This window comes from Paroedura picta, chromosome 3 (assembly GCF_049243985.1).
Source record: "Paroedura picta isolate Pp20150507F chromosome 3, Ppicta_v3.0, whole genome shotgun sequence".
Taxonomy (NCBI): Eukaryota; Metazoa; Chordata; class Lepidosauria; order Squamata; family Gekkonidae; genus Paroedura; species Paroedura picta.
In genome coordinates this window covers 9851260-9989978 of record NC_135371.1, presented here as the reverse complement: position 1 = coordinate 9989978, position 138719 = coordinate 9851260, and the positions used below count along the sequence as shown (strand labels likewise).

At 47.3% G+C, this 138719-nt stretch overlaps 11 protein-coding genes and 1 long non-coding RNA gene across 24 annotated transcripts in view; 6 read left to right on the top strand and 6 right to left on the bottom strand.

The window, feature by feature from the left end:
* The window catches only part of LOC143834486 (uncharacterized), a 27126-nt gene extending 4269 nt beyond the window's left edge, over positions 1 to 22857 (top strand). Inside the window, exons 4-11 of the mRNA XM_077331314.1 lie at positions 163 to 422; positions 8271 to 9503; positions 14404 to 14523; positions 16768 to 17191; positions 18612 to 18842; positions 19993 to 20015; positions 20494 to 20597; positions 21720 to 22857. Of these exons, the coding sequence (XP_077187429.1) occupies positions 8287 to 9503; positions 14404 to 14523; positions 16768 to 17191; positions 18612 to 18842; positions 19993 to 20015; positions 20494 to 20597; positions 21720 to 22309 (2709 nt within the window). The 5' untranslated portion in view covers positions 163 to 422; positions 8271 to 8286 and the 3' untranslated portion in view covers positions 22310 to 22857. The remainder of the gene's footprint in view (positions 1 to 162; positions 423 to 8270; positions 9504 to 14403; positions 14524 to 16767; positions 17192 to 18611; positions 18843 to 19992; positions 20016 to 20493; positions 20598 to 21719) is intronic.
* Positions 22858 to 23881: 1024 nt separating this feature from the next.
* On the bottom strand, positions 23882 to 30447 carry LOC143834420 (16 kDa beta-galactoside-binding lectin-like). 2 transcript variants are annotated; one of them, XM_077331253.1, is made up of 4 exons: positions 30392 to 30447; positions 28654 to 28727; positions 26501 to 26672; positions 23882 to 24379 (listed from the first exon to the last, which is right to left on the bottom strand). In XM_077331253.1, exons 1-4 carry the CDS (start codon positions 30434 to 30436, stop codon positions 24233 to 24235), a joined length of 438 nt encoding a protein of 145 aa, XP_077187368.1. In that variant the 5' UTR covers positions 30437 to 30447; the 3' UTR covers positions 23882 to 24232. The 2 variants fall into 2 exon arrangements, with proteins under 2 accessions (XP_077187368.1, XP_077187369.1); XM_077331254.1 differs by having other exon boundaries at positions 30219 to 30445.
* Positions 30448 to 36100: 5653 nt separating this feature from the next.
* LOC143834423 (16 kDa beta-galactoside-binding lectin-like) lies at positions 36101 to 39137 on the bottom strand. Its single transcript, XM_077331259.1, has 4 exons — positions 39012 to 39137; positions 38141 to 38220; positions 37802 to 37973; positions 36101 to 36303 (listed from the first exon to the last, which is right to left on the bottom strand). The coding sequence occupies exons 1-4, from the start codon at positions 39018 to 39020 to the stop codon at positions 36157 to 36159; spliced, it is 408 nt and encodes a 135-aa protein (XP_077187374.1). The 5' UTR covers positions 39021 to 39137; the 3' UTR covers positions 36101 to 36156.
* A 5260-nt stretch (positions 39138 to 44397) lies between these two features.
* On the bottom strand, positions 44398 to 51239 carry LOC143834396 (E3 ubiquitin-protein ligase TRIM7-like). The gene is made up of 4 exons (XM_077331216.1): positions 51051 to 51239; positions 49489 to 49578; positions 48892 to 48975; positions 44398 to 46813 (listed from the first exon to the last, which is right to left on the bottom strand). Exons 1-4 carry the CDS (start codon positions 51130 to 51132, stop codon positions 46290 to 46292), a joined length of 780 nt encoding a protein of 259 aa, XP_077187331.1. The 5' UTR covers positions 51133 to 51239; the 3' UTR covers positions 44398 to 46289.
* A 1291-nt stretch (positions 51240 to 52530) lies between these two features.
* On the top strand, positions 52531 to 61362 carry LOC143834290 (uncharacterized). Its single transcript, XM_077330990.1, has 5 exons — positions 52531 to 52789; positions 54846 to 54972; positions 55945 to 56055; positions 57344 to 58522; positions 59903 to 61362. Exons 1-5 carry the CDS (start codon positions 52784 to 52786, stop codon positions 60091 to 60093), a joined length of 1614 nt encoding a protein of 537 aa, XP_077187105.1. The 5' UTR covers positions 52531 to 52783; the 3' UTR covers positions 60094 to 61362.
* A 5214-nt stretch (positions 61363 to 66576) lies between these two features.
* On the top strand, positions 66577 to 69771 carry LOC143834444 (uncharacterized). The gene is made up of 3 exons (XR_013229776.1): positions 66577 to 67363; positions 68981 to 69058; positions 69636 to 69771. It is a non-coding gene; the product is annotated as an uncharacterized LOC143834444 (long non-coding RNA).
* Positions 69772 to 70884: 1113 nt separating this feature from the next.
* LOC143834385 (uncharacterized) lies at positions 70885 to 78651 on the top strand. Of its 4 annotated transcripts, none has more exons than XM_077331198.1 (8): positions 70885 to 71014; positions 71951 to 72020; positions 73239 to 73355; positions 74737 to 74832; positions 76248 to 76330; positions 77234 to 77360; positions 77460 to 77549; positions 78121 to 78651. In XM_077331198.1, the coding sequence occupies exons 2-8, from the start codon at positions 71990 to 71992 to the stop codon at positions 78390 to 78392; spliced, it is 816 nt and encodes a 271-aa protein (XP_077187313.1). In that variant the 5' UTR covers positions 70885 to 71014; positions 71951 to 71989; the 3' UTR covers positions 78393 to 78651. The 4 variants fall into 4 exon arrangements, with proteins under 4 accessions (XP_077187313.1, XP_077187314.1, XP_077187312.1 ...); XM_077331197.1 differs by having other exon boundaries at positions 70886 to 71014; positions 74689 to 74832; positions 78124 to 78651; XM_077331196.1 differs by having other exon boundaries at positions 70886 to 71014; positions 74689 to 74832.
* A 3503-nt stretch (positions 78652 to 82154) lies between these two features.
* LOC143834485 (uncharacterized) lies at positions 82155 to 91431 on the bottom strand. The gene is made up of 7 exons (XM_077331313.1): positions 91399 to 91431; positions 89130 to 89663; positions 87613 to 87759; positions 86857 to 86983; positions 86359 to 86469; positions 84394 to 85689; positions 82155 to 84097 (listed from the first exon to the last, which is right to left on the bottom strand). Exons 1-7 carry the CDS (start codon positions 91429 to 91431, stop codon positions 84018 to 84020), a joined length of 2328 nt encoding a protein of 775 aa, XP_077187428.1. The 3' UTR covers positions 82155 to 84017.
* Positions 91432 to 92213: 782 nt separating this feature from the next.
* On the bottom strand, positions 92214 to 99338 carry LOC143834351 (uncharacterized). 5 transcript variants are annotated; one of them, XM_077331114.1, is made up of 5 exons: positions 98884 to 99338; positions 94542 to 94614; positions 94142 to 94268; positions 93644 to 93754; positions 92214 to 93125 (listed from the first exon to the last, which is right to left on the bottom strand). In XM_077331114.1, exons 1-5 carry the CDS (start codon positions 98943 to 98945, stop codon positions 92221 to 92223), a joined length of 1278 nt encoding a protein of 425 aa, XP_077187229.1. In that variant the 5' UTR covers positions 98946 to 99338; the 3' UTR covers positions 92214 to 92220. The 5 variants fall into 5 exon arrangements, with proteins under 5 accessions (XP_077187229.1, XP_077187230.1, XP_077187231.1 ...); XM_077331115.1 differs by having other exon boundaries at positions 92214 to 93122; XM_077331116.1 differs by lacking the exon at positions 98884 to 99338 and adding an exon at positions 96376 to 96706.
* Positions 99339 to 100467: 1129 nt separating this feature from the next.
* Positions 100468 to 124048, bottom strand: LOC143834432 (uncharacterized). The gene is given in 9 exon segments (XM_077331267.1): positions 100468 to 101110; positions 101330 to 101425; positions 102082 to 103684; positions 116829 to 117874; positions 117877 to 119136; positions 120690 to 120803; positions 122070 to 122196; positions 123232 to 123318; positions 123871 to 124048. Coding segments are annotated over 7 exon segments (4218 nt in total). The 5' UTR covers positions 123259 to 123318; positions 123871 to 124048; the 3' UTR covers positions 100468 to 101110; positions 101330 to 101384.
* Positions 124049 to 126585: 2537 nt separating this feature from the next.
* LOC143834381 (zinc finger protein RFP-like) lies at positions 126586 to 135478 on the top strand. Its single transcript, XM_077331189.1, has 7 exons — positions 126586 to 126764; positions 128693 to 129107; positions 130181 to 130276; positions 131418 to 131648; positions 132638 to 132660; positions 134042 to 134160; positions 135171 to 135478. Exons 2-7 carry the CDS (start codon positions 128715 to 128717, stop codon positions 135233 to 135235), a joined length of 927 nt encoding a protein of 308 aa, XP_077187304.1. The 5' UTR covers positions 126586 to 126764; positions 128693 to 128714; the 3' UTR covers positions 135236 to 135478.
* A 2428-nt stretch (positions 135479 to 137906) lies between these two features.
* Positions 137907 to 138719, top strand: part of LOC143834378 (zinc finger protein RFP-like) — a 14134-nt gene continuing 13321 nt past the window's right edge. For all 5 annotated transcript variants that reach the window (XR_013229764.1, XM_077331187.1, XM_077331186.1 and 2 more), the window contains exon 1: positions 137907 to 138058. The gene's annotated coding sequence lies outside the window, so the exon portion shown is untranslated. The remainder of the gene's footprint in view (positions 138059 to 138719) is intronic.

Sequence of the window (138719 nt, the reverse complement as noted above, 5' to 3'; positions counted from 1 at the left end):
GAAGTTTTGGGACTCCTTTGGGCAGTAAAAAGTGATGTACAAAAAAAAAGAGAGCTCTTTGTCTTCTTTCCTTCATTCCCATTCCATGAGTATTGCAATCTCCACACCACGTTCCAAACTGACCTGTTTCCTTTGCACTGTTTCCTTTTCTCCCTGCCCCAGAATTGGTGATATATGGTTGCACCTCTGAAGACAATCGCCATCTTTGCAACACTGTTCGTACTGGTACACTCCCAATTCTCAACTTATACCTCCAGATAAACATGACTTGCTGCCACTCAGACCTCTGTAACGTCGTCGGAGGTATGACTGTGCCGTAGCCGAGAGTTCGCCATCGATGGAGCACAACTTGAAGCCGTGTGAAATTTTAGGTTCGGCACGATGACGACTTGTTGCCAACTCCATCCGTTGTAATGGCACAGGTGAATACTGAGTCCCCCTCTTGGATGTATCTTCTGAAGGTGAACATATTATAGGGCCTGGGTTTAATTCTGTCCCGATCAGTTGCATCTCTTACCTTCCAGAGAAAATCCAGTCTGTTGCTTTTTACATTCCCAAATCCTCTTGGCTTTATTCCAAGTTGCAGCTCTGGTTTATTATTTGCTTTTCCTAGATGAAAATAAGGTTGGGATTCCCATGTGATTTTGTCCATTTCTGCTCTACTTCCTTCAGTATCAATAATTTCCTGCTTGGCCCCCCTCTTTGGCTCTGGCCCTGGCTCTCCCTGGAACCACTCCTCAAAATTGACCTTTTCTGTGAAGTGTTTTCTTTAAGCCTTTAATAATCACCTCTGTGAAGAAATGCATTTTTTTTTCTTTCGGAGGTTTGAAATGAGCAAAACTTTCACTGTGAATTAAAAAAAAAGACTTTCTCTCTCCCTGGGCAGAGAACAGGCAGGAAGAGGGGTAGTCAGTTCAGTTGCTTTCCAGACTTACCTCAGCCCACCATCATACCATGGGATGGTCAAGCTCTGCCTCCCCTTCGAGCAGGGAACAGAGACTCAGAGGTGTTAAATACTAGAGACAGTTCAGGAGGGGATTCCTGAAGAATTTTCAGGAAAAGCTTCTCTGATCCCACCTATGGTCTGGATGCTCTAGACTAGAGTGTGGGCCCCAATGAGGTCCTGGTCCTCCCCAGGCTCCACCCCCAAATCTCCAGGAATTCCTCTGCACAGAGCTGGCAACCCTACCCTTGCTGGCGGCTGGGGGGCGGGTGGAAAGAGAAAGGTGCAGCAGCCCACACACAATGATGTATTAAACTGGATATTAAATTGTGAACATTTATTGTGAACATGATAGCCCTCTTTAAGTATTTGAAAGGTTGTCACTTGGAGGAGGGCAGGATGCTGTTCCCATTGGTTGCAGAGGAAAGGACGTGCAGTAATGGGTTTAAACTTCAAGTGCAACGATATAGGCTAGATATCAGGAAAAATTTTCACAGTCAGAGTAGTTCAGCAGTGGAATAGGCTGCCTAAGGAGGTGGTGAGCTCCCCCTCACTGGCAGTCTTCAAGCAAAGGTTGGATACACACTTTTCTTGGATGCTTTAGGATGCTTAGGGCTAATCCTGCATTGAGCAGGGGGTTGGACTAGATGGCCTGTATGGCCCCTTCCAACTCTATGATTCTATGATTCTATGATTCTATGATTCATTTGAATTTTTAATAAGGTGAGGAAAAGAGAGGTGATAAAATTCCTGACAGCCAGGAGGAAGGTTTTTCTTTGGTTCTAAGTCCATCAGAGAAGACAGAACTCTTTATTGAAGTCTGGAACAGGCAGTCAGTAACCATGTGTTGGCCAGAAGAGATCAAGGAAGCTGCAAGGTAATGGAAACTCTGCAGAGATTTATAGCATCCTAAGCTGAGGAGTCTGTTCTATATTTTAACATCTGATAAGGGATCTACAGAGAGAGGGGAGGGGAGTGAAAGAGAGAGAGAGAGAGAGAAACTGTGTTTAACCCATTTCTTTTTAATCCCTTGCTCGATCTGGTGCTGTGCTAAAACTGTGCCTGTGAACATTTTCTCTTTAATAAAGACTCTATAATTTTGGATGCTGGTAGTGGTTCTCTGTACCACATAGACCTCCACTGTTTTGTACATGCTATTTTAAAAGCAATGTCAAGGGGAAGGCAGGCAGTTGACAAGTGGCTATTCCTCCAGTGACAAGGCAGTAAACTGTCCCTGTGATGACCAGTTGTTGGACAGTAGACGACACAGAGGCAAGGCCTCGGGTCTCGTAAGGGAAGCTGGAAGTCTTGACCCTCCAAATAGGCAATTCCTTACAAAAGAGACAAGGCCCGTAGAATAACAGGGGTAGTGGGCTCCAGAGTGACATCTAGTGATGTCAGTGGCCCTTCAAACTTCTGGGAAAGGCTGCATCGGCCCTACGGAGTTTTCTCATAACCCCAGGGTTCCCAGCAAACCCTGGTTGGAAATCTCTGAGTTAAGGTGATAAATCAAATCCCCAAGTTCAAAAGCCAGAAGTGTGCAGTAAGCCAATAACAAGTTCTGGTTAGTGTCTAATGAAGACTGACAATGTTGCCCATTATGATGACATTTCTATGCCTAGATTTTGCCATTTTTGGATGGGAGGGGGTGGGATGAAGAAATCAGGGCTATGTCAGCACAAATGTGCTAATTTACAAAGCTCAGCAAGCTCACCTTCTGAGACACTGTGCTGTATTCCACTGCATGTTTAGCCCTCTGGAACCATGTACTTGTTGGCCCCATAACCAGACTTGGTTTTATTAGAATGGTATTATCAGAACATGTTTCTTCGCCACCAAGCGTGAGTGGATGACGGCTTCCCTTCCGCCTCCTTGACCTTCCCTCCCTCTCCCTTTGGAACAGCTTCTAAAGATGTTCCGCACACCTACTTACACAAAAGCCTAAGATACTAGGCCACGCTTCTCTAAGGATGGTGAAATTCACTGCCTCACAGTGTGTTAGATGGCCACCACCTTATATGGCTTAAAAGGGGATAAGAACAAAGGGAAGGGGGAAAGACCTCTGAAAGAAACCAAAAAGGGCACCGAGTACACAAGGCCACACAAAAGGAAAGGCAATGTACTAACTTGCATGCAAACCAGTTATTAATATAAAGTATAGTGTAATGAGTGAAAACGGTCCCTTTATAGCAGGGGCGGCCAAACTGTGGCTCTCCAGATGTCAATGGACTACAATTCCCATGAGGCACTGCCAGCGCTGGCAGGGGCTCATGGGGATTGTAGTCCATGGACATCTGGAGAGCCACAGTTTGGCTGCCCCTGCTATATACAATGCCCAATACATTGAAACATGACCATTCAAATAAAAAAAAAAGTCAATCCAGCTCGTTGTGGCAATTGGAAAGGTATTTGCAGTTGCCAGTCTGCCAGCTACTCGAGATGCTGTTTCGCTATCTTCTTCAGAAATGTTTCCACTGCAGAATGGCCTTGGACTGTCTGGCCATTTGTGAATTGTCTACAAAACACATGAGTCGAAACAGATTCATGTAGGATAACACCGCCTAAGGGCACTTGTTAGCTGTAGTGTAAATTATACTTACTATGAATCAGCCAGTCATGAAGGATTAAAGAAGTGCATTTAAATCATGTCTCTGTAACACATAAAGAATAAACACATAAAGAATAAACCAGTTAGTAGAAGCAACAGGGGGGGGGGGGAAGAAGGATGCAAGGAAAAGAAGCGGAAGAGCCTGCACAAAGAAATCCCCAAAAACTTGCGATCCAGTTTCTTATGTACAGTTCTGAGAATGTTGCACGCATGTCGTGATAATTTGGATCTTTTCAAAGCCGAAGTGAAGGAAAAAGTCAAATCCAGTCCTTGCTGGGTCCATTAGGAAATAAGGTGTCTAATGTAAGAATCCTAAAGAGCTCTGTTATAAAATTGGGTGAGGGTTAGATTGAATCTTCTCGTTAATAAATTTTTTAAAAAAGCAACGAGTTGATCATTTTTTCCCCCAACAAAACATGTCGCTAAAGGAGTTTCAAATTTGATATTCCAAATGTTGCTATGTTTGGACAGCCTGTTTTCGAGAGGGCATTTTGGGGCTCCCACTTACACAGAGATTATGTGCGCATGTTCATAGAATCATAGAATCATAGAGTTGGAAGGGGCCATATAGGCCATCTAGTCCAACCCCCTGTTCAACGCACGATTAGCCCTAAGCTAATCTGAAAGCAGCTGAGAGTAAGAACAAACTGATAAACAATTGGAGAAACGTTTTATGGTGAAAACTTTTGTGTGGAGTGGATGGGTGAAGCTTTGAATCTGAGCTGCTTGAGCACATCCATGGCCCTTGTAGAGACGTTTCAAAATAGGCAAGGCCTCCGCCATCTTAAAATCAGCAAATTTGGATTGTGACTTCTTAAAACCAATAATAAGTTGGAATATGGTACAGGGGTAGTCAACCTGTGGTCCTCCAGATGTCCATGGATTACAATTCCCATGAGCCCCTGCCAGCAAACGCTGGCAGGGGCTCATGGTAATTGTAGTCCATGGACATCTGGAGGACCACAGGTTGACTACCCCTGGTTTAGAGGATGCCAATGCCTGAGAATTCCTCTCGTCATCTGTAAAGACAGTGGGGGAAATTCTGGGCAGGCGGGGAGAGGGGGGGGGCCGGGAGAATAATATTTGATATTATAGAGCCAGCTTGGTGGGAAGAAATGTGCCTTCACAGGAAAGCTCAAACAAATAAACCTTTGTTGGCTTGAAACGTGCCCCTGGACTCAAATTCGGTTCTCTAACTGTACTCAGATGCCTTGGGAGTGGGGCGGGATGGGAGCAAGTGGTGGGCGTGTCTGGGACCAATAGAACTCCGCTCGCTTCTTCCCGATTGGTCAGGGTAGCTCTACCTCGCTCGCTTCGCCCATTCATCCTGCCCATTTCCAATTCCCTGCGCCACTCCCGCGGTCCATCCTATTGTTCCCTCCGGAGGGGGGGATCGCTGCGCGCGATAAGAAGGTAAGCGGCTCCCTCGGGCTCCGGCGTTTGGTTTCCTTTGATGCTCAGCGTTGAATTCCCGGGGAGGGAACCGAGAGAGGCAAAGCTAGCCTCTCACCACAACCCGCACAAGTTCCGCAAGCTGCTTGGGGAAGGGGATCGGGTTCCAGAACGCCGTCCTCGCCTCTGATTGGTCCGGGCGCCCGTTCGCCCCACGCAAGGAAAGACAGTTCGAACTTCGAGTTCTCCCGACAGTTCATTCATTTTCTTGGCTTTCTGAGTTGTCCCGAGAACGGGCAACTCCTTCCTTCCCCTCCTTCTACTCTCTTAAAGGTGCCGCTGGACTCAAATTTTGTCCTTCGTTCCTAGAGACAGGTGTGTATGCGCGCGCGAGTAAATCCTATGTAAGTTGTTAATTATTAGGTGCTAAATCACATCTACCATCATCTTAGGAAGCCCCCAGTCTTAGCTTGACTCCGAAGAGCGTAGAGGAAACATTTAAACGTGTTGCATTCGCGGATTTAGGCACACTGTCGCCACTTCATATTTGAAACCCATTTTAATGGATTTTTATCAATTGTACCTGTTTGTACACCGCCCGGAGCCGGCTCAGCTGGGAGGGCGGTATAAAAACCAAACGGCAATAAATATTATGTATTAGATTTGTGTACCCATTTCTGCTGTGAAATGTTTTTTTGAGATCTGTTTTTTTCTGGCCGCAGTGCTGTATTGAATTTGATCTGTGTGTCCGTCCCAAAATCGGCTCCGTGCATTCATGGGGTCACAAGTCCCCCCCCCCCCCAGCTCTAGTGTTCCATGAAGGGGGCGAAGGAGTCGCAGGCTTAGAAATGCCGCTAGATTGCTCTTCACCACTGTGGGCTGGAACACGGCTGGAGGGAGGGATGCCAGCCTCCAGGCGAGACCTGGGGATCCCCTGGAATGACAGTTTATCTCCAGGCTACAGAGATCAGTTCCCCTGGAGAAAAGGGCTGCTTTGGAGGGTGGACGGTATCCAAGCTCTACCCCAAAACCTTCAGGAGTTTCCCAACTGGGATGTGACAACCTTCTCCCCACCCCACCAGTGGCCAGGGAGCACATAGCAACCCGATGCAGGAGAGTCCAAATGTGCAACTAGGCGATTGCAGCTGGGGGGCAATAGCTGAGGCATGTGCACATCCATAGTGGCACAGCAGATGTGAATCTGTGTAAGGGTGTGTGTATGGGGGGGGTACTGTTATTTTAAAGCTGTAGCACTTCTCTGGGCCATGTCAACAAAGAGTGACTTGATCTCCCCCTCCCTTTGAAAACTGCCTTTCTCCTTGGGATTGGGGGGGGGGGCTACAAAACTGCCCCAGTTTCAAAGGGTCTGCAAAACAGAGCTCTTCCGCAGGCTTTGGTTGAGGCCAATACATTAGGAGGCCATCAACAGGGCCCTCCCCCATAACTCTCTTTCTCCTTGGACAGAGAGGGGAGCTGGACAAATCTGGCAGCTACAGTGTGCTGGTTCATTACATTGGTTTTTAACTGTGATTGTTTTATGACTGTCTACTGTTCATGTTGCAAACCGCCCAGAGATGGCTGTGCAGAGGTGGTGCGGTACAGAAATGGAATTAATAAATAATAAATTAAAAAGCTGCAACGGAGACTGATAAAATGCATACACTAAACAACGCAACCGCACAAAGCTTGTTTCCAGTGGCACCTTGAAGACCAACAAAATTTTATTTTGGCGATACACTTTCGTGTGCATGCATGGGAAATCTTATCCAAGAAAAGGCCCTCCAGGGTCATCTAGTCTACCCCTGCAGAATGCAAGGAATTCTCAACTGCCTGCCCACTCACAGTGACCCCAGGTCCATGCCCCAGATGATGCCCCCCCAAAAAATAAAATTGTGGTCTTCAAGGTGCCACTGGACTCAAACTTTGTTCTGCTGCTTCACACCAACATGGTCACGCACCCATCAAAACAATGCCATGCAATTGGATAGTCCCCTGGGGAGTTTTCACCTTCAGAGTCTGAAAACAGGTCTCGGGCACCTCTGTGGGGCACAGGTGACACCCAAGAATCCCAGCATTTTGGGAGGCTCCAAGGTAAATGTCCATTTTTGATGGAGTGATGCTTTCCCAAGGGCATCTTCTTAAGGTTTTCTGCAGAAGTTTCTTTCCAGTGTGCCAGAAAATAGCTGGGGGAATAGATGTTTTGGTTTGGGGAACAGATGTTTGGGGGAGAAGGAAGTGAGCACCAGGAAAAACATCAGGAGGTGCCACGGCATTCATGGACATTTTGTTGGAGGGGGGGAAGTAGACAGTACAGGAGATTCAGGAGGGTGAAAACGAACATTTCCCCTGTCTGCCACAGAAGCTTGCTAAGTAACCTGTGGCCAGTCACACACTGTCAGCCATGCCTACCTTACAGGGTTGTTGTGATGATCAGCAATGTGAGATGCTTTGGAGAGAAAGGCAGGGTATGACACTTGTTAAAATCTGATTTTAGCTACAGTTCATCAAAAATGATTATTGCTCCAGGTTTGGCTTCATTGGGTAATGTGGTTGCTCTTTTGACAGGACTTAAGCTCCACATCTACAGCTGTTCACTTCATATTCAAGCTACCATTAAATACTGTAAATCTTGCAAGTCAGCTTGGTGTAGTGCTTAAGAACAGCGAACTCTAATCTGGCAAGCCAGGTTTGGTTAGAATAATAGAATCATAGAATCATAGAGTTGGAAGGGGCCATACAGGCCATCTAGTCCAACCCCCTGCTCAACGCAGGATCAGCCCTAAGCATCCTAAAGCATCCAAGAAAAGTGTGTATCCAACCTTTGCTTGAAGACTGCCAGTGAGGGGGAGCTCACCACCTCCTTAGGCAGCCTATTCCACTCCTCGCCGCTGTCTGGATGACCTTGGGTTAGTCATAGTCTTGTTAGAGCTGTTTTTGCACAGCAGTTCTCTTAGAGCTCTCTCAGCCCTACTGACGCAATAGGGTGTCTATTGTGGGTAGAGGAAGGGAAAAAAACATTCCCAAATGCAGCAAGTTACCAGACTGGCAAAAGGGCATGTAAATACACAATTTGCTTTAGATCCCTGTTAGGGAGAAAGGCAGTATGCAAATGAAATACATAAATAAACCTCCTTTGTCACAGGAATTTTATTCTTAGCGAGTGGCAGTTCCCCCTCATTCATTTTGTGATGTCGTAGAGTTCTGCTCAGTGAAGATCATTCCTCTTCCTCCCTAAAATATCAAGTGCTTGTGAGGCAAATTCAGGAAAGCAGATCTCCAAGCAGTGCTTGAAATGTTTAACAATCATGGCTGTTTTTGTCATTTCAGGAAGTGAGAACAGGCCATGGCAGCCAGGAGTCTCGTCAAGGAGTTCTGTGAGGAAGTGACCTGTTCCGTCTGCCTGGAATTCTTCAAGGAGCCGGTGATTCTAGACTGTGGGCACAATTTCTGCCAAGCCTGCCTCACCCAGTTCTGGGCACAGTCTGACACGGATGCCTCCTGCCCTCAGTGCCGAGATGTTTTCCCACAGAAAAACCTCAGGCCAAACCGGCAGCTGGCGAACCTTGTGGAGCTCGTAAGGAAACTTCAACAGTCAGAAAACCCCCCAGAAAGAGCTGTTGCCTCAAAATCTTTCCAGAAACTGTTTAACCAATTTGAACAGAAATTCGAGAAACTGGAATCAAACTTCAAAAGTTCTCCTAAAAGGAGCAAAAGTGCAACAGAGCTACTTAAGTTTTGGAACCACAAGCATGAAATGGGCCCAAAGCAGAGAAGGACAAAACCAGACAGTGATGACAAACAGGATATCTCTGAGATTTTACATGGGCTAAGTGCGCTTACTGAAGAAATACTCAGGGCCAAAGATGATCTGACTAAAGAAATAGCAACTCTAAGGAAAGAAGAGGCAGAGTTGATGAATAATATAGCAGACTTGGAGAAAAGGGTGGCAGACAACACCCGAGGGATTGAAAAAGTTCATATTGAGGCTACAAAAGCTGCAAAAGAAATGAAAGAAACCAAAGAGAGACTGGAAGGAAGACTGGAAGTGTTAGAAGTGCAAGGAAGGAGCAGAAATATCCGTCTGCGCGGCATCTCTGAAAATTTTGGTCAAAAGGACCTTGAACAAGAGTTTAAAGAATCAATACGGAAATATTTGCAGATTGAGGAGGTTCGGATAGAGAACATCTTCAGAGTCAACTCGAGAGAGGCTACACGAAGGAAACAACCAAGAGACATCTTGGTCTGCTTTGATAGCATGAAAATCAGAGATGCAGTCCTTCATAAGAATCGGGACGAACCGTACACAGTCCAAGAACAGGAAGTTAAGGTTTTTCAGGATCTCCCTGCAGATTTGCTGCGTAAAAGAGCTGACTTCCATTTCTTGAGGCAGAAATTGATCCAGCGGGAAATAAGATATTTTTGGAGGGTCCCTTTTGCCTTGGAAGTTCTACTTCCTGCAGGAAGACGCGTTATAAAGACCGTGGAAGAAGCACAGAAATTAGCAGATCAGTTGTCAAAAGACCAGCCCATGGAGAAGGATGAAGAACCACCACGGCCTTCGGGAAAATAAAATTGAGATTGATGAATAGAAATGGACTAAGTTCCCCAGCTAAATGATGAAAAACATTCACACAACTTAAGAAAACACATGCGGATATTATTTGCTTAGTGGAGACACACGTAAAGAAATGGCTATGAACATTTACTTCAAGAGAAGAAATTGGGAAAGGTGTTTGTAGCCTTGGCCAAAACTAAACAAAAGGGTGGGGGAAGTTTATATATTGCCTCCCAGCGTACCAAGATCCACAATTAAGATTTTTATTTTTAAAGGTGAGTTTGACAAAAATTGGACTTTAATCAATTTGTATGCCCCAAATAATGTGACATTTTTTTGAAGATTTTTTTCCAGATTTTTAAAGATGTGCTTGACGGAGAAGCTGTTATTATTGGGGACTTCAATGCTGTTCCAGATCCTTCAGTGGACAAGTGAAAAAAGAAAATGTGGGGGTACAAAGAAGTGTGTCTGCACATTAAAGGTGTCACTGGACTAAAGTTTTATACTATTGCTTCAGACCAACACTACCTTGGGTCTATTGACAACCATGTGTTAGAAAACCCTTCCTTGAGATAAGCTATTTGTCCATAACGGGCCACTGTTTAAGAATAAATCAGGGACAGAAGGAGCTTAACAACTGCAGGAATTTCACAAAGCATTCCCTCAGGCCATTGTCTTAAAAGAATTTAGGAGCTGGCTGGAGGCCAAGAGTCAAACTGGTTTTTGTTGTTCCGCTTTTTGTACATTTCTCTGTGGGAGACTGCTCACTGAGGATCCACACCGGTTCTGTTAGCAACGGAAAAATCCAGTCTGTATCTCACATTCCCTTACCAGGGAGTCTGTGGATTCAGGTGGGTCACCAGGTAGGTCTGAAGCAGCAAAACAAAGTTTGAATCTAGTGGCACCTTGGAAACCCACAAGGTTTTATTCAGGTTTATGTGCAAGCACACTTCTTCAGATATAGAGATAAGCGTGAAATCTTATATCTTGAGTCAAACTTGGTTGGTTTTAAAGGTGCCACTGGACTCCAACTTTGTTCAGGGAATTTGTGGTCAGGCCCAGCACCAAATAGCAGAAAACACTTCTCGCTAAAGGGAAAGAGAGGTGAGGGACTTAACATTTCATTTTTTGCTGCAGCCTGGAAACAAGCAGTTTTCAGATTTTTATTTTTGTGGCCCTTCTGTGAACCAGACAGCTTGTTATCTGGCACACCTCACTCCAATGCCAGACGCAACAGAGAGAGAAATTTTATTGCAATAAAGGTAGTCTCAAAAGTGGTATCCCCTTGAAGTTTATTAAATGTTATTTAAATGTTTTTCCAGCCAATGGTTGCAAACACATTTAAATAACCTAGGACTGCATTTAATAAGCTTTGATAGGATATCACTTTTTGCCTATTCGTTTTGTTTGCTTTTGAGTATATTTCCACGAGAAATCAATGGTGTTTCTTTGTATGGACTGCATAAAAATAGTCTCACCTAAACAGCCAGAGGCTCAACGACATTAACTTTTATAGTACAGTGTAAATAGCTTCACAGACATGCATACATTGCCTTTGGTCGTGCAATTTCAACATGTATTTCAGTTTCAAAACCCATCACACTGTAGCAACAACAAAAATCATTTGTCACTACAAGTTAGCCTGCCAGCTACTGCACAATGCTCTGTCCTTATTATGGTACGCCTTATCTTGCACATTTGCTAAATGTCATCTACAAGCTGGGCATTGTTGTTTGTGATGGGGATAGTCTCCTCTGTAATCTAGCAGAAGTTGTAGCCTTGAACATGTAGCGTCTAACACAGAACAATAGCATTTAGTTCTTCAGCCTATCAACTGAAACATTCTGCTTTGCAGATATGCTTGCTTAGGGCCTGTCTGCAACCGTCTAAAATGGCTTTGAACTAAAATGAATCTAAAATGGCTCCACTTTGGCCTATCACTTCCTCCTCTAGAATCTGGATTCTTTTTTACTTACTCTCCCCTTATTCCTTCCCACTTCAGCATATTGTCTCTGCTTAACCATAACCGCTGGTGCAGCAAATCAGCGCCAAGGACTGCCTGGGGCACTAAAACCAAAAACAATATTATTATTTTTGGGAAAAAATCACTTCTTTAGATAATTTCTGCTCCACTTTGCATGTCAAAGAAGCTTGGAGCACATCACAAACTCCAAACAGGTTGTGAAGGCAGCCTTTAGACTGGTATCGCACATGAATCTCCTGAAAAAGTACACCTGTTAGGCAGTGCTGGTACTTACCTGTCTCACAAGGCTGCATTAGGCTCCATCAGAGCAGAATCACACCACAACTATAAGCAGCATAGCATAAAATGATAGATGAGGAAGAGGAGAGCATTAAACAACAGGCAAAGCTCTTACACACATCTATCAAGATATTAAGGGTTAAATCATAAGGGGAATGGCTCAGGGGTTATTTTTAAAGAAAAGCTGAGGAAAACAACTTTCCAAAGACTTTGGAAGATGTCTTCAGATATCTGGTCCCAGTGGCTGGAAATATTCCCACAGCAAAGTCAAAAGTTGACATATGCCCAAGATTAGAAGAGTGGAAAAACAGACTTGCCCAGTAGCACTGATGCAAAATTAGCATCTTATTGGAGAAACAGTTACAAAATCTGAGGGAAGAAGGTATATAGTTTGTATAAATGCAGGAGACCGATGTAGAATGAGTAGTTTAAAAATCTGTATGTGTACTGCAATAAAGTAGAACAAGTAGTTCTAAATGGTAATGGTCAGATATAAATGTATCCCAACAAAAGTTCTTTTCATTGTAGACTTTTAAAAATTATTCTATGTAATGAAGAGGATGCTGGGGAGAAAATATTTTCTGTGTCATATTTATGTTACAAAATCACTTTTTGCATTTTCTTTTGTATCATCTGCCTGTCATTAAAAAATTTAAAAACTAAGAAAAGCTGAAACCAAAATGGAAGAGTTTACAATATGTATTAAAAATGGTATTGGTTGACTGTTATATCTGGGTTTCTTCAATGGGCCAGTGCAGTCACCTATACAGCATAGGCTCCTGCTTAAAGTGTTGGATTAAGAAAGATGGGCCTCAGATTCTCCTTTTTCTATGAAATATAACCCTGGACCAGTCATTTTCTCTTCACTCAACCTAGGGTTGCCCAAGTCCAGAGGATGGATAGCTGCCTGACGGAGAGGCTGATTCTGTGAAGGTTCAGGTGGTGGCAGGTTACAGTGGATGAGCGAGAGGGTTGTGAGAGTCCTGCCTAGTGCAGGGGGTTGGACTAGATGACCCAGGAGATCCCTTCCAACTATAGACCAAGCCCTATGAAGATAGGTTGAGGGACTTGGGAATGTTCAGCCTGGAGAAAAGGAGGTTGAGAGGGGACATGATAGCCCTCTTTAAGTATTTGAAAGGTTGTCACATGGAGGAAGGCAGGATGCTGTTCCCATTGGCTGCAGAGGAGAGGACACGCAGTAATGGGTTTAAACTACAAGTACAACGATATAGGCTAGATATCAGGAAAAAGTTTTTCACAGTCAGAGTAGTTCAGCAGTGGAATAGGCTGCCTAAGGAGGTGGTGAGCTCCCCCTCACTGGCAGTCTTCAAGCAAAGGTTGGATGCACACTTTTCTTGGATGCTTTAGGATGCTTAGGGCTGATCTTGCGTTGAGCAGGGGGTTGCACTAGATGGCCTGTATGGCCCCTTCCAACTCTATGATTCTGTGATTCTGTGATTCTATGATTCTATTATTCAGGTGGGATGTGAAAATCCAGAACTATTTCTCTGGAGAAAAGAGCCTCAGGCTCTTTGGCTGCCTTGGAGGGGGGGGGGGGGGCTCTATCCAGCTAAGGCTCCTCCTGCCTTCCCCAGACCTCACTCCCGAATCTCCAGGAATTTCCCAGCCTGGAATTCACACCCCTAATAAGGGCTAAAGGTAAAGGTGTCCCCTGTGCAAGCACTGGGTCATGTCTGACCCTTGGGGTGACGCCCTCCAGCGTTTTCATGGCAGACTCAATACAGGGTGGTTTGCCAGTGCCTTCCCCAGTCATTAGCTGGGTACTCATTTTATCGACCTCGGAAGGATGGAAGGCTGAGTCAACCTTGAGCCGGCTGCTAGGATCGAACTCCCAGCCACATGGGCAGAGCTTTCAGATTGCATGTCTGCTGCCTTACCACTCTGTGCCACAAGAGGCTCTATAATAAGGGCTACTGTACAAGAATAAACTATTGGAGAACCAAGCGTTAAGGCAGGACCAAATCGCACAAACTAAGCCAGGTTTTTTCTACCAAGATTTCGTGAAACCCCAGGGTTTGACAGCCCTGGGTGGGTTTCCCAAATGGGTGGGAGTTTATTAATGTTTCATGTATATTTCAAATGTGTTAACCATTTATCATGATATGACCATATATAGACATGTCGACCCCCTCCCCCACAGCGGCCAGTGATGGGCCTGGAGGGGGTGGAAATGGGGGGACCCCAAGTGGACCTATACCCAGCTTTGCTTCCTATTCCCATTCTGCACAGTCGCCCCACTTTGGGGGTCTCTCAAAGCCTGAAGAACGTTTCAGGGGGGTTTCTCAATGGTTAAAAAAAAAAGAAAGTTGAGAAAGGCTGAACTGGGCAAATAACTCCCCCCACCCCCCAAGCTACATATGAGTAACCGAGTAAGGCTAACATTGCTGCACATTCTCCAGAGTCCATGCGGGCGCGGCGGCCACGTGCTTGCGCCGTTCCAATTCCACACGCCGCGGGATAATCCTCTTTCGCAGCTGTTTGCAAGCGGATTCTGCAAAGCCACACTGACAGCACATTCGTGCGTGTGAAAAACCAGCCTGTCCGGCTTCGCTTCCCTTCCTTGCAAACCCCGGTGGAGGAGGGGGGGGAGCCCTTAATGCTCCGCCCGCTTCTCGCGTTAGCTGCACGGGGGAATCACTCCCTTCCCCGCTTCCCGACCGACCCAGCAGCGGCTTCAGCGCGCAGGCGCCGTTTCCCTGCTTTCTTTTTCCAGCCTGGGCACCTGCCGGACGCCAGCGCAGGCAAGAATTCCGGGGGGCTTTAGGACCCTGTTTCCGAGCAGCGCTCCGTCAGGTACGCCTTTCCCGGAGGGGAGAGCGGGGCTGCGGTGCGCATCTAAGGTCCCTTTGCAGAAGGGGAAAAGCGGCTGCTGGAAGCGGACGGAGCGTGCGCAATGGGCGCGGCTGAAGCGGGTGGGAGAGGGCAGGGTGGGCGGGGGTTCGCGCGTGCGCTGTGAGACCCGCGGGACTGGAAGAGGGAAAGCGCGGCGGTGTGGCTCTCCTTGGAAGGGCTGCCCGGGGACGCTTCAGCTTGGGGTAGTCAAACTGCGGCCCTCCAGATGTCCATGGACTACAATTCCCAGGAGCCCCCTGCCAGCGAATGCTGGCAGGGGCTCCTGGGAATTGGAGTCCATGGACATCTGGAGGGCCGCAGTTTGACTACCCCAAAGAGCGACCGCGGGGCTCTTGTCTTTCACTTGGCAAGGAAAAGGGGAGCAGCTGAAGTGGAGCCTTCGTGCATCGGTGTCATTTTTTTGCATTGTGGCAAAAGGAAGCTGCCATCCCGTTGTGGATCGCGCCCTCGTTTGTAGGCGAACCTGACCCTAATAGGGAAGCCAGTGGCCAGCTGGGTCCGGGGAATCCCCTGGAGTGACGGCGCATGGAGGAAATGGCTGCTCGGGAGGAGGGGCTCGAGGTCCCTCCCCTCTCCAAATCCCGCCCTCACCTGGCTCCAGCCCCGAAGTCGCCAGGTGTTTCCCAACCCAGGGCTGGCAAATAAAAAAAAAAAAACATCCTTTTGTATTTTTGAAACTGCCACAAAAAAAAAAGCAGCCTCAGACTGAAACTGAGTCTAGCAATTCCCCAACCCAGCCCATGCCTAACCGAACTCTAATGCTTAACCGACAATTGACAATGACACAAATCCCAGTTTTTGTACATATTTTACATGCAAAATCATGTCAAAACTAGTTCTACGTCCCATAGCCCTTCAGAGCCATGTCATTAAGTCTTCCGCAGTCCTAACACTCACCAAACCTACAAACTCCCCAACGGGACTGAAACTTTCAGTTTTGAAGAGTTTTCTTGTGGAAGGGAAGCCGGTTTGGAATTTCCCTGGCAGAACAGAAAGCAACCGGTCCTGTTCATTCACGGTCACCACCCTGGAGGAAAGGGAGGCTGGGGGAGAGAGAAAAATCCTTCAAGGAGAGAATAAGGTAAAGGTATCCCCTGTGCAAGCACCGGGTCATGTCTGACTCTTGGGGTGACACCCTCTAGCATTTTCATGGCAGACTCAATACGGGGTGGTTTGCCAGTGCCTTCCCCAGTCATTACTGTTTTACCCCCCAGCAAATTGGGCACTCATTTTACCGACCTCGGAAGGATGGAAGGCTGAGTCAACCTTGAGCCAGCTGCTGGGATCGAACTCCCAGCCTCATGGTCAGAGCTTCAGACAGCATGTTGGCTGCTTTACCACCCTCTGCCACAAGAGGCTCTAAGGAGAGAATGTTTGGTAAAATATCAGGGATTTTCCTGATTGTTAAATCCAAGTTTTTTTCTGGGGGGAGTAGTATTTTCACAGCCTTGTACATGGCATCCATGGGAGATTATGTAGTAGGGTTGCCAGCTTCCAGGTGAGTCCTGGAGATCTCCCACTTTTACAGTGGATTTCCTGATGCGAGAGAGCAATTTCTCCCTCTTTGGAGGGGGAAACTACGCTGAGGTCCCTCCTCTCCCCAAAACCTCCCTTCTCCAGCTTCCATCCAAAGAGGAGAAGGGTGTCAGCCACTTGGGGTCCCATTTGGGGAGAAAACTAGGATATAAACTAAGTAAACAATATCAGGCGCTGCTAAACCTCCCTTTTCACTGGATTTTTCATTTTAATGAGTGACAGTTCCTCATTCATTTTGGTATGTGGTACAGTCCTGCTCAACTAAGACAATTCCTCCTCCCCAAGAAAAAAAAATGCTCTACTCACGAGGTGATACAATACGATAACATGTATATAGCCAAAGCACAATTAAAACAATATGGTACAAATACGAATAAAACAATATTTCTCCAATATTGCATACATAAAATTGTAAACATGGACTGCTGAGTTACAATAAGAGGGATAAAATGGCGTATCAAGGTGGAGGCTCCTGTAGAAATGCTTTGGCTCGGATCTTCCTGGCAGCCAGAGTGAAAAGTGAGGCAAATTCAGCCAGGCAGATCCCCAGGCCGTGTTCGAAATGTTCACAATCGTGGCTGCTTTTCACATTTCAGTGAGAGAGAATTCGTAATGGCAAGCGGGAGCCTTCTCGAAGAGTTCTGTGAGGAAACAACTTGTTCCATCTGCCTGGAGTACTTCCAAGAGCCAGTGACCACTGAGTGTGGGCACAGTTTCTGCCAGGCCTGCCTCACCCAGTGGGGGTCTGACGCGGGCCCTTCCTGCCCTCAGTGCCGCAAGGTTTTCCAGCAGAACAAAATCAAGCCAAACCGGCAGCTGGTGAACCTCGTGGAGCTCGTGAAGAAACTCCGGGTGGAGAAAGGAGTCGAGGGGGCGCGAGGAGAGTGTCCGAAGCACCTGGAGCCCCTGAAGCTCTTCTGCTTCACTGACCAAGCCCCCATCTGCGTGGTGTGCGACCGATCCATGGGACATCAGGGCCACCGAGTGCTTCCTATGGAGGAGGCGTTCCTCGACTGCCAGGTAAGGAAACATGACACCAGCTTGGGGTATCTGGATCCATGAAGACGATGCAGAAGGTTCTTGGCAGGCTTTCTCAACCAGGGTTTCATGAAATCCTGGGGTCTCTCTCTCTCTTTTTTTTTTTAATCAAGATTTTTATTTTATTTTCCAAGATTAAAGATGATACAGTACAAGTAATCTACATTGTTAATACAGAAAAAGAAAGGTTATGCTCTTCATTTAATACACTTGATTCCCCGTTTCAATCCCCTTTTGAATTACTTTCTTAAATAGTTCAGATAAGGACCCCATTGCTCTTGAAAGGCCTCTTCAGTTCTTCCGTTGACTATCAGTGTCAGTTTAGCCATCTTGGCAAAGTCAGCTAATTTATTCAGCCAGTCTTCTATCGAGGGTAATTCTTGCGTTTTCCATTTCTTGGCCAATTCTAGTCTTGCTGCCGTCGTAGCGTCGAAGAATAAACTTTGCGTGTGGGTTGGGAGGCACTGCGGAGGTACACTTAATAACATAGCTTCAGCTTTCATCCTGGGGTCTCTTGATGACCTTGGAAGGGTTTCCTGAATGGAAATTAATTTTTAATGTATTCAACCCGCCCCTCCCAAAATGGGCATGAAGGGGATGGACAGGTGAGGGGTCCTGGTTAAGCATGTACACTGCTATGCTTCCCAACCGTATTCTGTACGATTACACAATTTCTGGGGTTTCTCAAAGCCCGAAGAACGATTTGGGAGTTTCTCAGTGGTAAAAAATTTGAGAAGGGCTGCTTTGGACCAGTTAGGTTTGGGAAGGGAAGAATGGAATTATGATTTATTTATGTCATTTATTATTTGCTTTCCTTACTGGGACTGAAGGTGGTTATGCTCTCCTGTTTTAATATCACTTGGCTTTTATGTTGACGGATAAGGCTTTTACGATGACCCCAGGTCATCTCAATCCAGTGTGCCCTGCAAAACAAGCTCGTGACAGGGCTACAGTGGTGAAGGAGTAAAAATGCATAATGTGCTCTCAGAAGCATGCATGCGGAAACTCCATGCTTCAGACACAAAGGAGCCACATCCTTCTGAAAGTCTTCAGCTCACCCTCCTATGGAGGAGCCCTCTTATTTTGTGCTCCAAAAATACATCGTTTTCTTGTGCCATTTTCATTTATGGCAGTCTCCTCAGGAGTTGCGGCTGACCTGGGCCCATTCCGCACACACAGGATAATGCACTTTCAATGTGCTTTGGCAGCTGGGTTTCCCTGTGCAGAACAGGAAAGTCTACTTCTAAAGTGCATTGAAAGTGCATTATTTATCGTGTGCAGAATAGGCCCTGGATGCTGAACTCAATAGCTCTGCGGTCCCTTTTCCCAGTTGTTACAACCACCTTGGCGTCTCTCGCTAATCCTCAGCGGATCTTTCCTCCTCCATTTTGTTCCCCTCCAGGCACAGGTCAAAGCAGAGAGGCAGAAGTGCACGGCTGCTTTTGAGCAGATCCAGAAACTTCTTGAGGACAAAAAGGGGTTTTGGCTGACCCGGCTGGATGACCTGGAAGGAAAAATTCAGAAGGGGCAAGAAGAAAACATCACTTGTATCTCTGAGGAGATTTCCTGTCTCAGCCATCTGATCTCAGAGATGGAAGTGAAGTGCCAAGAGTTAGCTTGCGAATTCCTGCAGGTGAGACGTCACAATCCTTCCAAATCTCCTGGCATAAAAGGAAAGACCCCCTGATTCCTCAAACTGGGAAGGAAAGGGCTTGATGAGGAAGTGTGCCTCCCCAATCTTGACAGGGTGCACCTCACCCCTGCACAGACTGTCAGGAACTTGGGATTCTTGATTCTTCCCTAACAATGGAATCCCAGGTCATGAGAGCACCTTGGCTGTCATTTTTTCCATCTTCGCCAAGCTAAACTACTAGCTACCTCTCTGGCCCTGGAACAACTGGCCATGGTGATCTATAGAATAGAATCATAGAATCATAGAGTTGGAAGGGGCCATACAGGTCATCTAGTCCAACCCCTCGCTCAACGCAGGATCTATGTGACAGTCATCTCCAGACTGGACTTCTGTAACTCGTTCTGTGGGGCTTCCCTTATCCCTGATCCAGAAACTGCAATTGGTGCAAAATGTGGCAGGCCAGGTCCTGAATAGTACCCTTTGAAGGGCTTGTACCCAACATGTCTTCCGGCAGCTGCACTTGTATTCTGGGTCAGGTTTAAGGTGGCTATGCACAGCCCAGGCCCTATGTACCTATGGGACCGCCTCTCCAAATATGTCCTCAGGAGAGCCTTGACTCAGCCAGTGCAAACTGTCTAGTGGTCCCCGGCCCCAGGAAAACTGAGCTGGCCTCAACCAGAGCCAGGGCCTTCTTGATCTGGTGGAATGAGCTCCCAGAAAACTTCAGGGCCCTGTTGGAGCTCTCTGAGTTCTACAGGACCTGTAAAACTGCGCTTCCAGCAGGCCTACGGCTGAGGCCAGTAAAACATCAACATCTAATTGGCCTCCTTCCTGTTTCGCACTCCCACCTTGGTTTCTGGTTCTACGCCCATGGGTGGAATTCTTAGAACTTTGTTTAGGATTGTTTAGCTGTGATTTTAATTGTATCATTGAACATTTCGTGTTCACCCCCTGGTTCCACACCAGTGGAGAGGACTGTCTACAAATGTCAAGAAATAAAAAAATAAATAATAAAGACTTGTTCATGGGAACGACAGTAGATTCTGCTAAAGGGGGAGAGGGAGAAAAAGTGAACGCTCTTGAAGAAGGGAGAAGCCCGGCGAGTTTTCTGTTTGTGTAACTGACATGTCTCCTTTCTTTTCCCTTTCAGGACCTGAAAAATCCTCTGAACAGGTATGCAGATCGTCTGTGGACCCAGCTATATGTTAATGCTGTTTCTGGATCCTGTCAACCCAGACGTGGAGACTCAGTTTGGACCTGATGTCGGAGGAGAGTGGGCGTAAGCCCTCCCCCCAGCCTAGCCTCATTATCCTGACCTGAAACAGCACTAAGGAAGCTAGCATTGACTTTGCTGGGGAAAATTGTGTGTAAACTATCGCTACACACTGATAGTGAGAATGGGTTTGAAAGAGTCGCCCGATGTTTGATTTAGGGGCGTTTCTTTCCCCTAGAGTCCATTTCACTCTTCCCATCGAAAGGTCCTCTCATTTCTCCCCAAAGTGGGTCAAAGATCTCGCTAGCATTAAGGATTAACTGGAGCCTCTTTTTTGAGGCTGGCCTTGCTTTTGAATAAGTGCCTTTTCAGGCTACAGGCTTGCAGAGAAACAGAGTTCTTTATCCGTTGCTTAAATGTAATCCTTTTCCTTTCCAGGTGTGAGATACGGCAGGCTGGACTTTCTGTGGGTCCGGAAGAGCTGCTTAGTACATGCTCTCAGAAAAATTCTGGTGTAGAAGAAGCTGGGAAGATCTTTGCAGGTATTGGAGATGGCTCACGGAGGAGATTAATAATTTGGCTTGGGAGGGGGCATTTGTTTTTAGGGTTGCACTGTGAAATAATAGTGAAATCCTGATCTCCGTGTGGATAATTAAAGCAGTGCCACAGGGACAGGTAAAAAGGTTCCCAAAGAGAGTTTCTAGTTGAGCAGAAAAATATGAACACAGCCAGTGTTACTGTGCTTTTATTTACTTCCTGATGCTGGTCAATGACGGTAAATATGAACCCACAACCCCTATATTGGGAGTGGATAAGGACAAAAATGGCCAAAATGCTAGATACACCTCATGTTTACCATCAAAAGCCTCTTGTGGCGCAGAGTGGTAAGGCAGCAGAAATGAAGTCTGAAGCTCTGCCCATGAGGCTGGGAGTTTGATCCCAGCAGCCGGCTCAAGGTTGACTCAGCCTTCCATCCTACCGAGGTCTGTAAAATGAGTACCCAGCTTGCTGGGGGGGTAAATGGTAATGACTGGGGAAGGCACTGGCAAACCACCCCGTATTGAGTCTGCCATGAAAACGCTAGAGGGCGTCACCCCAAGGGTCAGACATGACCTGGTGCTTGCACAGGGGATACCTTTACCTTACCATCAAAACTTAATGGGGTTAGCTAAGTATGATTAAGTCAACCTTTCTCAACTTTTTTACCATTGAGAAACCCCCGAAACATTCTTCAGGCTTTGAGAAGCCCCAGAAGTGATTCAATTGTGCAAAATATGGTTGGGAAGCAGAGCTGTGTCCACGCCACCCGGGGCCCCTCCCCTTCCCGCCCCCTCCAGGCCCCTCATTGGCCATTGTGGGGGCTTCCCAGCCATATTCTGCACAATTGCGCCATTTCCGAGGTTTGTTGAAACTTGAAAATTTCAGGGGGCTCTACACAATAAAGAAGTGAAGAAAGGCTACATATTTCTATTACTTTGTTTTTTCCCACCCTCACACAAGACGTAAGCAGTAACTGGGCTCATGGGGGTAGAGGGGATGGGTAGAAACACCTGTCCATATATGGGGGGGGGGCACTGCTGGTGGGTGAATGAAATGCCTTACCAAATGTGCAAGGCATTTTATGGTGCTCTGCATCAGTTTTCCATCTTCCCTCTGCATAACAGGGTCTCTGACATCAGCGCTGCCCCAAGGAAAACTTAATCAACATGGAGACCCTGATGAGGAGGAGGTTGGCCTTCCTGTGCCCCCCAAGTGGGAACATACTTTCCAAGGGGGCATGACGTCAAAAGAAGATTATAGGGCTGCACTTCGAGGGGAAATGGAACCAGTGCCCCCCCAGCGAACAGACTTGCGTAAATTGTACGAGGTCCATCAAGAGGAGCACGAGGACCCCTCCCAGTTCTTGGGGAGGCTTATGAATGCCTTCAGAGCCCACACTGACATAGACCCAGAGAAAGAGGCCAATGCGGGAGTGGTGAAAGCAATGTTCATCGTGCAGTCCTACGCGGACATCCGCCAAAAGTTGCAGAAGTGGGACGGGGCAGCGGAAAGGCCCTTCCTTGACTTGTTGGCGAAGGCGTTCAAGGTGTACGTGAAAAGAGAGAGAAAGAAAAAGAGGGAAGAGCATAAAATGGAGGAAGCACAACTGAAGAGTCAGGCTGACTTGCTTGCGGTAGCTTTGTTGCTGCCCAGTCATAAGGGGGGCCACAGGAAATGTTGCTCTCGTAGGGAAAGAGGAAAGGTCCCACATTAGAAGAGAAAAGGGCGGCTGGAGGTGGCTTGGGGAAGTGGCGGGTGGTGGGAGAGGAAGTAGGGAGTGCCAGCGGTCAATGCACTGGCAAGGTGCAAATGGAAGTGCCCCCCAAGAACCAATTGGTCAAATTGCCATGGAAAGGATGGAGCAGAGTTGTCCTCTCTTGCCCCAGAGGCACGGACCAGAACCAGTGGGATGAAATTAATGCAAAATGCAAAAGAAATTCCGTCTAAACATCCGGAAGAAGTTCCTGACAGTGGAACAGGCTTCCTCAGGAGGTGGTGGGTTCTCCAACTTTGAAGATTTTTAAACAGATGTTATCTACGCACCCTTCTCCCACTCCTGTACTAGATTTCTGGGAAGGTGAGTGGGTTGTTCTTTTTTTTTTTAAGTGTCTAGGAGTCTGTTATTTTAAAAGGATAGATGTCTGGAATTGTTTTAATGGGGGTTTTAATACAGACAATTGTACCCCACCATGAGCCTGTTTGGGAGTGGCGGGCAATAAGTCTGAGTAATAAATAAATAAAGATCTTAGATATATCAACAAAGTTCATCAACTGCACGTTTGGGCTGCCCCTCCACTGTGTGTCCACCTTGTAATTCATGTCTGGTTCTTCTCCCCTCCTCATCAAGCAAAGATGGCGGATTGCTCCAATCATTCTCACTGAAATACCTATTTCAGTGAAATACCTACCTGAAATACCTGTGAGGTGACACGGGAGCCCTTCTTTTCACTCCATGAAGAGGTGGCTCCTACAGTGGACAGAAAGCCCAGCTGCCCCCTTTCTTCAAGCCGCTCTAGAGATAAGGTTAAGGGACACTCTTCTTCCACTCTACAACTTGGGACAGCCGCTGCACTTAACAAACCTGCTTCAACAAATTCGTTGAATCTATCTTGGGTCTGGGAAATCTCCTCTAACATCAAAGAACTGTTTTTGTCTGAAGGTGTGAAGAGGGGGCCCGACCTGGAGGGCAGGCCCCACACCTCACAATCCCACTGCTTCAGAGGCTGACCCATGTCTTTCAAGGCCCTTTTACCCCCTTTGATCATCCGAGCAGGGCCCTGCATCTGTGGGGCTGACCTCAGAATGTACCGTAAATTGTGTGTCTGTTCAGAGGCAATTTACATAAACCTCTTTATGCCACACCCCCGGAAGTGACATGTCACCGGAAGTGACATCACCACCTGCATAAACAGGCCGGCTCAAGTAGTACTGACAGGGGAGAGACAGGAGACAGTCTCAGGGGCAGAAATCATGAGAAAACTCAGTCATGCTCAAGAAGGGAGGGGAGCAACGGAACTGGCCAGTCCCCTAGCTGGTGACCAAGTCCATTAAAGCAGAAGCAGAAAGGCCACAGACCCCTTCTGGGCCCCCAGGGGTCTGTGGACCCCTGGTTGAGAATCCCTGCTATGAAGTCACTAAAGGGTTTTAAAAATGCATGTAGGATCAGAACGCCCTGCTAAGGAGCAGCTTGTTAGTGCCGAAATGGAGATTTGAATGACAGTAGCAAGCCCAAGCACTCTAGAAACAAGATCACACTGAAGTTCAAGGAGCAAATGTTAGATCCATGCTGTATCATGTGGGCCCGTGACTCACAGACACTGGAATCATTACAGCTCTTTATTGGGGCCACAATATGCAAGTAATACCAGGATTGCACTGAGAAACCCACCACAAAACACCAACTTATGTACACAAAGCAGACAATACATCTCCCCGCCCATGCGTGCGATTGGCTAGATTAGTACTGATTGATTTAAACTTGTTTAGGCAGACCGGGTCCTCGCTGCGCATTGGTCAGTTCTGTGTCTTTTTGGATCCTGCCTCAGACTGCAGCAGACTCACATACACAACGGCAGGTGTGGATGTATTTGCAGAATTTGTTCTACCCAGACGGAAGGAGAGGCTAGCACAAAGGAAGTCAGTCGATCTTGACATGTTGGACCTTGAAGTCTCCATCCACTGAGAGGTATTCCACACGCTCCAGGCCGAGACGGTTGGGGAACTTGATCTCGTGCTCTTCAGACACTTTCACTGTCACATTTTTGGCATCAAAGGAGAACCGGATCTGAGAAAGAGAGATGGAGGAGTCAACCCACAGAAGTTCTCAGGGGAGAAGGTGGTGATGCTGTGACACCATCCTAGAGAAGAAGGTGTGGGATACACTCGGGGTGTCATTTAAAGAGAGTATGGTGATAGGGGGCTGACAGATTTGGGGATGGGGCCTGAAGAAGGACAAGGGCTTCAATGGGGTGCGATGCCCCAGAGCCAATCCTCCAAATCAGCCTTAAAAAAAACAACAACCTTCTGACAGGATGGTTCCTCAGTGGAACAGGCTTCCTCGGGAGGCGGTGGGTTCTCTATCTTTGGAGATTTTAAAACAGAGGCTGATTCTGTGAAGGCTCAAGGAGGTGGCAGGTTACAGGGGATGAGCGAGAGGGTTGTGAGTGTCCTGTATTGTGCAAGGAGTTGGACTAGATGAACCAGGAGGTGCCTTCTAACTCTATGATTCAATAGAGGAACCCTGAAAGTATTTTCTTCATATCTAATGAGAGTTCTTCATGAAACCCTTGAAAAATCATTAAGGTGAAGTTCCTTTTCCAAGTATTTTCTGAATAACAAGTGTTCTATTTGAAGAAAATACTTGAGAACATATATCCAGTTACTTGGTAAAGAAGCTTGTTGCTATTACTTGAAGAAATAAATTATTATTTTTGCCTTACACAGGATTGTTTGTTAATTATCACCTGGAGGCTGGCAACCCTTGCCCCCCAACAAACTTCCATGACAGAGTGGGGATTCGAACCTGGGTTTCTAAGAGCTTGCTCCAACACCTTAACCTCCCCTTCTCTAGTATGACCTGTGATGCATGCTTTGAAAGTCCTTCCGCATTCAACTCAGCCATTCATTTCCCTGCCCAATTTAAGATCAATCAATGCAAGTGAGCATGCAAAGAGGAGAAGTCAGCAGGCCTGTGGAGGTCACATTTTGGGAGAAAGTGTCACAGGCTGTTTGGGATCAGGGCTTATGCTAGACAATAGACAAAGGGCATTGGCTGCCCAGATCTGGCTCCCAGACCTTCCCGTATTGTATTGCTGTGTATATTGTTGATTTACCATGTACAACAACTACATACACTTGTGTAGACATAATAGTGGCAACAGTTGGTGCTTTTGCATGTGCACACCTGTATTATGTATGGCAAAAACTACAGCCTCCTTTGCTTAAAGGTAAAGGTCTCCCCTGTGCAAGCACCAAGTCATGTCTGACCCTTGGGGTGACGCCCTCCAGCGTTTTCATGGCAGACTCAATACGGGGTGGTTTGCCAGTGCCTTCCCCAGTCATTACCGTTTACCCCCCAGCAAGCTGGGTACTTATTTTACTGACCTCGGAAGGATGGAAGGCTGAGTCAACCTTGAGCCGGCTGCTGGGATTGAACTCCCAGCCTCATGGGCAAAGCTTTCAGACGGCTGCCTTACCACTCTGCGCCACAAGAGGCTCTTTCCTTTGCTTACGGATGATATTAAAATTAAATTACAGCAGCCTGTGCAAGCACATACATTCTCTCTCTATAGAATACATATAGAGCCAGTGCGGCATAATGGTTAAGAACGATGGAATTCAATCTGGAGAACTCCACATACAGCCAGCTGGGTGACCTTGAGCCAATCATATTTCTCTCAGAGCTCTTTCAACCTCACCTCCCTCACAGGGTGTCTGTTGTGGGGAGAGAAAGGGAAAGGCGTTTGCAAGCCGTTTAGGTGAAAAGCGGAGTATAAAAACCAGCTCTTCTCTCTCTTTCATCCTGAACTGACTCAGGGATAGGCTTGACCTTGGTTGTTTACGGATTTCTCTCCCTGCTGCTGTCTTGAAGTCCAAAAATGGTCCTAAAATGGAAGGACTAGAACCTTCTCGGAACTCCCATGCTGAGAATGAACTTCTTGTTGTTTTCTGGGAGGGGAGTCCACTTTACACCTGCCCCTCAAGTTCCTTTTCCGAAAGAATAGGATCATTTATTTTCCAGGGGCCCAGACCCCCATCGCCGGGGCCAAGATGTCCATCTCTGTCATCCATTTTGGACTGCCTCAGAAAGCAACGAGAGAAGGCCTACTGTGTGTGCCTCATCCAAAGACATCTCCCTCAGCTTGGGAGCCATCGTGCTTCTCCCTCCTTTCCATCTTCCACTCACCACGGCTTCTTCTCCCTTCTGGAAGGGGAACCGATTGTCCCGCTGCACCTCACCCCACTCTCCACCCTGCATGGAGTTGCACACAATGGTTTGGAAGTCCCCTTCGCTGTCGAAGCGAGGATTCAGGTGAAACAGTAAATTCGAGCCATCTCGGCCCAGGTTGAAAGCAAAGCTGAGGGGAAAGGACATGTTACAGAACGCAACGGGTGTGCTCCCATTTAATAGCAGCTGGTAGATCGAAAGTCCAGGTGTTCAAGGAAACACTCCAATAGTTTTATGTTTATTTCAAGTTTATGCCCCCTTCACTGTTTATCTCCTGCCTTGTCTCCCAGGACCGAATTCAGCTAAAACGAACTAATTGCAAGGGCAAAAATGACGAGATAAAAACTGCACAAAGGTTACGGTCTGCCTGAACAGTTTACCTTTCGCCAAGTGCCCTCTGAAACAAATCTATAAATCTTCCTGAATGGGGCAAAATAGCCCTCCACACCCATTCCGGAAGACTGGACCCAACACAGAAAAAGGCCATAAAACTGACTGTTGTCATATGTCATAACAGAATGATTGCCAACTCAGACATGGGAAATTCCTGGAGATTTGGGATATATTCCTGGGGAGGGTGGAGTTAGAGAAACAAGGGTAACCTAGCAGGGTGTGATAGCATTCTAGGACATCTGTTTCTCCTGTACTCTATGATAAACCATAAAACTCCATCCTCTGGAGCTGCTGCATCGCCCAGGCAAACTGATCTCTGTACTCTGGAGGTCAGTGGTAATTCCAGGAGGTCAGCAGGCCTTACCTGTAGGTTGGCAACTCTAATAATAGAGGGCACCATGAGGTGTCCAAAGAATAACCAGCACTTCAAACTGGTCCTGGAAGCAAATATCTAATGAACAGCTGATCCTTGACAGGAGACTATGGGCTCCATTCTGTACAAATTGAAGCTTCTGAGATGTCTTCAAAGGCAGCCTGTACTCCCAGCAGCACAACATCTATGACAGGCAATAATGTCTGTGCCCAGCCTTGGTAGTAAGGTGGGTTGGGTAGCATTGTAGATGAGAACAAGCCAGTCAGGTGGGCTCCCCTGTCATGATCAGGCAAGGTTTTCCAAGGAGAACCCTTCAAGTAATAATTCCTAATGAAGCACCCATGATGCTGGTGTTCCCAGATGTGTTTCCTAGATGGGCCTATTCACTTCTTCTCCCAAGCAAAACGTTAGCCTAAGCTTTCCTCCTCCTTATTGCAGCAGAGAGGCTTCAGAAGATCTCAGGAGCATTGGGCTTGCAGTGAGGGTCCATCTGGAAGGAGCTACCCCCATCATAAGACACTTGGCTTGGAAACTTCCCAGCATTTGCTGTCTTCTTGTCTGCAACAGCAGCCTTGCAACTATACCGACCATGCAGTAGCAAAGTCCCCAAAATGCCCAATGACTCAGCAGCCTGTAGGTCAACTTGCAGTTCAAACTTGCAGTTCAAGCAGTTCAATCCAACAAGCCTGAGGATGGTAAGTCTGCCCGTTTACTGGGACAGAAGAATCATTATTCATCCTTCTGGCCAGTGGAGGTCATTGGTGACACTTTGTTCCAGAATCAAAGGGCATGTTAGCAGGCCTGGCTTAAGGATTTGTGGGGCCTTAGCAAAGCACAACTGGTACGGGTATTTGTGCTGCACAAGGAACCGTGAGGGCCCCTCCCAGAGATATCTGGAATTTGGAAGCAACTGACGGCTTCACTTTGTTGAAAACATTTCTCAAAGCTTGGTGGGACATGCAAGCGCAAAGCCCCAATATCTAAGGGGACTTTTGTGGCTTTGTGGTCCACACGCATGCCCAATGAGTGATGTGCATGCTCAGTTACTAACAAAGCATGCATATCACCCTTCTTTCATTCTTGTGGTCCACAAGCCACATAAGTATGAAGACCCCTAACTGTACACCACTGCAGGGCTCCTGGAACCGCAGGGTCCGTAGCATGTGCTACTAGGATAAACCACTTTTGTGTTTGGGTTTAAGCATGTTTAAGATGTTTTGTGTATTTAATACATGGGATATAGCCAGGATCTTTCCTAGGTTGCAATTCCCATATTTGCTGAATATTTCAGAGGGATGAATGTATATTCATAACCAGATCACAGTTTATGCCCACCAATACAAACCTCTTAGCCTCTGAGTGGACTCTGCCCTTCACTTCAATGCCTCTTCTAGAATTCACGTTGATGACAATCAGTTGCTGAAGGAAAGGGAAAGCAGCATTAATAAAAGACAGACATTCTGTATCATGGGGACAAATTATTTTATATATTTATATATTTATTATTTATAATTATATTTATATATTGCCCCTCCTGTTACATACCTGCTCATGGCAGTCTGCATCACTAAAATCATCAGTAATATATAAATTATAGGGTTACCAGCTCTGGAAATTTTGGGGGTGGGGCCTAATGAGAGCATGATTTCAGGAGGGGAAAGATTTCCATAGAGTACATTATAAAGAGTCCATCTTCCAAATTGATCATTTTTCTCCAGGTGAACTGATCTCTATCACCTGGAATCTTTGGAGGTCTCCAGCCACTATATAGTGCTTGGCAACCCTAAGACAAAAAGGTAAGACATGTACGCTCTTTCTGGAGAGAAACAAGAAAAATCCTTAACGCTTCCAGAAATACTAAAGAAAACTTAACCAAAATAACAATAATTTCAGAGGGTAGCCATGTTGGCCTGCAGATGAACAAAGTCTAGTAGCACCTTATAGAACAACAAGAGTTTCAGGATACAAACTTTTGAGAGTTCAAACCCCATTCATAAAACATGAGTAGGATAGATGAAGAACGGTCAGGTTAAAGTCTAGTAGCATCTTACAGAACAACAAGAAGAATTGGTTTGTATGCCTTGCTTTTCACTACCCAAAGCAGCTTACAACCGCCTTCTCTTCCTCTCCTGACACAGCCCTGTGTGGTAGGTGGTGCTGAAACAACCCTGACAGGACTGCTCTGTGAAAACAGCTCTAACAGGACTGTGACAAGCCCAATGCCCCCAGCCAGCTGTGTGTGGAGGAGTTGGGAATCAAACCCACCTCACCAGAATGAGAAGTTGCTGCTCTTAACCTCTAGACAAAGCTGGCTGTCTAATAGTTTCAGGATATAAACTTTTGGGAGTCAAAGTCCCATCCGTCAGACATGAGTAGGAGAGTGATGATGAAGGAATTAGAAGGGTATAGCTCTGTTATCCACCCTTGATTCAGAAGTACCCAGTTACTTCTCATAGAGTAAAAAAAGGTAAAGGTATCCCCTGTGCAAGCACCGAGTCATGTCTGACCCTTGGGGTGACGCCCTCTAGCATTTTCATGGCAGACTCAATACGGGGTGGTTTGCCAGTGCCTTCCCCAGTCATGACCGTTTACCCCCCAGCAGCAAGCTGGGTACTCATTTTACCGACCTCGGAAGGATGGAAGGATGAGTCAACCTTGAGCCGGCTGCTGGGATCGAACTCCCAACTTCATGGGCAAAGCTTTCAGGCGGCTGCCTTATCACTCTGCGCCACAAGAGGCTCTTTCTCATAGAGTAGCTTTATATATTAGGCTACAGCAGTTTTGGCTTTAACCACCCATCCCACCTAACCACTAACCAGAACAAAGATCGCAATGTACTTCTAGACATTCACCGCTCCAAGACGTTAAACCGATCTGTCAGACACGGTTATCCATCTTCGGGCTACTTACGGATTCCATCACGATGGCTTGACAGATCAGCTCCTCGTAGAATCTCTGGGCTGACTGACTTTTAAATTACAGCCGGGTGTGAGCCCTTCAACTTCCCAACCAATCAGAGGCAAGTCTGTGGCAGCCCAAGCCATTTCAGTGGAAAGGATTGAGCAATGGAAGCTGGCCCTCACCTGGCAGGTGGCACACGTCCAGTCACATTTGATTAAATCCAGCATCCACTCAAATGTCAGTCTGTCAAAAAGAGGAGGAGATCCTAAAGTTACAGTTATGTCCATAAATAAATGTTTGGTGTGTGTAACATTTTTTTTAGCAGCCCTAATAGCCTAGCATAGGCTATGCTCATCAAAGGGTAGTCAAACTGCGGCCCTACAGATGTCCATGGACTACAATTCCCAGGAGGGGCTCCTGGGAATTGTAGTCCATGGACATCTGGAGGGCCGCAGTTTGACTACCCCTGGCTTAGAGCATCCTTTCTCGATCTTTTCACCATTGAGAAACCCCTGAAACATTCTTCAGGCTTTGAGAAACCCCAGAAGTGGCACAATCACCCAAAATATGGTTGGGAAGCATAGCTGTGTACACGCTCACCTGGGGCCCCTCCCCACCCCCTCCAGGCCCATCAATGGCCATGGGGGGGTGGGGTAGGTCAACATGACCATATATGGTCATATCATTTGATATATTTTTAACAAATTAAAAAAATATATAAAAACTAACTCCCACCCATTCAGAAAACCGTTCCAGGGCCATCGAGAAATCCCAGGGTTTCCTGTAACCCTGGTTGAGAATGGCTGGCTCAGAAGGTAAGCAGGACCTCCTATGGAAGACCACCAAAGAAGACTGGTATTTCTATGTAGAGGAAAGCAGTGGCAAAGCAGATCTGCTCATCACTTCCCTTAAAAGCTCCATGGGGCTGTCTTACTTTCAGAGTAGTCTTCCATTCGGGTAAATACATTATCACTTTCATTGATTCCTTTTTCATGTCTTGCTCAACAGGACAAAACTCTTCTAGAGGGTCCTGTGTCATACGGATGGAGGAACACGCGTGTTTTGTAGCCAGACGAATGAGGGCCATTGAATCATGTAGACTAGGGCCCATTCTGCACACGTTGGATAATGCACTTTCAATGCACTTTAGAAGTAGATTATCCTGCTCTGCACTGGAAAATCCAGATGCAAAAGTACATTGAAAGTGCATTATCCAATGTGTGCAGAATGGGCCTAGGATAAATTTTGCAGCAGTTCCGTGGACATTCATTTCGAAAAAAGCTACCTAGTAAGGTTGGAGTTGCCTAATGTGAGTTTCTGTTTACAAGGAATTCCATTTACCAGTTAATGCTGTAAATGCCTCCATATTTTATTTATTTATTTGGATTTTTATACTTTCCATTCTATACGGCTCTGGGCGGTTTACATGAAACACTGCATAAATTTACATGGAACATTATAACAATCTATAACATTATACAAATTTCAACATCACAACACAATCTATCAAGTAACAACACTGGGGAGATCAAATTGTTCAGTCATGGGAGGGCGTCTGAGGAGGGGGCCCAGCAGATGTTCTGAGTCGGTCGGCCTCAAGCGAGTGCCTGGTGGAAGAGCTCCTTTTTGCAAGCCCTGCGGAATTGTGGAAGTTTGGGCAGCTTCCCTCTTGAAGCTGAAGATATCCCTCTTGAAATCTGAAATCTGGACATAAGATCTGTCCTAGTGGTCAGATTCAGGGCATTCATTTTTTTTTTCAGGGCATTTTTTTTTTTTTAGGTTAAGAACTTTTAAAGATACGGTTGAATGTTTTTATATTTACTTTGTATATCAGTTTTATTGACGTTTGAGTCATGAGCCTGTCTCAGGGAGGGGTGGCTAATAAATATAATAAATAATATAAATAAAATATTGCAGACAGGCACAAAAGAATCCATTAATCGTGGTTCCAAAGGACAAGGATGAAGGTTTTTTGGCCTGTTCCACAAATCCTTTTCCTAGGAGGAAACACCACTTCTCTATTTTGGCAAAAAAAAAAAAAAAAAGACACCCAGGCTTTGAGAGATGCATACTTCAGCACATGACATACGGAGAGAGGCTCTTTGCCAGAACATAAATTCAGATCACTTGGAACTGGCTCTTTCTATCTACCTTATGAGGAAAGGTTTGGGGAACTTGGTCTGTTTAGCCTGGAGAGGAGATGACTGAGAGGGAAGCATCTTAAAATATTTAAAAGGCTGCCACGTAGAGGATGGAGCAGAGTTCTTCTCTCTTGCCTTGGAGGGACGGACCAGAACCAATGGGATAAAATTAATGCAAAAGAAATTCCGTCTAAACATCCGGAAGAAGTTCCTGACAGTTAGAACAGTTCCTCAGTGGAACAGGCTTCCTTGGAAGGTGGTGGGTTCTCCATCTGGGAAGCTCAAAAGCTTGAAAGTTGCTGTGTGCAGTTGGATAAAGGTGTTTCATATTTTTAGAAGCCTCATTATGCCCAGTGGGACTTACTTCTGCACCAAGGTGCCAATAATCAGACTTGTCATGCCCTTCAATTTGGCTTTTGTAAGTCAAACCCCATGAGGAAGAGTTTAACCAACCATTGCCTGTCCCTGATGGGCTTTCCCAAGTGATTAATCATTCTAAGCGGTAAAGCTGGTTCCCTGTCCTTTACTGCAGTAAAAGCAATATAATTATCTCACAACGGGAGCATTAATTTGATCCCTGGGAAGTCGCCTTAAGGGGGTGGCAGGTTACAGCGAATGAGCAATAGGGTTGTGAATGTTCTGCATAGTGCAGAGGGTTGGACTAGATGACCAAGGAGATCCTTTCCAACTCTATGATTCTCTGATTCTCAGTGTATGCTCTCCTCAACTGAGAGGTGCCGTTTATGTAAGGTCGAAACACTCTCAGTTTTGGACTGAATATTGTGTCCCCAGACTCTAGACTGATTCACTATGAAAACTTCTGATCTGATGCTTTAGTGGATCTCAGGATGATAGTAGGCAGGGGATAGTGCCTGGGTGACAGGTTGATAGGGACAGAGAGGTTGTCGATTGCCTCTTGTTGAAGTGCCTCCTGTTGGCAGTGATCTTCAACTCATGGATTGGAACCTTTAGGTAGGTCATAGACCAAAACCTGTTTGGGATCTAGCCCCTTTGCTATGTTCCTCTCCTGGCATCCCACCAGGAGAAATTAGAATTGACAGTGTGCTCAGTGTGGCTGCCCGGAGATAAAGGAAAGTCCTGAGCAGTATCTATCCAATTGGTGGGATTATCTGCCATTTGTATGCACCTAGTATGTGTTGGAATTACTTTTTATCCTAAGGCCGTTTCTACACCACAGATTTCAGCGGGTTTAACCACTCTTCCTTCTCTATAGAGTGTCCCCAGTATTTCTGTATAAGGGGGATAGTGGTTTCTAGCACAGTTCAAAGTACGCTCACCGAGAACGTAATAGATTGCAAGACATAGGTGATAGTCATGAGGAGAGGCACAACATGGTGCCCTTTCAAAATGTGATTTGACAAGGGCGGGTTCCATTCGAGATCAAACCAATCATGGATCAAACCCCAAAACTGCGAAGTAAAAGCCCTACTGTGGGAGGAGTTCTGCAAGGTTGAGGCATCTTTTGGGAATTCGGATCGCCAGTAAAAAGAGGTAAGACCATACTGCAGAAATGGTTATGCTTTCATGCAGATACAACTTCAGAAGACAGGCCCCTGGTGAGGCACATGGGTGATTTCAGCAGGGACCTCTGCCCACCTGTGTCCACACAACTTCAAATTAAGGCACACGCACGCCGCAAGGGAAGCCCTTGAGAATATAATTGGGTTAAAGTTGTTTTGACCGTTGTTCATTCCGTCACTTCCCAAAACTCCCTGTACATTGCCCGCAGAAAAACTTTCCCATATAATTATAATCATTAGCTGCCCTATTATCTTCTTAACTTTCCACTTTTAATTGGCCCCTGGAGGCAGAAAGAACACACCATAATGAAACAAGAGGAAAGGGATGACATTAAAGGACAAAACAACACAGTCTCATCCACTGTGTTGTGTGATGTTGTGTCTCTTCTCATGGCAGTGTCCTTGGGGTGCTCATATCTCGGTGGAATAAAGATAAATACCCAGGACTCGGGAAGGAACAGCTGTTGTCTTTTTTAAAAGGACCCCAAGTGAAGGTGCCTTGTACTGAATCACAACGTTGGTCCATCAAGGTCAGCATTACCTGCTCAGAATAGCAGCAGTTCTCCAAGGTCTCAGACTGAGGTCTCTGACATAAACTACTGCCTGGTCTTTTTAAGTGGAGATACTTGGAGACTGAACCTATTACTATATGAAGAAATGTCCCTGTGTGCAGAATTAAACAGAATTAAAGAGGAAAAAAGACACTCTGAAGTGGGGGTTATCATTCTACAAATGGGTTTCGAGTTTTCAGAAGTATGTGACCTCCAAAGTACAAAAATCAGATTTCTATGAACAGAATGGCTGCTCTGGAGGGAACTGCATCCCACTGTGATCTGTTCCCTTCCCAAATCCGCCCTTCCCAGCCTCTACTCCTTCCATCTCCAGGAATGTTCTAGCTTTCTGCTGTCAACCTTAAATCCCAACGGAGAAAATTGACCGACAGGAGCCTCATCCTTCCCTTGACCTTTGCAGGCAGCAGTTTCTTGTAATCTACCACGGGATAAGGTATACCACAGGATAAAGGGTAATTCTAGAGCAAACACTCTTGGCTTTCCCTTTCTCCTAGATGCTCAGGGGTGGCCAAGATTGTGGCTCTCCAGAGGTCCATGGACTACAATCCCCATGAGCCCCTGCCAGCACTGGAAGGGGCTCATGGGAATTGTAGTCCACGAACATCCAGAGAGCCACAGTCTAGCCACCCCTGCTCCACTATTTCATTCAGGCCCCCCAATAAAGCTGCGATTTCCTCCACAGGAACTGATTTTGCTAGTCTACCTACACCTACATAGCAGGGCCTGCCTTAGTTTAGCTCATCTTTACAAAGAATTTCCAAGATGAGCCCTGCTGAATCAAACCACCAGTTTGGGTTATCATCCTGGTTCACCCTAGTGGCCCCATGGAGGGTCAACAAAACTAGGCATAGTGGCCAAGGCCATCCTGTGACATCCTAGCACTAGGATTCAGAGACCCAGTGCCTCTGTCTATGAGGGCTTCTTTGACTTACCATGCCTCATGACCACTGCTGAACCTCTAGTCCCCTTTGACAGCCAGCGATAAAACTCTTTTAAGAAGGGAAACCAAAATCTGCAAGAAGTAAACAACACGAGGAAGAGCCCTTCCCCACCCCCAGTGCTTCAGCATAGGTAAATTTCAGGTAAAAAGAGATACTTTTAAGGGCCTATATCGTACTACTTGCAAAGAAAGTTAAGGCCAAGGCATTTAACTGCTTTGGGGCCAGGGGAGAGACTATGACAGTAGAAAAAAACAGTGGAATGGCATGTGCAAGAGCAACGTTTAATTCTTTTAGTTTAATTCTTCAAAGCAGGTTCATAGTCCTTATATTAAAGAGACCATAAATGCAGGCGTAACAGCTAAAAATCTCAGGCGTGGGCTCTGGTTTCTAGCCAAGGCATGTTGAAGAATAATGCTTTACCTCTAGCTAATTTATGTTATCCAAAAGCATTCAGGTGTACTTAAGCAATTACTCAGATAATTTAATGTCTCCTCTTACTAATTTGTCTTTTCAGTACTGTCACTGAAGGCATAACCGGTGCTGAATTAGTCTATTAATTCACCCGTCATTAGAGATTAATGCTTCAGACAATGGGCATGTTTCCTCATGTTTTCCTCTGTACCTGTTCATCAGTAAGTATATTTATATGCTCAGTCAGCAGTTGTGCCAGAAAGCAGGAAACAAGACACGGCCAACAAGCTTTTGAGGGGGTTTATTCGCAGATATTCTAGTAGAAAAGGACACAACTGAACTCAGTCAAATTCAATAGATCTGATCCTAAAGTCTCCATTCACCGAAAGGAAGCCGGCTGATTCTTGCCCTCGCCTGTTGGGAAAGCTGAGCGTCTGGTCTCCGGGAAGTTTCATCTTCAACTCGTTCTTATCAAAAAAGATGCATATCTAAGGAGAGAGATAAAGGACTCAAATTCTGTTGTTTCCTGAGGAGAAAATTGCATTTCTACTTCACAATTGGCCCAAAATATACCTTCCCCTCTACCAAGGAACTAGATCAAGGGTTACCAAGAGAACAATGGTTTAAAAGAACCTTAATGTGAAGAAACAGGCAGTTGAAGGGTTTTCTCTTTTGGTGGTTTGGTGGTAAATACCCCATTAAGCCTCTTTTAACCTTGTAGGTTTGGCCTATTGGAGTTTGGGGGGAAGCCTATTTTGTTCCTGAGGGAGAGCTGGAGAGTACTGAGGCAAAGGACAACCCTGAGGGGGGAAACACTTCTGAGGAAAACAGGAGATATAAATTCTGGGTCCAAGTACAGGAGAGGAAGAAAGGTCACTCTCAGCTCTTGGAATCAGTTGGTTTCTCCTTGGAATTCCTTTTTTCCCCTCAGGGCTTTTCTAGGGTCCCTTCTTCAGGAACAAAATATTTCCCCTCCAAAACCCTAACAGAGGGCTAAACCCCACAGAATTACACCTCCATTAAGGGGACTTTAGGATGGTTAGGGCTGATCCTGTGTTGAGCAGGGGGTTGGACTAGATGGCCTGTATGGCCCCTTCCAACTCTATGATTCTATGACTTTTCTTCTTCAGGCATTTGGCAACCCTAACTGGGTCTCAGCACACTGTTCTGGGCCAACTTGGTTTCAGACACCTATTACCAGCTGTAAAATGGATTACTCGGTTCTCCATTTTATTGAAACCACCATGTGAGGTAGGCCAGTCAGAGTGTATGACTTGAACTTGAACCTGGGCCTCCCAGATCTTAGTCCAGGCTTCCTCAACCAAGGTTTCATGAAAGCCTAGGGTTCCTTGATGGCGCTAGAAGGGTTTCCTGAATGGGTGGGAATTAATTATTTGTACCTTGTTAAGTCCCATTCCCATACACTCAAGATGATACCCCTTTATCCCAAAGCTTGTCAAAAGGGGTTGTTGTTTTTACATTATCCCAAAGGGCTTTTTTCTGCTAGCACCTAGTAACTAGTGACCTACCTATGTACAAAAATAGTCAAAATGGGGTCTCATTCTGTATTCTCATATACTCTGTATGTAGTAGGGATCAAAATGAAGCTAGACGTATGAACGAACCTCTTATTTCTGTCCCATCAAAGATGCTCATTTGGTGGAGAGACTACAGTGGGCATTTTCAGTGGCAGCCCCATGATTATAGGGCAACTTCTCCATGGAGGTGCACCTGGCCCTGTCACTTTCAGGTTTTATGAGGTCATTGAAGAGACTGCATTGAATTAAAGCAGTTCTAAATTATGTTTTAAATTGAGGGGGGGAATATTTATTTTTAATGTATTTGATTAAGACTGTAAGCTATCTTGGGCTCTGTAAAGAACTGTGCTAATAAATATTTTAAATAAACAATACATTCTCCCCCTACCCTGTACTTATGGTCAAGATTCCCAATCCCTGGTTCCCTGCACTGTACTTTTCCACTCACCGTGGTTTCTTCTCCCTGCTGGAAGGGGAAGAGAGATTCCCGCATCTCCTCACCCCACTCACCACACGCCATGGAGTTCATTACAATGGTCTTAGTTTCTCCATGGGAATGAAAACGCGGGTTGAAGTGGAGGATCAGATCAGAGGCGTTCTGGCCAAGGTTGACAGCAAAGCTGGTTACACACATTAAAAAGTTATGAGAGACAGGTTCTGTATCAGAAGGACAAAACCTTAATTGGCCTTCCTCACCCCCCTATGTGTAGCCAATCATGATCCCTACTAACCACACACCCTGCCCCACCCTCTTCCAGGAAGACTTATCCACTCTGTCCATACAAACCTCTTTGCCCCGGGCATCACGGTCCCATTTACTTTGATGTATTCTCCAGCCTTGATCTTCACCTGGGAGACCACCAATTTCTTAAGGAAGAACAGAAAGAAGCATTATCAAGGAAGAGAGGACCTCCCAACAGCACAGAAGGATGAGGAGATATCTCCACCTAGCTTAGAGCAAGGGTCCCAGATAAAACCACCAAAGGGCACTGCATAGAAGTTTTCATGAGTTGGACAGCCAACTGATTCCTAGGAAGATGTTGTTGGGTTCAAGTCCAGTAGCACCTTAGAGAGCAGAATGCCAGCCTCCAAGGGGGACCTGGGAATCCCCTAGGATTACACCTCATCTCCAGACTACAGAGAGAAGTTCACCTGGAGGGAATGGATGCCTTGGAAGGTGGACTCCATAACATTGTTCCCCATTGAGGTCCCTGTTATCTCAAGGCTCCATTCCCACATCTCCAGGAGTTTCCCAACCTGGTTCTGGCAACCCTACTCCCCCATACCCCTCCAGTGGCCAGGGAAGTTTTGGCAACCCCAACTTCTGGCAAGCTTAATGGCCATGGACCCTATTTTCTCCAAATCTTTGGTATTAACTTATTAGAAGCAACAGTAGAATACATGAGAACTAGCCTCATCTTAAGGACAGACCATAACAAATAAAATATGGGTTGGTATGAGGACATTCTTCCGTTCTGTGCCTACAAGTCTTCTCCAAGTCAACAGGTGTTACTTAATGCCTTGAGCCTCACTGGAAAACTCACATGTCAATGATCAAAAACTTCTCCAAGTCAACAGGTGTTACTTAATGCCTTGAGCCTCACTGGAAAACTCACATGTCAATGATCAAAAACTATACTCAGCACGCCACAACTCACCACATCCATTACTAAGGCTTGAGAAGTCCCTTTCCAGCAGGCCCAGGACAAGAACGTTTACTCACTTCACCTGGGCTTTAAATAGTGGACAGTCTTCCAGCCAATCAGAGGCAAGCCTGTAAAGACCTCTGATCAAAGAAGGAGGTGTGGCCAGAGAAACCTGAGAGATGGCTAGGTGGGAGGCAGGTGGTATGTCTCCTGGGATCCTTGCACTTCAGCTCAGCAAGAAGATCCTTTCTTGTCAAATCCAGTACATTTGTGTCTCAACCAATGAGAGAGAAGATAGGTAGGTGGTGGGGTCCAATTTTTGAAAAGGCTGCAAATGTGTCTAAGTAAGTGAGATAATGAGTGAGTCAAATAGCTTCTGACTTATGTGACCCTATGAATCAATGACCACCAAAAACATCATATCTTGGAAGGGCTGTGGATTGCAGGGGTGGCCAAAATGTGGCTCTCCAAATGTCCATGGACTACAATTACCATGAGCCCCTGCCAGCATGGACATCTGGAGAGTCACAGTTTGGCCACCCCTGCATGGCAGAGACCCTCTTGTCTCACTGTGAGTGTTTGCCAAATGGCCTAAAAAAAGAAATCTTGTCCCTTTAATATGACTTTCAATGCACTTCCATGAAGAGATGCACCTGCCCATTTCTACCCTTTAGGCCTCTGTTAAAGGAACAGGATGTTTGCTCACTAGGCTCCTTGACCACCCAAAAAAGGGCAAGCCTAGCTGGAGATGAATTCACTTCCTTTTTTGGGTGCCTGTTCCTGATAAGAAGGAAGAACAGCTTGCACTTCTGTCATGGGAAAGTATAGGTTGCCAGGTGAGTGGCTGGAAATCTGGTAAGGTGGTTTTTAGATACAGCAATCTGTTTTGTTTCCCTGGGAGTGGCAGCAGAAGGACAAGGACAACCGTGAAAGATTAGATATAACTCATGTCTCCTCTTTCAAATTAAGGTGACAGTAGCAGAGGTTAGAGTCTTGTCATTCCGGAAAATTCCTGAAGTCCCTGGTTTTTTAATGTTGCCCTGTTTCCGGATCAAGTTCAAGGTATTGGCTTTAACCTTTAAGACCTAGACGGCCATGTGTGCCTATGGGACCGCATCTTGCAGTAGGTTCCCTGGGGAACATGATCCGCAAGTACAATCTTGCTAGTGATCCCTGACCCGAGAGAAATCTGACTGACCTCAACTCTGGCTCCTGCCTGGAAGAATGAGCCACCAACTGAGATCCAGGCCCTGACAGAGCTAGTGGAGTTCCGCATGGCCTGTTGTTGTTGTTAGGTGCGAAGTCGTGTCCTACCCATCGCGACCCCATGGACAATGATCCTCCAGGCCGTCCTGTCCTCCACCATTCCCCGGAGTCCATTTAAGTTTACACCGACTGCTTCAGGGACTCCATCCAGCCACCTCATTCTCTGTCGTCCCCTTCTTCTTTTGTCCTCGATCGCTCCCAGCATTAGGCTCTTCTCCAGGGAGTCCTTCCTTCTCATGAGGTGGCCAAAGTATTGGAGTTTCATCTTCAGGATCTGGCCTTCTAAGGAGCACCCAGGGCTGATTTCCTCTAGGATCTCCTCTAGCAGGGCCTGTAAAACAGTCTTTTCCCACCAAGCCTACAGTTGAGGCCAGGAAATATGGAAAGTATTACGACTATGGGCCTCCCTCTGCCCCTCCCTCCTCCCAACTTGACATCTCCAAGGCCCCAGTTATCCCACATACAGTGGCAGGCAATGGGAAAACACCCCTGTCCACCTGATGCCTCGAAAACCTCACAGTGTCACCCTACGTCATCTGAGACTTGGTGGCAATGACTTCTACCTAGGGTTGCCAGGCACAACTTTACACTCCCAGAAGAGTGTCCGGCATGCTGACATCACTCAGAAGTGACATTGGCACGTCAGAGACGTCAGGGGCGATGCTCTGGAGTTGGAGAAACTATGGTAAAAAAAAAAAATCAACCTCAAACCATACTATGGCTCCCTAGATGTCCATGAACCACAATTCTCATAAGCCTCTATTTGACAACAAATCTCCTTGCCGATAGGATTGCGTTCCTTGACACTCCCCCACAACCCCCAATCAGGCACCCGGAAATGCTGGTCCATGTAAATAAAAACTTGCTTTTCATAATTCTGCTTCATTCCGCATGTGCTGGCAAGGGCTCATGGGAATTGTAGTCCATGGACACCTGGAGAGCCACAGTTTGGCCATAGAGTTTTGCTCCAGACCCAGAGTGTCATCCCCTGACAACTCTGGCATGCTGACATCACTTCCGGGATACACATCAGGACATTCTTCTTGGTCCCGGTGTGTATGGAGGGAAAGCAGGGAGGAGAACCTCAGAAGTGGCTGTTTTTTTTTGGGGGGGGGGGATTTCCACCTGCTTTCTGAAACTTCCAAAGTGGGGGAGCAATACCAAAGCAGGGGGTTGTGATATTCATGCTTCCACCACCAAGAGGCGATAGGTTACTTATTTGGCAACAGTTCACGCTCAAACATGCTCAAAAATAGCAACAGAGAGCAATGCCTATCAAATACAATCGATAAAAAAGCAAGATATAAACTAAAACAGTGGTCTGCAACCTTTTTATCACTGGGGACCACTCAATGCTTGACAATTTTACTGAGGCCCGGTGGGGGGGGTAGTTTACTCCTCTACTCTCAACCACTGCCCTAACGCTCTCTGATCGCTATGGTAATGTTTAAACATCCCTTCAAAATAAAATACAGACACGCCACAACAATGAACATCAGGAACATTTTATTTTCATGGAAATTTTAACTCATGACAATGACAAATCAATGGGAACCCCGAGCTTGTTTCTATGCAACGAGATAGTCCCATCTGGGAGTGATGGGAGACAATGACACCCGAAGTGTATTGTAAAGGGCCGGGGGGGGGGGGGGGAGGCGTCCTTCGCGGCCCACGTCCAGTTAGTCGACCGACCACATGTGGTCCGCAGCCCACAGGTTGTGGATCGCTAAACTAAAAGATATCAGTTAGTTAAAATATACGTCCAGAGAGAAATGCCTTAAAGATGGACATTTTTAAGTCCTGGAAGAAAGGCAAAATGATTCCTCCGTTCCCCAGCAAAGTTATTCTGCCATTTCGGGGTCATATCTCTGAAGGCCCTGCTGTTTCCTGGGCCATGATTCCTGGGGAACCCTCTGGCATTACAGCTCCTCTCCAGGCAACAGAGATGAGAAAATAGCTGGCACGTGTGTTGTTGACCACTGGTCTGGTTTAAGCAGCGAAAGTGGCAGAAGACAGACAGAAGGCTGTGAATGATCACATCTGCTCTGGTATATTTGGGAGGCAGGATGATCCCTTTCATCCGTTCACACACAGGCAATTTGGAGGATGACTTGATTTTCCAGCATAGGCTCTCTCACTTTAAAAACTCCACTTTCTGGAATTCTTTCCTGATCAAAAGGACAGGCAAGAGCCGTGAATGGCCCGTGGTGCACCTCACTTCCCGCACAGTGCAGAAACTCCAGACAAGTCACTTATGGATCTCGTTCTTAGTCTCTGATTGTGCACGGTCTACGAAGGACTCAGAGAGGGCTCTATTTTGACACCTGCTGGAAATGCCTCACATGTTATTGTATTGAGCGAGTTTGCTGCCCCCTAAAGGAAAGATGGGGTACTGTAGCACAAGAGAACACCAGGCCGGCCGCCTCAACCCTTCCGCACTTGCTGGGTAATGCACATGCAATGCATTTTAGAAGCGGATTTCCCTTTTTGCGCAGGGAAATTCAGCAGCAAAATCCCATTCAAAGTGCACCATACAATATGATCAGAATCTCTTCGTTTACCATATAAAATTGGGGGTGAGGGAAATTGTGTAGATAATTAAAAAAAGAAAAATAAAAAATAAAAAAATACTCCCTGTTGTCCCCATTCTTATTCCAGTAAATCAGGCTTTCTCAAACATGGTTTTGTGAAAGCCTGGGGTTTCTTGACAGCCCTGTAAGGGTTTCCTGAATGAATTTTGTATACATTAAAAAATTAGAAGAGTATGCCACTTTTTTCTACCCAAAGGAGTCTCAAAGTGGTTTACATTTGCCTTTCCTTTCCTCTCCCCACAACAGACACCCTGTGAGGTGGGTGAGGCTGAGAGAGCCCTGATATCACTGCTCGGTCGGAACAGCTTTCTCAGTGCCGTGGCGAGCCCAAGGCTAGCCGGCTACATGTGGGAGAGGAGTGGGAAATCAAACTGGGCATGCCATATTAGAAGTCTGTGCTCCTAATCACTAACCCAAGCTGGCTCTTAAACATTTATTGTGTGATATGACCATACATGGCCATGTTGACCATATATGGTCATGTTGACCTTTTCCCAAAATGGCCAATGATGGGCCTGGAGGGGAAGGGAAGGGGATGGGCCCTGGTAGGCATGTACACAGATATGCTTCCCAACCATATTATATACCAGTGGTCCCCAACCTTTTTATTACTGGGGACTAGTCAACGGTTGACAATTTTACTGAGGCCTGGGGGGGGGGGATATCTTTTGCTGAGGGACTTCGTTGCCGCCTCCTGAGCCCCTGCTCCACTTGCTTTCCCACCGGCGCCCCTGACTTCCCGCTGCCCGCAGCAGCTGCACAGTGCCACGCCGAGGGGGAGCCCCAGCCATGGCGGCTGCTGGAGAGCACCAAAGGTGAGCCGGCGGCAGAGTGGCAGGGCAGCCCCCGAGGCAGCAACTGGGGAGGACGAGGAGGAGCCGCAGCCCGGTACCAACTGATCCACGGACCGGTACCAGTCTCTGGACCAGGGGTTGGGGACCACTGTTCTACACGATTACTCAACTTCTGGGGTTTCTCGAAGCCTGAAGAATGTTTCAGGGGTTTCTCAACTGTACAAAAAAAATGTTGAGAAAGGCTGCAGTAGATGAAGGAGAAGTTCTCATGCCCCGAATGTGGGAAGCCTTTCACTAAGAAATGCAACAAGAGGAACCACCAGAAGCCACGAGGCTGAGAAACTTGCAGATGCCAGGACGCTGAGAGGATGTTTAAAAACAAAGGGGAACTTGAGTTGCATAAAAACAAACAACATGGAGGAGAAGCCCCACAAGTGATTTGCGTGTGGGAGGAAATCTGATCCCAAGATAATCTTCTATAACAGCCACTGTTAACCTTTTTTGTCCAGAGGCCTTTCACTCTCCAGGTATTTCCTAACTGAGAGCTGACAACCCTGTTCCCTGCCATTCTGAATCGACAGGCACCTTTGGGACTCTGATAGAGAACAGTTGGTGCAGCCAACTGACAAAATGACTTGAGAGAAAAAGAGAGAAAAAAAACTTTTAAAAACCCAGTTGAATTGAGAACCCCAAGCCGCGCAGCCTAATATTACGAATGCAACGTGTATAGTTAAAAATGTCCAAATATATCAAAATACGGGTATTTATTACAAAGAAAGTTAAAAACACTGTAAGGCCTCAAGAATAACATCACATACAAAAAACATTACATAAAATATCAAATAAGGACCAAAGGGGCTCAACCAAACGTGTTTCAGCACATTAGCACATTAGTAAACGGTCAGGCCTACGTAGATTGTAGAGTACAACGGCTCCAGACATACGATAAGTATTATCAGAATAGAAAAGACCAAGTAGAGGTTGCAGTCCTATACACTGTGACTCAGGGCTATGTTGATATTGCAGAAGGCTCTTTATTATTGTTGGCCCTGGCTGAATACAGTTGCGGTGGTGGCTTCTCTGTGCACCTTCCTGGCGGGGTCCAGATCAATCTGATATTGTGTGGTCAAATTGTCTACTATTTAGACTTCCTCCTCCTCTGAGTCTACTTCCTATCTGCTTTCCCTGCAGAAGAAGGTTGGGTCTAGAGCCAGCCTGCTGTAGTACTTAAGAGCAGTGCCTCTAATTTCCTACTCATCCACATGCAGCCAGCTGGGTGACCTTGGGCTCATCACAGCCAGGATAGTGCCTTTAGAATCATAGAGTTGGAAGGGGGCCACACAGGCCATCTAGTCCAACCCCCTGCTCAACGCAGAATCAGCCCTAAGCATCCTAAAGCATCCAAGAAAAGTGTGTATCCAGCCTTTGCCTGAAGACTGCCAGTGAGGGGGAGCTCGCCACCTCCTTAGGCAGCCTACTCCACTGCTGAACTACTCGGACTGCAAATTTTTTTTCCTGATATCTCTAGCCTATATCGTTGTACTTGTAGCTTAAACCCAATACCTTCTCACAGAGGAGTCCTGTCAGAGCTCTCTCAGCTTCCCAGGGTGTCTTTTGTGGGGAGAGGAAGTAAAGGTGATTATAAGCTGCTTTGAAACTCCTTTGAGCAGTGAAAAGTGGGGTATAAAAACCAGCTTCCTAGTCAGACAGACTGTTAAGACTACCCCTCTCCTCCCTAACCCACTAAGTTTGCTTCTCTCCTCAGTAAAACTGTTTTATTCTTTGAAGCAGCTGGTGCTCAGCTCTCTTGCAGATTTAATCTCTGCCAATAATTACTCTCTCGCTCATGGGTCATGGTTCCACGGCTGTGCATCTGCTTGGCACGCAGAAGGCCCCAGGTTCAATCCCCAGCATCTCAAATTAAAAAGACCACACAGTAGGCAATGGGAAGGACCTCTGGCTGAAACCCTGGAGAGCTACTGCCAGTCAGAGCAGGCAATACTGACATTGATGGACCAATCGACAGCAGCTTCATGTGTTCAAGGGAAGCAGTGGACCGGCAAGACAAGACCCTGCAAAGAAGGGAAAGACCTAGCTCTGTTATGGAATCTTTTCTTTGACCATCCTGGGATGGATAAAAACCAGCATGATATTATGAACGTGAGAATCGTGTATTCACCTCTTTCCACCTTGGCCTACCTCACAGATGGTTGGGAGGAGGCGATGTGGAAAGGAAGAGCTACGTATACCATTCTGAGATCTTTAGAAGAAGGGTGGGACACTGATGTTTGGGGTGTGTGCATGTGCGTGGAATGAAGTAATGGTGGTCAAAGTTTTTTGACAACATTAATTCTATACTATCCCAAATGTTTGGGGGCAGGGCCACAGTCTTTTCTTCAAAGCTCACCATCTAAGCTGCATAATGCCCCTACTCCCTTCTGTGGCTTTGTCACCACAAGAGGCCCGGGCCGTCATACAACAGTCAGCTTGCCTTCCTTTCTCTGGGTTGATACCTTGTGGCTGATACGGAGTAGAAGTCATTACACAATCTCTTCAAGAAGAGACAATCCCTGTGTCCTTCAACATCATAAAACTTAGGAAGTTTTAGAAGGGCTTCTTCGGTATCCGTGATTGGTGCCTCAGGGATGCAGGGTGAGTTGTGTATTCTCCCACACGCGGAACCAGGGGTATATCTTCTCCCCACCAAAAGGGGGTGAGGAGAAAGTATAGATCGAATTCTTGGTTTCAGCGTTGAAGAACTCGACCTGGTTAGCGGCGTAATCCAGAGAGACGCGTATTCTGCGGGGCTTCTTGTCGAAGGATAGGCGGGTATGCTGAGGCGAAGTGAAAGCCAAGTAGTTGCCAAGCCCCCAGTACTCCCCTATGCCCCAGATCCCGGCAGTGGTGCTAAAATCTGGCAATCCTTTTCTCTTCAGGGACTCCTTGGCGACCCCTACGGCCCATTCCCCATTCCCTTTCACTTCAACTTCCCAGCAGTGCTTCCCGGAAAGGAATCCGTCCCGGCCCAGCACCCAAACCCGCTGATCAAATCGCTCCGTGTTGTTGGGAAGGCTCTTTTCTTCCTGTCCCCAGCTTGCGGTTTTCAGGTCCGCGGAGAGGTCGATTCGGGGGTGGGCAGTCTCTGGATTCAGAGTCACGTAGGCTAAGAAGAAAGAGAAAAACAGAGCATTTGGCATTAATTGTAGTTCACTCCCTGATCTGGGGATGAGATAGTTGGCAGAGCAATAATTCCCTTGCAGGAATGTTTCTCCCTTGTATGGAGACAGAGGGGGCCAGCAGCAAATGGTGGGGTGGGAGCCGTTGATCACTGACATAGACAGTTTTATTCCTCTTATGTTTTTGTGAACTACAACTGAATTCGAGGGGGCTGATTGGCTGTTTTGGCAAAGAATTATCATATGGCCGTATTTGGATGTGTGGGAACTCAGAGGTTGAGCTGTGCAATACAATATTGTAAAAGCAGTAATTATTTATTGTGGTGCACAATTTAAAAACAGAATTAAAAACTACATAAAAACTATACAGAACTAACTTCACATGAGACCAAAAAGGATACTGTTAATTGTTATTATATTATCATTATGGTTTTGTAATCTTTTGATGTTTTTTTGAAAGTTGTTTTGATGTTATAGTCTGCATAATGTTTCATGTAAGTTATAATGTTCTGTGTAAACCGCCCAGAGCTGCAAAGAAATGGGCAGTATAGAAATAAATAAATAAATAAATAAATAAATAAATTTTATATATATTGGTTGGAGCCATAATTTACAGATCCCATGACCACTGAAGAAGACCCAGTAAGGTCTAAATGTGTTTGGTCTTATGTGCACCACAATAAATAATTACTTTTTATAATATTTTATTGTACAGCTCAACTTCTGAGTCCCCACTTGTAAAGGTTGGGTTGTGTTCCTTTTTTGGTTTCGGTTCTACATTGTATTTGGATGTGTGACACAGCTTACTAATTTAACAGAATTAATTTTTGTTATATATTCCCACTGTCATGATGGTCATTCATACTCTGAGGAAGAGTGCTTGCACTCCAAAGCTCACGCCCTGAATAAATCTTTGTTGGTCTTAAAGGTGCTACTGGACTCTCATTTTATTGTGCTACTTCAGACCAACACGGCTTCCCATTTGAATCTGTAGTTCAGGGTGAATTGCCTCTGGGGTTATGTCCAAGATGGAGAAGAGGTATGTGTGAGGGCCTATTGACTGAATATGCTTTCCTGGGTCAGACTGACACAAGCGGTCTGGGAGGGGGTTTTGCCTGGAACTTTATTGATAGATCAGGGTGGGTAGCTGCATTAGCCTATCTTGTGGCGCAGAGTGGTAAGTGGCAGAAATGCTGTCTGAAGCTGTCTGCCCATGAGGTTGGGAGTTCGATCCCAGCAGTCGGCTCAAGGTTGAATCAGCCTTCCATCCTTCCGAGGTCGGTAAAATGAGTACCCAGCTTGCTGTGGGGTAAACAGTAATGACTGGGGAAGGCACTGGCAAACCACCCCGTATTGAGTCTGGCATGAAAACGCTAGAGGGCCTCACCCCAAGGGTCAGACATGACTCGGTGCTTGCACAGGGGATACCTTTACCTTTAGCAGTTGAAAAGACTGACAGTCCAGATGGTTCTTAAAGCTGAACCACAGAGCCTGCATATCAACACTTTTCTGGTTGAGACCTAGGTCCTTCCGCACACATAGGATACTGTACTTTCAATGTGCTTTTGCAGTTGGATTTTCCTGTGGAGAACAGGAAAATCTGCTTCTAAAGTGCATTGAAAGCACATTATCTGAAGTATGCGGAATGGGCCCCTAACAAGTTAACTAACTAATACAATCAATAAAAATGACCCCCCCCCCTAATTCACCTCCAGGCTATTCCCAACACTAAACCAAATACTAAGACAGAGTGATATATAGATAAGAAGCAGAACTATCAAGTTTTATTATGGTTTCAACTATGATTTTATCAGAACAAGAAGCAAGGTGTAAGCTTTCGTGTGCAAGTACATTTTCTTCAGATATTTGCATCGGAAGAAGTGTGCTTGCGCATGAAAGTTTATTCCTTCAATAAACCTTGGCCTTAAGAGATGCCAGAGGACTCAACCTTTGTTCTAGTCACATCATGGATTGTTTAATGCCGCGTTTAAACTCTGTGATTCGCCACTTCAAATGCCACGAGAAACCAGAGAATAAATGTATGAGCAAGTAGAGTTGTAGTTACCTTTTGTACTGCCTGAGGCCCAGTCACAGGAATTGGGAGGGTTCACTTGACAGGAACAGTTTTGGGCATCTCTTACCTGAAACACTTTTTGGAGAGGAAAAAAAAAACAACAACTCTGGGTTAAGGAAGGAAAATTACACAGCCGTTCTGAGAAGTAAGGGCATCCCCAACCTCCCTGCTGTGGGCCAAGGGAAAACCTGAATTGCCCCACTGAGGAAGAAGACAATGAGCAACGGGCAAAGAGGAAGCAACCCACATCGTCTCTCTCTCTTTCATCATAAAACAGACGCGATCTGTAGATTGCAAGCAACTTGCAAAAGAGTCCCTGCCAAACACGCACGCAACTTCCAAAACAGACACACAACTTCACACAACAATGGAAGAACATTTCAGGCTACCCGAAGATAATTTGCTTGATAAGGTTGCCATCTGCCAGGTGAACAGCCATGCTCTGTCCCTTTAATAGAGGCACAATGAACTGTCATTTACTGTTATTATATTGTTGTATATGTTATATTATATGTTTCCTCTGCCATCCTTACCCATGGTTCCTCTATATATGTGAATGTAGTACTCCAAAGCCCAATAGACACCTACCTATAAGAAGAGCGATCAAGGTTCCGTTCAGAGCAATACTCAACGTCAGAGAAATCCCTAGTGTGATTTTCCAGCACTGGCATTTGGGTTCTGTGGAATTAAATTTCATCGTGAAAAATCATCAACTCCGTTTTGCAATGACAGAAGCCACCAGCGGGAATGAATGCGGCCATTTTGTGTGGTGGCGTTGCCAAGGGATCCGATATTATCTGGCAGCCAGGCAAGGGAAATTCAGGGGCGATTTGCCCTTGGCTGCATCTGCATCATGATCCCTAGAGCAGTGGTCCCCAACCTTTTTATCACCGGGGACCACTCAACGCTTGACAATTTTTCTGAGGCCAGGTGGGGGGTAGTTTACTCCTCTACTCTCAACCACTGCCCTAATGCTCTCTGGTCACTATGGTGATGTTTAAACATCCTTCAAAATAAGATACAGACACGCCACAACAATGAACATCAGGAACATTTTATTTTCATGGAAATTTTAACTCATGACAATGACAAATCAGTGGGAACCCTGAGCTTGTTTCTCTCCAACGAGATAGTCCCATCTGGGAGTGATGGGAGACAATGACACCCGAAGTGTGTTGTAAAGGGCCGGGGGGGGGGATGAAGTAAAGGGCCAGGGAGGGGGGGAGAAGGCGTCCTTCGGGGCCCACCTCCAATTTGTCAACGGACCACATGTGGCCCACAGGTTGGGGATCCGTGGCCCACAGGTTGGGGATCACTACCCTAGAGTTCCTGGGAAGAACCTTCCAAATCCTTGGAGGTCTCCCATTGAAATACTAACCACAACTAGTCCTGCTTAGGTTCTGAGATCTGATGGGAACAGACTAGCCTGGACTGTTCAAGTCAGAACTCAACAACAACAAAGTATTCCTTCAGCTTTAATATGAGAGAAGTGGATAAAAAAATAGATAAATTAAAACAAATTGCTCTTACCTGGATGACTTTGGCTAGCAGAGCCTTTCTCAGCGGGGAACCCCTGAAACATTCTTCAGGCTTCAAGAAAACCCAGAAATGGCACAATTGTGCAGAATACTGTAGGGGAACTTAGCTGTGTACATGTCTACCCGAGGCCCCTCCCCATCCCACCCCTTCCAGGCCCATCATTGGCCGTTTTGGGTGGGGGGGCGGCTAGTCAATATGACCATACATGGTCATATCACCTGATAAAGCTCAACAAACTTTACAAATATTTAACAAATTGATTAGCTGTCATCCATTTGGGAAACCCTTCCAGGGACGTCAAGACACCCCAGGTTTCATGAAACCTGGTTGAGAAAGCCTGGACTAGCCATATCTTGCCAGTCAAAGCAGAGGTTGGCTCTGCTTAGTACTTGTATGAAAGGCCACCAAAGAAGACGGGGGCTGAGGCAGGCAGGTGTGAACCACCTCCTTTTGTCTCCTGCCATGAATCACTTATGGGGTTGCCATCAGTCAGCTGTGACTTCATGGCACCTTCTAGCCCCAAAATAACAACCACAACTACAACCGTCCTGCTCTGGCACTGCTCTTGCTAGCCAGCTGAAGCCGTAGCAGAAACTCTTGTAGAACAATACCTTGGATCTTTTCTGGGGTGGGCTGGGTGTACAAGTCCCTTTGTCCTAGGTTGATGGCCATATATCCGTTGTCGTCCTCCATCTCCTTTCTGAGGTGTTGTTTTGCGCAGAAATCGGAGAGCAACCAGCCGAGCGACGGACCATTCCAGAAAGGCAGGCTGTCTGGCTTTGGAAGAGGAACTTCAGCTCCTCTCGCTAGTCAAGCTACAAATGACGCCAACTGTGAGGCAAGGACTCCTACCTCTGCTTGGTGACTCATGCCAGAGATATGGCCAAGCTCTCCAAACTAGTTATGTAGCTGGCGGGAAGAATGAATGATGAAATGTGTATCTTCCCTCTCTTAGGCGTGCAACATGAGGTAACTTATGATACAGTTCTGCTCAATGAAACTATACTTCCTTTCCTGCAGTGGGTTGCCTAAATCAGGGGTAGTCAAACTGCGGCCCTCCAGATGTCCATGGACTACAATTCCCAGGAGCCCCTGCCAGCGAATGCTGGCAGGGGCTCCTGGGAATTGTAGTCCATGGACATCTGGAGGGCCGCAGTTTGACTACCCCTGGCCTAAATAGTTGTTGTGCTCAAGAGTAAAGCAGCCTCCACCCTTTCCTTATGATCATGAAAGTAGCCAACACACAGGGACACACAGATACTCTTGCGATTTTTAGGAACTTGGCTCCCCTGGAATGAAAAAAAATGATTGAAATTAAATTGAAAAAACCATAAACATTAAAAAATAGGCTGATATTTATTTATTATATTTATATTTATATACTGCCCTTCCCGAGGGCTCAGGGCGGTTCACATAAAACAGAACAGGAATCATGCAGATAACTTAGATTAACAATAATGAATGGAATGAAACAACAAGCAACACGGAACAGTAGAAAATTGTTGGAAACGTTAAATTAACTCCTACTGGTAGCCCAGTGTGTTAGGAGGAATTATGGTGGGTGCCCTAGGAGGGGGCTCAGGAGGGCCCGTGGGAAGTGGTGGTTCAGGGCGACGTCAACCAAATGCCTAGGTGAATATGCTCCCTTTTTCTGCATACGTTGAATGCACTTTAGTTGTCAAAGGAGCTGCGGCCAATCTTGGGCAGTCCTGTTAGACCTGCTCTTGCAGAGCAGTTCTGTCAGAGCACTCTCAGCCCCACCGCCCTCACAAGCTGTAGGGAAGGCGATGGTAAGCCAGCTTGAGAGTCCTTCGGGTAATGAAAAGCAAGGTATAAAAACAAAGTTTTCCTTGTTCACAACAAGGTTTTATTCAGAGTAGAAGCTTTCGTCTACATGCCCACTTTGTCATATATTTGGGGTACTTTGAGGGTCTTAACGGTGCCCCGGACCTAAATATGTCCATGGACTACAATTCCCAGGAGCCCCTGCCAGCATTCGCTGGCAGGGGCTCCTGGGAATTGTAGTCCATGGACATCTGGAGGGCCGCAGGGGCTCCTGGGAATTGTAGTCCATGGACATCTGGAGGGCCGCAGTTTGACTACCCCTGCTTCAGAACAACAGGGCGACAAAGGAGTCTGAAAAGGACAAGAGGAACTACAACCCCCAGCATCTCTCAACATTCCCAGTCTGAGAGACCGCGGCCTTTTATTGGCCGAAATCGAGGCTAGTGATTGGCTGTTGGGGAGGCGCGCGCGCACCTTGCGCCCGGGAGCGCGGGACGAAGGAGTCGCCGGGTTCTGCAAGCGGGCGCCCGGGGGAGCGGCTGCATTCTATTGTTTGCAAATGCGGGTAAGCCGCGCTTTGGCAGGAGGGCGGAGATCTCTGCGTTTCCCAGGCACTGGACGCGTTGCGCGGCTTTCCCCTGGGTCCGCTTTTGGGGGCTGTCCGAGGACAGGAAGGGGGCAGCGCTTGGATCCTCTTTATAGTGGGGAGGGGAAAGGAAACCCCTTTGGGAGGTGGGAAAACGGATCGTGGGGGGGAAATCCTAAAAGCGCAGTTCTCGGAGTAAGCCCCGCGACTTAGTTCTGGAAGGATTTGATTAAGAGTTGCTCTTTATGATGTCCCTTAAAATGGTGGATGTAGATCTATCTATCTATCCATCTATCCATCTATCCATCTATCCATCTATCCATCTATCCATCTATCCATCTATCTATCTATCTATCTATCTATCTATCTATCTATCTATCTATCTATCTATCTATCTATCTATCTATCTATCTATCTAATCTTTGACTTTTGTAGGTCCAGATGGTTGTCTGTTTTACGTCCACAACAATACATCAGAACAGCCCGTCCAGTAGTGGTGCATGCATCTCCGTTCTTGTGCACGTGTTTTAAGTCATGGATGTGGCATTTCAAACCCATGGTTAAATGTGCTGTTTAGCCCCAAGCCTGCCTTTTGGAACAGGGCTGGTTTCTATGCTTGCTCCTTCGGGGTGTGATGTTTTGTTAAAAAATCACAGTGCCTTGCTGCAGTGCTATAAAAATGTCCTGTATTATGTTTACAGGATTGCAGGAATTTCTTTGAACCGCAGCTTTTTATTTTTAAAAGAAAGGTGGTTGCACCTTATTGACTGTATCATAAGGGTTTTTGGAGCTGGAGCGTGCTTTGGTGTTCTTTCCGGAACCACTCGGAACAAAGCTGTCTCTTCCCAAGCCGACCTGGTCATAAAAATCTCTGCAGCATCATAAAAATTTCTGCCGCAGCAGGGTGACAAATGCAAGCAACAAAGGAGATGGCTCTTTGCTTAGGATTTTCATAAGCAAATCACGCCCACACCTTTCTGCATTGTAAAACCCGTTTGTTTATTAGTGTTTGTCACTTCTTCCCTCTTTCCTGTTTTTATTTCCCCTCGTTTTAAATGTTTTGAGTTTTGGAATAGGAATTTTTTCCTTTTTTTTCCGTATACAATTGATGTTCAAATCCAGTAGGCATCTGATGAAGGGAGCGATGAAATACCCTCAATCTTTTTGGTCTCCAGGGTGCTATTGGAGTGTAAGCCAACACGGCTCCCCTGCAAAACCGTCCATCTGTAAATACATCTCTTCATAAGGCTCCATGAACGGAGGCATTATATTTGTACATCAGAAAGAAATCCAGGGCTTTGACACGGCAGTGCTCAAAACTATCAACCACATAGCTACAGTCCACTAAAAACCACCATCGCTGGATTGGTGAATCCACACAGCAAAATTTAGTGGAACAATAAACTGTGCTGTTTCAGGCGAGCTATTAGAAAACTCCTCGAAAGGAATAGTTTTTTTTTTTAAGCCATCAAGGGTATAGGTTTCTTTTCCCCTTTAAAGCATTATTTTGCTTCCTAGGCTGGCTTTGAGTTTGCAGAGAGGACTTAAAAAAAATGACAGGGCCAACCTGCAATCGGAAGTGGTCCATTTAGTTTTATGTATGGTTCTCTGTTATAATGTAAACCGCCGTGAGCCTCTGGGGAGGGCGGTATAGAAGTATGATAAATAAATAAATAAATAAATAAATAAATAAATAAATAAATAAATAGTTAGAACTGTTAGAACTGATATCCAGTCTGTAAAGAGATTGGTTCACAAAGAGGAAATGGCAGCTTCTGAGGACAGACTCTATGGCCATGGAACTCCCTTCCTGAAATTCTGTCCTCCTCAGGATTGTGGACTCTATGGTATACCATAGAGACCATGGTAGGAAAAACTCAGAATGAAAAACTCCGAATGAAATCCTGTCCTTCCCCAGGCACTACCCCCAAATCTCCAGGAACCTTCCTAGCTGCAGTTGGTAGCCCTAAATGTGTCAAAGTCATTTAGAGGTTTGGGTCACTGGAATTTAAACGAGGGCTCTGTGTTCTTGCAGGGGCTGGTTACCTTCGAAGATGTGGCTGTGTATTTCACCAAGGAGCAGTGGGCGCTGTTGGACCCTGACCAGAGAACTTTGTACAGGGAAGTCATGCTGGAAAATTATGAGAATGTGGCGATGCTGGGTAAGGAACGTGTTTGTTTAGAAGAGGGAAGGTTTGAAAACATCCATTCTTCATGGTGACTCTTTCTAGCCATTTCAAGGTACCGTGAAGAAAGCTGCATGTCCTTTTTTTGAACGTTTCTTTTCTGCCTTTTCCAAAAGGTACAGTTGAGTTACAAGAGATCCCGTTCTGGTTTGAGCCTCACAAAAAGCAACTTCAGTAAGTTGGGCTGAGTGTTTGGGTTTGTCACAAAGCAGCCCCCGCCTGTCTCAAATTTCCCCCCGCTGATTAAGAGCAGCGGACTCCGTTCTGGCGAGCCGGGTTTGATTCCCCACTCCGCCACATGCAGCCAGCTGGGTGACTTTGGGCCAGTCACAATTCTCTTAGGGTTGTTCTTGCAGAGCAGTTCTATTAGAGCTCTCTTGGCCCCACCTACCTCATAGGGTGTAGGTTGCAGGGAAAGGAAGGCAAGGTGTTCGTAAGTCACTTTGACCATTTATGCACTGGGAACTTTACTGCCCCAGCTCCCGTGCAGGAGCAGAAATACGGGCCAGATGAGGTGCACCAGGCCAAATGCTCCCCCATGTGGGTGCAGGAAGAGGTGGGGCAATCTGCCATGACTAAGACTCCAGCCTGCAGCCCGGCATGAAACTTCCCGTGCATAAACGGTCTTTGGGACTCCGGGTAGTAAAAAGCGGGGTCTAAAAAAAACAGCTCTTCTCTCTTCTTGCTAGTAGCAATAAACCATTAATCAAACTATAAATGCAAATTTAGAAGAGGTACAAATTGATTTTTGCTTGGCCTTAATTGTTGCGTTGTGGGGTTTTAATTTTTATCACGGCTTACTTGTTTTAAGCTTGCATCAATTGGAGCTTTGTTTCCCCTTCTCATTACCTGACAGACCTTTGGAACGCTGAGCAGGAGACATTTAAACAAGGAACTCTTTAAGCAGAAATCCCAACGGTGAATCCTCTTCTCTCTTTTTCCGAGCAGGAGTTCAGGCTGTCAAACCTGATCTCGTCTCCCGTCTGGAACAAGGGCAGGAGCCGTGGGTGTCGGATTCCCCGGCCAAGAATGGACGGAAAATCTCTGATGCCACCTCAGGTGAGGCTTGGAGTGAAAATCCCAGCAGGGCCTGTCTGGAATTTAACAAGCTTCCTCGGAAATACTTTTCTGCACTTTTATCAGGAGAACAGGAGGAGTCAGGTGGCAGGGCCTAGGGGTGGCCGAATGCGGCCCTCCAGAGGTCCATGAACTACAATTCCCACGAGCCCCTGCCAGGTCTAAAAATGGCAGGGGCTTTGCTTCCCCTTCACACCTCGCGAGGCCCCAGGTGGCAGGGGCTCATGGGAATTGTAGTCCGTGGACATCTGGAGAGCCGCAGTTCAGACACCCCAATCTCTCTGCCTGGAGGTGAATGGATTTTTACCCCATAATGTTCATCAGTGTGTGCATCCAGCTTTTTCTGACCTGGATAGCCCAGGCACGCCCAATCTCATCAGATCCAAGCCGGGTTGGGCTTAGTTTGTATTTGGATGGGAGACCTCCAAGGAACGCTAGGGTCATGACGTGGAGGCAGGCGATGGTAAGTCACCTGCGATAAATAAATAACCTTAAAATACAATACAGAGTCCCTGCAGCCGTCGTTGTGGCTTTACACTGTTGCAGGGGGGAGACACGCCGCCGTCCTTCCTGCAGGTACTTCAGCGTTGCCTGCAAATTCATAAAAATCTTGTGGTACAAGCCTTATTCATTCATTCATTCATTCATTCATTCATTCATTCATTCATTCATTCATTCATTCATTCATTCATTCATTCATTCTATATACTGCCCTCCCCTGAGGCTCAGGGCAGTTCACATAGAACATAGAAACAATACAAGGAACTTAGATTTTCCACAATATATACATAATCACAACAATAATAATTAACATTAATAACTGTAACAGAGGTAACTATAACATTGCAAACAGGTCCAGGGGCAGAACGCATTAATGGGTTTCTGGGAGGGAGCAGGGGCCCTTTAGATGTTGCTGGTTCCACTCGGCCTTAACCAAATGCCTGGTGGAAGAGCTCCCTTTTGAAATCCAGAGGGGTGGTGGGATGGCCGTGTGATTGTTCCTCCGGGGAAAAAGCTTCTGGCATTTGGCAATCAAACAAGCCAGATTCACCTCTTCTGGTTTCTTTGGAGTTGTGTGGTTTCATTTCATAGAATCATAGAATCATAAAATCATGGAGTTGGAAGGGGCCATACAGGCCATCTAGTCCAACCCCCTGCTCCACTCAGGATCAGCCCTAAGCATCCTAAAGCATCCAAGAAAAATTTCCTGCATCTTTTCATCAGTGTTTTCGCTGACATTCCTTCTCTGGTTCCTCTTTTTTCCCTCCAGGCTTCCGGAAGAAGCACTTGTGCACCATGTGCGGGAAAGGCTTCACTCAGAAACCGAACCTGAACAGACACCTGAGAATCCACACAGGAGAAAAGCCTTACAAATGCTCGGAATGTGACAAGAGTTTTGGTTGTCAGTCCCACCTGCTGAGCCACCAGATTGTCCACACGGGCGAGAGGCCCTACAGATGCCTGGTGTGCGATAAATACTTTGCTCGCAAGGCACACCTCGTCAGACACCAGGGCATCTATGCGGGAGAGACGCCGTATAAGTGCTCGGTGTGTGGGAAATGCTTTTCCTGCCAGTCTCAGCTGGTGATCCACCAGAGATACCACACCGGGGAGAAGCCTTATAAATGCGTCGACTGCGGGAAATGCTTTGCTGACCCATCGGCACTGGTGAGCCATAGGAGGATCCACGTCGCAGACCGATCTCATAAGTGCACGGAGTGTGGGAAGAACTTTGTTCAGCAGTCCCACCTCGTGAAACACCAGCGAGTCCACACGGGAGAGAAACCCTATAAATGCACCGACTGTGGGAAATGTTTCGCGGACCGGTCGGTCTTTGCGAAACACCAGCGAGTCCACACCGGCGAGAGGCCTTACAAATGCTCGGAGTGCGGGAAATCTTTTGCCCGTCAAGAGCACCTTGGAAGCCACCGGAGAGTCCACACAGGGGAGAAACCCTACAAATGCTTAGTGTGCGGGAAATGCTTTGCCCGCCAGTCGCACGTCGTGAGCCACCAGAGGGTCCACACGGGAGAGAAACCTTGCCAGTGCTTGGAGTGCGGCAAGTCTTTTTCGGAGCGCTCGACCTTTGTGAGGCACCAGAGGATCCACACGGGGGAGAAACCCTATCGGTGCCTGGACTGTGAGAAATGCTTTGCTTCCCCTTCACACCTCGCGAGGCACCATAGGCGGCACACGGGGGAGAAACCCCACCGCTGCCTGGAGTGTGGGAAGGGGTTCGCTGACCGCTCTGCCTTCGTGAAGCACCAGAGAGTCCACACGGGAGAGAAACCCTATAAGTGCACAGAGTGCGGGAGGTGCTTTGCAAACCGGACACACTTGGTCACCCACCAGCGAGTCCACACAGGAGAGAAACCTTACGTCTGCCTGGAGTGCGGGAAAAAGTTCAGCGCAAACAGAAGCTTAATTCAGCATCAAAGACAGCATATAAGTGAGATGCATTCTTTTCTGTTTCATAGATAGTATTGATTTATTAATTCTTTGATTTATATACCGCTGCTCTCAAAGACTCGCGGAGGTTCACAATAAAATGGTAAAACACAAAACCCTTAAAATCCCCAGCAGATTAAGACACATTAAAAGGGTTGGAGTTAACTCCCAATCTCCTCCTCCCACTCCTGTCCAGCTAGCAGTCTGGAGCTCTTTCCCTAGAAGCAGGAGACCTGATCTCACCAGCTCTTCTCCAGCTAGTACTAGATTCCCAGAAGTACAAAGAGGAGCAACACCAGTGAATACCTGCTTTGGTACATTGTAGTAGAGGAGAAGGAGTTGTTTTTCTACCCTGTTTTTCACTGCCCGAAAGAGTCTCAAAGCGACTTACAATCACCTTCCCTTCACCTCCCCACAACGGACACTGTGATGGAGATGAGTCTGAGAGAGCTCTGAGAGAGACTTCTCTGTGAGAACAGCCCTATCAGATTTCAGGATGGCTGGGACTGGGCCAAGGTCACCCGGCTGCATGTGGAGGAGCAGGGAATCAAACCCGGCTCACCAGATTAGAAGCTGCTGCTTTCTTAACCACTACACCGCACTAAGGATAAGTTGAGGGCTCTGACAAAAAAATATCCCAAAGGATGGTGTACAAGTACTGCATGGGCAAGATAAATGGTCTGTTTTTGTTATAGGGAGGAGGCCCCATAGGTATTGTTATTAATACTATATTTATTGACTGCCCCTCTCTGAAAGCGGGCTCAGAGCAGTTTAAAGGGAAAGGGAAAGGTATCCCCTGTGCAAGCACCGAGTCATGTCTGACCGTTGGGGTGACGTCCTCCAGCGTTTTCTTGGCAGACTCAATGCGGGGTGGTTTGCCAGTGCCTTCCCCAGTCATTACCGTTGACCCCCCAGCAAGCTGGGTACTCATTTTAACGACCTCGGAAGGATGGAAGGCTGAGTCAACCTTGAGCCGGCTGCTGGGATTGAACTCCCAGCCTCATGGGCAAAGCTTTCAGACGGCTGCCTTACCACTCTGCACCACAAGAGGCTCCAGGGCAGTTTACAAAACAGTTAAAACATTCATAATCAAAATGTAAAACATCTTTAAAGCTCCCAACCCCAAATCCCCTCCCATCATACCTTCCATCCGGCCTATAGATTGGCTATTGGTCAGGAGCAAATTTCCAGCCAAGATGTAAAAGGGAGGAGGGAGGAACCTGGAGAAGAATGGCAGTAGGTCCACATAATGTTAAGCTGCCCCAGTCTCAGCCTTAGGCCTGGCGGAAGAGTACTGTCTTACAGGCCCTGCGGAACTGCGATAGCTCCGTCAGGGCCCTAATCTTGTGCACCAACTTATTCTTTCCCTCTCTCTCCCCAGCCTATCCTCTAGCCCAGTGTATGCAAAACATGTTGCTCAGAAATCAGGCCCTGCGCGAAGCCGGAGAGGCCGGTCACGAAAACAAGCTGTACGACTGGCTCGCATCAGGAAAATGGCTCAAACTCCAAGGGAGGAGCCTCGTCTGCAATGAGGATACCCACAAGGGAGGGAAGCCCTTAACGATGCCATGATCGCCTCCAAGCATCACCTCTGTTCGTCAAAAGCCGTGACTTGCATTCTTCTTCCAAGGGGTGGTGCTGGTGCAGCAGACTGGACCGCAGGTCATGGGAGTAAACAGCACTGATGTCAAAAGGAACTTCCAGCAGATTTTAAAATTGTTTGGGGTTCCCAGCATTCTTAATTTAGAACCCGGCCAAAAAGCGAGGCATCTTGAGTGCTTCTGGTCAGCTCAACATTTCCGTACACTGTCAAAAAAAAAAAATGAAATACTACATACCATTGCATGTCAGCTACTGTAGATACAAAATAGTAGTGTGTGGTGGTTATCAAATGCTCTATGCCATGCCATTTCAGTTACCCAATGTGTCAGATATTAACACTGTTGCATGCCAGTGATTAAACACAAATCTCTTTGCATGCCAGCTAAATACTCTCTCTCGAGCCTTAATACTGTCGCATGTTGGCTAACATAAACAGTCAAATATTAAAATATTACAGACTCTGGTTTATCTTCAGATTGCATAAATCTTTTGCCCTTTAAAGGTAAAGGTATCCCCTGTGCAAGCACTGGGTCATGTCTGACCTTTGGGGTGACGCCCTCTAGCGTTTTCATAGCAGACTCAATACGGGGTGGTTTGCTAGTGCCTTCCCCAGTCATGACCTTTTACCCCCCAGCAAGCTGGGTATTCATTTTACTGAACTCGGAAGGATGGAAATCTGAGTCAACCTTGAGCCGGCTGCTGGGATCAAACTCCCAGCCTCATGGGCAGAGCTTTCAGACAACGTTTCTGCTGCCTTACCACTCTGCACCAAAAGAGGCTCTTCTTTTGCCCTTTACTAAACTATTAGTGCGTATTGGCTATCCAATACAAAGTACTGCAGTTTAGCAATCTCAAAAGTAACAAATATCACTAGGGTGAAAACCAGTGTGCTTTAGCAGGTAGCAGGCCTGGGTTTGAGTCCCAACTCTGCCACGAAGTTCACTGGCTGGTGTTGGGCTCCCCACAGACTCTCGAGGCGAATCTGATTCACTGGGAGGTTGTGAGTGTAGAACAGGAGAACCGCATGAGTTTCTCTTAGCATCTTGGGCAGTGAAGATGTAACAATCTAATTCAGCTGTTCTCAAAGAGGGTACAGACTGAAACAAGAGGGAAGGGGAGCCCAAAGGGTTTATATCGGGTCTCTGGTAACTGAACTGATGAAATATCCTTTTTGTCATATAAGGATGTCATTCATTGTAAGACAGTTCGACCATTGTCAAGAGAAACAGAATTGTAATCCATTCCTTTGTGTGTGCTTGAATTGATGTATCTGAGGGGGGAAATGAACACACGTGCTTCTCTTGATGGAATGTTCTAGAAATCTGTCTTGTGTATAGATACAGTTATTTTGCTGTTAGCATGCTGGCAGGGGCTCATGGGAATTGTAGTCCATGGACACCTTGGAGAGCTACAGTTTGGCCACCCTTGCTCTAACACAAGCAGCTCTGTTAAACAGCCTTGGAAGATTGCATGGTGACAAAATCTTCCCAGAAAGAAGAAGAGTAGGTTTTTATACCCGGGTTTTCTCTGCATCAAGGAGTCTCAAAATGGCTTACGATCACCTTTCCTTCCTCTCCCCACAACAGATAGCTTGTGAGGTAAGTGAGGCTGTGAGCTCTGAGAGAACTGTGAGGTAAGTGAGGCTGAGAGAGCTCTGAGAGAACTGTGACTGGCCCATCATACTACGTGAGGAGGAGGAATCATACCTGGTTCTCCAGATTAGGGACCACTTATGTTAACTGCTACTCCACACTTATGGCAAGGGAACAAACAGGAGAAGAAGAAATCCCAGAGGGATAAAATTCAGAGGCACAGGAAGGCTGGGTTCTCCCTGGCCATCAGTGGGGGATTGAGAAGGATTGCCAGAACCAGGTTGAGAAACATCTGGAGATTTCAGGATGGTGCCTCGGCAGGACACCATACAAAGTGAGGGTGCAATGCCGTCATGCCCACCCTCCAAAGCCTTTTTTCGCCAGGGGAACTGATCTCTGTCGCCTAGAGATGAGCTGAATTTCTGGGGGGGATCCTCAGGGCTCACCTGTCCTGGCATCCCTAGGGTCAATAGCGAAACTAAATGTCCCAAGATTGCTTTTTTCCTCTGAGCTGGCACCACCACTCCCCCAAAAGCCCTGGGTGACAATAAAAAGTGTGGCACGTGTGTGTGTTGTGCTTGTTGCCAACTGCATGCATGGCTTTCAATTTAGAGTATTCAGTCTCCTAGATCAGTGGTCCCCAGCCTTTTTATCACCGGGGACCACTCAACGCTTGACAATTTTACTGAGGCCCGGTGGAGGGGGGTAGTTTACTCCTCTACTCTCAACCACTGCCCTAACGCTCTCTGGTCGCTATGGTAATGTTTAAACATCCCTTCAAAATAAGATACAGACACGCCACAACAATGAACACAAGGAACCTTTTATTTTCATGGAAATTTTAACTCATGACAATGACAAATCAATGGGAATCCTGAGCTTGTTTCTCTGCAACGAGATAGTCCCATCTGGGAGTGAGGGGAGACAATGACACCCAAAGTGTGTTGTAAAGGGCTGGGGGGGGGGGAGAAGGCGTCCTTCAGGGCCCACCTCCAATTAGTTGACGGACCACATGTGGTCCGAGGCCCACAGGTTGGACATCGCTATCCTAGATCATGAATGTTTGATTTGGAAACTGCCTGTTCGTCTTGAGCATAGGTCCTCCCCATTTGCCTCCAGAATATTGTTACCCACCCTGAGCCCAAGAGGAAGGACGGGCAATAGGAACAATGACAACAAGAAGAACAAAAGCCATGATGCCAGTCCACAGGTGGGACCTGGAGAACCCCCGGGATTATCTCCAGACTGAGGAGATCAGTTCCCCAGGAGGAAATGGATGCCTGGGACAGCGCGGGGAGGACGGGCGATTTATTCAACTGAGTTGACAACACGACGACCAGGTTATAAAAACAAGAAGGAAGAAGGGGCATCATTGACTGATGGGTGTCCCCATGGAGAGACGGAGGCGGAGACCCTTGACCAGGGGTGCTCAAACTGCGGCCCCCATGGGCTACAATTCCCATGAGCCCCTGCCAGCATTTGCTGGCAGGGGCTCATGGGAATTGTAGTCCACGGACTTCTGGAGGGCCACAGTTTAACTAACCCTGCCCTTCACGATAGCGCGGCTTTACGCTTTTTTGGGTCTGCAGGGGAGGGGAGGTGGAGCCAGTCCTTTTGCTCCGCCTCGCCTTTCCCCGTCTCCATTTGCAGCGAGAGCGCTGCAGAAATTCGACGGGGTTTCCCCCCCCCAACTTTTCTTCTTGTGCGCTCCTTTCCCTTTCCCCGCGCCTGCTGCGATTCGCACCTTGGTGGCTGCAAAACAACAGCAAGGATTTAAGCCGGGAAGAGGGAGGGGGGGGTGAAAGGAGAATTTTTTTTTTTTTGGCGCCTTTTTCTCCTGGCCGCCTCATCACCCGACGAGCGGCGGTGTCGGAGCGCTGCGTGGACGGAGCTCGAGGGCGCCTCGTGCCGCCGCAGGAGCCGTCGGGGCCAAGCGCGCTGCGTCCCGCTGCGCCCTCGCTGCCCCCTCGGCTTCCCGCCACAGGCACGGAAGCGAAGCCCTCGGAAAGGCACCCGCCGGTCAGGAAATGGCGGGCGCAGTCCCTAGCAGGCGTCGAAGTCGCCAGAGGCAGCGCGCCTTTGGGCAAGGGCTGCAGGAGAGCCGCTGCAAGCGACCAGGGAAGTGGCTCCAGCGTTCAGCAGCAGCAGAACTCTCCTTCAGCCAGCCAGAGCTACACTAACGCCGGTCAGGGGACTGAGGAGGAGGAAATGGCCACTGAGCCAGAAGATTCAGAGAGTTCACTGTCGGAGGAGGAAGAAGAGGCCACTCAAGAAGCTCACGCCAGATATCTCTTCCAGAAGACATCTCTGTCTCCGCTCATTGTTAGGGCGATGAGAGTCTTGAGACTTTCGGACCCCTCGGAGAAAGACCCTCAGACCGGAATGCGGAAGTGGGCCACCGAGGTCGAGGCGCAAAAGGCCTCGCCTGCAGTTTGCCTTCCCGGATTTCTTTGAGAAGCAGCTTAAGGAAGAGTGGGCTGTCCCACTAGACCACAGGCCGAATTCCGCCCGCACGAAGAAGCTGTATCCGTTTGCCGGCGGTGCCTTTGGCTTCCTCAGAGTTCCGCTCGTCGACGCTCCAGTTATAGAAATGGTTTTAAGACAAATGGTTGCGATGGATGGAGTGGGCTCCTTGAAGGGGATAACGGACCGCAGCTGTGAGGTGGCTCTCTGCAGAACCCATGAGGCTCTTGGCCTGTCTGTTAGAGCCTCCGTAGCCACGTCATTACTTGCCAGAGCGACCGTATTGTGGGCACGCCGACTGCTGGCTGAGTCATCAGCTATGAGCAAGAAACACAAGGACTGTCTCCACATGATAGAACAAGCCTCAACTTTTGTGGCTGACGGTACCTTAGACGTTGTGAGGTTCTCAGCAAGGGCGATGGCTTTAGCGGTGGTTGTGCGGCGTCACCTGTGGCTCAAAAGCTGCGCGGTTGATTCACTATCAAAAATAAATCTGGCCACATTGTCCTTCGTAGGGGGCAAAGTCTTTGGGGATGCTCTGGAAGACTTCCTGAAAGAAATGAAAGCAGGTAGATATGAAAGTGAGGAGGAGGAAATGGCCATTGAGTCAGGAGGCACTGAGTTTTCAACAGATGAAGAAGACGAGGATCTGTTTGATGAGAAGAAAGAACCCGTGCAGGAGTTGCATGCTAATTGTCTCTTTAGTCAGAAAGATTTATCCCCGTTGATTTCAAAGGCAATGAAAGTATTGGAGCTTTCGGACACCTTGGAGGAAGAACGTCAGGCAAGATTACCAAAAAGGAACTGGGGGGATGAGGAGTTGTTCCCAAGATGGAAAAAATCTTATCCACAATTTGCTTTCCCACAGTTCTTTGAGGAAGAAATTAAGGAAGCATGGGCCATTCCTTTGACCTGCAAAGTGAACATAAATCACGCACAAAAATTATATCCTTTTCCTAGTTACATGCTCGACTTAATCAAAGTTCCAATAGTAGATGCCCCAGTCGCGGCACTAAGTTCACCAGCAGCTTTTCCAAAGGATGGGGAGGGGTCCCTAAAGTCCAAAGTGGACTCCGACAGTGAACTGGCTCTCTGCAGAGCACATGAAGCTCTGGCCCTTTCTATCAGAGCCTCTGTGGCCACATCACTAGCAGCCAGAGCATCGTATGCATGGGCAGGTCAACTGATAGCTGAGGTATCGGATGGAAGTCAGAAATTCAAGAGATATTTTGAAATTATAGAAAAAGCATCAGCTTTTATGGCCGATGGCAGCTTAGACTCCATGAGGTTCTCAGCCAGAGCGATGGCCTCAGCCGTGTTTGCACGCCGTCACCTGTGGCTCAAAAGTTGGAAGGTCGACTCCTTCTCAAAAACTAGACTGGCTACATATGCCTTCTTAGGAGGTAAACTTTTTGGGGATACCCTGGAAGACATCCTGATAGAAACTAAAGGCAAGGTGAAGGTCTTGCCGCGTTCTGCTAGGAGAAAGGACCGTCCATCTCGATTTCAGGGGGCCCAAAGTGAATTTAGGAAATCCAGATGGTCTAGGTCCAAACCCTATGCCAGGACGCAGTACCAGAACTGGTCCTCTAGGCCATACTCTGGAGATAACTTCAGGAGGAGATTTCACAACCAGCGTTACTGAATTCCAGGGAGGAGTTGAGGGGACCAACTGCAACAGTTCCAGCAAAACCATCTGGAAACATCTTCCAGTTATTCAAGATTATGCAACGGAATTGCATTAAAAAATTTTTCTCATTTATTCCTCACCCCTCATCTTTCTATCTGGACCAGATATAACTTGCAACAGACTCCTTCAAAGACTTGGTCAATATTCAGGCTGCCCAGTTTCCATCACTGTAAAAATTCACCAGATTAAGATTTCATTTTCATCACAGTCTCAAGGAAAACAGAGAAAAAATAGTCGTGCTAGACCTCATGCATATCAGCCAATCCTTACTGAAGTCCATCCATCATTTCCTCTCCCGAATATGCCATTTTGTTCTTCGGACTTGGACAGAGATGCTCCACGAACTGCTCTGAAGTTGCCTTAAAAGATGTTGACCCTGAAGGTCTCCTCATTTTTTGAGACAACTTCAGTGACAATGGTGTCCTGGATGGGGGAGCCCTATTAATCTGGTGTGGACAATATATGTTGCATGTGAATAAACACATCCTTAAAAGGGATCCATCATTCATACAACAAATGGATACCGTCTTCCATATCGTATAGGTTGGAGACCAACTTATTTTTCTTCTGCTCCAGAATAGCAGGGCTGAGAAACACTGGCATTCTATGGGCCTCCATAGCAGGGGTAGTCAACCTGTGGTCCTCCATATGTTCATGGACTACAATTCCCATGAGTCCCTGCCAGTGTTTGCTGGCAGGGGCTCATGGGAATTGTAGTCCATGAACATCTGGAGGACCACAGGTGGACTACCCCTGCTCCATAGGACTCTGCGCAATTACATTAACTGAAGATTTGACTTTGGAAAGTTGTTTTTATTGTTTATAGGCTGCCTCCCCTCAAGTGTAAGGAGGTCTCCATACCTTATCCCAGCGAGTGGCTATGAGACCGAAATGCCACAGAAGGTAATTAGGCACCAGATAATGAGGCCATATATTCTACATAAGAAATGCAGTATTTAATGCCAGCATGTAGGTGGAAGATTTTGTAAAATGCCACAGAATAGATGTTACTGACCTGGCATTTGGAGTCAAGAATTTTACAGGTTTTGTGAAGATTCTTACAGCCTTCAAGATGCCCAATTGGAGTGTTGAACCTACCACAAGAGTTGCTTTACTTGGAGCTCTCTGATCCATCCTGCCTTTCAAATGGGTACTTTTTGACCGCCAAAGACTTAAGTAGAATGACTTTGCCATTAAATTGTTTGTCCTGTTCTTTATACTTGTTATATTTACTTCTCTTCACTGATTTACTCATAGCTGGCACTCTGTTTCTTCTTTTTCTTGGTTTATGTTACGGTTCAGTTTAATTGTATTGTTTTGTCACTTGTAAGGTGACTTAGTGACCCTCTCTGAAATTGTTTATGGAAGACTCTGAGCTGGAGAAAGGCGCCTTCCGGTGATGGGAGCAGGAAGCGACAAGATTTGTCCCTGCCTCTGAATCAGGATAGGAGCTGCAACCCATCTTGACCAAACATGCACCTGTATCTCTTTGGTGGTAAGTACAATATTCCTTTTTGTGCTAGCTAGTGAGACAGTTCTGTGAGCTGCTGAACGGGCAGTAGACCCATGTGAACGGACCAGGGATTTTTCTTCTACCCAATCTGACATTACTCCAGGGTTTCCCAACCAGTGTGCTGGATACAGCAATAAATCTTGATTGCCCTTCAGATGTATTGCAACATGGGGGATTCCAAGATGGTGGCCACATAGAGCCAGCAGCCACTGTTGCAGCAGCACTGCTGCTTTCTGTGTGGCTGAGATAAGCTGGTGTTGGTACTCCATTGGACGTTGGGGCTGTCTTGACTGGTCATCAAATCATAGAGTTGGAAGGGACCTCCTGGGTCATCTAGTCCAACCCCTTGCACCATGCAGGGCACTCACAGCCCTATCGCTCATCTACTGTCACCTGCCACCCTTCTGAGCCTTCACAGCATCAGCCTCTCCGTCAGATGGCTCTCCAGCTTCTATTTAAAATTTCCAAAGATGGAGAACCCACCACCTCCCGAGGAAGCCTGCTCCACTGAGAAACCGCTCTGACTGTCAGGAACTTCTTCCGGATGTTTAGACGGAATTTCCTTTGAATTAATTCCATCCCATTGGTTCTGGTCCGTCCCTCTGGGGCAAGAGAGAACAAATCTGCTCCATCCTCTATATGACACCCTTTTAAATACTTGAAGACTATATGGCACCCTTTTAAATACTTGAAGATACTTGGTGGGGGGCATATATATTTTTATTTGCATATGGGGCATTGCAAGCAAAGTTGTGAGGTAAGCAGATGGGGGCTGCTTTTTATGCTTATTTGCATATTTTTAAATATAGGGCATGTCAGGGTGTGATCATTTGTGCCCCATCATGACTCTGCCCATGAGGCTGGGAGTTCAATCCCAGCAGCCGGCTCAAGGTTGACTCAGCCTTCCATCCTTCCGAGGTCGGTAAAATGAGTACCCAGCTTGCTGGGGGGTCAACGGTAATGACTGGGGAAGGTACTGGCAAACCACCCCATATTGAGTCTGCCAGGAAAACGCTAGAGGGCGTCACCCCAAGGGTCAGACATGACTCAGTGCTTGCACAGGGGATACCTTTACCTTTATGAATGTAATATAGTGCTTGTAAAATATATGGTAACAGCTGTTAGGATCTTTTGTGCATCAAGATGGCAAAAGGAATAATCAACAGATATTACAGGTTAGTTAAATATGGGACGATGGCAAGACTTACATATTTGATACCCAACAAATCAACATCAGAATTCAGAACAAAATGGAATCCAATATTATATATTGAACAGTAGGATCTAAGATTAAAAAAAGAAAAAAGTGATCTTCAGACTGTATATGCTAACTGGGGATAATGCAGTATGTGGTCTGTAACTTCAAGGTGAAAGAACAGGATATGTATTTTTAAATGCATGCTCTGAATATTCCTGAGTTTCGTAGTACACAATAATATGAGGTATTTCCTTCTCCTTTCCTTGAATCTTTCTACATTAAAAAAGATAAAAACAAACAAATGTAATACAACAATAACTCCGGTGTCCTTTCTACCATGATGCCTTCCACACGGCCAATAATTCTTCCCTCTTTTTGCTTTACCTTTCTCTTCCACACAGAACGAAGAGCTGAAGGTTGTGTCTCTGTCCAGACTGTTTTGAAAGAGAAGGCAAAAATCTACAGTGCATTCAGCTCAGGTAAGAGGATCTTTAGGGAATTTCTGGCGGGTGTCTGCTGGGTGGTCATCACCGCTTTGTCTCTTCCTCTCATTTTCTGGGTGACAACAACTGAATCAAGGTTGGTGGTTCCCTCAAGGAACTGCACCCTCTTCCCTTCTTTGCCCCAGCCCCCCCCCCACACTAATCAGCTGAATGTATGACATGCTGCAATCATCCCAGAGAGCCAGTGCGATGTAATGGTTCAAGGGCGGTGGAATTTCCTGAGATTCTGTGTCTCCTGCTATTAAGAGTCCTGGGTTTTTTTTTCAATACTTTAAGAAAAAGTATTTGTTTCCTGTTTGTGACAGCAATTTTATTCTGAAATCACCCTTGGAGACATAGTGATGAGTTCATACATTGCTCAGAGTGTGAGAAATAGTTTTTTCCAGCTACTATATATTATAAATTATAAATATAAATATATTATAACTATAACAAATAAATAAACGAACACTCAGATTGTACAGAATACAAGATTGCTTACAGGAGAGAGACCCTATATATCCCTGGAAAGTGCGGAATATTTTGTTATCTGTCATTTGTCTTTTGTCTCAAGGAGTCTTCTGAGAAAGAAGCCGACCTAGCCACTGTGTCAAAGTCAACGGGAAGTCAAGCCTACAGAAAAAAAAGGAAGGCTTTGAATGGGTTGTATGCAGGGAAAATGTTCTCTCTTGTACAAAAAGTTAGCTTTGTGCCATCGGATCTGTTCACATCATGTAGTCGAAAAAAATTAAAGTTTTGTTTGCACAAAGAACAATCTTTCTATGCTTGGCTGTTAGGGGTAAGCTGCAAATTCCCTTGGAAGAATAAAAAGTGTATACACATGGGTTCAATTTTGACACCTTACGTCATCTTTGGTTCTTACTCTCCCATTGTAATACATGTGCTTGTCATGTCCCTGAAGGCAGAGTCTCCTGGAGAGACCTCAATGACATGATGCTTCACATGCTATTTTCCCAGTCTGTTTAGGACTGCAATTCAGGTTACTAATTTGTAGCTGAATTCTGAATAGGTTCTTTTAATTAATAAATAAATTTATTAGATTTTTATCTCCCAGCCCAGCCAGCTCCTGGCAGCTCACAAGCATAAAACCAGCACAATTCCAGTAAAAACAACGCAAATAAAACATAGTACTGGAATTCTGATACAAATGGGTCATAAAATCATGGTTGGAAGCATCTTTATTCCCTCTTCCCCCTTATTTTGGTAATAGCCAGCCTGATTTTTATTGTCAGCTACCCTGAACTGACAAGGGAAGGGCGGGCTACAAATAAAATGCATGTTTTTCATAATGTGTATTTTCCAATATACAATATATTTGTGTACATTAGATTCGAGTCCAAAGGCAACTGTAAGACCAACAAAGATTTATTGAAGGTGCGAGCTTTCATGTGCGTGCACACCACCTCAGACGAAAGTTCAGGTGGAAACGTTTTAAGAATTCAACTGAATTTAAAGTACTGTTATTAAGTGATTAAAAAGAATGGGAGTAAACAGAGAGCATAAAACACACTGCTATAGTGCAAGTTTTATTATACACTGTATTTTTATTTCTTTCAAATCAAATAAAAAGTGTATACCAAATTTGTTTTCCTTGGGATGATGAAGAAGAAGAAGAAGAAATAAAGGAGAAAAGTAAAGAAGGAAAGTTTCCCCCCTGTTCCCTTGTTCCTAACGAGAGGTCGAACCTGTGCTTGTTCCGGATTTTGCTTTTTGCACCGACGCGGCTGGGACACCTCCACCACTCGCCAGCAGGTGTCATCGGAGCGTCGGAAACAGGACTACAACTCCCAGAATCCCATCTGGGCCAAAAAGGAAGGAAGAAAAAAAAAAGGCCCCCAAACCCAACTCCCTACCCCCTCCCCATTCACTCCGAGCTGCTGTACTGCTCGGTGTTGCTCGCAAACCAAAACGGGGGGCAGTGCAGCGTTCCCGGTAAATGCAATGGGGGGGGGGGTCTTGGTGGGTCCCTGCCCCTGGGAAAAAGACCCTCTGGGGTTGCACGCGTGGAGCGGGACCGAGCCGAGGGCGCTCCGCTGGAGCAGCTGCCGTGGCGCCTTCTGCGCCTTGCATTGATGCACCGCCGAAGGGAAGGGAAGGGCGGTGGTCGCCACCCCTCGACGGGCTTCTGCAAGCGGAGGAAAGGAACCCGGCGACACCTTTGCAAAGCAAGCAGGCTTTGTTAGGCGTTCCTCGGCCGTGCGAGCCATTGCAGCTGCAGCAGCAGCAGCCCTGCGTTTCTTCCCAGGATCCGGACGGGCTTTGCGGGCAGCCCCCTTCGCCCGGGCTCCCAGGCTGGGTGGCTTTTCCGCGGGCGCACGCCCGGCCTTGGGTCTCCCTGCGAGCCAGCCTCCCGGGGAACTGGCCGAGCCCGCCCTGGACAGCGCCTCGCGCGCCTGCCGGTGAAAATAGGTTCTTTCCAAAGTGTGGCCAGAGATAGGAGTGCATCTAACGCCTGTTTCCCTTTGTTTCTTCAGATGTGCAGGCTGTGATATCGTGGACGGAGGAGGGCTGGGGGTGGGAAGGGTGTGTGTGCTCCCGGGCATGGAGGGTTAATGGAGGGGTGACATTTGTTTCTCCAGAATAAAACCGACCCTTCTTTCATGCTGATCCTAAACCCGTTTACTTGTAGGCCTAATGCAGAAGCAAGTTCTGGGGCTTACGGACGGGTTCTCCAGACTCGTCTTGTTGTCCAGTTGGTGGCTCTTCCCAGAAAGAGATCTGCATTTTTTAATTGCCAGATCTATTGAAAAAGAAGCTGCCTCGACCAAACTCCGGGGAAGCTAAGGTTGCTGTCCCTGGATGTCCCTGGTTCCTTGACGTGGCTTCTGAAGTGGTGGGGATGGAGTGACATGCTGTTTGTCCTTGCAGAAGCCTTTGAGGAAGACTCTTGTGAACAGTGATGTCAGGATGGAGAACCCCCCTAACACCGTCTTGTCAGGTAAGGTACTTCCTTTTGGAATTGCTAGACGCTTCATACCTGTCTCTTGTGCCTCTTGTGGCGCAGAGTGGTAAGGCAGCCATCTGAAAGCTCTGCCCATGAGGCTGGGAGTTCAATCCCAGCAGCCGGCTCAAGGCTGACTCAGCCTTCCATCCTTCCGAGGTCGGTAAAATGAGTACCCAGCTTGCTGCTGGGGGGTAAATGCTAATGACTGGGGAAGGCACTGGCAAACCACCCCGTATTGAGTCTGCCATGAAAACGCTAGAGGGCGTCACCCCAAGGGTCAGACATGACCCGGTGCTTGCACAGGGGATACCTTTCATACCTGTCTTCTGAGTTTCCTTTACATTTTCAGGGGTTAATTTTCTTTACTGTGTTAGATTTGCTTAAAACCAGATTAAATTCTTGAAGCTTCTCAGCTGGGTACCTTCAAGCGTAAGTTTTAGTGTGCATAATGGGTGGGAGGAGTCTGTAAAATTATATTGGGGATATTTCTAATTATCGTGGGAATTAGAATATTAGACTTGGAAGGGGCCATGAGCAGGGAATTGGACTTGAGCAGCATTTCTCAACTGCTCTCAACGTGCTTCAGGCTGCAAGACACCCCGGCTGTGGTGTGATCATGCACAATATGGTTGGGAAGCATAGCTGTGTACATGCTTACCTGGGGCCCCTTCCCACCCGCTCCAAGCTCATCATTGGTCATTTTGGGAAGAGTGGGTGGGTCGACATAACCATATATGGTCATATCATTCGATAAATGTTTAACAAATTTTAGAAGTTTATAAAAAATTGATTCCCGCCCACTCAGGAAACCCTTCCAGGGCTGTCAAGAAACCCCAGGCTATGAAGTCCCCAGACTATTTTTGTACCTGTCACACTCCCTCACACACTTACATCCAGGCTGACCTCCCTCACAGGGTTGTTGCTAGGATGAAATGGGGAAGAAAGCGCAGGGTAAAAAAGAAATCCTTAGGCAAAGGTATTTTCCAGCTCGCTGTCCCAGGTTCCTTCAAACAGATCTTAGGAACGGAACGTAGGACCTTCTGAACAGGAAATTTGTGTTCTACCCTTAAAATATGGCTCCTCTTAAATTTTGCTTTGGGATCCCCTCTGGAAGTTTTGGTGAGGAAGTTTTATGTGAGGCTCTCTCAGCTTTGGTTTAAGGTGCACGGCCAAATCCTGACTGTAATCGCTTCTCTTTTCTTTCCTGAAAAGGATATCTAGTTTTGAAGCCGAGCCTCAGATCCTGGATGGAAGTGAGGGGGTTACCGTGGATGCCAGTGATCCAGGGTTTGGGTCTGAGTCCAAAAGAGATCTCTGACAGAAGCTCAGGTCAGCACCAGCCTATTTTCCTCATGCTCTCTTCTAACACTATGGTTGTCTAACCTTTTGAAGTTTGGCAGCTGCTTCTGAACTGACTGTACCGCTTGGAGCCTCTTTGCAAAGTAGCTTCTTTAACGCTTTTCTCCTTCAATAGTAAATGCGATAATTTCTCATCCATTAAAGCTGAGCAAGTCTATATGTTTTCATGTGTATTCTAGATCAAGAGCATTGCTGAGAAAAAAGCTGCATTTCATGGCCCATTACACAGGGGCAAACCCAAATTCGCCATCCCGCCTCCTCTTCTCAGGGCCAAACTAGATCTCACACAAAAAACATCGTCCCCTGATGGGGCTCGCATCAGAAGTAGCATCTAGTTTGGCTCTTAGATAACCCCGTCCCTCTTTCTCCTTTCCTGGCCTCATGTCCCACCTGTGAAAGAATTGTGTCCTATTTTGGGGACCCTTGGCTTTGTGCATGCCACCGTTTTACGGGAGAATGTGGAGTGCGATGCTGAATTCAGCTTCCTGCCAATCTTGGCTTTCATTTTATTTCAAAAACAAGGGAAGTTTTTAGCCCTCGTCAAGTACTCCGACACCTTCAAAATGCACAAACAATGCCAGGCAAAAATCTCGGAAGCCGGACCTTAATATCATTTCTCATCCTTTACTTTAGAATGCATCTTGTTTTGTATGCTTCCCCCACACACACACACACACTTCCCCCATGGATTTCCTGGGCATCCTTTTTTTTAAGTGGTATATTCAGCCCCGGATGTGCCTCCCCCTTATTGTGTCTGAGCCTGTGGTAGATAATTATTCAGCAAATTGAATGATTACTTTGAGCAAATTCAAATCCAATGTATTTATTTGGGATGTCTCTGCTGTAAAGTTGCTGCTGCTTATTATTATTAATTACTTTTGTTCTCTGCCCTGTCTCTAGGGACCCAGCACAGATTGCCTAACAAGTACTTACACGTGTTCAGGTAGTTGAGAGTGTCCTGCACAGTTCAGGGAGTTGGACTAGATGACCCTAGCGGTCCCTTCCAACTCTATGATTCTAGGATTCTACATAAAAATAGAATATACAATACAGATATTTCCCCCTCCCCTCAGATTAATACATTAAATTGATTTTAAGTTCTTAAATTTAAATTTCCTCTACAGGGAAGTGCCGACTATTGTTAATTGAGTTCATATAAAGGAACACTAGCAATGTTCCCTCTGGATTTAACATCTGGATTTAATGTTTAATAATACGATCTGTCTCATGTGACTGATTCCGTGCTTGCCGTATTTCTCTCTTTTTGTGTGTGCGTGCAACGACTGTGGGTTTGGTTCAGCAGTTGTGGGCTCTTCCTATGTCTTCCTTCTGACCGGCTCTTCTGTGGTAGAACAAGAAGCAGAAGTTAAGCACGAATGCGAAAAGCCGTGTATTCAAGGCCCCAAGGTATCTCAGGAAAGCCAGGACTTCCCAGCCGTCCCATCCGGTAAGAGGTAGATCTGCTTTACTGGGGGGCGCATAGAGGGTTGAGTCAAAACACATTTCGGGGGGGTTTTCAAGATTGTGTGGGGATTGCTGTCCATCACTCTTGACCAGTGTTTCCCAGCCATGGTACCTCAGTACCATATGGTACCGTGGCATGGGGATTTTCAAAATGGCGGCTGAGGAGAGCCCTACCACCCTGTGAAATAAAAAGGTTTAAAAAGAATTATCCTTATTTGGACAGGTTGACCCACCCCCTCGCGAAGTGACCAATGACGGGCATAGAGGGGTTGGGAAGGGCAGAAGCCCTGGCCATTTAAACCTTTGCTGCCTGAGGCTCTTCTCCCTTCTGAGAGGAAGGGCATGGCAGGGAGGCGTGGCAGGCTGACATCACTTCCTGGAACTGCAAAGCCTGAAATCTATTTCACCGGTACCTCCATGGTCAAGAGGTTGAAGAAGGCTGCTCTTGACTAAGGCCTAATCTACGCATTTATATTTACCTCACAGAACTTTCTGTTTTCACATGACAATTTCTGTTTGTGAAGTGTACCACAAGAATTCGGGGTGCGTGCTGCCTCAGGAATGTTCCTGAAGGAATTGCCATTGGCTGTTGCTCTCCGCCAGGCTGGCTTGTGGTGGCTTACAGCAGTGGTCCCCAACCTGCGGTCCGTGGCCCGGTGCCGGGCCGCAAAGGCCAGGGCGCCGGGCCGCAGTTCCCTCTCCCCGCCCCCCCGCAGTAAAAACCTTCCCGGGCCGCAAGCCTGCGGCCCGGGAAGCTTCTTACTGCAGGAGGGCGGGGAGAGGGAATAAGGGCCGGGCCGCGCATTGCGCATGCACGGCCCGGCCGCGCATGCACACATGTGCGCTGCTGGACAAAATCGGGCACGCGCGGCACTTTCGCACATGCGAGAAAGTGCCGCGTATGCGCGATTTCGGCAGCGTGCATGTGCGGCCCGGCCGTGTGTGCGCAATGCGCGTGCGCAGCCGCACGTGCACGCTGCGCAGGCGTGGCCGTCGCCTGCCGGTTCCCAGCCAAAAAAAGGTTGGGGACCACTGGCTTACAGTCATAGTAAAAAGGTACAACAATGGAGAACAATGTAAGCCCAGAATTAACCCCCCCCACACACACACACACAATATATAACAACAGTAAAATTAAACAAGAACAGCGGCAAAACTGCCAAGGCAAATGTTTTCCTTGGCCAAATACTGGACTCTGTGTTGCAGATATAAAGTATAATTTGATGCCATGTTTTTATTCCCTTGGTGTTTTGAACATCTGTCTACAGTAATGTCACATATCTCACACAGAAGTTCCCCAGCTGTCTTGAAAGGCTTGAGATTGGGTGTAATATCAAAAAGGGAACCTTTCTCACTATATTCCCTTCCCCCTTTTGCTTGGCCTTCTTGTTCCCACAGAATGCGGACCAGCAACCCAGTTCCAACCTGGATTGTTCCTTCCTTCCAGTGGGAGCCAACGAGAGGCAAGAAAACCAGCTCAGGTAAGGGGGTTTTGAGTGGACTATGAAGAACAGGGAAACATATGAAAGGAATCAAGCAAGGGGAGAATTCATAGCAGCCCCTTACCACTTAAAGACACATGGGGGGAATTAAAATATTTGTATTTCATCTTTCCCCTCGTGCTTCCAACAGGCTTCCTTGGGAGGTGGTGGGTTCTCCTTCTTTGGGAGTTTTTAAGGAGAAGCTAGCCATCTGACAGAAATGCTGATTTGGTAAACACGCAGATTTTGAGTGGGTGGGCAAGAAGTGTCGTGTCAGTACTGGGCCTTTGTGGCCCTTTCTTGCATGCCTCGAGAAATGCCAGTTGCCATTTTGGGGTTAGGCAAATTTCGTCCAGGCCAGTCTGGCCAGAGATTCTGGGTTTCTGCATGGGTAGGGAGGGCATCATCTGGGCAAGAAATTGGGGTCACTGTGGGTGGGCAAGTAGTTGTGAGTTTCCACTATGGTGCAGGGGGTTGGACTAAATGACCCTGGAGTTACCTTCCAACTCCCATGATTCTATGAATTAAGCACCTGCAAAATACAATAAAACTCTGTTCCCCCTGAAGAAACACCAACTGGAAACATCTGGCAATAAGAACCCATCCAAACACATATATAAAAAATAACTCCCACCCATTCAGGAAACCCTTCCAGGGCCATCAACAAGCCATAGACTCTCGTCTTTGGAAGAGATACAGGATCTTAAATGTAACCAGTGCTGGATTTAATGTGATACGTCGGGGCACTGAATGCAGATTTAGCAATTAATAATTTGTTGTGAAATTGGGAGGAATGAGCAGCAGTTGAGTATTTCTTTCCGAGGCAGAGGTGGATAGAAATGTGCTGCATTGAACCAAAAATGTCATGGTTCGCCACAGTGCATGGCTTTGTTGTCCTTTCAGAGGCCTGTGACTTTTGAGGATGTGGCCGTGTATTTCTCCGAAGCACAGGGAACTTTGTTGGATCCTGACCAGAAAGCTTTGTACCGGGAGGTCATGATGGAGAATTATGAGAATGTGGCCTCACTGGGTAAGAAGTTGGTTTCTCGCCCTTCAGGTGTCCTTGAAGAGATTAATTTAAAATGCCCAATTCCTCTTGACGTTCCCTTTCTCTTCCCCTTCTCCAAAGGCTCTCTGACACCTAAGCCAGAACTCATCATCCGGCTGGAACGGGGAGAAGAGCCTTGGGTATCAGACCCTGGCGATGCTCCAGTCTCAGGTGGGTAGGCCAATGTCTATGACCTGCAAATCTCCATTACCTCAAGAAAAATCGCAGGATCCTTCTGAATATGCCTCAGAAGGATAAACGGCTACTCAGTACACACCTTTCCCTACTTAATTGAAACATCATATGAAGATGTTCTCATTTGTCAGCAAGGACAGATGTTATGAAGGCAGCCTTGGCCAGTTAACCACAATGGTGAGAGATGTCCTTGTTTTGAGAAGGGTGATGAACAGCATTTGCTCTCAGGGACTCATTGTAGTCCATGGACATCTGGAAAGCCATGCTGCACCATATGTGGGGACATGAATGGCTTTTCTGTGGTACTGTTTCTGGATAATCCAGAATATGAGCATTTGAGAGTCAAAGCCATATCCAGAAGATACTCTTACTCTCTATTGCACTTGAATATTGCTATTCCCTGGAGAAATGGTGTGTTTTCTTTGGCGCTTCTGCAGGTTCTTGAATGTCGGGGTCCATCTCCACTCCATCCATCTTGCTTTTAGAAATGATATTCCTTCAAGCACTCACCAGTTACCGCTCTCTATGCTTGTGTCTTCTATTCTAGCAGGTGACTTCAGGAAAAGCCATTTATGCCCTGATTGTGGGAGAAGATTTGCTTACAGGGCGAATTTCCTCTTGCATCAGAGAGCCCATAACCGAGAGAAGCCCTTCAAGTGTCTTTGGTGTGAGAAGTACTTCTACTGGAAAGCCGGCCTTGTGAGGCACCAGATGGTCCACATGAAAGGGACACCTTACAGGTGCCGAGAATGTGGGAAATGCTTTCATTGGAAATCCCTTTTCTTGAGCCACCAGGAAGTCCATGCCGAAGCGACGTGAGAGGAACCCTTACAAATGGCCAGAGCGTGGCATATCTTAAATCTGAAATCGGCCTTGGTGAGACACCTGAAAGTCCATAAGGGAGACCTTATCAGTGCTTGGAATGAGGAAAATGTGTTGTGTGAGAACATCTTTGAGTGCATGGGAAAATCCACATGTCAGGAACCTGGGACGCACTTCCGAGGGACACAAAAGGAGCTGAGACATTCTTTGCAAAAAGTCCAAAAGCTGTTTATTAAAGTTCGCAGAGAGCACAACAGGTCACTTTAGTGAGGTATTGCTAAGAATGAGTTGCTGAGAGAAACCTAGGGTTCATACAGACAATCCCATTCCCCAGTTCACAGATTTTGCATGCCAAAACACGTACCCACAGAACACAGTTCCTTATCCTCAAAGAAAACCCAGAACAGAGGGTTGACAGCTCACTGTCAGTGAGCTGGTACTGCTGTTTGTCCAAATGGACACAGATAACACTTCAAAGAACCAAAAAAGGGGGCAGGGAGGGGTGAGTTGCTAACAGCCGCCAAAAAAACAAAGTCGGGTTCTGACGGAGGCAGATCTGACTCTTGATACATCCTCCCCTGAAAACCTTGTTGATAAAACCTCCCAATAGCAAACATCTCAAAAATCCCAAATATATCAGGCAAAGTTCTGGATGAAGTAAAAAATGTTTATTACCTATTGTAGTTTTTTAATCATCAAAAAGGCTGTAGCATACTTAGAACTGGTTGTTTTAATGAAAAGCAAAAAGTCCGAAAAAGTCTACGGGTGACATCTGCTGGGCAAGTGTGAAGAAGAAGAAGAAGAATTGGTTCTTATATGCTGCTTTTCTCTACCCGAAGGAGTCTCAAAGCGGCTCACAGTCGCCTTCCCTTTCCTCTCCCCACAACAGACACCCTGTGAGGTGGGTGAGGCTGAGAGAGCCCTGATATTACTGAAGAAGAAGAGTTGGTTCTTATATGCTGCTTTTCTCTACCCGAAGGAGTCTCAAAGCAGCTTACAATTGTCTTCCCTTTCCTCTCCCCACAACAGACACCCTGTGAGGTGGGTGAGGCTGAGAGAGCCCTGATATCACTGCTCGGTCAGAACAGTTTTATCAGAGCCATGGCGAGCCCAAGGTCACCCAGCTGGCTGCATGTGGGGGAGCGCAGAATCGAACCCGGCATGCCAGATTAGAAGTCCGCACTCCCAACCACTACACCAAACTGGCTCAAATGTGGAGGTGGCACAGAGTCCCTCGTTCTGGAGTAGGGCAGAGGGCCATTTCCCCACACGTCCTCTGGATCCTCCTCGTGGCCCAGCTTCTCCAAAAGACCAGCTGGACGCATTCCTGCAAGGCAAAACCAGCAGAGATTGTGGACTCCCCTCCACCGGCATCCTCCAAGGACTTTCACAGCCTTCAGTTGGCCAACATCCACCGGGGTCCGTCAGCCGGCATCCACGGACTTCCACCTGCGAATGGCCACTGGCTCCCATTCATCCATCATCCATTCACACCAGAGTCGCCCTGAGGGCGGGAAGCCTCACAGCAACGGACACACCCCCATTCACTCACACATTCACACCAGTGCCCCATGCTGACGGCGGAAAGCCCCTCAGTTATGGAACAATCCCATCCACACACACACTCCCCAGCTGCCATCGCCAATTTCCGCCCCCTTCCACCAGCCGAGTTCTGCCAACTTCCGTCAGCTAATGTCATTAGGCGCTTCCGACCAAGGCACTCTGCCAGCTTCGATTTGCCAGTTACCACCGCTTACACTACAAGTTGCCCTGCATAGCGGGACAACCTGCTTTGGGGCATCTCTTCTCTCCGCAGGATCAGCCTCCTCAGCATCCCCTCTGCTCCTCTGAGGGCCGCCTGGATCCGGGAGCCTGCCTGTGTCTGCCTGAGAACTGGGGGGCTGTTGGACTCTGGCCAGTGGGCCGGTCCTCCCAGGCTCTCTTCCCTGCTCCTTGGGAGAAAGACCCCTGCACCAGCCATTCAGGGAGGGCAGCAAACTCTTCATCACAAATCCCTCGGTTTCCATGGCATCCCAGCCTTCCTCTGGGACATTTGGGGTGGATCGCTTGGGTTTCCCATCCTTGACTTCCTCCTTCACAGCCCCCCTCCTCCCCAGTCTGGCCTGCCTGCCCCTGAGTTGACCATCCTCTGAAGCCGGTACTGTCCCCGTGGCAACAAGGCCTCCTTGGAGGAGTGGCCCTATGATGTCACACAAGGGCATGGAAATGAGCCCCTCCCCCTCCTCCCTCTGGCCTCTCCCAGCAAAGAGAGTTTGCAGGGACGGCCAGTGGTTTCCAGCTCCTACAGATGTGGAGTCTACATGCTGTGAAGAGGTAACAAGGCCGCCTTGGGGGAGTGGCCCTGTGATGTCACACAAGGGCATGGAAATGAGGCCCTCTCCATCCTCCCTCTGGCAAAGAGATGGGGGCTTCTCCCCCCCTCCTCCCAGGGGAGCGTTTGGGGTGAGGACTAGTGGTTTCCTGTTCTTGTGGATTTGGCGTCCTTTTGTCACGTGGTTGTGGTCTCGGCCTCCATAGGCATCCGTCCCACGTGCACTCCTTGAGATTTGCAAGCCTACCAGTTGAATTGGCTTTGTTATGGACCTCATCAGCAGGCAAGGTCTCTATTTAATTTATAATGCAAACTATGTGAAATGCAACAAAGCAGACAGGCATGAAATGCACAGGACACTGCGTGGGAGGCCGCAAGAGAGAAGGCACAAGCTCAGTTCGACCAACTCTTGACTCTTTTCTTGGCTCTACTCTGTGGCTGTGAGGGGGGGTGGGCAAAGGAAGGCCTCCCCCACATCCTGGAGAGCTAGGGGTAGTCAAACTGCGGCCCTCCAGATGTCCATGGACTACAATTCCCAGGAGCCCCCTGCCAGCATTTGCTGGCAGGGGGCTCCTGGGAATTGTAGTCCATGGACATCTGGAGGGCCACAGTTTGACTACCCCTGAGCTAGAGGATGGAACAGAGCTGCCCCTCCCAGTCATTGAGAGGCTTGTCAAGGAGATGGAGGCATCAGATGGGGGGGGGGCAGCAGCGGTCATTAGAGATGATGTTGAAATAGAGATAATTTACCCCTCAACACTTGAAATCTCATTCCACTCAATGGGAAATATTGAAATCACCTCTTCGAGTAAGTAAATTATTGAAGGCCTTGATTTTAGCTGGAGGGTATTACCTGAAGTTATCAAGATTTGCTCTGTGCCATTGTTTAAAACAACCCTGTAAGGGTAGTGAGTTGTTTCCTTGTTTTTCAGAAGGGAAAGAGTTGAGGTTGGAAGTCATTTTCATGGCTGAAGCTTGATTCCAACTGGGGCCTTCACAGACTGTATTGACAGCTGCTACCATGACCCAGAATTTGGATTTCACACACCTGCACATGTTGTGGTAGAGTGATTGGTCTCAGGCTAGGACTGGAAAGATGTGGGTTGAAATTCCTGCTTTGCCATGAAGTTTGCTGGGTCTCAGATTAATCTGAATCTACTTTACAACTTCTTGCGAGAATGACAAAGGGAAGGGAGAACTACCTTCACTGCTCTGGGCTCCTTAGGTAGAAAACCGGATAAAATCGCACTTGACAAAAGCTCAAGTGTATTAGTAGTTTAGCTTAGAAAAAATGGAAGCGAACAAAAAGGCTCTCACTGGGTTGTGATAACCCATGTGTGCACATGTGTGTGAGTTGTGATGTGCTCCCTCTGTGAGGTTTTGGGAAAAGGGAAGGGATGTGCAGTTTGAATAGACTTGTCTTTTACGGGACCTCTCCCATTTGGTTAAGATGGAACTGAATTTCCTGATCCTTTACAATTGATTAAAGGACAGCCAAAAATAAAATATTTCTGGGTTTGCTATACTAATTCACACTTCAAGTTCAAGCTGAATTGAGTATTCTTTCCAAAAATGAGAAAGTCACAATTGTGATACATATATCTGTGTGCTTCCTTCAGCCTCCCCCTCCCCCCCATGGCTTTTATTCAACATACAAGCTTTCGTGTGGATGCTCATGTCGTCAAATACAGATACCAACACGGCTATACCCCTGAATCTATTGGAACATGTGTGTTATTTTTATTTAGTATTTTCCCACTTTATTTGAACATGACATTAATCTGGGCAGAGTACAGATCCACAGCTCACAGACTTCACAGGTACACATAATCTGAAGCAGTTGATAGAATCACAGAGAATGGAAAGGCCATCTAGTCCAGCCCCCTGCTCAACGCAAGGGGGCTCATTACCTCCCTAGGCAACTGAATCCACTGATGAATTACTATAAGAAATGTTTCCTAATATCTGGCCAGTACTTAAAGGTAAAGGTATCCCCTGTGCAAGCACCGAGTCATGTCTGACCTTTGGGGTGACGCCCTCCAGCGTTTTCATGGCAGACTCAATACTGGTTTGCCAGTGCCTTTCCCAATCATTTACCGTTTACCCCCCAGCAAGCAAGCTGGGTACTCATTTTACCGACCTCGGAAGGATGGAAAGCTGAATCAACCTTGAGCCGGCTGCTGGGATCGAACTCCCAGCCTCATGGGCTTCAGATAGCATGTCGCTGCCTTACCACTCTGCGCCACAAGAGGCTCTATTGGCCAGTACTTATCCACGCATAATTTAAACCCTTTATTGTAAGTCTTATCCTTTGCTGCCAACAGGAAGAGCTCCTTGCCTGCTTCTTAAAGTAACAACATTTTGAATACTTAAAGAGAACACCCATGTCCCCCACCAGCACCTCTTTTCTTTCAAGTGAATTGACCAAAGTTCCTCAGCCTTTCCTCATGGGGCTTGGTCCTCAGGATCAGGATTTGCCTTGTTTACCACTGCATCACACTGCCTGCCGAGATTTAGCTTCCAGCCTTCTCAAACCCCAAGATCATGTTCACATAACCTGCTATCCGTAAGTGTATCCTCCATTCAGTATGAGTGCTTCTCATTTTTGCTACCCAGAAGTAGAACTATGCACTAATCGTGGCTGAATTGCATTGTGTTCACATCCACCCACTTTCCCAATATGTTCCTATTTCATGGAATTCTCTGACAGTCGAGCTAAGAACTTTGCAGAGAAGAATACATTTCACTTTTCCAATTTGCCCGAACCTGTAGATCCTCCTGTGTCGAACCCTTAACAAATAATAGCCATTTCCAAAATCCCTTTGCATTTTCTTTTAATAACTGGTCGCTAAAGGATTTTTTTCTGTCATTTCAGACAGACGTGTTTTAGTCTCCGGTTGCGAGGGGAATGAATTCATTTACCTTTTCATAGAAACCCGCTTGTACGGGGTTATCAATGTGTGGTTAAGTCGCTTTTGAGGGAAACGGCATTCTTCACTGGAGTCTGGGCATTGCAATGGGGCCGCTATCGGTTTAGTTACCGCCCAACTTAGAAAGTCAAGAAACAACAACTGCAAGGAAGATGGTGCTGTGGAAAAGGAGGGGTGGGGGAACATGGCACTGTTTGAAATGACCCTGGTGCTGCAGAGGTGGCTCATTGACAGAAGGAACCCCCTTCCCCTATTACTTTCCTCAAATCTGGGCCAACAAACAAAGGACATCTGCTATAGAAGGGTTATGTGGTAACCTTCATGGCCTTCCCCACCCCCCACCCCCCACACGCAAGCTGTTCATTTGCTTTTCCTTCCTGGCTGCCTTTTCTGATGTTTTCGACCCTTAGGGGAATGGCGTTCAGCCTTCAAAGGATGCCCTGGAAGTAAGAGAAAAGACAGAGAAAATTAGCAAGGGACGTGCATGTAGGTGAGTCTCCAGCAGTCCATTTCTGATCAACAAGACTCTTCAGTACAACAATGCTTGAGTATATACGGGTATATATATATATATACACACACCCATATATACCAACCAAACCAAATTTTAGCTGAGGCACCATACAGATATATAAATAATATAAATTATATATGAATTAAATTCCCTCCAGGTGGAATAGCTCTGGAGTAACCCTGGCTGAGAATGTCCGCGCTAAGCAATTGTAAAGTTTTTCACCTGTGTGGATTCTCTTGTGGATTGTGAGGAGAGACTGGTGGGCAAATGATTTTCCACATTCAGGGCAGCTTAAGGGTCTTTTTCTTGAGTGGACCTTCTGGTGAGTCATAAGGTTTGAACTCTGGGAAAACCGCCTTCCACATTCTGGACACTCATAGGGTCTCTCTCCTGTGTGGATGCGCAGATGTTTCACGTAGCTTGACTTCAAACTGAAACGCTTCCCGCATTTTGAGCACTCGTACGGCTTCTCTCCAGTGTGGACCCTCCTATGTTCCGCAAGTTGAGATGGAGACATGAAACATTTATCACACTCTGAACATTTGGCCTTTTTCTCCCCCGCGTGACGTTTCCGGTGGGTGGAAAAATTGCATCGCTGAGTAAAACGTTTCCCACAGTCCAAGCACTTGTAGGGTTTCTCTCCCGTGTGGATCCTGTGGTGATTCAAAAGATAGGTCTGGTGAGCAAAACTTTTCCCACATTCTAAACATTTTAATTTTTTTTCCCCTGTGTGGACTGTCCGGTGATTCAGAAGGGTGCCCTGACGAGTAAAACGTTTCCCACACTCAAGGCACTCATAGGGCTTCTCTCCACTGTGGAGTCTCTGGTGGCCCACAAGGGAAGAACGAAAGGCAAAGCATCTCCCACACTCTGCGCACTCGTAGGGTTTTTCTCCAGTGTGGACTCTCTGGTGTGTCACAAGGTAAGAGACGACAGCAAAACATTTCCCGCACACCAAGCATTTATGGCGTTTCTCTCCCGTGTGAGTGTTCTGATGATTTGCAAGGTGCGAGGACCGAGAAAAAGATTTGCCACACACTGAGCATTCATAGGGTTTCTCTCCTGTGTGGAGTTTCTTGTGCTTGACGAAACCTGAGCGGTAAGCGAAATGCTTCCCACATTCCGGACACTGGTAGGGTTTCTCCCCCGTGTGGACTCTCTGATGGCTCACAAGACCTGCCCGCTCAGCAAAACGCTTCCCACAGTTTGCACAGGCAAAGCGCTTCTCGCCTGTGTGGACCAGATGGTGGGTCATCAGATGGCCTTGCTGAGTAAAACATTTCCCGCACTCCAAGCATTTGTAAGGTTTCTCTCCAGTGTGGGATCTCTGGTGACGCGCAAGTTGGAGTGCTTGAGGGAAGCATTTCCCACACACCGTGCATTTATAGGGTTTTTCTCCAGTGTGGATTCTATAGTGCATCTTCAGGGATGACTCGTGAGCATAGGATTTCTCACATTTCAGGCAGTGATAGGGTTTCGTGTTGGAGACGGCGACCTGAAGACTCCTCAAGGCATCTGCTGGGATAGAGAACAGAAGACTTTTTTTTCTCCTCGGAATGGAAAGAACCTTGCAAAATAGAGTGATTAAAAAATGGAAGAATCCTTCAATAACTGAGACAGAAGAGATGAGCTCTCAAATGTGCCAGCCTTTGTCTCTTGTGGCCCTTCCTTGCACACCCAGGGAATGGCTAATTGTCACTGTGAGATGGTAGGTGAATTTCCTCCAGGCCAGGCTGGATTCTGGAGATTTTTGGTGGGAGGGGATCACTCGGGCATGAAATTGGGGTCACCGTGGGTGGGCAGGTAGTTGTGAGTTCCTGCATTGTGCAGGGGGTTGGACTAGATGGAGGTCCGTTCCAACTCTATGATTCCACGATTCTAGGGAATGTCATTATCTTAAAACCACAGAGCTTTCTCGAACACATGGCCTTAGCTTTTTTTCTCTTGCGGCATCTCACCTGTGAAGTCCTTTGTGCAAGTCCGCACAGCCAACCTGAACGTATCCCGTTAACCTCCAACCTCAAAGGGTGCTATCGCACCTGGCTACAGGGTTTGTGTAAATAATGCAACGGAGTGGGTGTGGCCAATTTATTCATTTTATTTCCTTATTCAATCTCCTCCGTGGAGCTCAAGTCCTATCACCATTTTTTTTTGGGGGGGGTCACTTGGTTCACCATCACTCCTCACCTGAGCTGCTGCCGGAGGTCTCTGTTTCATTGACACCCAGGGAATCTGGCACCCATGGATCATCCCCTCGCTCCAGATGGGAGATGAGATTCGGCTTGGAGACAGAATGTCCTTCACAAGGAACAAAGAGACTAGATCAGAATGAACTTGCCATTTGGAGAATATGCACAATTGCTCATTGATGTACCATACTAAAAGATAACAAGGGTTTCCCTTTGACTAAGAGAGGTGTCTTCTGATGGAGGAAGGAGTCCTTCCACCGTGGACAAGACATCTAGCTGAAGATCCATCCCGTAGCAGAAAGGACCTTCTCACCACTGGAGGAGAATGGGGAGTGTGTTCCAACATAAAGGACAACAGGAAATCTAGTTGAAGATTCATGACGTAGTGAAAAGCGGGGATTGTGTCCCATCGTAAAGGACTGGGAAGGACACTGACAGACACCAAGGCCCTTCCAGGTCTTTCAGCTTCTACTAGATGAGGAACCAAGTGGCTTACCCAAGGAGGACACATTCCCATAATTCTCCATCATGACTTCTTTGTACAAGGCCCGTTGATCTGGATCCAGCAGGGGTCCCTGCGTCTCCGAGAAATACACGGCCACATCCTCAAAGGTCACCTGTCTCTGGGACAAGAAGAAGCCGTCAGTCTCAGCTACCCAGAAACCATCTCACCCGTTTGGTCCCAAGCAGCAAATGAGAGTCCGTGTCCTCCAAATGGAATTTTCCTTTTAGCAAACAGGATGCAGCATGCTGGGAGTGGCGGTATATAAATGTAATAAATAAATAAATACATTAGTAAGTATATAAATAAATTTCCTCCTCCCTCATTTCCTTTCAATTGGGAGGAGGAGCTTTCATGGGACTCTTTTTTTCTGAGACCTTGGAGATTCTGGGCAGGACCCGTCTTACTGAAGAAGATGAAGAAAAGGTTCTTATATGCGGCTTTTCTCCACCCAAAGGAGTCTCAACGCGGCTTACATTCGCCTTCCCTTTCCTCTCCCCACAACAGACACCCTGTGAGGGAGGTGAGGCTGAGAAAGCCCTGAGATTCCTGCTCGGTCAGAACAGCTTTATCAGTGCTGTGGCGAGCCCAAGGTCACCCAGCTGGTTGCATGTGGAGGAGAGCAGAATCGAACCTGGCTTGCCAGATTAGAAGTTCACACTCCTAAACACTACACCAAGCTGCCTACTCTCTGAGTAGAAGGGAAAAACAGAAGCGGTCAGTCTTTTTAGCATGGAGTCAATTTCCTACCTTAGCTGGTTCTTGTGAAGCCATTTTTCTTTCACAGGATTTTAGAATGCAGGACAAAAGATGGACGTCACTCTGCACTGGAATGTTTGCAAAAGGCTTATTCCTTAATCGAAATGTCTCAAGAGAACATGAGAGGACATCGGGGATCTGGAAAGAGAGATTTGTCAGCAAAAGAGAGCAGATCCTAATCTAAGAATTCACTCACTTCTTTCCATCTTATTTTACTAATCCATATAAAGATTATGGACTGGATTCCATTTTCTTCTAAAATCTGCTGGTGTGCATCAAATACGTAAGTTTTAATTATTCATTGCATTTGTAGACCGCCGTTCCTGGACCAGCCATCTTGCAGCGGTTAACAACATGAATAAATTTAAAATGCAAGAGTCTAAAAAGAACTATAAACACGCACATGTGCAGCCATATAATCAGTCCATATTTCTCCCCCCTCTATCTTGATGCATATAAAATCCTAGCAGCTGTTACCATATATATGTACTTTAAAAGCTCACTGTGCATCTTAACATTATTGGGTTCCATATTTAATATATCCATTTTGGATCTTGTACAAATCTAATGTTCGGGATCTTTTGCATCTCCTCATGAATCACAGTCCAATATTTCCTTGAAGACTTCTTTAGGATGCTTAGGGCTGATCCTGCGTTGAGCAGGGGGTTGGACTAGATGGCCTGTATGGCCCCTTCCAACTCTATGATTCTAGGATTCTAACACTCCGTAGGCTTTAAAATGCAACAGAAAGTCCAAAGAGACTGGCTTCTTGCCTCATGTTTCTGAAACTGCCCTAAAGACTTGTCCACATCTCCAGTTACTCCCCACGGTCTGGAAATTTACAGATGGGGGTCTTGGTGTTTGGAGATCTGAAATCTCTAGCTACTCCCCAAAATCTGGAAATCTATGAATGGGATGTTGGTGTTTGCACATCTGAAATCTCTACTCGCCATGATCTGGATGGAAATCTATGGTGTTGTGGAATCCAGGCAGCCCCCCCATTCTGACCAGTATAGGGGAAGCGTCCCTGATGAAACTAAACGTGCACCATTTGCAAAAGGTGAACAACAACTCGGACAACCCCCCGCCTCCCTCCCCCTCTCGCGACAATTATTCTTAAGCAGTTATGATCAAGCTGGGGGCTGACTCTCTGGAAGGGGCTGCCTGCTCCGGATCGGGAAATCCCTAGCGAGTGGGGGAAGGCGCGAGTTTGGGGACGCGAGGGGATGCCCCAGTCCAGACCCCACAGCGGCCATTTTCTCCAGGAGATCGGGGTCTCTGTGGTCTGTAATTCAAGGGGATCCCCAGTTCTCCCCCGGAGGCTGCTGCATTTCCCCCTAGTAAACACCCCAAACCCCATCCCCGGAACGAGGACAAAGCCCTGCAAGGCCAGCCTCGTGGGGGGAACCGCTCCCCCAGCGGCTGCAGCCTCCCTCCCGTCCGAACGGCTTCCCCGCACCGACGGCCGGGCAGAAAACCCTTCCTCGACGCCCTCCCTCCGCACTCACTCCGGTGTCGCTCCGCAGTCGCAGGCGCCGACTCTCTCTCCTTTCCCGCTTCGGCTTCCCCGACCGACCCCCGCCGCAGCCTTTCCTCCTCTTCCTCCTGCTGCTTCTGGCGGCTGCAGGTCGCCCCCGCGGCCCTTCCCACTCTCGGGAGGCATTTCCCCGGGGGGGCGAGCGGGTCTCCTCCCACAAGCGGGGCTCGGGGTAGCTCCTCCCCGGAGGGAAGCGTGGAAGGGGCCCGCTGCATCTGCTGCTGGAGGGAGCCCCGCGGCTGCCCACCTGGTTGCCAACATTCCTGGAGGTGCTTTGATAGCGCCTGGATGTTGGTCGGGCAGGGAGCTCGATGGGGCACCAGAAGCTGGCTGCCCTCCAGCCAGGAGACCTGATCTCTGTAGCCTGGAGGTGCCTGGTCATTTCTGGAGAACTCCAGGTTCCAGCCAAGGTGTGGGATGAAATGGGGACACGGGTGAACAGCGGCCCCTTGGTCTGCTTGCCGTACAGTTCCTCAAGAGCCTTCCCAGCAGAGTCCCCTGTACCCTGGATTTCACAGGGGAAACTGGGAGACTGTATATGTGCTCTCAAGCCATACCTGCCCTGCACCTTTGTCCTGTTGGTCTGCATCTATTGCCATAATAATGTAGGGTTATTGAATGTTCTCTTTTTAAAAAGGTAAAGGTATCCCCTGTGCAAGCACCGAGTCATGTCTGACCCTTGGGGTGACGCCCTCCAGCGTTTTCATGGCAGACTCAATACGGGGTGGTTTGCCAGTGCCTTCCCCAGTCATGACCGTTTACCCCCCAGCAAGCTGGGTACTCATTTTACCGACCTTGGAAGGATGGAAGGCTGAGTCAACCTTGAGCCGGCTGCTGGGATCGAACCCTCATGGGCAGAGCTTCAGACTGCATGTCTGCTGCCTTACCACACTGCCCCACAGGAGGCTCTGTTCTCCTTTTAGAGAAGTCTTTTTTTTTTTTTTTTTGGTATCCACCCTCCCTTGGGCTTAAAAAAAAACAACTACTGGTGAAATGTACTTTTTGGCTTGGAAGTTCTGGGATATTCCTGGTTAGGAGCAATGATCCCAGCTCAAATACCAGGGGTCTTTCAAATGAGATTTGTCACAAGGACCACTCATTTGAAATAGTCAGTTGGGGAATATGCCCGGCTCTTTGTTTCTTCAAATAGGAGAACCCTGGCAATAGGCTACTCTGGCAAATTTTGCAACTTGGAATTTAGGATTTGAGAGAAGGGGAAGATGGCACTTTTCGGCCAGACAGCTTGAGTTTAATCCATGTGCAGCGTGTGAACCCAAAACTTTCCCAAACCAGTGAAAAGTGTTTACAAGCACTTGGAGCCCTGGCCTGGATAGCGTAGCCCAGTTTAATCCTGTCTTATGTGAGAAGCTAAGCAGAGTTGGCCCTGGTGAGTATTTGAATGGGAAACCACCAAGGAACTCAAGGTTACAATACAGAAACAAGGAATGGCAAACCACTCTGTCTGGTTGATGTTTTGTTACTTGGTCACCCATTTTTTTCCCTGAGTTGCAGGGCAGTTAATGGTTTTTCCTAGCACCATGGAATATCAGGTACTAGGTGCCAGTGTTTGTGGATAACCGATAAAATCTTATTAGTAAACCTAGAGTATTCAAAACCCCACTGGGCCTCAGTATGAGTTGAGCCAATGCTCTTTGCAGTTTCCACCGTTCTTTAATGTTATTGTTGTGATTATGTCGATATTATTGTTATCAACCTTGTTATTACTATAAATGGAGTTACCTGTATCGTTTCTTGTGTCATATAAACCGCCCTGATCCTTCAGGGAGGGCAGTGTATAAATACAAGAAATAAACAAGAAATAATTTTATAAATGGGGGGAACTTTCCTTATATTGGAGAAGAGACTCTCTAGGGCAGGGGTAGTCAAACTGCGGCCCTCCAGGTAGTCAAACTGCGAATGCTGGCAGGGGCTCCTGGGAATTGTAGTCCATGGACATCTGGAGGGCCGCAGTTTGACTACCCCTGCTCTAGGGAGTATCATTAGCCCGGGTTGCTTTAATAATATTCAGTTCACCCGCTGCCATAGCATATGTCCCCTCATGAGTATTGTTTGTTTTACGCCCTAGAAATTGGCTATAAGGCAAATTTCAACGTAAATGAAAAAGATGAAAAGATATAATTTATGTATTTTATTTATTTATATACCGCCCTCCCCAGGGGCTCAGGATTGTAAAGTTCAGGATTGTATTCCTATCAAGTTTGCTTCTCATATGATGTTACCTGTAGAGTATCTGCCTGAGAAACGCTCACCATCGTGCCAAGAAATGGGATTTGGAGATCACGGAGAGAAACCGAGAGTTTATTATTGCCATGTTATTTGTTAGCCCATATAATAAATTGGTCTAGACAAGCTGAATCTCCCAAAATCATAGAAGTATCATCGCGGAACCTTTCATAAAAGGTTAAATATATATATATATAATTAAATCCCCCATAGCTGCAGTACGGCCTTCAGGACTCTGAAGTAAATCTGGTTGAGAATTACTGCGCTTATGCAGTTTGCAAGGTTTTTCACCTGTGTGGATTCTCTCGTGAGTTTTGAGGAGAGATTGGCGGGCAAACGTGGGCAGCTTAATGGTTTATTTCTTGTGTGAACTGTCTGGTGCCTCACAAGGTGTGAGCTCTGAGAAAAAGGCTTTCCATATTCTGGACACTCATAAGGTTTCTCTCCTGTGTGGATGCACATTGCTTGATTTTATACTGAAATGGCTCCCGCATTCTGAGCACTCATATGGTTTCCCTCCACAGTGTGGTCCTTCCTATGGTCTCCAACAGGGGTAGTCAAACTGCAGCCCTCCAGATGTCCATGGACTACAATTCCCATGAGCCCCTGACAGCATTTGCTGGCAGGGGCTCGTGGGAATTGTAGTCCATGGACATCTGGAGGGCTGCAGTTTGACTATCCCTGGTCTGCAAGATGTGATGTGCGCACAAAGCATTTCCCACATTCCAAACATCTAGCCCTTTTCTCCCCCCGTGTGACCTCTCCGGTGGGTGGAAAAATTGCATCGCTGAGTAAACGTTTCCCCACAGTCCAAGCACTTATACGATTTTAATTCTCTGTGGAGTCTGTGGTGATTCACAAGGTATGACTGGCGAGGAAAACGTTTCCCACGTTCTAGACATTTTGATTTTCTCCCCCCCTGCGTGGACTGTCCCGTGAGTCAGAAGGGTGTCATGCCGAGCAAAGCGTTTCCCACATTCAAGGCACTCATAGGGCTTCTCTCCAGTGTGGAGTCTCTGGTGGTTCACAAGGGAAGAACGGTAGGCAAAGCATCTCCCACACTCTGCGCACTCGTAGGGTTTTTCTCCAGTGTGGACTCTCTGGTGCAACACGAGGGTAGAGTTGGCAGCGAAACATTTCCCGCACTCCAAGCATTTATGGCGTTTCTCCCCCGTGTGAGATTTCTGATGAACTGCAAGTTGTGACGTCCGAGAAAAATATTTGCCACACACGGAGCATTCGTAGGGTTTCTCTCCCGTGTGGATTCTCTGGTGATTGAGGAGGCACGAGCGGTATGCAAAACATTTCCCACATTCCAAACATCGGTAGGGTTTTTCTCCCGTGTGGACTCTCTGATGACTCACGAGGGATGAGTGGTGACCAAAACATTTCCCGCAGTCTGAGCATTTGTAGGGTTTCTCGCCTGTGTGGACCAGATGGTGGTATGTCAGGTGGCCTTGCTGAGCAAAACATTTCCCGCATTCCAAGCATTTGTAAGGTTTCTCTCCGGTGTGCGTTCTCCGGTGGTTCGAAAGGTGACTTTGGTAAGAGAAACATTTCCCACACACTGAGCATTGATAGGGTTTTTCTCCTGTGTGGATTCGTTGGTGGCTCTTTAGGGACGACTGGCAAGCAAATGATTTCTCACATCTCGGGCATTGGTAGGGCTTCCCGTCATTCTCAGTTGCCCGAAAGCACACAGGGTGACTCCCCAAATCATCTGCTGAGATAAAAGGACAGAAGCGTTTTTCCCCCTTGGAATGGAAAGAACCTTGCAAAATGGGAGTAACTAAAAAATGGAAATAAAGAATCCTTCAGTAACTGAGGCAGAAGGGATGCATTACCACGTTATTATCTTAAAACAGGGATAGTCAAACTGGCCCTCCAGATGTCCATGGACTACAATTCCCATGAGCCCCTGCCAGAGGGCCGCAGTTTGACTACCCTTGTCTTAAAACAACAGAGCTCCCATGAACGAACAGGCTATGCTTTTTACTTTTGTAGCTCCTCATCTGCGGAGCTCCCTGTCAAAGTCCACACAGTCAACATGAATGTGTGTGGTTAACCTCCAAAGATGTTCAAAGGGTGTTATCCCACCTGGGTATTAGGTCTGTGTAAATATTGCAACTGAGTGGGTGTGGCCAAATTATTCATTTTATTTACTTATTCAATCTCCTCCATGGAGCTCAAGGCCTACCACCAATTTTTCGGGGGGGGGGTCACTATATCATCACCCCTCACCTGAGCTGCTGCCAGAGGTCTCTGTTTCATTGACACCCAGGGAATCCGGCACCCATGGGTCTTCCCCTCGCTCCAGCTGGGAGATGAGATTCGGCTTGGAGACAGAATGTCCTTCACAAGGAACAAAGAGACTAGATCAGCACAAACTTGTTATTTGGAGTACATGTACAATTGCTCATTGGTGTACCATCCTAAAAGATAACAAGGAGTTCTCTTTGACTAAGAGAGGTGTCTCCTAATGGAGGAAGGAGTCCTTCCACCGTTGACAAGACATCTAGCTGAAGATCCATCCCGTAGCAGAATGGACCTTCTCACCACTTGAGGAGAATGGGGATTGTGTTCCGACATAAAGGACAACAGGAAATCTAGCTGAAGATTCATGACGTAGTGAAAAGTGGGGATTGTGTCCCATTGTAAAGGACTGGGAAGGACACCGACAGACACCAAGGCCCTTCCAGGTCTTTCAGCTTCTACTAGATGAGGAACCAAGTGGCTTACCCAAGGAGGACACATTCCCATAATTCTCCATCATGACTTCTTTGTACAAGGCCTGTTGATCTGGATCCAGCAGGGGTCCCTGCGTCTCCGTGAAATACACAGCCACATCCTCAAAGGTCACCTGTCTCTGCGACAAGAAGAAACCGTCAGCCTCTGCTACCCAAAAGCCATCTCACCTGTTTGGTCCCAAGCAGCCATTGAGAGCTGGAGCCGGAGCCCTCCAAATGGAATCTTCCTTTTAGAAAACGGGATATGTTTCCTCTTCCTTCAGAGTCCCAAGAAGAAGAGCTTCCATGGGACTCTTGTTTCAAAGTCCCTGGAGATCATGGGCAGGCCCTATCTGTTTGAGCAGAAGGGAAAAAACGGAAGTGGACCTTTTAGCATTGGGAATATTTCCTACCTGAACTGGATCCTCGGAAGTCATTTTTTCTTCCACTGGAAGGTGCGATACAGGACAAGAGACGGACGTCACTCTGTCAGAAAAATATACAAAAGGAATGTTTGAGAGAGCCTCATTGTGCCTTCATGGTGGAATATCTCAAGAGAATATGGTAGGAAATTGGGGATCTGAAAATTGTCAGAAAATCTGTCAGAAAAAGAGAGCGGAGAATCTGTACATGATGGTTCTGAAGATATAAAAGTGGGATTGTGGACCAAGCAGTACAGGAACATCTCAAGTTGCTTTGGGAATCTCTCATTTCAAACCAGGAAGAACTACTGAAAGCGGATCTCAGAAACTCCTGGACATAGACTTATGTCATGCTTAGACCTACTGTTGTAAATCCTCAAGTATTATAAGAAGAATCGGTTCTTATATGCTGCTTTTCTCTACCCAAAGGAGTCTCAAAGCAGCTTACATTCGCCTTCCCTTTCCTGTCCCCAAAACAGACAATCTGTGAGGGAGGTGAGGCTGAGTAGTATGGGTACTATAAAAGTTCACATGGTGGCTTTAGGCTAGCCATGTTCTCTTCTGCCACACTAGGTTGTTGTGAGGATGAAACAAAGGAGGCAGAACAATGTTCAATTGTTTTGGAAGACTGGCAGGATAAAAATATAGTCAATAAAAATAAACCAATTGGGTGGATTATCTGCCTTTTATCCCTGATATCAGATTAGATGACCTCTTTTCTCCTTCACATTTTGATTTCTCTATTTCTCTATATCTTCATTTATTTAAAAAAAAACCCTAAAATGGTTGTAAAAAGAGCTAAGCTGCAATTTTGCAATACATTAAAAAGAGAAATACAGATCTTATTCTGGGAAACATGATTGTATCACATACTACATCCTTTCCAATATTTACATATACAGTCTATACATCAGTTATTTCTTTCCATCTTATTTTACTACTCGATATAATCAGTTATATATGATTTGACTCCTTTTTCTTCCAAAATGTGCTACTGTGCAGCGAATGTGTAAGTTCTGCACTGTTGCATATCTGATCAGTTTATCTGACTGGCCCATATGGTCCGGTAAAGTTCCTTTCCCCCCATCTTGATGCATATAACACCACAGCAGCTGTTACCATCTATATACTACAAAAGCTCACTGTACATCTTGATATGATCTGGTTCTATATTTGATAGCATCCATTTCAGACCTAGGACAAATCTAATGTTCAGCAACTTTTCCATCAGGAATAACACTCCAATATGTCCTTGAAGACTTCTCTCCAACACCCCACACACTTTAAAACCTGACGGAAAGTCCAAAGAGAATCTGCTTGCCTGCTTTCGAAACGGATTTGTTCGGCTATGATCCAGTTAGATCCGTTTCTAGTCGGGCTTGGAGGTCTAACTATCTAGCTCCCCCTCTTCCTCCTCTGGCCATCGAGGCAGCCTCGCAACCATGATCAGGAGGGGATCAAACCGAGCAGGCATCATTTGCAAAAGATTCACGACACCTTTGTCAACGCCCCCTACTCCCACGACTATTATTACAAGCAACTGGCAAGCTTGGATAATGGGCCGCCTACTCCGGATCGGGAAATCCCTAGCGGGGAACGGGGGGGGGGGAGGCGTGGGTTTAGGGATGCCCCACTCCTGACCCCCACAGCGGCCATTTTCTCCCGGGGAAGGGGGTCTCTGTCGTCTGGAGGCGCGCTGGAATTCAAGGGGACCCCCAGATCTGGAAACCCTACCTGTGAATGGCGGCATTTCCCCATATTAAACACACAGCCGGAACAAGGACCAAGCCCTGCAAGGCCAACCCCCCAAGCGGCTCCCCCTCACCTTCCTATTCTCCTCCTCCTCCTCCTGCTTCTGCAGATCGCCCACGAGCTCCTTCCCCCTCTCGGGAGGCTTTTCCCCGGGGGGCGAGCGGGTCTCCTCCCACAAGCGGGGCTCGGGGCGGGGGACCCGATAGCTCCTCCCCGGAGGGAAGCGGGGCCGGCCTTGCAAGGGGCCGCTGCCCCCCTGGCTCCCAAGAAAGGGCTTTCTCTGCCCAGCCTCCGCGCTGGTTGCGCCTCTGCGCAAGAGAGGCCAGGATTTCCTCCTTCGGTCGAGCCCAGCGGCACCTGCAAGGCCCAGAGAGAGCGATCCAAGGCGGGAGCTTTCGAGTGGAGCAGGCACGCCGCCTCGGCCAAAACGGGACCGGGACCGTGAGAGCGCAGCGAGGAGGAGAGAGGAAATCGGTGGCACATGAGTCAACGGTGTCCTAAGTTTTAAAGCATGTTAGAGAGAAGTCTTCAAAGAAATATTGGCCTTTGTTTCGTGTGATGCAAAAGATGCTGAACATTAGATTTGTCCTAGAATTAAATATGGAGCCAGATAATATTAAGATGTACACGGAGTTTTTAAAGTGCGGTGTCATCCAAATTATGCAGTATGGGAATTCTTGGCTAAAGCAGGCACCGCACTGCATAATTTGGATACTGTGACACAACTTAGTAACTCGCCCCTGTTTACCTTTTCTTTGTCTCTGTACTCCTGTGGTCCTTGTCCCATTTTGTCTGAGGAAGAGAGCCTGCACTCAAAAGCTCATGCCTTGAATCATTTTTGTTGGTCTTAAAGGGGCTATTGGACTCCATGGTTGTTGTACCTCTTCGGACCAACACAGCCACACACTTGAATGGCTCCTTATATTTAAAAAGAGCTGAGGTTTGTTATATTCCTCGGTTTCCACTACCCAAAGGAGTCCCAGAGCTCTCCCCATAACAGCCACCCTGTGAGGTAGGTGGGGCTGAGAGATCTCTGAGAGAACTGCCCTGTGAGAACATTTCTAAGAGAACTTTGACGAGCCCGGCTTCACCTAGCTGGCTGAAAGTGGAGGAGTGGGGAATCAGACCAGGTTCACCGGATTACTTTCCTTTGTTCTTAACCACACTTAGAGCCTCTTGTGGCGCAGAGTGGCAAGGCAGCCGTCTGAAAGCTTTGCTCATGAGACTGGGAGTTCGATCCCAGCAGCCGGCTCAAGGTTGACTCAGCCTTCCATCCTTCCGAGGTCGGTAAAATGAGTACCCAGCTTGCTGGGGGGTAAACGGCAATGACTGGGGAAGGCACTGGCAAACCACCCCGTATTGAGTCTGCCATGAAAACGCTAGAGGGCGTCACCCCAAGGGTCAGACATGACCCGGTGCTTGCACAGGGGATACCTTTACCTTTACCTAACCACACTGGCTCTGAGTTCAGAAATTCCTGAAAATACAGGGAAAGTGCTTGGGGAGGAAAGAGCGTTGAACCAGACAGGCTGCTGGCCTGATCTAGCATCTCTGTGTGTTTATGTTCACTGGAAACCAACCATAGAGAGCAGGGACAAGACTAGGCCATTCGGAAAAACTGGAAGGCTCAAGTGAATCCTCTCCCTCAGTTATGCGCTCTAAAGCAGGGGTAGTCAAACTGCGGCCCTCCAGATGTCCATGGACTACAATTCCCAGCAGCCCCCTGCCAGCATTCGCTTGCATTTATTGCCATGATAACATAGGGTTTCTGAATGTTCTCCTTTTAGACAAGTCCTCCTTTCTTTGGGATCACCCTCCTTTGGGCTTAAAAAACAAACTGGAGAAAATGTTTTTGGGCTGGGAGCTCAGGTTAGCAGCAATGATCGCAGCTCAAATAGCAGGGGGTCTCTCAAATTAGATTCCTCACAGGGACCACTCATTTGAAACAGTCAGTTGGGGAATATGTCTTCCTCTTTAGTTTTTTTTCAAATAGGGAAGGTAAAGGTAAAGGTATGCCCTGTGCAAGCACCGGGTCATGTCTGACCCTTGGGGTGATGCCCTCTAGCGTTTTCATGGCAGACTCAATACAGGGTGGTTTGCCAGTGCCTTCCCCAGTCATTACCGTTTACCCCCCAGCAAGCTGGGTACTCATTTTACCGACCTCGGAAGGATGGAAGGCTGAGTCGACCTTGAGCCGGCTGCTGGGATTGAACTCCCAGCCTCACGGGCAGAGCTTTCAGACAACATTTCTGCTGCCTTACCACTCTGCACCACAAGAGGCTCTCAAATAGGGAAACCCTGCTAATAATGGCTACTTTGACAACTTTTGCAGCTTGGAATTTAGGATTTGAGAGAAGGGGCTCTTCTTTTTGACCAGACTAAAGGCTGTTAGAACCCAAATGTTCACAAAACACTGAAAATGGTTGCAGAAACCTGTAGCCTTGGTCTGGATAGCTCAGCCTTGCCTGATCTCATCATATTTTGGAAGCTAAGCAGCATTGGCCCTGGTGAGTGATCGGATGGGAGACCACCCAGGACATGACACACAGGGAATAGCAAATCCTCCCTGAACATCTCTCACCTTGAAAACCCAGTGGGGTCGCCACACCATTTCCTCCCACTACCTGGCATGACATGTCCCATCGCCACAGAGAGGATCTATGAGAACACACCCCGACAATCCAGGGAGAGGTTGTGGCAGAATGGATGGAGCCACTGAAGGGAGAGGTAGGAACGTAGGTCAGGCTTGTTAGCAAAGCAGTCGCTTGAGATTCCAAATGGGTTGGCATGTCAGGTGAGGAAACACACCTGGCTTGTAGCTTTCGTTGCTGTCCAGGCTCCTGTCGTGGCTGCCCGTTCCCCAAATCCAAAAGTCCCCCATAGATTCCAAAATGGTGTAATGCCTCTGCTCATCCTGGGGCAAGGCAACCCCATACGCAGCATGTTCCCGTCAACCAATGGGCATGTCTCCCCCATTTTCTTCTGCAGCACAGACAACGAACGCCGATCCCTTTTAGTAGTGCTTAAACACGGATTTCTGGCAGACCAACAAAGTCTGAGTCCAGCAGCGCTTTTAAAACCAAGTTTTACGGACAGTATAAACTTTTGGGTGCACCCACACTGCGTCAGATACAAACATAGGGCTACACACCTGAATCTACTGGTATACTTTTTTTTTATTTAGTACTTTATGTGGTCATTACATTAATCTGGGGAGAACTTTGTAGATCCCCCCAAAGAGCACAAACCTCTCAGATGCACCACATTTGAAGCAGTTCTAGAGAAGGGAAAGGCCATCTACTCAAGGCAGGATCAGCCTGAAGCTTCCAACAAAGTGAGTGGCCATCTACTCAAGGCATCTACACAAGGGCCATCTACTCAAGTAAGGGCCATCTACTCAAGGCAGAAGCTTCCCCAACAAAGTGAGTGGCCATCTACTCAAGGCATCTACACAAGGGCCATCTACTCAAGGAAGGGCCATCTACTCAAGGCAGAAGCTTCCCCAACAAAGTGAGTGGCCATCTACTCAAGACATCTACACAAGGGCCATCTACTCAAGTAAGGGCCATCTACTCAAGGCAGAAGCTTCCCCAACAAAGTGAGTGGCCATCTACTCAAGGCATCTACACAAGGGCCACCTACTCAAGGAAGGGCCATCTACTCAAGAAGCTTCCCCAACAAAGTGAGTGCTCTGCATTTTGCAGGGGTTTGGACGAGATGGCCCAGGAGATCCGTTCCAACTCTATTATTCTATGATGATTTTATGAAATGTTTTTCCAGTCACTGCTTGAAGACTGTCAAGGAGGGGAAGCTCACCACTTCCCCAGGCGGTTGATCCCACTGCAGAACTACTCCTACTGTAGAAAGAAAGGCTTCCAAAGATTCTGGTCAGTACTTTTCCACTCATAATTTAAATCCGTTATTGCAAGTCCTAACCTCTGCTGCCATCAGGAAGGGCTCCCTGACCACCTCTAAGCGAGAGCGTTTTAAACCATTAAGGAAAGCCATCTCGACCTCCTCTTCTCCACACGGAACAGGCCCAAGGTCCTCAGCCTTTCCTCCCAGGGCTTGGTCTCCATCTCTGTTGCTCTCTTTGGTACCTGCTCCAGTCCGTCCACACAAAAGCCGAGGAAGATTGTGCATTGAAAAGAATTAGAAAAAAAAATGTGGACCACAGCAATTCAGACACAACTCATGAATACAGCCTTTTTCAACCTTTTGACCCTGGAGGAGCTCCTGAAATAGTTTCTCAGGCTTTGGAAAGCCCCGGAAGTGGTGTCACCTGGCCACGCCTCTCTGCCACCCCCAGAAATGACATGTCACCCAAAGTGACATTGGTGCTCATGTTAAGAGGCAGGCTGGAGGAAGACTGGGGGGGGGGGCGAGACAGGAGGGGGTTTAAATTGGAGAAGGCGTCCAGGCTCCGCCCCCTCCCAGGCAAAGGCTCCATGGGAGAACTCACGCTCCGGAGGAGGGGAGGGGGAGCAGAGGAAGTGGCTGATTCCCCAGCTTGTGGCTTTAGTCCATTAAGGCAGGAAGGGAAAGGCCGTCGGCCCCCTCAGGAGTTCCTGTGGACCCCTGGTTGGGAATCCCTGCATGAATAGGAGGAAATTTGCTGCATGAACCCCCTGTTTTTCTTTACTCGAAACTGGGCTGACAACTAATAAGATCCGATTTAGAATGGTCATGTGAAAATCTTCACAATCTTTTTCCCCACCCTCAAGCTGTTGATTTGCTTTTCTTTCCCGGCTGGCTTTTCTGATGTTTTCGACCCTAAGGGGAAGGGCATTCGGCCTTCAAAGGATGCCCTGGAAGTAAAAGAAAAGACAAGAGAAAATTAGCAAGGGACGTACATGTAGGTGAGCCTCCAGCAGTCCATTTCTGATCAACCAGACTCTGTAGTGTTGCTGATGAGAGGAGCTGATGAGATATTCCTTGCACACTGAAATGCGGCACTAAAGAGGAGGTGGGGCTTCCTGTTTTATCCTAAAAGCAACCCTGAGCTGCCTCTTCATAATATCTCTTACCTTAGAAAACCCTTTCCTTTGCTGCACATGTTCAACAATGCAAGGTTTTGGTGGCTCAGCTCAGTTCCCCCTGTTCCTTTTGGATTTTGAAATGAGCTGAAATCGGGAACAAAGTTTAGAGGGGTGAACCCCAAACACTTCAGGCATCAAAAGTGGTTAAGCCCCACCTTAACAGTGTCTGCAACAGCTCCCTTTTATGTTCTCCCATGCCAAGGACTGCTGCGCATGGCAATGCACAGGCTTCCTCGGGAGGTGGTGGGTTCTCCATCTTTGGAGATTTTTAAACAGAGGCTGGATAGCTATCTGATGGAGAGGCTGATTCTGTGAAGGTTCAAGGGGGTGGCAGGTGACAGTGGATGAGCGATAGGGTGGTGGTTGTCCTGCATGGTGCAGGGGGTTGGACTAGATGACCCAGGAGATCCCTTCCAACTCTATGGTTCTATGATTCTAATGCGGGAAAATAAAACATTGTATATAGTTCCGGTATAGCATTGTTGCCAAACGTTGTTCTCAACCAACTGGGTTGCAATGTATCCCTGTGTGTTAAGTAAGTAGACATACCACTCTCCAGGTCTCTGTAACACACACAGAATCACAGAGTTGGAAGGGACCTCCAGGGTCATCTAGTCAATCCCCTGCACCATGCCAGAAGTCACAACTACCTGCTTACCCACAGTGACCCCACATTCATGCCCAAATGATCCCCCCCCCCAAAAATCTCCCGAATACACAATGTGGTGAACATATCTCACCTGAACGGGATCTTTGCTTTCGTTTGCCTTCCATGTGGACCTTCTGGTGACCCACAACATGGGAGCGCTGAGAAAAACACTTTCCACACTTAGGGCATTTATAAGGTTTCTCTCCGGTGTGAACTCTATGGTGATCCACAAGGTGGGACCTTTGCCCAAAACCCTTCCCACACTCCAAGCATTTGTAAGGTTTCTCTCCAGTGTGGACTCGTTGATGGCTAACGAGGAGAGATTTAAGAGCAAAACTTTTCCCACATTCTGAACACGGACACTTTTTATCTCCTGTGTGGATTGTCTGGTGAATCACAAGGTGGGGCCGTTGAGCAAAGCTTTTCCCACAGTCCAGACACTGGTAAGGTTTTTCTCCTGTGTGGACTCTCCTGTGAATCACTAGTTTTGGGTGTTGAGCAAAGCACTTCCCACACTCCAAGCATTTATAGGGTTTCTCCCCCGTGTGGACTCTTTGGTGTCCTGAAAAGTTGGACTGGCTAGCAAACGTTTTCCCACACTCCAAGCATTGATAAGGTTTCTCCCCAGTGTGGACTCTTTTGTGCTGCCGAAGGTTTGTCTGTTGAGCAAAGCGTTTCCCACACTGCAGGCACTCATAAGGTTTCTCTCCCGTGTGGGATCTCTGGTGTTTCGCTCCCGTGTGGGATCTCTGGTGTTTCGCAAAGCTGGAGCAACGAGAAAAAGATTTCTTGCACTTGACACACTCATAGGGCTTTTCCCCTGTGTGCACCCTCTGGTGTATCACTAAATGGGTTTGTTGTGTGAAGCATTTGCCACACTGTGGACATTCATATGGCTTCTCCCCTGTGTGGATCCTTTGGTGTGTCATAAAGTCCGAATGCCGAACAAAACATTTCCCACATTCTGAGCATTTGTAAGGTTTCTCCCCTGTGTGGAGCCTGTGATGAACTACAAGATAAGATTTGTAACCAAAACTTTTACCACATTCCAGGCATTTGTAGGGTTTCTCTCCAGTGTGGACTCTCTTATGCACCGAGAAAGCCGAGCGGTATGCAAAACATTTTCCACACTCCATGCATTCGTAGGGTTTTTCTCCAGTGTGAACTCTCTGGTGACTGGCAAGGGTTGAGGAGACAGCAAAACACTTCTCACAGTCCATACATTTGTAAGGTTTCTCTCCTGTGTGAAGTCTCTGATGGTTCTTTAGATGAGCTACATGAGAGAAGCATTTTTCACATTCGGAGCATTTATAAGGTTTTTCTCCAGTGTGGACTCTCTGGTGCAACACTAGGGTAGAGTTGGCACCAAAACATTTCCCGCACTCCAAGCATTTATGGCGTTTCTCCCCCGTATGAGATTTCTGATGAACTGCAAGTAGCAAATGCCGAGAAAAATATTTGCCACACAACAAGCATTTGTAGGGTTTCTCGCCTGTGTGGACCAGATGGTGGCATGTCAGGTGGCCTTGCTGAGCAAAACATTTCCCGCATTCCAAGCATTTGTAGGGCTTCTCTCCGGTGTGCGTTCTCTGGTGGTTTGAGAGGTGAGTTTGGGAAGAGAAACCTTTCCCACACACTGAGCATTTGTAGGGTTTTTCTCCTGTGTGGATTCGTTGGTGGCTCTTTAGGGACGACTGGCAAGCAAATGATTTCTCACATCTCAGGCATTGGTAGGGCTTCCCGTCATTTTCAGTTGCCCGAAGGCACACAGGGTGACTCCCCAAATCATCTGCTGAGATAAAAAGACAGAAGCTTTTTCCCCCCTTGGAATGGAAAGAACTTTGCAAAATGGGAGTAACTAAAAAATGGAAATAAAGAATCCTTCAATTCACTGAGGCAGAAGGGATGTATTACCACATGTAATTATCTTAAAAAAGGGGTAGTCAAACTGTGCCCCCCCAAGATGTCCATGGACTACAATTCCCAGGAGCCCCTGTCAGCGTTCGCTGGCAGGGGCTCATGGGAATTGTAGTCCATGGACATCTGGAGGGCTGCAGTTTGACTACCCCTGCCTTAAAACAACAGAGCTCCCATGAACGTACAGGCTATGCTTTTTACTCTTGTAGCATCTCATCTGTGGGGCTCCCTGCGCAAGTCCACACAGCCAACATGAATGTGTGTGGTTAACCTCCAAAGATGTTCAAAGGGTGTTATCCCACCTGGCTATGGGGTTTGTGTAAATACTGCAATGGAGTGGGTGTGGTGAAATTATTCATTTTTTTCACTTATTCAATTTCCTCCGTGGAGCTCAAGGTCTATCACCAATTTTTTTGGGGTGGGGTGGGGTCACCTGAGCTGCTGCCGGAGGTCTCTGTTTCACCCCTCACCTGAGCTGCTGCTGGAGGTCTCTGTTTCATTGACACGCAGGGAATCTGGCACCCATGGATCTTCCCCTCGCTCCAGCTGGGAGATGAGATTCGGCTTGGAGACAGAATGTCCTTCACAAGGAACAAAGAGACTAGGTCAGCATGAACTTGCTATTTGGAGAATACACACAATTGCTCGTTGATGTACCATGCTAAAAGATAACAAGGGTTTCCCTTCGACTAAGAGAGGTGTCTTCTGATGGAGGAAGGACAGGAAATCTAGCTGAAGATCCATCCCGTAGCAGAAAGGACCTTCTCACCACTGGAGGAGAATGGGGATTGTGTTCCAACATAAAGGACAACAGGAAATCTAGCTGAAGATTCATGATGTAGTGGAAAGTGGGGATTGTGTCCCATCGTAAAAGACTGGGAAAGACACCAACAGACACCAAGGCCCTTCCAGGTCTTTCTGCTTCTACTAGATGAGGAACCAAGTGGCTTACCCAAGGAGGACACATTCCCATAATTCTCCATCATGACTTCTTTGTACAAGGCCCGTTGATCTGGATCCAGCAGGGGTCCCTGTGTCTCCGTGAAATACACGGCCACATCCTCAAAGGTCACCTGTCTCTGCGACAAGAAGAAACTGTCAGCCTCAGCTACCCAAAAGCCACCTCACCTGTTCGGTCCCAAGCAGCCATTGAGAGCTGGAGCCGGAGCCCTCAAAATGGAATCTTCCTTTTAGAAAATGGGTTATGTTTCCTCTTCCCTCAGAGTCCCAAGCAGAAGAGCTTCCATGGGACTCTTGTTTTCAAGTCCCTGGAGATCATGGGCAGGCCCTATCTGTTTGAGTGGAAGGGAAAAAGCAGAAGTGGACCTTTTAGCATTGGGAATATTTCCTACCTGAACTGGATCCTTGGAAGTCATTTTTTCTTCCACTGGAAGGTGCGACGCAGGACAAGAGACGGACGTCACTCTGTCAGAAAAATATACAAAAGGAATGTTTGAGAGAGCCTCATTGTGCCTTCATGGTGGAATATCTCAAGAGAATATGGTAGGAAATTGGGGATCTGAAAATTGTCAGAAAATCTGTCAGAAAAAGAGAGCGGAGAATCTGTACATGATGGTTCTGAAGATATAAAAGCGGGATTGTGGGCCAAGCAGTACAGGAACATCTCTCAAGTTGCTTTCAAAATCTCTCATTTCAAACCAGGAGGAACTACTGAAAGCGGATCTCAGAAACCCCTGGACATAGACTTATGTCATGCTTAGACCTACTGTTTTAAATGCTCAGGTATTAGGACATAACAGGATAAATAGGACGGCTTAAAAGTGAATACAATCTCAGAAAAAGAAACCTATCCAATATTATATATTATATCCAAGGCTATATAATAAACTTAATACTATCAAAACCAAGAATAGCCTCTCCTTACATATATTTTTTCTTTTCTTATTCCTTTATTTGTTGGGACTTCTACCAGAACGACACCCTGGTAATGTCCATTTTCAATGGAAAACCACTTTCCTCAGTGGGAAGTCCTCCAATTAGTCAATTCTCAAATACAATGGATCTCTTATCCAATAACCTATTTTAAACCAGTAAGAATATACAAACGGCCACCGTTTCGAAGAAGTGTGGGGAGAAACGTGTAAATTTCGACGTGGGGAATGTAGAGTTTCTGCCACACTAGGATGTTGTGAGGATGAAACAAATGAGAACAAGGTACAGTTCTCTGAGCTCCTTCTGAGACTGGCAAGGTAAAGATAAAAGGTAAAGGTAAAGGTATCCCCTGTGCAAGCGCCGAGTCATGTCTGACCCTTGGGGTGACGCCCTCCAGCGTTTTCATGGCAGACTCAATACGGGGTGGTTTGCCAGTGCCTTCCCCAGTCATTACCGTTTACCCCCCAGCAAGCTGGGTACTCATTTTACCGACCTCGGAAGGATGGAAGGCTGAGTCAACCTTGAGCCGGCTGCTGGGATCGAACTCCCAGCCTCATGGGCAGAGCTTTCAGGCGGCTGCCTTACCACTCTGCGCCACAAGAGGCTCTTTTAAGATAAAGATATATAGTCAATAAAAAATAAATTGGGTGGATTATCTGCCTTTTATCCCTGAGGTCCGATTAGATGACCTCTTTTTTCCTGCTTCACGTTTTGATTTCTCTATTTTTATATATTTTCATTTATTAAAAAAAACCCTACAACTGCTGTAAAAAGGGCTAGGCTGCAATTTTGCAATACATTAAAAAAAATCACACACCATATACTACATCATTCCCAATATTTACATATATACAGTCCATAAATCAGTTATTTCCATCTTATTTTAGGAAGCAGTATAATCAATATTATACTGATTATAATCACATGATATATGATTGGGCTCCTTTTTCTTCTAAAATCTTCTCTTGTGCAGCATATATGTAAATTTGCTGACTCCTGACGCCCACAGCAGCCATTTTGTCCCGGGGAACGGGGTCTGTTTCGTCTGGAGGTGCGCTGCAATTCAAGGGGATCCCCAGATCTGGCAACCCTACCTTTGAAATTCTGCATTGTTGCATATTGGATCAGTTTGATTCCTTTTTCCCCTTCTCCATGCATATGAAACCACAGCAGCTGTTACCATCTATATACTGCAAAAGCTCACTGTACATCTTAATATGATCTGGTTCCCTATTTAATAGCATCCATTTTGGACCTAGGACAAATCAAATGTTCAGCAACTCCTCACCAATCACAGTCCCATCTGTCCTTGAAGACTTCTCTCCAACACCCCACACACTTTAAAACCCGACGGAAAGTCCAAAGAGAAGCTGCTTGCTTGCTTTCGAATCGGATTTGCCCAAGTTCGGCTATGATCCAGTTCGATCCGTTTGAAGTCGTGCTTGGAGGTCTGAACTATCTAGCTCCCCCTCCTCCTCCTCTGGCCATCGAGGCAGCCTCGCAACCATGATCAGGAGCGGATCAAACCAAGCAGGCATCATTTGCAAAAGATTAACGCCACCATTGTCAACGCCCCCTACTCCCACGACTATTATTACAAGCAATTGACAAGCTTGGACAAAGGGCCGCCCCGTCTGGATCGGGAAATCGCTAGCGAGCGGGGAGGGGGGGGGGAGGCGTTGGTATGGGGATGCCCCACTCCTGACCCCCCCCCACAGCGGCCATTTTCTGCAGGAGAACGAGGCGTCCTGCGATTCAAGGGGACCCCCAGATCGGCCAACCCTAACAACATTGTTAGATGCATGGCGGCATTTCCCCATAGTAAACACACAGCCGGAATAAGGACCAAGCCCTGCAAGGCCAGCCCCCCAAGCGGCTCCCCCTCACCTTCCTATTCTCCTCCTCCTCCTCCTGCTTCTGCAGGTCGCCCACGAGCTCCTTCCCCCTCGCGGGAGGCTTTTCCCCGGGGGGCCGAGCGGGTCTCCTCCCACAAGCGGGGCTCGGTGCCGGGGACCCGATAGCTCCTCCCGGGAGGGAAGCGGGGCCGGCCTTGCAAGGGGCCGCTGCCCCCCTGGCTCCCAAGGAAGGGCTTTCTCTGCCCAGCCTCCGCGCTGGTTGCGCCTCTGCGCAAGAGAGGCCAGGATTTCCTCCTTAGGTCGAGCGCAGCGGCACCTGCAAGGCCCACAGAGAGCGATCCAAGGCGGGAGCTTTCGAGTGCAGCAGACACGCCGCCTCGGCCAAAACGGGACCGGGACCGTGAGAGCACAGAGAGAAGGAGAACAATAAAATCAGAGTCCTGTGGCACCTTTAAGACCAACAAAGATTTATTCAAGGCGTGAGCTTTCGAGGGCAAGCACTCTTCCTCAGACTGTGAACTGACCCTCATGACAGTGGGAATCTATAAGCAAAAGTTAATCCTGTTACATTAGTCAACTGTGTCACAGCATCCAAATAAAGGCCTTCTGATACTACTTTGCTAAACCAGCCAATGAGACCCCTCGAATTCAGTTGCAGTTCACAAAGGCATATATATATACAGCGAGGAGGAGAGAGGAAATTGGTGGCAGATCAGTAAACGGTGTCATAAAGTTTTAAAGCATGTTAGAGAGAAGTCTTCAAGGAAATATTGGCCTGTGTTTCCTGAGGAGATGGAAAAGATGCTGAACATTAGGGTTGCCCTTAATCCAAAGTGGACACCATTAAATATGGAACCAGATAATGTTATGTACACGGAGTTTTTAAAGTGCCATTAGTAAACGGTGTCATCCACAGTATGCAGTATGGGAATTCTTGGCTAAGACAGGCACTGCACTGCATAATTTGAATACTGTGACACAACTTAGTAACTCGCCCCTGTTTACCTTTTCTTTGTCTCTGTACTCCTGTGGTCCTTGTTCCATTTCGTCTGAGGAAGAGAGCCTGAACCCAAAAGCTCATGCCTTGAATCATCTTTGTTGGTCTTAAAGGGGCTATTGGACTCCGTGTTTGTTGCACTGCTTCAGACCAACACAGCTACACACTCGAATCGCTCTTTATATTTAAGAAGAGCTGGGTTTTTTTTATACCAGTGGCTCCCAACCTTTATTAGGTTGGGGACCGGCAGGGCATCGGGCCGCGCCCGCAGGTTGGGGACCACTGTTTTATACCTCAGTTTCCACTACCCAAGGGAGTCCCAGAGCCCTCCCCATAACAGCCACCCTGTGAGGTAGGTGGGGCTGAGAGATCTCTGAGAGAACTGTCCTGTGAGAACATTTCTAAGAGAACTGCGACTAGCCCAGCTTCACCTAGCTGGCTCCATGTGGAGGAGTAGGGAAACAAACCTGGTTCTCCGGATTACATTCCTCTGTTCTTAACCACACTGGCTCTGAGTTCAGAAATTCCTGGAAATACAGGGAAAGTACTTGGGGAGGAAGGAGCGTTGAACTGGACAGGCTGCTGGCCTGATCTTGCATCACTTCACATATTTATGTTCCCTGGAAACCCACCATAGAGAGAAGGGACAAGATTCTCTAACATCGAGATCATTGTTAGATCTATTGTATTGGTTCCACCCTCTGCTGAATATTATTCTCCCCACCAGGCTGAACTTGGGGGGAAGTCAGGTAACTAAGATCAGAATTGTGACCACCGCCGCTTATATGTTTATGTAATTTGTTGTTGATGTTAATTGGGGTTTTAATGGGGATTTTATTGTGTTTTAACTGTTTATGTTGTAAAACGCCCTGAGACCTATTGGAGAAGGGCGGTCTAAAATAATAATAATAATAATAGTAGTAGTAGTAGTAGTAGTAATAATAATAATTCTGGAAAACTGGAAGGCTCAAATGACATCCTCTCCCCCAGTTACGTGCTCTCAAATCATATCTGGCCTGCGTTTATTGCCATAATAATGTAGGGTTACTGAATGTTCTCCTTTTAGAGAAGTCCTTTTTTTTGGTACCCACACCCTTCTTTGGAATATGTTCTCTTTTTGGGCTAGAAGTTTAGGGATATTTCTGGTTAGGAGCAGTGATCCCGGCTCAAATAGCAGGGGTCTTTCAGATTTGTCACAGGGACCACTCATTGGATGTAGCCTGTTGGGAAATACACCCACCTCTTTGCTTTTTTCAAACAGGGGAACCCTGACCAAAATGGCTACTCTGACAGATTTTGCAGCTTGGGATTTAGGATTTGACCAGACTGATGCTAAAGGCAGTTAGAACCCACACACTCACATAACACTGAAAAATAGTGACACTCACACTTGGTACAAATATATGGCTACACACCTGACTCTATTAGTATAAGTTTTTAAAATTTATTTCGTACTGTCCCACTTTATGGGACATCACATTACAAACTTCACAGATGCACCACATTTGAAGCCCAGAGAATGGAAGGGCCATCTAAAGGCAGGATGGGCCTAAAGCTTCCTTGACCTATCTTTTTCCAACCACTGCTTGAAGACTGTCACGGTGGGGGAGGTCACTGCTTCCCTACGCAGTTGATTTCACTGCTGAACTACTCCAAGATCTGGTCAGTACCTTTCCTCCCATAATTTAAAGCCATTATTGGAAGCCCTGGCCTTTAAATAATTAAGGAAAGCCATCGTGTCCCCTCTTAGCCTCTTCGCCAGACGGATCAGGCCCAAGTTCCTCAGCCTTTCCTCACAGGGCCCGGTCTCCATCTTTGTTGCTCTCCTTGGTACCTGCTCCACTCTGTCCACCCAATACTCCAGGTAGGGCCTGAATCATGCAGTGTACTGTGGAACTAGGACATCTTGTGATTTGGATGTGATGCTTCTATTGATACACCCCAAGGCTGTGTTCGCCTTGTTTACCACTGCATCACACTGTCTTCCGAGATTTAGCTTACAGTCCACCCGTACCCCAAGTTCATGTTCATGTCATCTGCTATCCAAAAGTGTATCCTCCATTCGGTACGCGAGCATCTCATTTTTATTCCCCAGAGGTAGAACTATGCATTATTCCAACAAAACAAAATCAGAGTCCAGTGGCGTCTTTAAGACCGACAAAGATTTATTGAAGGCATGAGTTCAAGCATTAGTCTGAGGAAGAGTGCTTGCACTCGAAAGCTCACGCCTTGAATAAATCTTTGTTGGTCTTAAAGGTGCCCCTGGACTCTGCTTTTGTTTTCTTGTGCTGCTTCAGACCAACACGGCGACCCACTTGAATTCAAGTTCAATCGGAACTTGAATCTATGCATTATTTGTTGTTGATTTGCATCTTGTTCACATCCGCCCACTTTTCCAGTCTGTTTCTATCTCATTGAATTCTCTCTCTTTCTCTCTCTCTGTCAAGTGAATCAATTCCATCTATCGAACCTCCTCGGTTCAGTAGATCCAGTAGGACGGGTGCTCCTGGGCGGCTCCTGACGCGGCTCGTCGGCGGTTTTGGGCTGTGTTCTTTTTTTTTTGTTATCGGTGGCTCCTCAGCATTTTTTTTTTGTTTCAGCGGTGATGAGGGTAGGGAGGCCCCAGCAGCCGCGCTGTGCGCGGCTGCCGGAGGCTCCCAGGCCGGCGGCTTGACTTCGCGCCTCTCGGCGTGTCAGGCCGGCGGCAAAGAAGCAACTGCGAGCCGCGCTGCGCGCGGCTCGCAGTTGCTCGGGGCTGGGAATCAGAGGGACCAAACGGCAGGCGCTTTGCGCCTGCCGATTGGTCCCTCCGATTGTCTGTCCAGAGGAAGGGTCAAATCCGGACCCTTCCTCATCATGGACACATCCCACCTCAGAACGTCTTACCGGTTTATTTAGTCCGTGGCGCCCGTGGCGCCACGGGCGGTGTTAAGATAAGATATACAGCGAGGAGGAGAGAGGAAATTGGTGGCAGATCAGTAAACGGTGTCATAAAGTTTTAAAGCATGTTAGAGAGAAGTATTCAAGGAAATATTGGCCTGTGTTTCCTGAGGAGATGGAAAAGATGCTGAACATTAGAGTTGCCCTAAATCCAAAGTGGACACCATTAAATATGGAACCAGATAATATTAAGATGTACACGGAGTTTTTAAAGTGCCATTAGTAAACGGTGTCATCCACAGTATGAAGTATGGGAATTCTTAGCTAAAATAGGCACCGTGCTGCATAATTTGAATACTGTGACACAACTTAGTAACTTGCCGCTATTTACCTTTTCTTTGTCTCTGTACTCCTGTGGTCCTTGTTCCATTTCGTCTGAGGAAGAGAGCCTGAACCCAAAAGCTCATGCCTTGAATCATCTTTGTTGGTCTTAAAGGGGCTATTGGACTCCGTGTTTATTGCACTGCTTCAGACCAACACTTGAATCACTCTTTATATTTAAGAAGAGCTGGGGGTTTTTTATACCTCAGTTTCCACTACCCAAGGGAGTCCCAGAGCCCTCCCCATAACAGCCACCCTGTGAGGTAGGTGGGGCTGAGAGATCTCTGAGAGAACTGTCCTGTGAGAACATTTCTAAGAGAACTGCGACTAGCCCAGCTTCACCTAGCTGGCTCCATGTGGAGGAGTAGGGAAACAAACCTGGTTCTCCGGATTACATTCCTCTGTTCTTAACCACACTGGCTCTGAGTTCAGAAATTCCTGGAAATACAGGGAAAGTACTTGGGGAGGAAGGAGCGTTGAACTGGACAGGCTGCTGGCCTGATCTTGCATCACTTCACATATTTATGTTCCCTGGAAACCCACCATAGAGAGAAGGGACAAGATTCTCTAACATCGAGATCATTGTTAGATCTATTGTATTGGTTCCACCCTCTGCTGAATATTATTCTCCCCACCAGGCTGAACTTGGGGGGAAGTCAGGTAACTAAGATCAGAATTGTGACCACCGCCGCTTATATGTTTATGTAATTTGTTGTTGATGTTAATTGGGGTTTTTATGGGGATTTTATTGTGTTTTAACTGTTTATGTTGTAAACCACCCTGAGACCTATTGGAGAAGGGCGGTCTAAAATAATAATAATAATAATAATAGTAGTAGTAGTAGTAGTAGTAGTAGTAGTAGTAATAATTCTGGAAAACTGGAAGGCTCAAATGACATCCTCTCCCCCAGTTACGTGCTCTCAAATCATATCTGGCCTGCGTTTATTGCCATAATAATGTAGGGTTACTGAATGTTCTCCTTTTAGAGAAGTCCTTTTTTTTGGTACCCACACCCTTCTTTGGAATATGTTCTCTTTTTGGGCTAGAAGTTTAGGGATATTTCTGGTTAGGAGCAGTGATCCCGGCTCAAATAGCAGGGGTCTTTCAGATTTGTCACAGGGACCACTCATTGGATGTAGCCTGTTGGGAAATACACCCACCTCTTTGCTTTTTTCAAACAGGGGAACCCTGACCAAAATGGCTACTCTGACAGATTTTGCAGCTTGGGATTTAGGATTTGACCAGACTGATGCTAAAGGCAGTTAGAACCCACACACTCACATAACACTGAAAAATAGTGACACTCACACTTGGTACAAATATATGGCTACACACCTGACTCTATTAGTATAAGTTTTTAAAATTTATTTCGTACTGTCCCACTTTATGGGACATCACATTACAAACTTCACAGATGCACCACATTTGAAGCCCAGAGAATGGAAGGGCCATCTAAAGGCAGGATGGGCCTAAAGTTTCCTTGACCTATCTTTTTCCAACCACTGCTTGAAGACTGTCACGGTGGGGGAGGTCACTGCTTCCCTACGCAGTTGATTTCACTGCTGAACTACTCCAAGATCTGGTCAGTACCTTTCCTCCCATAATTTAAAGCCATTATTGGAAGCCCTGGCCTTTAAATAATTAAGGAAAGCCATCGTGTCCCCTCTTAGCCTCTTCGCCAGACGGATCAGGCCCAAGTTCCTCAGCCTTTCCTCACAGGGCCCGGTCTCCATCTTTGTTGCTCTCCTTGGTACCTGCTCCACTCTGTCCACCCAATACTCCAGGTAGGGCCTGAATCATGCAGTGTACTGTGGAACTAGGACATCTTGTGATTTGGATGTGATGCTTCTATTGATACACCCCAAGGCTGTGTTCGCCTTGTTTACCACTGGATCACACTGTCTTCCGAGATTTAGCTTACAGTCCACCCGTACCCCAAGATCATGTTCATGTCATCTGCTATCCAAAAGTGTATCTCCATTCGGTACGCGAGCATCTCATTTTCATTACCCAGAGGTAGAACTATGCATTATTCCAACAAAACAAAATCAGAGTCCAGTGGCGTCTTTAAGACCGACAAAGATTTATTGAAGGCACGAGTTCAAGCATTAGTCTGAGGAAGCGTGCCTGCACTCGAAAGCTCACACCTTGAATAAATCTTTGTTGGTCTTAAAGGTGCCCCTGGACTCTGCTTTTGTTTTCTTTTGCTGCTTCAGACCAACACGATGACCCACTTGAATTCAAGTTCAATGGGAACTTGAATCTATGCATTTTTTGTTGTTGATTTGCATCTTGTTCACATCCGCCCACTTTTCCAGTCTGTTTCTATCTCATTGAATTCTCTCTCTTTCTCTCTCTGTCAAGTGAATCAATTGCATCTATCCAACCTTCTCGGATCAGTGGATCCTGCTCCTTCACAAAGGATAGCTTATGTCAGGGGTGGGCCGTTTTCAAACTGCCTTTTTAGGAACTGGCTGCAAATGGATTTCCCCCTGCCATTTAAGACACACCCGTTTTAGTAACCAGCTGCTAGTGGAAATTATGTACCTTATCATACATCTTGTGATTTGGACATTATGCCTCTACTGATAGACCCCAAAGGCTGCATTCGCCTTTTCTACCTCTGCTATGGTCTTCCTAGTTGCAATATATGGCTGTGAAAGTTGGACCATAAGGAAGGCCGAGCGTCAAAGAATTGAGGCTTTTGAACTCTGGTGCTGGAGAAGACTCTTGCGAGTCCCTTGGACTGCAAGGCGAACAAACCGGTCAGTCCTAGAGGAGATCAGCCCTGACTGCTCCTTAGAAGGCCAGATCCTGAAGATGAAACTCAAATACTTTGGCCACCTCATGAGAAGGAAGGACTCCCTGGAGAAGAGCCTAATGCTGGGATCGATCGAGGGCAAAAGAAGGGGACGACAGAGAATGAGGTGGCTGGATGGAGTCACTGAAGCAGTGGGTGCAAACTTAAATGGACTCCGGGGAATAGTAGAGGACAGGAAGGCCTGGAAGATCATTGTCCATGGGGTCGTGATGGGTTGGATATGACCTCACAACAACACCTCTGCATCACACTGTCTGCCGACATTTAGCTTACTGTCTACCCATGCCCCAAGAACACTGCATCGGGTTAGCATAGCATGGTTGGGCTGCTTTGGAAGGAAACTGCTTTTTTCAATGGAGTCTAGGCACCTCAGCGGTGCTGAGGTGCTATATCAGTTGAGGGAGCAAACAGAGCTCAGCTTTGAATGTAAAAATAAACCAAAGCCGAGGAAGATTGTGCAGTGAAAAGAATGAGAAAAAAATGTGGACCTTTGCAATTCAGAGACAACTCATTAATGCAGCCTTTTTCAACCTTTTAACCATGGAGGAGCTCCTGAAATAATTTCTCAGGCTTTGGCTGGCCACGCCTCCCTGCCACTCCCGGAAATGATATGTCACCAGAAGTGACATCACTGCCCACGTTAACAGGCAGGTTGGAGGAGGACTGAGAAGGGAGAAACAGGAAGGGGTTTAAAGTGGGAGGAGGCATCCAGGCTCCGCCCCCTCCCAGGCAAAGGCTCCATGGGAGAACTCACGCTCCGGAGGAGGGGAGGGGGAGCACAGGAAGTGGCTGATTCCCCAGCTTGTGGCTTTAGTCCATTAAGGCAGGAATGGAAAGGCCACAGACCCCCGCAGGAGCTCCTGTGGATCCCTGAGGGTCCACGGACCCCATTTTTCTTTACTTGAAATTGGGCCAACAACGAATAACATCCGATCTAGAAGGGTCATGTGAAAATCTTCACAATCTTTTCCCCCACCAGCAAGCTGTTCATTAGCTTTTCCTTCCTGGCTGGCTTTTCTGATGTTTTCAACCCTTAGGGGAAGGACGTTCAGTCTTCAAAGGATGCCCTGGAAGTAAAAGAAAAGACAAGAGAAAATTAGCAAGGGACGTACATGTAGGTGAGCCTCCAGCAGTCCATTTCTGATCAACCAGACTTTGTACTGTTGCTGATGGGAGGAGCTGACGAGATATTCCTTGCACACTGAAATGCGGCACTAAAGAGGAGGTGGGGCTTCCTGTTTTATCCTAAAAGCAAACCTGAGCTGCCTCTTCATAATATCTTTTTACCTTAGAAAACCCTTTCCTTTGCTGCACATGTTCAACAATGCAAGGTTTTGGTGGCTCAGCTCAGTTCCCACCGTTCCTTTTGGATTCTATCAACAAAGGAAATGAGCTGGAATCGGGAACAAAGTTTAGAGGGGTGAACCCCAAACACTTCAGACATCAAAAGTGCTTAAGCCCAACCTTAACAGTTTCTGCGACAGCTCCCTTTTATGTTCTCCCATGCCAATGAGCGCTGCGCATGGCAATGCACAGGCTTCCTCGGGAGGTGGTCTCTTCTCCATCTTTGGAGGTTTTTAAACAGAGGCTGGATAGCCATCTGACGGAGAGGCTGATGCTGTGAAGGTTCAAGGGGGCGGCAGGTGACAGTGGATGAGAGATAGGGTTGTGGTTGTCCTGCATGGTGCAGGGGGTTGGGCTAGATGGCCCAGGAAACCCTTTCCAACTCTATGATTCTAATGCGCGAAAATAAAACATTGTATATAGTTCCGGTATAGCATTGTTGCCAAACGTTGTTCTCAACCAACTGGGTTGCAATGTATCCCTGTGTGTTAAGTATGTAGACATACCACTCTCCAGGTCTCTATAACACACATAGAACCATAGAATCACGGAGTAAGAAGGGACTTCAAGGGTCATCTAGTCAATCCCCTGCACAATGCAAAAAATCACAACAGAGACCACACTTCCATGCCCAAATCATCCCCCTCCACTTAAAATGTCCAGAACACACAATGTGGTGAACATATCTCACCTGAACGGGATCTTTGCTTTCGTTTGCCTTCCATGTGGACCTTCTGGTGACCCGCAACATGGGAGCGCTGAGAAAAACACTTTCCACACTTAGGGCATTTATAAGGTTTCTCTCCGGTGTGAACTCTACGGTGAGTCTCAAGGTGGGACCTTTGCCCAAAACCCTTCCCACACTCCAAGCATTTGTAAGGTTTCTCTCCAGTGTGGACTCGTTGATGGCTAACGAGGAGAGATTTAAGAGCAAAACTTTTCCCACATTCTGAACACGGACACTTTTTATCTCCTGTGTGGATTGTCTGGTGAATCACAAGGTGGGGCCGTTGAGCAAAGCTTTTCCCACAGTCCAGACACTGGTAAGGTTTTTCTCCTGTGTGGACTCTCCGGTGAATCACTAGTTTTGGGTGTTGAGCAAAGCACTTCCCACACTCCAAGCATTTATAGGGTTTCTCCCCCGTGTGGACTCTTTGGTGTCCTGAAAAGTTGGACTGGCTAGCAAACGTTTTCCCACACTCCAAGCATTGATAAGGTTTCTCCCCAGTGTGGACTCTTTTGTGCTGCCGAAGGTTTGTCTGTTGAGCAAAGCGTTTCCCACACTGCAGGCACTCATAAGGTTTCTCTCCCGTGTGGGATCTCTGGTGTTTCGCTCCCGTGTGGAATCTCTGGTGTTTCGCAAAGCTGGAGCAACGAGAAAAAGATTTCTTGCACTTGACACACTCATAGGGCTTTTCCCCTGTGTGCACCCTCTGGTGTATCACTAAATGGGTTTGTTGTGTGAAGCATTTGCCACACTGTGGACATTCATATGGCTTCTCCCCTGTGTGGATCCTTTGGTGTGTCACAAAGTCCGAATGCCGAACAAAACATTTCCCACATTCTGAGCATTCGTAAGGTTTCTCCCCTGTGTGGAGCCTGTGATGAACTACAAGATAAGATTTGTAACCAAAACTTTTACCACATTCCAGGCATTTGTAGGGTTTCTCTCCAGTGTGGACTCTCTGATGGATCATAAGATCTGGACGATGAGTAAAACACTTACTACAGTCTGAACATTTATAAGGTTTCTCTCCCGTGTGGATTTTCTGGTGCTTCATACAAGCTGAACGTTATCAAAACGCTTCCCACACACTGTGCATTCATATGGTTTCTCTCCTGTGTGAACTCTTCCGTGAATCACAAGGGTAGACTTGTCGGCAAAGCATTTCCCATTTCCCACTGTGCATTTATAGCTTCTTTCCCCTGTGTGGGTTTTTCGATGTTTCGCAAGATGGGATTGGCGACCGAAGCACTTCCCGCACTCTGAACATTTATAGGGTTTCTCTCCAGTGTGGATTCTCTTATGCACCGAGAAAGCAGAGCGGTATGCAAAACATTTTCCACACTCCATGCATTCGTAGGGTTTTTCTCCAGTGTGAACTCTCTGGTGACTGGCAAGGGTTGAGGAGTCAGCAAAACACTTCTCACAGTCCATACATTTGTAAGGTTTCTCTCCTGTGTGAAGTCTCTGATGGTTCATTAAATGAGCTTGTTGAGAGAAGCATTTTCCACACTCAGAGCATTTATAAGGTTTTTCTCCAGTGTGAACTCTTCCGTGAGTCACAAGGGTAGACTTGTCGGCAAAGCATTTCCCACACACTGTGCATTTATAGCTTCTTTCCCCTGTGTGGGTTTTTCGATGTTTCGCAAGATGGGATTGGCGACCGAAGCACTTCCCGCACTCTGAACATTTATAGGGTTTCTCTCCAGTGTGGATTCTCTTATGCACCGAGAAAGCAGAGCGGTATGCAAAACATTTTCCACACTCCATGCATTCGTAGGGTTTTTCTCCAGTGTGAACTCTCTGGTGCTTTGCAAGGGTTGAGGAGTCAGCAAAACACTTCTCACAGTCCATACATTTGTAAGGTTTCTCTCCTGTGTGAAGTCTCTGATGGTTCATTAAATAAGCTTGTTGAGAGAAGCATTTTCCACACTCAAAGCATTTATAAGGTTTTTCTCCAGTGTGGATTCTCTGGTGATTTGTGAGGTACGATGGGCACGCAAAACGCTTACTGCAGTTCAAGCACTGATAGGGTTTCTCTCCTTCGTGCACGGTCTGGTGTTTCACCAACCCTAAATGGTGAGCAAAGCATTTCCCACACTCCAGACATTTATAGCACTTCACTCCAGTGTGGATTTCTTCATGGCTCATGAGGTCCAGTTGTTGAGAAAACTGCTTCCCGTATTCCAGACATTTATAAGATTTCTCCCCTGCGTGGTTCTCCCCCTTCAGTTTATGTTCCTTGTGGCTTTGGGGATGCCTGGCAAGATTCAGTTTTTGAATAAAACACTTCTCACGCACATGACATGTGTTTTGCCTCTCAAACTCACTTCCTGGATAAAAGGCAAACAGATAAGAAACACTGAAACACAGGACAAACATTTGCACATGGGCAGGCATTTCTAGTTAGTTTTGGACTTTCTTTCACACTATACCTTTTTTGTACCACTAGATGTACAGAAACATACGTGTATATATATATATATACGTGTATATATATATATATATATATACGTGTATATATATACGTGTATATATATACGTGTGTGTATGTATGTGTGTGTGTGTATATATATATATATATATATATATATATATATATATATATATATACACACATGTATATATATACGTGTATATATACATGTATATGTGTGTGTATATATATATATATATATATATATATATATATATATATATGTGTGTGTGTGTGTGTGTGTGTGTATATAAACATACGTGTATATATATACGTGTGTGTATGTATGTATGTATGTATATATATATATATAAACATACAGTATATATATTTTGCACCATAGAACCATTCAGCAGTATCAGATATGCAATACTTGGTGGAAAACTGCTGTGACACCAACATATTTATTTGGAAATGTGAGTGATCACCTCTCCAAAGGCCTGCTTCAGATGTCCTACAACTCAAGGCAGACCATTACAATGGTCATTAAAAACCCAAACAATCCTGGCCATTAAAACAACGAACATCCTAAAGTATTATGGAGAAAATAGTGCTCAGGGCAGAAGACCAAAAAAAACAGCTAAGAAGTAACATACTGAGGCAAACGGGGAGAACTTGGTTACCTCAGAAATTCACTGATTGAGAGGTGGGGATATACTTTTTTACAAATATTAATAAAATATCAGATGCAGGAGCCATCTGGAGGGCCTCAGGGATGCTGCCTAGCAACCGGTAAACAGGAGGCTTAGCTGGTTCCTTCCCGGGAGACGTAAAGGCCTGTCAGGTGGACCCAAGGCCTGTCAGGCAGACCCCGAGGAGAGTGAGCAAGGGTTGCCCTTATGGAGGGGACACACAGAAGAATCTTTTTTAGCGGCACTTACATCTTCACCCCACATCAGGAATACCTCTGCTCGAGACATGTTCACTTAGGCATATTCAAGGGGAGCAGGTAGTTATTCCAGGAATCTTCGGATCATCACCTGGGCCCATTTGAACCATTTCACCTTTAGAGAATGAAATGTCTAGCTTCATTTTCTAGAGAGTCAGCTTGGTGTAGTGGTTAGGAGTGTGGACTTCTAATCTGGCAAGGTGGGTTTGATTCTGCGCTCCCCCACATGCAACCAGCTGGGTGACCTTGGGCTCGCCACGGCACTGATAAAACTGTTCTAACTGAGCAGCAATCTCAGGGCTCTCTCAGCATCATCTCCCTCACAGGGTGTCTGTTGTGGGGAGAAGAAAGGGAAGGCGAATGTAAGCCATTTTGAGACTCCTTTGGGTAGAGAAAAGTGGCATATAAGAACCAACTCTTCTTCTTCATCATCCTTATAGATCATGACTGTATTCCAAATGAGTTCCATGTTCTGCAAGAACAGTAGGAACTTGGATGGGTCCACCCCAAAACCCCTTTACCTGAGCCGGTGTGGGCAAGTTTAGTTTCTTCTGAGTCTTCCGAATCCAGCACCCACGGCTCATCTCCATTTTCCAGCTGGGCAATGAGCTCCGGCTTGGGATCCAGAAATCCTGCTTGGAAGAGAAATGTAGAAGAGCACAACATTTGCATTGTTTTTTATTTCTTTGAGGACTTTTATTCTTGCATGTTGTGCTTTTATCTCCCAGTGACTGGGTTGCAGGACAAAAAGAGTAGCACACAGATCTGTAAGACACGGTAGTTGAAGAAAGCATACCTGCACACAAAAAGTGATACCCCAAATGATACTTGCGGGTCTTGAAGGTGCCTCTGGAGTCCAACTTCGTTCCACAAGTGGAACAATCACTCAGGAACAATTGTGTAAGTCAACCTCTGGCTTTACAAAGCAGGCCTGATAAAGCAGGCAATCAAAGAGATATTTTTGGTGGTTACCCCTCATCTTCCGCCAAGTGTTTGGTTACGGCCAGGTTGAGATCCTGGGGTTAAGATCGGGTCTCCCCCCCTACCCCAGTTTTCTCAGGCCGGGTACTAGGACTGGGCCCCGATGTTGGTCATCATCCCTGGTTATTTTATCACCAGTCTTGATCGGGACCCAAACTGGTGTTATAGGGGCTTTGAAGCGTCAAGTGAAGTTATATATTATATTGTTCCTGCCTTGTTGGCTGTTGATAGGGAATTTTTGAGGACTAAGGGGGTTTGGATTTTATGATGTTTTTAGGATTATGTTGGATTTTATGAGATGAACACAGTTTGGAGACCTTCTTCAAAACCATACTATAATATGACCCGGGTCAAGAAAATGACCTTCTCAGAGACTCATTCAGAGACGATGTTCCAAGCGGAGAAAGGATTTCAAAATAGGCCTCGGGCTAATCATGACTCTAGCATTACCAGAGGGATTTCCTGGGAGAATAAAATGATATCTGTTCCACTTAATATTTATGGGAAGGGCATGGAGGAGGAGCTGGTCTCATGGCTTAAATGCCACTCAGCGCTTAACACCCACTCAGGGCGGCTGTCCCGCCTTAATTGCCTCCTCCTCCAACCAGCTTGCCTGTCTGTCCGGCGGCCAGCCAATCGCCTCCTGTCCCCCACTCCTGACTTCAGTTAAAGGATCTCTGCAGGATTTGGGGGAGATTTTTCTTAGCTTTAGACTCCGGGCAGCTTCTGCCTATCAGAGTGGACAGTACTGAGCAAGATGGGCCGACAGCCGGACTCATAGGTTTGTATCTGCAGACCTGTGCATAAAGCAAGCAAGAAATCTATGTAAACAGAGAAGACGATCCTAATTGGAAAATGTGAAGGACAGTGGAAGGCAACATTTCCCATCCCCTCTCAAAATGAAGAACCAGGATCCTTACCCAATGAAACCACGTTGTCATAATTTTCTACCATGACATTCCTATACAAGGTTGTTTGGCTTGGATTTAGTAGAGATGCCTGCCCAGCCGTGAAATACACAGCCACATCTTCAAAAGTCACCGGCCTCTGCAAAGATAAGGAACATTCATTCTATATCTATAATTCCCCACAAAATGCCTCAGAGCTGATCTAGACAGAAGGAACAATTGACTTTTATGCTCCACTTTTCACTACCCGAAGGAGTCTCAAAGCGGCTTACGATCCATTTCCCTTCCTCTCCCCACAACAGGCATCTTGTGAGGTAGGTGGGGCTGAGAAAGCTCTGACAGGACTACTCTGAGAGAACAGCACTATCAGGTCTGTGAGGAGCCCAAGGTTACCCAGCTGGACGCATGTGGAGGAAGAGGAGGGGGGGGGAATAAAAGCTGGCTCTCCAGCTGAGATGCTGCTGGTCTTAACCGCTATCCCATGCTGGCTCCCCATGTACCACCTGACCTGGAAGGTGTTTGATTGCTACTTATGGTTAGAACATGCTTTGGAAGTGGTACAAACTTTCCGTTTTAACCTACATGGATTAGAAGAACTAGATGTATTTCGTTTTATTTGAAATGGGTCATAGTACTTTTCAGAACAGAAGCACAAGTTTAATTGCAAAGACCACCAGATACGCTGATATTAGAGATCCAAGTGAAAGAGGCAACAGTGATTAAAACTAAGGGGGTCTTCTGGATACATAAAAAACTGTCTTTGAGTTTTACAAATTGAAAAGCAGCTCGGGCAGATCTCTGCTGGTAGAATTCTTATCAAGTCAGACTGGAGATACTTGGGGGAGGGGGGGCTTTTAAAAAAGCTTCCCACATTAAAAAGCTTCCTGCATGCAGCTAGCTAGCTTATCAGGACAAGAAAGTTTCTGTTTAGTTCTTTTCCCCGATGTGCTGATTTACCATCTGCAGGGAATGCTAAAAACAGGACCCTCCAGCTGCCCTCTGAAATAGTACTTAGAATGCTGCTTCTTGAGTCTACCTGGTCTGGCCCTTCAAAAAACATTATTTTAAAAGGGTCCAGAAGAAAGAACCAGGTGCCGTCTTTTTGTGTTTGTCCCTCTTCATCACATCTTGGTCTTACACCCTCTCACCGGACACCCCAGCCGCCATCTCCTACCTGCATGGTCTCCTCTGATGTAATCATTTCACGTCTCCTTAGAAGAGGGGGGCAATCCAGATTGACAGACCGACATCGTTCTGCACTCTGTGATAGCAAGAAAATCAAAAGGTTGTGGTGGGTGGGAGGACGCCTTTATCCAATATCCCATTCTCAAGGACCGGTCTTTGTGGCAAATGACACAAGGAGGAACAGAAGAAGCAATGCAGCAGGAGCATCGACCCCCCATCAAATTCTCTGTCCCCCAAATGTTAGGTGACAAGTCTTTGGGAAGCACAGCTAGGCCCTTTAAGCCAGAGAGGGTGCATAGGAACGCACCTAGCAAGGTGGGCTCCATCTTTCCTCGCAGGGCTTGGTCCCCGGGCCTGGATCACCCCTATCCAGGGGTAGTCAAACTGCGGCCCTCCAGATGTCCATGGACTACAATTCCCAGGAGCCCCTGCCAGGCAGGGACATCTGGAGGGCTGCAGCTTGACTACCCCTGCCCCTACCTCTCGCCTCTGCTCCCTCTCCATTTTGCCGCCTCCTTTTGGAAGCGAGGCCTCCAGAACTGCGGCAGGGAATCTCAGCAAGGACAGACAGATCCAAAGGGCAGCCTCCACCCTCTCCTTTCCGCAAACGGGTCAAGCCGATGCCCACCTGCCAGGTCGCGGGAAAGACACCCCACCTCCACCTCCTCCTCCTCCAGCTGTGGCTTCGCGCAGCTCACCAGCTTTTGCAAGGTGGGCTTCAGCAGCTCCCCCGGCGCGGGTGCAATCCTGCCCGCCCCGTCCGCTCGCCTACGGACGCGCTGGAGCCCAGGCACCACCCGCACCCCTCTTTCCGTCCATTTCCCAAGAGCGCGAGGAGAGGATCTGGGAACGGCAGTGGCTTGACCGGGCAAGCGGCAGAGGATTCTGGGAAGCGTAGTTCCCTCTTGTCCTCCGCGTTGCAACGGGGTAGTACGGAGACGAGGGGCTTTTGGGGGGTGGGCGGCCTGCGCGGCACGGCCTTCCCTTCATATACTTAGCCGAAAGTGGCAAAAGAAAGCAGAAGCCCGATAGCCACGCTGGAGGCTCGGCAGAAGTGATCCCTGTGTCAGTTTTCGGGGGTTGATGAACATTTATGGTAGTCCCGGAAGTATCACAGGGGTTGTGTTTTATGCTTCTGCAGTTTTCATCCAGGGAATGCATGACTTTTGACGAAATAGTATAACCCTGGTGCTGGGGAAGACTCTTGCGAGTCCCTTGGACTGCAAGGCGAACAAACCGGTCAGTCCTAGAGGAGATCAACCCTGACTGCTCCTTAGAAGGCCAGATCCTGAAGGTGAAACTCAAATACTTTGGCCACCTCATGAGAAGGAAGGACTCCCTGGAGAAGAGCCTAATGCTGGGAGCGATCGAGGGAAAAAGAAGAAGGGGACGACAGAGAATGAGGTGGCTGGATGGAGTCACTGAAGCAGTAGGTGCAAACTTAAATGGACTCCGGGGAATGGTAGAGGACAGGAAGGCCTGGAGGATCATTGTCCATGGGGTCGCTATGGGTCGGACACGACTTCGCACCTAACAACAACAACAACAAAATAATTTTGGGACCCCTCCGCCCGTGAAATGTAAAAAAAGCCGCATATACTAGGGGGAGGTTAAAGGCCAGTTTGGAATAACAATAGGGCTTGACAGGCCTTTTAGTTTTAAATTGTGCATTACCTGCCTTACCTGTTGATGCTTCTGATTTATTAAAATGTCTTTTCATATCCAGGGCTGTTACCTAGGCATTGTTCTTGCTCCAGTCTGGTTGCTCCTGCCAGAATCATCTTGGGTTTAATGGTAAAAAAATATTGCAGGTAATACTGGGATTTTGATTTGTAGCAATATCTTAACTGGAGGAAAAAGTGTGAGGAAATAACCTGAACAATTTACATTTATCACCCAGTCAGAATTTGTTCAGCTTGGACCCATTATGCACGGGGGTTTTAGCGCACATTCGGGGTGGAATGGCGGCGACTAAAATCACGGATAACGCACGGAGCCGACTGCAACCGGCTGCAGCTTCGGTGCATGCCGCCGAAAAAGCCGCGTCAGTGAAACGCGGAAGAAAGCGCAGCTTCCGGGTGAGCGGGGCGCAACCAGACGCGGCGCCCGGATCGGCGCGTGCATAATCGGTTACTCTGGGTTTTGCCGCCGTCGCGCCCCGCCCCGTGTATAACCGGTATGCGTCGCGTCTTCCCCCTCCGCGTTTTCCATGTGACCTGAAATCGCCGTTTCGGCGGCCGTGCATAATGGGCCATAGTGAGAAAAACTGTATATTAAAGCTGTCAAGTGACAACAGCAATTCCTTGGTTATTTTCTTCTTATTTCAAATAATGTTTATCCACTTCTGTATCAATACTGAATATGTTTACTTACGTACTAGAGAACAGTCAAACACCATCTTTTTTTATATTTATTTCAACAGTAACTTTTTCTCCGAGGTAAAAAAATCTGGTTTCCATAAATACACTTCCTTTTTCATTTGTTCACACTACCTTAACAATCTGGCTGTTAAATTGTTGTGTTTGATATTTACTTTACATTTTCTGACAGATGAGCCTCAATATGAACAGGGAGATTCTCAGTCTAATTTCTCTTGCTCACACACACACACACACACAGCAACAACTGTCAAAATGGAACAGTCTCCTCATGCATCACTTCAGCCTCAGACTGTACCTGCAAGCAGGGGTAGTCAACCTGTAGTCCTCCAGATGTCCATGGACTACAATTCCCATGAGCCCCTGCCAGCATTTGCTGGCAGGGGCTCATGGGAATTGCAGTCCATGGACATCTGGAGGACCACAGGTTGACTACCCCTGCCTGCAAGGATGCAAAACAAGAATTCCAACAAATTGTACTCTGCTAGAGTCCTGCACATACTTCAACTGACCCCCATCTCCACTCCGAATGGAACCGCCTGAAATCAAGGGGGCTGCTCTTGCTGGAAACCAGCCAATCAGCAGAGACCAATCAACAGCTTAAACCAAAGGTGGGGGGGGAGGAGAGAGAAAGGTCTCAGCAATCTGGTCTCCAGATTTGCGATTTAGAGGAGAAAATGCGAGAAATAAGATAGGTGCAGAATGCAGAAACAGATGCGATCAGGAGGTGGATTAAAAAGATCCTGCTTCAATTCAGTAAGAATTAAAATCAGACAGATATGATCCTGGTTGGCCAGGGTAGCCTAATCTCAACAAATCCTGGAAATCAAGCAAGCTCTGCCTTGGTTAGGACTTCATCCATCCATCCATCCATCCATCCATCCATCCATCCATAGGCCTCTCGTGGAATATCGAAGCTCGCTCATTGGCTGTTGCAAAGTGCCGGTTTGGCCCCGCCCCCACGGGGACTCATTCAAGGCCGGGGCTTCCTGCTTTCTTTCCCCCGGGGTGGTTCGAGCGGGGTAGCAAAGCGAGGTTGCTGCGCGCTCCTTGCCAGCTCGCTGGAGGTCTGCGATCGGCTTGCTTGATTCGTCCCCGGGCAGCCCCCAAGAGCTCATTTGGCTGCTCGCCGCGGAGAATCGGAGTAAGTAACCTGCCCTGCGGAGCTAGCCAGGTGGGCGCTTCCCACCTTTGGCCCGACGACCTCGCTGGGGTTTTGCGCGCGCGCTTCTTGTGCTATATCGGTCATGCCTCCTTGCCCTTTGGGTTTATGCCCCTCTGTAATACAACGATGTCCTTAGGGCTCGATCGTCGTCATCATCATCTCTCTCTCTTTTTTTTTTTGTATCCCGCCCTTCCTAATAGCTCAGGGCGGGTTACAGCACGTGTTAATCAATTTGAACTTTAAAAAAAAAAAGACATGGCCGTCAAGTCCCAGCTGATTTATTCCAACCTTTCCGCCTTTTCAAGGCAAGGTGGCGTTCAGAGGTGATTTGGCACCACTGTCTTCCGCCATAGCCCCCCGCGCTTCGCTGCAGGGCTCCCCACTCCACGTGGCAGCCACGCTTCGCTTTCGGGATCCGACGCAGTCGCTCCAGATCAGCGCGTGGAAAAACTCTCCCCGAATGGAGCCTTTCCCCGTCCCTTCCAAAATAATGCCCGACAGTGTTGAAACTTTTCAGTTTATTGGGGTTTCTTTAGGAGAAGCTTTCCCCCCTGGAAAAAAAAAGTTTAAAAGGAGTTATCTGTGATGCCAACTCTGACGCTTTGCGCCCTTTGGAAAGCGCGTCCCCGGTCCGGTTGGAGGCTCGTCGGTTTTCCGACGGCGGAGGGCGTCGCCGCAAAATGGCCTCCGCGGGAACCACAAAATGGTCGCTGTGGGGCGATTGGGGTCAGTGGCGGGAGACTGAGGGGTTGTAGGAAACCCAGCAGCCGTCGGTGGCAGCGCGGCTTCTGCAGGGGACATTCCGAAATGCGTCCCTGCAGATGAAACCTCCCAGGAGGGGGAGGGATGCCAGCCTCCAGGTGGGGCCTGGAAATCCCCCGGAATCACAGGTGGTTTGGAGCAGGGGTAGTCAACCTGTGGTCCTCCAGATGTCCATGGACTACAATTCCCATGAGCCCCTGCCAGCGTTTGCTGGCAGGGGCTCATGGGAATTGTAGTCCATGGACATCTGGAGGACCACAGGTTGACTACTTTGGAGGATAAAATGGGCAAAAAAAAAAGAGGAATGGAATCAGCCAGTTTGTATCTCTGGTGGGGAGAAAGGCGGGAGGTGTGTCAGTAATTTTATTTACAGTTTGGCCTATATTAGTGAAATACGTACATGTTGTGACAGGCCTGCTTTCGCTTTGGAAGCCCTATTCCACCTTGCCCGTTCCCTTTCTGGCTCAGGATCAATTTCCCTAGAGAAAATGGAGGCTTTAGACAGAGGACGGAGTCCATGGCCCTGTACCCCACTGAGGTCGCTGGCCCTCCCCGGCTCCCATCTACAAATATCCAGGAGTTTCCCAACTTGGATCTGGCCTCTGTTGATCTCCTGGAGGGAAGTATAAACTTTCATGGGCATGTCCAGAAATGTGCATGCTCGTGAACGCTGATCCCCAGAATTAAACTCTTGTTGGTGTTAAAGGTGCCACTAGACTCAAACTTTGTTCTCTTGGGACCAGGAAAAAAAGCCCGGGTTGCTATTTTCTCCTGTCTCCAGTGGTGTCCTTAATTTCTTTATGAAAATAGGCTTGGAAATACTTCCTGTGCAAGTCCCATTTTGTGGGGAAGGATTGCTGGTGGCCAATAGAAAGTTATGAAAACTTCCTTAGAGTAAGATTTACCAGACAGGCTTACTTATTAAAAGAAACAACCCAATAATATTAGTTTGCACAATGCCCTCCTTTTGGAGAGAGGGACTGTATTGTGTCCTGTTGTTTACGGTTCTAGCATGTGTTTTTGCTTTAAACCCCCCCCCCCAGCCTCTTATTTGAGCCAAGTTTTTTCACCAGTCCTTTTGTCTACCTGCTCCTTGACTGTCTTTGTATCACTTCACTTACTTTTATTCTATGTTATTCTTCCAGCTAATATCATTCTACAGACCTCATGGCTTCTGAGAATCCCAGAAAGAGGCTCAAGGAAGAAGTGACTTGCCCTGTCTGCTTGGAATATTTCTCAAATCCGGTGACACTGACCTGTGAGCACAGCTTGTGCCACGCTTGCATTTTGTATTCTCCCACCAGCGCCTTGTGCCCGGTGTGTAAAAGGGATTTTCCAATTGGAGACATGAAACTAAACTACAGCCTGGCTGACTTCGTTGAAATAAGCAAACTCCTGAATGACCAGGAGGAAGCAGACAGGTATGAGACCTGCGAGAGGCATCAAGAGCCCCAGAATCTTTTCTGCAGAGATGATCAAGTCCTCATCTGCACCTCGTGCAAGGAGGAGCACTGCGGTCACAATACAATTCCAGTGGACGAGGCTGCCGAAGAGTACAAGGTATGGACCCTTCACTGAAAGAGCTTGGGGATGAAGGGTGTATACTTCCGAACGAGAGAATCCGCTGGGCACCGTACTTAGGATGGTCTGCTTGGAACTGCAACGTCTGCAGTGAAATATCACTGGGGCAGTGAGACATCAAAATCTGTGCAAATTTACGAAAAGGATGGGAACCCGAGCCTCAAAACTGGCCACCGTACCATGCAAGGGCTGAGTTGTTTAGAAAGAATTTTGTACTCATGCCTACAGTACAAACTAGCAAGAGTTCTAAATAGAGGTGGCTTCCTTCTAAAGTGTTGTGTGAACAGTATTTTGGGGAGGGCGCTGGGCATCATTTGGGAGATCCTCTGTGTGCCCATGCAGAACAAGTTATTTCGTGGTGTTCCTCTGTGAACAACAGCGACCCTTTAAATTAAAGAAAAACCAGGATGTGTGTAGATGGATTTGGGGGGGGGGGTAGCGGAAGGGACCACGTCTAAGGTCTGATCCCTTTTCTGTTCCCCCAGACAAAAGATTTATTCCTTGTTCACTGCAGCTAGGGACATTTACATTTTGGGATTTGGGAGTTAGACTTTGCGATGCAGGGCCTAGAGTTACCTGACTCGAAAAGATTCAGGTGGGTTGGTCTGAAGCAGCAGAACAAACTGGCAGCTTTAAGACCAACAGGATTTCATTCAAGGTAGAAGCTTTCGTGTTATTGTCCACTTCTTCAAATCTGAATAAAACCTGACCTCTGGGATCTTCCAGTCCAACCCCCTGCACAACGCAGGAAAATCACAACTACCTGCTTAACCACAGGGACCCCCAATTCCTTGCCCAGATGATGCCCTCCACCAATAAAGCCACAATCCCTGACCAGTTTGGCCTGGAGGAAATTTGCCTCTTGACCCCAAAGTGGCGTTTGGCATTTCCCTGGGCATGCAAGGAAAGGGCCACGAGAACCAACTACTGACACAATCCTCCCTCCCCACCCACTCACAATCTGCCTAACTTTACAGAATCCCTGATATGCATCCCCCCTGCTTTTAAGTCTCCTACAAACTAATCTTGATCTGACCTTGTTTTTCCTTGAGGGTCACATTTCTGACTCTTTGGAGGCCCTGAAGAAATGCAAAGAAGAGCTTGTGGCAAGTATAGCAGCCACGCAAGCGGAGAGCAGTGACCTGTTTGTAAGTATCCCTGAATCGGAATGAGCGTTGGGAGGGTTCTGAGTGCGAATTGATCCACCGGGTAGACCTCCCTCCCAGGGAGTCTGTTCTCTGGCATGCTTTGATCTCCCTTTACTTTTTTGGGAAAGAGCGTTTGGGTGTCTTGGGCATCCAGTGGAAATTTCCTCTGTGCGGTGTCAGAGGTTAAGCCAGGGCACATTATCTTTTGGGACTGGAGCCCCAGTTGTGTATGCTGGCTTGGGCTCAGCCCTGGTGGTGGGGGGAGGGATTTAGCCACTGGGGGAGTAATTATTAAGTGTGTTACCGTGATGTAAAAGAAGCGAAACCATACATCCCCCATGATAGCGCTTGCCACGGATTTCCAGTGATGTTGGGGGACAACATCTACTTTCGGTATTTGAGCCTTGGGACTCCAGTGTCCTGTGCAGTTTGTCCCTGAAATGCACCAGGCTGTACCTTGGTACTTGGATGATTGTCTACAGCCCTGTTCATGTTCAGCAGTAAATGCACACAAAACCTGCATGTTAAAGGTAAAGGTATCCCCTGTGCAAGCATTGGATTATGTCTGACCGTTGGGGTGACGCCCTCCAGCGTTTTCATGGCAGACTCAATACGGGGTGGTTTGCCAGTGCCTTCCCCAGTCATTACCGTTTACCCCCCAGCAAGCTGGGTACTCATTTTACCGACCTTGGAAGGATGGAAGGCTGAGTCAACCTTCAGCCGGCTGCTGGAATTGAACTCCCAGCCTCATGGGCAAAGCTTTCAGACTGCATGTCTGCTGCCTGACCACTCTGCGCCACAAGAGGCTCTTTGCATGTTACGTGTGCATGTTATGCGTTACGTGTGCACAATAGTTCCGAACAAAGAGCTGGCAAGGTTCCCTTAGCACAATTATCCAGGTACTGGTCCTGTTTGAATATGCAGTTCTTCACACACAAACGTGGTCCTGCATTGACCACTAGAGATGGGTGGCTTATAAAAATATAAAAACGAAGTAACCCACGCAATACCTGATGTGTGCATAAAGGGAAAAAGAAATTGTGCCCTGCGCATGGATTGGGACGTGCGTTCCCTGTGACTGGTAAACTGGGCTTGTGTTTCTGAACTCTCACCAACTTTTCCGTACCTCTCCGCCCTGCAGGAGCAGATGGAAGCAGAGAGGCAGAAGACGGCGGTCAATTTCAGAGACCTGTGGCCTTTCCTGAAGAGCGAAGAGGAGCGCATGCTGGCCCGGATGAAAAAGACTGAGGAGGAGATGCACAAGAAGAAGACCCGGAACTTCCGCCAGCTCGAAAAGCCAGTGTGCTTAATGGAGGACCTGGCCCGGGAAGCAGAGGACAAGTTGGAGCTGCCGGCTAGCCAGCTCCTGCAGGTGAGACGATGGGCCAGCTGTCTTTCGTGAAAGTGCAAGGCTGCCTTTTCTTCATCCAGCTGAAATGGAGAACATGGAGAAAGCACAAGTAGCCAAAAACAGGCAGGTCCACATGTAAATAACCACTCAGTGAACAAGTCTTCTCCTGTGAAATAAAACCCCATATATATGTTGTATGTCTTGGTGCCAGATCACTCTGATAAACCATTGCTCATAAACAGAAATATTTACAGAAACTTTTCCATAATAGAAAAAATATATAACATTTGGAATGCTTCAGGACACGCTGATTTTTTAAGTATCCATATATATTTTTAGTATTTTTTGTTACAGTATGTGTAAGTTTCTGTAAATATCATTTATGAGCAAGCATGGTATAGCTTTTAATCTGGTGAGCCAGGTTTGACTCTCCGCTCCTCTGCATGTAGCCAGCTGGGTGACCTTGGGCTCACCATAGCCCTGATAAAGCTGTTCTGACCGAGCATTAAAATCAGGGTCCTCTCAGCCTCACCTACCTCACAGGGTGTCTGTTGTGGGGAGAGGAAACGGAAGGCGATTGTAAACTGCTTCTTTTGGGTGGTGCAAAGTGGGGTATAAAAACCAGCCCTTCTTCAGTGGTTTCTCAGAGTGATTAAGGACCAAGAGATACAAAACATATATAGTGTGTTATTTCATCGTAGATTCGTTCATTGTGTAATAGTTAAACTTGGACCAACTTGTCCTCACTCAGGCCGTCGGTACTAAGCCCTTGATTCATAAACTGTAGAGTTGGAAGCGGCCATACAGGCCATGTAGTCCTACCCTCTGCTCAATGCAAGAGCAGCCTAAAGATTATTCCTCTGCCATACTTAAATGTTTTGAGATGCCCGAGTAGATGTTTTATAAATAAGTGTCATGCTCTGGGTACAAGGGCATGGGACCATCGTTCTCTTGGATCTGATGGGGTCGTTAGGGTAGAAACTGAATTTTCTCTTTTTCTTCTCATCCAGGATACGGAGAGCATAGTGAAAAGGTAAGCTAGCCTTCCTTTTCCTCTTCTGCAGTGAAATATGTGTCCCGCTAGTGAAAGAGGCCTTCTCTGTAGCTTGGAGAGGGAGACACAGTAGGGTGGGCGTTCCTAATATGCATTATTGCTGCTCAGGTATGCTGTGGGGAAGGCCAATACTCCTTCCCCTTGACACGGTGGCATTTGAAATGAGAAGCCTGTGACATACTGCTAAGTATTGTCGTTCAGCAGCTGGTGAGTAAGATCTCTAGAGTTGTAGAAGAAAAGACCATGTGTAGCAGTTTACAGAACTTTTTTCTCTCTCCTCCCCCACCCCCTCAATGTAGAATAAGTACATGTTATCCCCCCCCCCCGTCAGAGGCTGAGCTAGGGCAGCCCGCCAGGCAGGCGGCATGTCTGCACATGTTCATTCTTGGTATATCTGCAGCCTGCACGGCAAAAGGGAGGCCTCTTCATGCAGCGCATTGTGCTGGTGAGCAAGGAAACGAGGAAGGATGCAATGCTGGCTGGCACTTTCCAGCCACGTTTCTGGCCCAGGCTGAAAATGATAACATTTGAGTGGCCTTGCTTCTGTTTGTTTATATTTATTTATATTTATATACCACCCTCCCCCGAGGTTCAGGCTGGTTTACATAAAACGTAGAAACGGTACGCAGAACCTAGCTTACATAACAACTTTCATACAACAGTAATAACACTAAACTGTAACACAGGTGCAAACCGTAACAATACGAACAGGTCCAGAGCAGGACACGTGGGTGGATATTTTAGGAGGGACGGAGCAGGAGCCCTGTAGATGTTGTTGGTCGCTCGGTCTCAACCCAATGCCTGGTGGAAGAGCTTCCTTCTGCAGGCCCTGCAGAACTGTTTTAGCTCCATCAGAGCTGTGATCTCTTCTGGGAGCTCGTTCCACCAGGTGGGGGCCAGGACTGAGAAGGCTCTGGCCCTAGTTGAGGCCAGGCGGACTTCTTTTGGGCCAGGGACCATTAGCCTGTTGGTGGTGGCGGAGTGAAAAGCTCTGTGAGGGCCATAGGCAGGGAGGCGGTCCCTCAGGTACACTGAGCCCTGACCGCGTATAGCCTTAAAGATAATTACCAGAACCTTTAGCCTGCTCTGGAGTTCAACTGGCAACCACTGTAGTTGGTAGAGAAGGGGCCGAATGTGAGCCCTCCATGGGGTTGCTGTGAGGACCCTGGCGGCTGTGTTTTGGACCAGCTGTAGTTTCCGGATCGAGGCTTGAGAGCCTGGCCCGGCTTTAGAAATGCTTACCACCCTGGTTTGTCACACTGCACCCCCCCTCTCCCCCGCTCCAGTAGCCTATCTGCTGTTCATGTCCATGACCGTAAAGTTTTTGACTTGTTTGGTTATTCTCCGTTTGCCTCTCCAGGTGTGAGCAAGAGGTCAAATATCTAAATCCGTTCCGGATTGTTCAGCTGCTAAAACGGAAGGATTATAAATTTGCTGACGGCAATTCCACACTGGAGAGGGCCCTAAAGAAACTTAAAGGTACGAAGCCAAGCCTGCAGGAGTCAGAGGCTGAGAAAAGGCCGTCCAACAGGGACAGGCCAGGAACCCCTCTAGGCATGGGATCATGGTCAGGTGAGGCTGAGAAGCAGAGTTTCACATCCCCTTGTGGCCAGCTCTTAGATGCAGATCACTAGCTTCAGGGCTGGGGCGGTCACATCAGTTTGCTTTGTACACTGTATGCGCACAAACTCCTGAAATATGTCAGCACAAAACCAAACAGATGTGAAAGGACTGGCGGCAGTCCTTAAGTGGGGCTGTATGGCATAATGGTTGGAGTCAGCCCAGGGTCAGTACCACCTGAAGAAGAAGAAGAGTTGGTTCTTCTTTGCTGCTTTTCTCTACCTGGAATCCCAAACGGCTTACAGTTGCCTTCCCTTTCTTCTCCCCACAACAGACACCCTGTGAGGGAGGTGGGGCTGAGAGAGCCCTGAGATTACTGAAGAAGAATAAAAGTTGGTTCTTATATGCCGCTTTTCTCTACCAGAAGGAGTCTCAAAGCGGCTGACATTCGCCTTCCCCTTCCTCTCCCCACAACAGACACCCTGTGAGGGAGGTGGGGCTGAGAGAGCCCCAATATCACTGAGGAAGAAGAGTTGGTTCTTATATGCCGCTTTCCTCTACAATGACGCTCACAGCAGCTTACAATTGCCTTCCCTTTCCTCTCCCCACAACAGACACCCTGTGAGGGAGGTGGGGCTGAGAGAGCCCCAATATCACTGAGGAAGAAGAGTTGGTTCTTATATGCCGCTTTCCTCTACAAGGAGGCTCACAGTGGCTTACAATTGCCTTCCCTTCCTCTCCCCACAACAGACACCCTGTGAGGGAGGTGAGGCTAAGAGAGCCCTGATATTACTGAAGAAGAAACACTGATTCCTTGCTGTGCCGCTTGTCAGAGGTAGTAGCTGCTGCAATAAGAGACTTCTCTGTTTAGGCCAAGGACGCGTGGCAGATTCTGCCCAGGATCTCATCCCATCCTTTCTCTTTTACAGGGGACGTAGCGATAGACTTTCAGGATGCCGCTGGGTTTTGTCAGAGTTTTCAAGGCAAGAGGTGAATGGAGGCGTTTTGCTCGCCTGCTCCAGCATGCCAAACCTGGACTTTCATGGTAGTCCAAATATGAACTAGAGCTGACTTTCCTTGGCTTCCAGGATCCGATGAGATAGGACTAACCTGGACCGTTCAGGCCAGGAATTTGGAGCCTCACAAAGCTACAATTCCTCGGACCGAAAAAGGTGCCCCATTAAGCCAAAGACTGCTGTTTTTCTGTGTCACCGGCTAATAAAGGAAGAATACACTAGCCTGAAATATTTGCATGACTCAAAGGCCAGCACCCAGGAGCTGCACATATACACAATCACCCTGGAGAAAGGGTTTTCATATTTCCTCAATTCTCAGCACCTGGCTCATCCACATTCCTTGTTTTGAAATCACACACCCTTTAAAGCAGGGGTAGTCAACTTGTGGTCCTCCAGATGTCTGTGGACTACAATCCCCATGAGCCCCTGCCAGCATTTGCTGGCAGGGGCTCATGGGAATTGTAGTCCACGGACGTCTGGAGGACCACAGGTTGACTACCCCATGCTTTAAAGGACCATCTGCATGAAGTGACAAGCCCCTCTCTTCTAGCTTCAGCCCTAAGTTAACGGACAAAACAAAAGCCCCAAACAAAAACTCAGGCTTGCAAAGCCTTGGCCAAACTTGAGAAGGATAACTGATTAATTCAGAGCTTGTTTTAGAGGTTCTAGCCAGGGAGCGCAGCTGTTGTACATTTTCACTGAAGAACAGTACACTCCATATGGGAATGATTGTCTTTTCCATCGAGCTTGCGGCTTCAAGAGGGACGCTCATGGAGTGGGGAGGGAGGGGTCATCACCTAGCCAGCCAGATCAGCTGAATCCATCCTGACAATCAGGGGGATGACAGAGGTCACAGCTAGATTTCCTCATTCTTTCTGTTGTAGGAGATGGTCCAAAGTATAGGGGGGAAGGGGAGGGCATGAGTGTAAGATACTTGGTCCCGGATCTAGCCTCAGACAATTCAGTCTCTTCCTTGTGCATTGTGCGGTGGGGTGGACTAGATGGCCTTTGGGGTCATCTTTGTTTCCCTGAAGCTCACCACTGCCCATTTCACCAAGGCCTCTGGCTGACTCACCATTTTTTGTTTCTGTCCCAGCTGCTGCCTACCTGGCAAAGTTAGGAAGCATCTTGCTGTCCTGGCATGGAGCGATACAGAACTAAATTGTTCAAGGAGGGTATTTCTATGCAGGTTGTGCGGTTGTCTGAAATAAATATAAATGAAACAATGTTTCCAAAGGGTGCTTCAATCAAAGGAGGGGGAGTGGCTCTGTGGGCTGGCTTTCAGTTCATTCTGTTGTGCGGTGTGTTTTTAAAGTGTGCCGGATTTACCACAACAAAACCCCAACTGATTCAGGGAAATTAAGCCCACTCTCTTGTGAGAGGAGAATCTCACTTCCAGCATTTTGGCTGGTAGAAGAGCAATAATTATATAACCCACACAAGGGAATAGCAGCAAAATAACTGGATGCAAAAATAAGGGGAAAACTACAGATTGTGGGAGGGGTGTACCCTAAAAGTTGACAAAAGGTGATTACATCTAGGCAGGGAGGATGAAAGGTCTGACAGGGTGGAGTCTTCTGGAGTAAAGCAATCAAGCCCACCTGGCTTGATAATAATTACATTTTGTGCTCTGAAAGATTTGGTGATGAAATTACCATGATGGGATTTGGGGTGTTCCTGGATTTGCAAGCCCCCTGAACAATGGGTAGGCATGCAGATGTCATATCAGTGAGTTGGTCCCCTGTCCCCAGCTCATGGCTGTTTGTTAACATGGGCTAAGGAGAGCCAGGTCCTCTATAACCCAGGTGTAGCTTGCTAGCTCCGGACATGCGATTGAAATGCTTTCCACATTCCAAGCATTTATATGGCTTCTCCCCTTTGCAAATCCTGTGGTGACAAGCAAGGTGCGTGAAGAACTTTTTTTATACCCCGCCTTTCACTATGCATACTTACATGAAAGAAGTCTGACAGGCATCAGAGGACTTACCCCCAAGTAAATGCATGTAAGTTTGCCCCCCACCCCTTCTAGACTGCCATCTGTCACTTGGGCGGAGACGGGTGGGGCTAGCAACAGGTCTCTTAATTGCCGCTGCTCCCAATCGGGAAAGCGCCTGCCATTCATCACTAACCCTAACATTTTTATTCCCCTTATGCTTTTGGGAACGACAACTGAACCCAAAGGACCGATGAAATCAGTTTGTTATTCCAGCAAGGCGTTATTCGATCTCCCTTACGCTGCGCATAATCACTTACTCCTAATTTACTCCTAGTTCACTCTCCCCTTGCATCTGCAGTCCGATGATGCCTAGCGCATGGCCTGAGGAAGCGTGCAAGCACAGGAAAGCTCACGCCTTGACTAAAACTTGGCTGGTCTTAAAGGTGCCTCTCTTTTGTCCCGCTGCTTCCCAGCGGCCCACCTGAATCCACCTCCCACCTGGCGTAGCCGCTTCCAACCAAGAGGAGGAGCGCGGGACGCTCACGTGCGCTCCGCAAGACCTCGGTTTCGATTCGAGCGGCTTTAATGCGCCCTTCATCCATTGGCCTCCCTTGGAGTGCCGGAGCGCGCCCATTGGCTGTCGCCAAGAGCCGGCTTGGCCCCGCCCCCTCAGGGACTCATTCAAGCCCGGGGCTTCTCCTCCTGCACCTTCCCACCTTCTTTCCACCGAGGTGGTTCGAGCGGGGAAGCAAGGCGAGGTTGCTCGCTCCTTCCCCGGTTCGCTGGAGGTTAGCGATCGGCTTGCTCGATTCGTTCCCCGGTGCCCGCGAAGAACTCATTTGGCTGCTCTCCGAGGAGAACCGGAGTAAGTAACCTGCCTTGCGGAGCGAGCCAGGTGGGCGCTTCCCACCTTTGGCCCGACGACCTCGCTGGGGTTTTGCGCGCGCGCTCTTGTGTTTGCTGGTCCTGCTTCCCCCCTGGTTTATACTCCTCTCGAGCTGTGGCCTCTTGACTTTAGAGTTGAGTTAGACTTAGAGTTGCAAAATGCAGGGGGGAAGCAAGATTTGCGACCGGTGTCCCCTTCAACACCGGCGTAGTTAAGTTCTGGGTGTCAGTTTCCTTGCGCGCTTCTTCAGATGCAGGGCCCGCTTCCACCCGGAATTAAGCTGGGCCTTCAAGATGCCCCTGGACTCGAACTTCGCTCTGAAACGCCGCCAGTGCGTAATTCCGCGCGCGTCCGAAGAAGTATGCCCGCTGATAAGCCAGATTTAAACTTTGGTTGGGCTTTAAGGTGCTCCTGGGGTTTTGGCTTCGTTGTGAAACAACAAACTTTTGGCAAAGTTTAATTCTGGGCAGATTCAAAGGAGTAGCCGTGTTGGTCTGAAGTAGCACACTAAAAAGATTTTTGTTGGTCTTAAAGTTGCTACTGGGCTCTGGTTTAATTCTGGGCGTCAGCTTTCACGTGCACGCGCGCACCTTTAAGACCAACAAAAATATTTGTTGGTCTTAAAAATCTTTGTCGGTCT

Excerpts from the sequence above, each read along its gene's own strand:
- LOC143834351 (XM_077331114.1), bottom strand. The coding sequence starts at position 98,945 with ATGGGACATGTCATGCCAGGTAGTGGGAGGAAATGGTGTGGCGACCCC. Across the intron at positions 94,269-94,541 it reads CTTCCGAGGATCCAGTTCAG|AGACAGGTGACCTTTGAGGA; the intron begins GTAGGAAATATT and ends TTCTTGTCGCAG. Across the intron at positions 93,126-93,643 it reads GACCTCTGGCAGCAGCTCAG|CAGATGATTTGGGGAGTCAC; the intron begins GTGAGGGGTGAT and ends CTTTTATCTCAG.
- LOC143834385 (XM_077331196.1), top strand. The coding sequence starts at position 71,990 with ATGGAGAACCCCCCTAACACCGTCTTGTCAG. Across the intron at positions 77,361-77,459 it reads TGAGAATGTGGCCTCACTGG|GCTCTCTGACACCTAAGCCA; the intron begins GTAAGAAGTTGG and ends CCTTCTCCAAAG. Across the intron at positions 77,550-78,120 it reads TGGCGATGCTCCAGTCTCAG|CAGGTGACTTCAGGAAAAGC; the intron begins GTGGGTAGGCCA and ends CTTCTATTCTAG.
- LOC143834420 (XM_077331253.1), bottom strand. The coding sequence starts at position 30,436 with ATGCTGGATTTAATCAAATGTGACTGGACGTGTGCCACCTGCCAG. Across the intron at positions 26,673-28,653 it reads GTCCACTCAGAGGCTAAGAG|CTTTGCTTTCAACCTGGGCC; the intron begins GTTTGTATTGGT and ends CTTTCCCCTCAG. Across the intron at positions 24,380-26,500 it reads AGAAGGGAGAAGAAGCCGTG|ATCCGGTTCTCCTTTGATGC; the intron begins GTGAGTGGAAGA and ends TCTCTTTCTCAG.
- LOC143834290 (XM_077330990.1), top strand. Across the intron at positions 54,973-55,944 it reads TGAGAATGTGGCGATGCTGG|GAGTTCAGGCTGTCAAACCT; the intron begins GTAAGGAACGTG and ends TTTTCCGAGCAG. Across the intron at positions 58,523-59,902 it reads GCATCAAAGACAGCATATAA|CCTATCCTCTAGCCCAGTGT; the intron begins GTGAGATGCATT and ends CTCTCTCCCCAG.
- LOC143834396 (XM_077331216.1), bottom strand. The coding sequence starts at position 51,132 with ATGGAGGACGACAACGGATATATGGCCATCAACCTAGGACAAAGGGAC. Across the intron at positions 48,976-49,488 it reads CTTGATCGCTCTTCTTATAG|TGTTTCAGGTAAGAGATGCC; the intron begins GTAGGTGTCTAT and ends CTCTCCAAAAAG. Across the intron at positions 46,814-48,891 it reads GGCCTCAGGCAGTACAAAAG|CCTACGTGACTCTGAATCCA; the intron begins GTAACTACAACT and ends CTTTCTTCTTAG.
- LOC143834423 (XM_077331259.1), bottom strand. Across the intron at positions 37,974-38,140 it reads GTGATGCCCGGGGCAAAGAG|CTTTGCTGTCAACCTTGGCC; the intron begins GTTTGTATGGAC and ends GTGTGTAACCAG. Across the intron at positions 36,304-37,801 it reads AGCAGGGAGAAGAAACCACG|ATATGCATCTTTTTTGATAA; the intron begins GTGAGTGGAAAA and ends CTCTCTCCTTAG.
- LOC143834381 (XM_077331189.1), top strand. The coding sequence starts at position 128,715 with ATGGCTTCTGAGAATCCCAGAAAGAGGCTCAAGGAAGAAGTGACTTGC. Across the intron at positions 130,277-131,417 it reads CGGAGAGCAGTGACCTGTTT|GAGCAGATGGAAGCAGAGAG; the intron begins GTAAGTATCCCT and ends TCCGCCCTGCAG. Across the intron at positions 132,661-134,041 it reads ACGGAGAGCATAGTGAAAAG|GTGTGAGCAAGAGGTCAAAT; the intron begins GTAAGCTAGCCT and ends TTGCCTCTCCAG.
- LOC143834485 (XM_077331313.1), bottom strand. The coding sequence starts at position 91,431 with ATGGTGAGCGTTTCTCAGGCAGATACTCTACAG. Across the intron at positions 87,760-89,129 it reads GACTGCGGAGCGACACCGGA|ATCCCCGATGTCCTCTCATG; the intron begins GTGAGTGCGGAG and ends CTCTCTTTCCAG. Across the intron at positions 86,984-87,612 it reads CTTCACAAGAACCAGCTAAG|AGACAGGTGACCTTTGAGGA; the intron begins GTAGGAAATTGA and ends TTCTTGTCCCAG.